This window comes from Lutra lutra, chromosome 3, assembly GCF_902655055.1.
Source record: "Lutra lutra chromosome 3, mLutLut1.2, whole genome shotgun sequence".
In the NCBI taxonomy this organism is placed as follows: Eukaryota; Metazoa; Chordata; class Mammalia; order Carnivora; family Mustelidae; genus Lutra; species Lutra lutra.
Genome location: NC_062280.1, coordinates 136,634,862 through 136,760,317, shown reverse-complemented (window position 1 = coordinate 136,760,317; position 125,456 = coordinate 136,634,862). Strand labels below are relative to the sequence as shown.

At 42.9% G+C, this 125,456-nt stretch overlaps 1 protein-coding gene and 1 non-coding gene across 5 annotated transcripts; one reads left to right on the top strand and one right to left on the bottom strand.

Annotated features, from left to right (window-relative positions):
* Positions 1–4,056: 4,056 nt before the first annotated feature.
* On the top strand, positions 4,057–106,060 carry FOXO1 (forkhead box O1). Of its 4 annotated transcripts, XM_047723254.1 has the most exons (6): positions 4,057–4,517; positions 6,684–6,787; positions 7,471–7,570; positions 8,383–8,595; positions 100,900–102,254; positions 102,708–106,060. In XM_047723254.1, the coding sequence occupies exons 2-5, from the start codon at positions 6,717–6,719 to the stop codon at positions 102,235–102,237; spliced, it is 1,722 nt and encodes a 573-aa protein (XP_047579210.1). In that variant the 5' UTR covers positions 4,057–4,517; positions 6,684–6,716; the 3' UTR covers positions 102,238–102,254; positions 102,708–106,060. The 4 variants fall into 4 exon arrangements, with proteins under 4 accessions (XP_047579210.1, XP_047579211.1, XP_047579209.1 ...); XM_047723255.1 differs by lacking the exons at positions 4,057–4,517; positions 6,684–6,787 and having other exon boundaries at positions 7,513–8,113; positions 8,384–8,595; XM_047723253.1 differs by lacking the exons at positions 4,057–4,517; positions 6,684–6,787 and having other exon boundaries at positions 7,513–8,278; positions 8,384–8,595.
* On the bottom strand, positions 70,295–70,400 carry LOC125096601 (U6 spliceosomal RNA). The gene has a single exon (XR_007126280.1). It is a non-coding gene; the product is annotated as a U6 spliceosomal RNA (small nuclear RNA).
* Positions 106,061–125,456: the final 19,396 nt, after the last annotated feature.

Sequence of the window (125,456 nt, the reverse complement as noted above, 5' to 3'; positions counted from 1 at the left end):
AAAAGTCAATTTTCTGGGGGGGGGGGGGGGGGATGGAATCATGGAATTAATCTCTGGCTAATTTCTATTTCTCTTTTTAAAATCTCCAACATTTTATGGAGGCAGAAAGTTAGTGTTAAACAGGAGACAAACTCTGGATTTTGATAATGGTAGGCTCAAGTCTGCTCATAAGTGGATAAACTTGTAAGGTAAGCCCTTGGGTCAATTGCTTAGGTCTTTGTACCTCAGTTTCAATTTCTGTAAAATGTGAATCATACTATCTCCCACCTTATTTGGGTGGTTTGAGGGCTAATTCAGATGATAGCCATAAAATGCTTAGTCCATAATCGTTGAAAAAATAGTTGTTCTTATTAATCCTGGGGCACAAAGAAAATAACTTTCATGTATATGTTTGATTCTGGGTAAATAGTGATCTATGGTTTATAACTGAAAACATTTTTTTTTAAGAATTTATTTATTTATTTGACAGAGATAGATCACAAGTAGGCAGAGAGGCAGGCAGAGAGAGAGAGAGAGAGAGGGAACCAGGCTCCCTGCTGAGCAGAGAGCCCAATGCGGCCTCAATCCCAGGACCCTGAGATCATGACCTGAGCCTAAGGCAGCGGCTTAACCCACTGAGCCACCCAGGTGCCCAATAACTGAAAACATTTTGAAATAAGAAGTATATACTTACATTTGTCAACTTATGTAACATCTTGTTTCAGATCATACATAAATCTGAAAAACAGGAGGAAGGGATTTTACCAAGCCTAGTCTTGGACTGTGAAAAGAGTTTTTCCAGGTTGGGTTCTTCTAGAGTGCAGGCATGCAATATAGCTGTCAAATGTTCTGTTTTTAGTTTGTTGTTCGAACACAAAATTATCTAAAGCACACATGGCATCCTATGAGACAAATCAATTTTTCCTCCAGCATGATATCAGCGATCAGCTAATTAGAAATTCCATTTTTAAATGGTAAACCTTAGAATATAGAATATTTCAGTGTGTTCTAAAAGGCTGTATTTACCACCAAATAGAAACCTGATTTCCTGCAGAAATACTCACTATCCATCTATGTTTACTCTTTGGCACAGCCGACTTTGCAGATGGGTGGGCCCTGTGAGTCAGCCAAATCTGAAATTTGATAAAACTCTTACCTCCTGTTTTCACACCGTAACTGACACAGACGGTGACTATAGGTATCATTAAAAGCACATGTACTCTACACAGTCATTACCTCTTGTTATTGATTTTTATCAACCAATGACAAGCAACATGGTTATTTACCATAAAACGCAGTTTCTTCTTCATTCTTTTATTGCTGTCACAACTCTCTTGGGGGTTGCTTTCCAATCACATTTGACTCCCTTTCCTTACTAATGGTATGGAAATAGGGCGATTGGATTTAGAAAAAAAAATTTGTTGTAAAACAGCAATTAATTCTTACTGCTTAACTTGAACATTCATACATATTAGTTTTCCAAGTAAATAAGTAAAATGCCTCGTTAAACTTCCTTTCTGCCAAAAATGTACTACCATCTGTGTTCTACATGGCAGCATTTTCTTATTTAATACATATGTCCCCCCTTTTTTGGAAGCATGTTAAGAGTTTTAATATGACATGAAACAGAAATAAAATAGTGAAAACACATTGTGTTTAAGCAGGGATGCAAAATTCAGATTTGTGACATTCAAATAATTTGGGATTTCATGTACCATCCATGAATTTTATGGCAATTCCATGAGTTCTTAATGTCAGAAAAAATTTTAATGGTAACATTTGTACAGTTTGGAGTTTGGGAGAGTTATTTTATAGTCTTAAAGATAAAGACCTAGTGTTTAAAATAGGTTGAATTTGAGGGGCAGTTGGCTCAGTTGGTAAAGCACGCAACTCTTGATCTCTGGGTGGTCAGTTTAAGCCCCACATTGGGTGTAGAGCTTACTTAAAAAAAAAAAAAAAAGAGTTAATTCAAAATAAATAAATAAATAAAATAAAGTAGGTTGAATGTCATCAAATTGTCTGAAAATCCCAGTTAGGAAAGGTACTGTCATGAGAAGCAATGCGATAGACCTCGGTTATGGCCCGAATGTTAGTAAGTCCGCGTTCTGGTCCCAGTGCTTCACTAACTGTACAGCCTTGGGCCAGTCATTTAAGTTCTTAGTGTCTCTGTTTTCTGAACTGTAAAAGGAAGAGTTTGTGTTAGACCAATAATGATCACCTATAAATCCATCACCCAGATACAACCACTGCTAACATTTTTAGCTGACAGGAGTACCTTCTAATCTTTTAAGTATTGTTATCATCAGCATCGTTGCAATGTCATTACAAATGCTTTGTCCATTTTATTTGAAATGATCCCCTAAGTTTCTACCTTACAGATAAGTCATTATTTATTTAACCATTCTCTACTGTTGGTCATTTAAATTACCTACAAATATATTTCAGTATTCCTATAGAGACCCACAAGCAGTCTCTTACTAACACTTCAAGTGAGGGAACAGAATTTGTGGAAGGAGACAAACATTGGCTCTTTGCTGGGGCACCTGGATGGCTCAATGGGTTAAGCCTCTGACTTTGGCTCAGGTAATGATCTCAGGGTCCTGGGATCAAGCCCCACATCAGTCTCTCTGCTTAGTGGGGAGCCTGCCCCCCCCTTCTCTTTGCCTGACTCTCTGCCTACTTGTGATCTCTGTCAAGTAAATAAATAAAATCTTTAAAAAAAATTGGCTCTTTGTAACTGAAAATATTGATCATCTGGTTCATGCCTGGCCCAACGCCTCTCTCTTCAGTTACAGATTAGTAAGCATTGTCTTTCTTTGCAATAGGCAAATAAACTAATGTAGTTTGTGTCTTTTGTCCATCTGAAGCAAGATCATCTAAACTCCAAGGGCTGGTAGCCTGAGCTCATACTCCCAATACCTGTGAATTGCACATTTATTTAGTTTTTCTACTTCACCTTATCATTTTTCTTCAAAATCGGTAATATTCCAGTTTTTTCCTGACTTAGCATTCTTTGTACCAAATGCTCTGTGTGTGTGTGTGTGTGTGTGTGTGTGTCATTCCTCCACATAAATATTGTTAATATGCATTGGTTATTTAAGAGTATCATTGGCGGGCACCTGGGTGGCTCAGTGGGTTAAAGCCTCTGCTTTCGGCTCAGGTCATGATCCCAGAGTCCTGGGATCAAGCCCTGCATCGGGCTCTCTGCTCCTCAGGGAGCCTGCTTCCTCCTCTCTCTCTGCCTTCTTCTCTCTCTGCCTGCCTCTCTGCCTACTTGTGATCTCTGTCAAATAAATAAATAAAATCTTTAAAAAAAAAAAAAAAAGAACCTGAAGCTGTGGTTTTTCAGATTATTTTCTAGGGGCAAAGTAAAGAAAGGCCAATTTAGGCTGATAGCAGTACCTCATAATAATTCAGACAGAATATCAGAAATGGGCAGTTCTTGGGGAAAGGGAAGGCAAAGTATGAAGTGGAGTGTCATAACTGTAAAATAGACGTCCAGACTTTTACTTACTCATTAAATTGGACTTAAGGGGGTGCCTGGGTGGCTCAGTGGGTTAAAGCCTCTGCCTTTGGTTCAGGTCATGATCCCTGGGTCCTGGGATGGAGCCCCGTGTGGGGCTCTCTGCTCGGCACGGAGCCTGCTTCCTCCTCTCTGCCTACTTGTGATCTCTGTCTGTCAAATAAATGGGTAAAATCTTAAAAAATAATAATAAAAAAATAAATAAATTGGACCTAAGTTATCTATTTTGACAAGTAAGAACTTAAACCAGAGATCGGTATGCTGGTAGTGAGGGGCAAATGCAGAAGTTTCTGCTAAGGAACTGATGGAAAGGAACCATCCCTCAGTCTTCCTGTCAAGGGTGGTGTGATAACCACTCTGAAAAACAGGCAGAGGAAAGAACACCATATAGGTTTGTGAGATGGACTCTGTGAGGATAAATTTCCTCTTTCAGTTTAATTGTTCTTACCTGACATGAAACATTTTTCTTCCCAGTTGGGATATATGCACCAGCTAGTAAGCGATAATCATTAGAATCTGCCTTCCAAGCAAATAGCTACCACAAAAAATACTAAAGAAATGAAGTTTTTTCTCTTAAGCAGATCGAGTGCCAATCTAAATACTTTGGCAATCTTTAAAGAGAGAAAACATTTGTATTTTTGACTAAAAAAACCCAAATCACTTCTTTTGTAATCTTTTTTCTTTCATTTTCTTACTGTCACTCTCATCTTTTTTGTGTCTGCTTTTTTAGTCTCCCAAATCCAAAGTTCGATTAGTTCAGTGGAGTTCATCCAACTAAAATTACTAAAATCTGTGTGGTGGACTGGAAGGAAATATACTATCAAGTTTTAGAGTGGTTATCACTATACAGGATTAGCAGATATTTCTTATTTTCTGTTTGTGTTTTGAAGCGATTATTGATGGGAAAGCAGAAAATTCCAGCCATGGCAGCAGCACTCGCTTCTGTGTGACATTGGGCAAATCAGCCTCTCTGTGCTTCGATTTCCTTATGGAGAAATTAAAGGAGGCCACCAAGGTGATCTCTGTCTACTTTCAATTTTAACATTCTGTGGATCTAGCTAAAAAGAACCTTTAGTGATTAGCTTGATACAACTCTTACGGAATGCAATTTGACAGTGTGTCTCAAAATTGCAAATGCATTTAATTGCTGACCCAGTGATCTCTTTTCTGGAAATTCCTCCTGTGTATATACTTACACAGATGCAAAATGAGTTATGTATGGTTATTCATTACAGAATAGCTTGTGCAAGCTGAAGATTGGAAACAGGCCAAACGTTCACCCTAAGGTTCAGTAAGTAGAGTAGGCAGCTGGAAGCTAGAAACACCTTAAACACACGTTCAGTGTTTTTGGAACTGTTGTGTCAGGGACGTTGGCCCTCTACGTACTCTGTGCCTACTTCAAGTCAAATTTCATAACAAGGCCAAAGAAAAGCAAACTACAACACTTAAAACAATTAGGCAGGACAGTTCAGATTTCAAGGACCTGAGGAAAGTCTGTAAGAAAACTTCCTTCACCAAGTACCGTCCTCTCACTGAAGCCATGAAAAACCGGAATTGAAAGGAAGGCAAAGCCAAATTTGCAGCTGGTTTCCTTTGCCAAGAATGATCCACTAGGGCACCGCCTATTTGCAGGGTGGGGCCATCTGAATGGGGGCTGCCTCTGCAGAGCTTGATTGGCGAGGTTGAGGGTATCAACAGTTCCACATTAACCTCCTTCCTCTGAGCTCATCATCTGGGTTACTGAGGTCCCCTAGCGGCTGGCAGAGGAGGTCCAAAGTGTCCAAGTTTGATAGTAGACCACAGGTGGAGGAGGGTGGGAACTAACCCGATCCTTCATCCATCAGGCTCACGACCTTCTCCCCCAGCCCCCCATTATCCGTGGGAAGCTCTTGCGATAAGTGGATTATGAAGAAATAGGGGTCTGAACTAGGGAGATGATAGTGAGAAGGTAAAGGAAGAAATAAATCTCTAAGTTCTTTCAAACTTTTGTAAAGGAGGCCCAAGTTTCTTTAGACACTTTTTTAATTGAAGAATTAAACCTGTAAGGAAAAGCGGATTTTTAAAGTAATAGGGAGCTGTCATTTTGCTTTTCTTTCTTTCTTTTCTTTTCTTTTTTTTAAGATTTTATTTATTTATTTGACAGAGAGATCACAAGTAGGCAAAGAGGCAGGCAGAGGGAGAGCGGGAAGCAGGCTCCCTGCCTAGCAGAGAGCCCAAAATCGATCTCGATCCCATGATCCTAAGACCATGACCCCAGTGGAAGGCAGAGGCTTAATCCACTGAGCCGTCTTAAAAATATTTTAAAAAAGGGGCGCCTGGGTGGCTCAGTGGGTTGAGCCGCTGCCTTTGGCTCAGGTCATGATCCCAGGTCCTGGGTTTGAGCCCCGCATTGGGCTTACTGCTCAGCAGGGAGCCTGCTTCCTCCTCTCTCTCTGCCTGCCTCTCTGCTTACTTGTGATTTCTCTCTGTCAAATAAATAAATAAAATCTTTAAAAAAATTTAAAAATATATAAAATATAAATAAATAAATAAATAATATATATTATATATAATATATAAATATTATTATAAATATTTAAAAATATTTAAGACTCTGTCCATCTTCCAACCTGAGTGATCCCATCCCTATGAAAGGAAATGCCGTCCATATTCTTCCTAAAAAACCGAACCAAAACAAAAAAAAAACCCTGTTTCTTGAAAACTGCTTCTTTTGCTCCCTAACACACAAGGATCATTGTCTTCCTACCTTTGGCCCCACTGATCTCGACAGGACCTGGAGCCCAGATGGAAAAACGTAGGGGGTGGGTGACGGGTTTACTGACACTCGAGGCAAACAGTTTAGAGGAACCTGGGTTTGGGGCAGGGCTGAGCCCCAAGGCTTTCGTCTTACCCTTTGGGCGCTTTTACTTCTGGACACCTTGCCACTTCCATCCTCAACAGCAAGGAAATAACAAGCAAAGAGTGAAAGTGTATTAGGGGTAAGTAATAAAGTGACAAGGTTCTGTCTACATGCTCTTCTCTGATCCGTCCCCCGCCGCCCCTGGATTATTAGAGTCTGAGGTTCCCTAGGAGGGGAAGACGTTCCCACAGAGGAATGAGGTCTAGGATGCTTTTGAGTCTGGGTGTGCATGTGAAATAGGATTGTCTTCGGCGCGCTGAGTCCCCTTTCCCTCATTTCTAGCCTTTTAGATCAAGAATGGAGTGAACCCAGCTGATGGCTGGTGGGCTGGACGCCTGGCCCCCGGCGGCAGGGAACCGCGAGGCTCAGCTTGAGGGTGCGGACAGGTGGGTTCCGGGCTCGGAGGCGTGGGGAGCGCGGCCCCCGCGCGCACTCCACGGCCGGGACCCGGGTGCAGGGGAGGAGGTTTGCTGTGCAGCGCGCGTGCGGGCTGGAGAATTTGACAGATCGCAGGGAAAGAGAACAAAAAACAAACACAAAACCCACCGACTTCCCCACATTTCTCTGCAAAAGAATCGTGGGTGGAGTCGAAAAGGGGGGCGATTGAGTAGAATTCCGCGAGGCCACCTCCGCCGCCCACCTAGCGCCTTGCGGAGCAAGGAGCGTTCCCCGGCCCCCGCCCCGCCCCACTCTGGGCCCCGAGAGGAGGTCGAGGCGAAGCAAGAGACTCGTTCCACTCGAGCTTCCCGAGTACTCGGCTTTGCTCCTCAGTAGTAAACAAAGTGTCGCCGCCGCCTCCACGCTGGTTTGCCTCCTAGCAATCAAAACACTGAGAGGGCGAGAGACTCACAGAAACACTTGAGAATTACCAGAAAATAACAGAGATCCAAAAAAAAAAAAAGAGAGAGAGAGAGAAAGAGAGAGAGAGTGAAAGAGAAAAACACCCCACTACCCCCCACCAAACCACTGCCGCCTCCCGGTGGAAAACCGGCCCCCGCCCAGGCGGGCGACCATTGGCTGCCTGGGCGGTTTCGCCGCGCGCTCATTGGTCGCGCGTGCTGTCCGTCAGGGGCGGGCCGGCGCGCGCGCCGCCGCGGGCGGGGGGCGGTGGCAGATCCCGTAAGTCGGGCGGCAGCGTAGTCGCTGCAGCCGCTGCCGCCGCCGCCGCCACATTCAACAGGCGGCAGCGTCGCGGTCGCGCCACGGGGAGAGCGAGCGGCCCGCTGCGTCCGTCCGTCCTTCTGTCTGCGGGCCCTGTCAGCAGGAGTACGACGCCGACCGCTGTCCGGCCGGGTGACTCTGGCCTGCAGTTCTGCCGGTGCAGCGGACCTGGAAGAGTCTAGATGTTGGTGGACCCGCGAAGTTAAGTTCTGGGCTCGCGCTTCCACTCCGCCGCGCCTTCCTCCCGGTTTTCGTCGGCTCGAGGCACGGACCTCGCCCCCCCAAATCTCGGACCGGCTCTTCGCACCCCCTCCCCCTCGGCCCCGTGTGGTGCGCTCGACCCCTTGGCTCTCCCGCGGCTGGGGGAGGGGTGGGGGTCACCATGGCCGAAGCGCCCCAGGTGGTGGAGATCGACCCGGACTTCGAGCCGCTGCCGCGGCCGCGCTCGTGCACCTGGCCGCTGCCCAGGCCGGAGTTTAGCCAGTCCAACTCGGCCACCTCCAGCCCGGCGCCGTCGGGCGGCGCGGCCGCTAACCCCGACGCCGCCGCGGGCCTGCCCTCGGCCTCGGCGGCCGCTGTCAATGCCGACTTCATGAGCAACCTGAGCCTGCTGGAGGAGCCCGGGGACTTCCCGCAGGCGCCCGGCTCCGTGGCGGCTGCCGCAGCAGCGGCCGCAGCGGTGGCGGCGGCGGCGGCCGCAGCTGCCGCCACCGGGGGTCTGTGCGGGGACTTCCAGAACCCGGAGCCGGGCTGCCTGCACTCGGCGCCGCCACAGCCTCCGGCGCCCGGGCCGCTGTCTCAGCACCCGCCGGTGCCCCCAGCCGCCGCCGGGCCGCTCGCCGGGCAGCCGCGAAAGAGCAGCTCGTCCCGCCGCAACGCGTGGGGCAACCTGTCCTACGCCGACCTCATCACCAAGGCCATCGAGAGCTCAGCGGAGAAGCGGCTCACGCTGTCGCAGATCTACGAGTGGATGGTCAAGAGCGTACCCTACTTCAAGGATAAGGGTGACAGCAACAGCTCGGCGGGCTGGAAGGTGAGTGGCCTCGGGGCGCAAGGCTGGACGGGGGGGGGTGGCGCGGGGACCCCTGCTCCACCCGAGGTCGTGGTGGGGCACATGAGGGGGCGACTGTAGAAGTTTGCTTGCCCTGAAAGTGCAGGGCATGCGGGCGGCGCGTGCAGAGAGAGCGCGAGAAGTGGCAGACGTGAGTGGTGGGCTAGCCCGGGTCCTGTCGGGGGACAGGAATAAGTGTGTGAGCGCGCTCAAGTGAGAGTTCGAGCGGGACGGGGAAGGGGGCTCACTTGGGAATTAGGAGTGAACAAAGTACGGTAATAAGTGGACATCAGAGAAGGCAGAAAAGTTCGCCAGTAAGGGCAGGAAGGGGTTTACTGGGGTCTGCTCCCCTACGACTGGAGGGGACTCGTGCCACTACTCCTTTTCCTCCAGGACCTTGGGGGGTGAGGGCGGCCCCTCCCGGTCTCCTGCGGTGCGCGTCCCATCAGCTTTGGGCTGCGCCGCAGAGCAGTTTCCGCCGCGCTGGGCGGAGGAGGGCGCGGCGGGGCTCTTCGGGGCCCCGCCGCTGGAGCACGGAGCTGTAGGTGGAGGGGACAGACAGGTCGCCAGCCGGCCCCTGGGGGCAGGCAGCGCAGTTTTTGGAGGCCGGTGTGCATTTGGCTTTGTTTTGATTTTATCCGAAGTGGCCTCGAGTGCAGGGGGCCGGGCGAGCAGAGCCGGAGATAGTGCAGCCGACACGTGCGAAGAGGCGGCCACCGCTTGCGGAGCGCGGGCGCTGGGCCGCGCGGGAGAGCTAAAGTTCAAGTGTGACCCTCGGCGGAGGCGGGGGCGGGAGCAGGAGCGGGAGCAGGAGCTGCGACGGCGAGGGAGGGGCCGCAGGCGTAGGAAGAGAGCGCCTTTAAAGGGCCAGCGCGCCGGGGCGGTGAGCAGCTCCCGGCCCGGCCGCGGGGCTGCGAGGCCAGCACTTCTCTGCGCGAGGAAATGCCCCCAAACTTGGGCCTCGCCCATGGTCCGAGGCCTTTAATTAGGCATGGAGAGGCTGCTCTGGGTGACGAGAGTTGGAGATGTGTGTACCTCCTCTCTCGCTTTGCCACCCCAGTGTTACCGAGCGTGGAAGTACAGACGAGGCAGGGGTCTTTGTGACAAGTGTTTCGGGGAGTGGGAGTGGAGGTGCGCATGAAAGGAATGTGTGGGGACGTCCTGCTTCAATAGAGGACTGTAGATGAGGCGCCTCTGGTTCTTTTTTGGTTTTCAGAGAGAGGAGACTCAGAGGTTCTCAGGGCCGGGACAGGTACTTCCCTACTTGCGGGTCGAAAAGACCCGGGGGCTCTCAGGACAGGCTGTGGGCAGGCTTACCGGGGGTCCGTTCGCCGTGCGGCCTTCTGAACTGACGGTTTCTCACTGTCACAGGTGGAGGGATCGGTGCGAAAGTTAAGTTGAGAACTTCTTCCTCATCCCTTATCCTGACTGTATAGCATAATAAAGATTGATCTTTGCTGTGCAGTTGGTTACACCACGGTGGTTTTACATACGCTGTCATGTTTGTGGTTAATGTGTGTCCAAAAAGGTTAAGTTACTCATATCTTACTGAAGTTCCTGGAGGAGGAGCCAGGATTTTATTTTTTCCAACGTGTGTTTTAGAGTAAAAGTACCACTTACAATCTCATTCCTAGGCATTACGTGCAGTTTTGCTGTTTCAAAAAGCTTGGTATGTATTCTTTTAAGTCACAAAATCCAGATCCAGTTTTACTTAACATTGGAGTTTAAGTACTTGACTTGCTCATCTGTCAACCCTGCTTGAGCTATTTATTATAAAGTATTTGCCATTAAAAAAATTTTTTTTTTTTTTTACATTGAAAGTACCGTGTGTACTTACACCATTCTTTTATGTCCTTGGAAATGGATACAATCTACTTCAGTTTGCTGGAGTGCTTTTCTTCAAAGATGGAGAAGGGCAGTGTTTGGGGATTATAGTTAGTTTTGCCTCTCCTGGGGCATTAAATTAGAGTATTCTTCTTAAACTAGGAGTATAACCTAGACTTTTAAGATTAAGTGCTTTAAAAAAAAATAGATATTAAGGCCAAATCAAACCCCCAAACTTTTTCTTATTAGGTTCTTTATTGTTATAATTTTTTTTTACCTAAATGGAATTATAATTTTTTCTTTCAAAATATACTTACTGTAGCTAGAATGTCCATGAAGTGATAATAAGAATTGTTACTATCTGTTCAGAATTGGAGGCCCAGTGACAGCTCCAGTGGAAACCAAGTGGGGCTTTGGGAGGGAGCAGGCTGCTGTTCTCAAGTGAGTAAATGTTTCAGGTGTAATGAGAGTCCGTTGGTGCAAGTCAGATTACAGCAAGTGCATTTTCACTTTGAGTAAAAGGATATTTTAAGAAGAAAAGAAACAACCTTAAGTATTCTAACTCATAACTAGTCTTCTGGTTAGAGTTTTCATAAAAATGAGTTACTTGTTAAAACCAAGTTTCTCAGATTGGAAAGACTCATCTGTTTTTAAAGATTCATAAAAGGGACACATTTTACTATGATGTTTAGCTTAAAAAAGAAATCGAATTCTAAAATGCAAATCAACCCAAACCTAACTTTTAGAACTGAGGAGAGGCTGGTTTGGAACTAAATATTTCCTGTGATTTACTACTGGGAATTAGACTGAATCTTTAATTAAATATAGTTTCTTGTGCTTTAACTTCCTGGGGCCTGCCAGAGATTTTGAAAGTCATTTGCATAGGACAGTATAATTGAAAAGCTGATAAAGAATTCATAAGCTTCTAGTTCCTTTGACACTGGTTGTATTTGTGGGATGTGCATTTTGTGTTTGTAGGGATGGTATGTTACATCTGTTTCACACTTGCTTTGTTCTTGGCCCTAACTGTCATAAGGCTACACTCAAAGTGGAAGCCAAGACTTTTGGAAAACCCGGGATCTTTTAAAGCATGTACAGTATTTATAAATAGTGAAACTTCATTTCCATGACCTGTCCCCCTCCACCGCCCTCCCACCCGTAGAAAGCTTTCTAGAGCTTGGGAAGTAGTATTGTGAGCTCTGGTTCCACTTCCCCTCCCCCCTTTTAATGGTAGTTTTAAGTTGACTCTTGTTTTTTGTTTTGACATTATTTGGAACACCTGGGTCAAAAGAATGCTTCAACAGTAAGACTTGATACTTAAAGAAAATTTTAAATTGTTTTATATATCTCAGATATTTGGTTTGGAATGACTTTTTAATTTGGCCTATGAACTGACAGTCCTTTTTAAAAATTTTTTTATTTTAAAATTCACATTTTGGAGGTGAGTGATTTAAATCCTACAGAGTCCTTGGCACGGGGATGACAGATGTTTTCTTGCTGCATACTCACATTTGACTCTTGGTGAGGCTAATTTCAGTTTGTTACTGAAATTACCTTAAAGAAAGCCTTGTTTTACAGTGGAGTGACAATTTCCGAATATGTATTTGGGGAAGGGAGCATGAGGTAAGAGAATTAAAAATGAGTAGGGGAATTAATGCAACAAAATTGATAAGCATATTTGCTGAAGACTGAAAAAGGTGTGTGAGACTAATGCAACAGTTCTTATGGCTGGTACTTTTTTCCCAGAAATTCCAAAATTGGTGTCGGTGTCAAGTATGAATCCCTTCATTGGTGATTATCAGAATTTTATTTTTATTTTACCTATGTTTTTGTGGCTGGTCCTTGGGAGAGATGTGGCCAGAGTAGCGACTTCAATTTTTGTCCGTCCCCCCCCACAATTTTATTTTCTCAGAGTGGCAAATATTTGGATACTGGGAAGAAGACATTTTTAATTCTCATGTAAATTTTAAAAAAGGTTAAAGTACATTGAGACCCTCTCCCCCCTGCCCCACAATTACTTAGAAGCTATTACATTGGCAATGGGAACAAATATGGCTAGATACCATATATTGCACAGAGAATCTTTTAAGGGGACATATAAACTGGGAGGTGGGGATGGAATACTCAGTGGTGAGTTAGAATCCCTGATAGCCTGAAAGTGTTTTGCCTGTTTTTGTGGGTTTCCATCCGAGCTCCCTGTATGATCTGTATGATTTTCTAAGACAGCAGCTGTCTGTATTTGCCTGGAATTTCTTTGGAGAGCCTGAATTATTTGCATTTTTCTAGAACACTCTGCCCTTGGAAACTACCCAGTACCCTGGCATCATGGGAATTTAATCGGCTGTTTTTTTTTCCTCCCCCCTGTATGTGCCATAACTTTGGGGCTTCCTGGAATCCTTTTGGAGAAGCACTATAAACCCAGTGGTGATTGGAGAGAGCAAAGGAGTGTTTAGTTGTACAGAGCATTGGAACTTTGAGTAGAGTGGATCTAGCCTTGGTTCTTTCAACATTTGCCTTGGCCTTCATAATAACAACTTGTAGGGACTTGCCCTTGGCCCAGCCTCGAGGACCTCCTTTGGGTCAGATAACTACCTTTTCTTAGTGTGTACAAGATTCTGAAGTTAGTATGGGTTCCTTCTCAGCTGTCAAACAGAGGATTGGATGAACTTGGAAAGTTTATATTTTGATGTCTAAGGGGTGAGGGCTTGTGTTCCAATGAATATGCTGTATATTAAGTGCACTAAAGTTTGGAAGAATTCACCCTTTTTGCTAAATTCCTGATAAGGACTAACAGAACTCATGTCAGTGGTCAGAAATTCTTTGCAGAGAATTACTGCTTGTTATCTGTGGTCTTCTAAGGAACATACGAAATGTGAAAATGGATTTTTATATATTAGTGATTTCACATGGTTCAGGTTTTTAATAAACCACCCTCTTCACGGCATCCCACTTTATTCCACTCAGTCTACGTATGGTTTATAAATTTGTGGGGTAAGCGCTGCAATTACTGAGACTTGGTTTGAATTATTCTTGCCACTTGGAAGGATTTTTGGGGGATGCTTTCCTCCCCCCTCTTTTTCTTTTTTATTCATCCTCGTATAGCTTTGACATAAGCTATTAAAAAGAGCCAACTAGTTTTGATATTATGCCAAATAAGATGAGAAAGCTAAATTTGCAGTCCCTTTCCAGTTTATTATGTAGTGAATTTTCACCTTACTGCATTACTTTAAATAAGGACAGAAATTCAACCAGTGTCCTTTATTTCAGGCTGTATTTATTACAGAAAAAAAAAAAAAGTGAGGTGGAGCTGTGTGATGAGCTTCTGTAGCCCCCAGTTTTTGGTTTCTGATGATCGCTGAAGCTTGCCATCTTTATGGTCAGAGGTCACTAAGGCTGACAGGGGAGTGTCCCAAGTCTTCCCCTTTTGCAGTTTTCCGTTGACCACCCAGTCCATTCTGACTGGGCACTCAGCTATATGGACAGTCTGGCTTCTCTTCCAGTTGGTTCACTTATTTATCTTTTTCTTCTTCTATGCTCAAACCTAAAGATGCCGCAGGACAAGTTGCGGACTTTTTCTCATTTATTTTTTTTTTCCTAGATCATTTAACCCCTCTATTGTCCTGGTCTCCAGTTACTTAAAGGCCATAAATGTCCCACTTTCACCTCAAATTGAACACATTTAAACCCAAGCATGCTGTATTTCCTCTTACTCTGAGATGAGGTTCCCATCTTGAGTTTCCTGATTTGGTTAGTGGTCTAGTTAGTTAACCATTTACCTAGTTTTCAGACTTGGACGTCCTCTTCAGCACACTCTTTTCATGCTGTTCAGTACCCGGAGTCTCTCAGCTCTTCTTTCTCTGTCTGCTGAAACATTGACTTCCTGACCCCTACCTGTTCTAGGTTAGGTCTCTTCTTGAAGTTCTAAACCATCGTGTCCCCAGGACTTGGATCATCTTGTATCTTTATTGGAGGTTTTGAAAATTTTGCTTAGTATGCAAAGCTCACACATCTGTTTGCCAACTTCCAGTCTTGGTTCCTGCCTGAAGGCATTTTTGCCTTCTCTTAGTGAATGCCTGGTGATCTCTTAATTTCATGCTGCTTTGTATTATAACTTAACTTTAATGCCTGCAGTTATATTGTAAATATATGGTTGGGAAAAAGGTTTTCTTGAACTATGGATCTTTTCTATTTTAGCTTTCTGTGTTTTCACAGTGTGATAATGTTTATATTAGTATAAGTATAAAGATCTGTGATGGTTTTATTTTCTGGAGATGGTCACAGTATCTTATTTTTTCTCCATTTGTTGAATGATTATTGGATTATTGGTGTAACGAATGTTTACGGGATGTTGTATTAGATGTATCTGAATGATAGAAAAATGATTCAAACATGGATCCTGTAGGGAGATGAGGTATGACAAATAAATAACTGTATAATACACTGTAGAAAGGGTTATGTACCTTTAAGGAAAATTGAGTCTGTGTTGGCTATTGAGATGGACCTTGAAAATGGGATGTTAATCTCCCAAGATTTCATTATAAAATTTTCAAATGTTAAGCAAAGTTGAAAGAATTCTCCATTGAACACCTGTATACCTGCCATCTAGTTTCTACGACTAACATTTTATTGTACTTGCTTCACTGTGTATCTGTAGTTGGCACATCCATTTTTCTATCCATCATATTATTATGCTTTTAAAGATTCCATTTATTTATTAGAGAGAGCACAAGAAGAGGGAGAAGCAAGCTTACCAGTGAGTGGGGAGCCCGATGTGGGGCTCAGTCCCAGGTCTCTGGGACCATGACCTGAGCTGAAGGCAGACACTTAGCTGACGGAGCCACCTGGGTGCCTCCCATCAGATTATTTTTTAAATTGATTTTCTAAATGATGGTTTGGCATTCATAAAGGCATGCAAATAGGATAACATCAGTTTCTCTGAGTGATAACATAAAACCTAGGAAGTTTGAAAAAGTATAGGTAGACTTTTGTCAGATTGAAATTGGACTTGGTATATAGTATGAAAATAATGTTACAGAGGTGCCTGGGTGGCTCAGTCATTAAGTGTCTGCCTTTGGCTCAGGTCGTGATCCTAGAGTCCTGGGATCGAGCCGCACATCGAGCCGCACATAGGAGCCCTGCATTGGGCTCTCTGCTCAGCAGGAAGCCTGCTTCTCCCTCTCCCACTCCCCCTGCTTGTGTTCCCTCTCTCACCATGTCTTCTATCAAATACATAAATAAAATTTAAAAAAAAATCCTCTTAAGAAAAGTTATAGATTAAATTTTTCTATGAAATTATATTTTTTAATAAAATAAGAAATTATGAAAATATGGTCACATTTTTAGTTCTTAAAATTCAATTTCTTTGGGGGCACCTGGGTGGCTCAGTCGTTAAGTGTCTGCTTCAGCTCGGGTAATGACTCCAGAGCCCTGGGATCGAGCCCTGCATCTGGCTCCCTGCTTAGAAGGAAACCTGCTTCTCCCTCTCCCGCTCCCCCTGTTTTGTGTTCCTTCTCTTGCTGTGTCTATCTTTGTCAAATAAATAAATAAAAACTTTTAAAAAATCCAGTTTCTTAGAGGTGCTTATATAAATATAGAAACTCATGGATTGCAAATAAAGCCAAGGTACTACATTTGGTTTAAAAGTCATACATAGGGGCGCCTGGGTGGCTCAGTGGGTTAAGCTGCTGCCTTCGGCTCAGGTCATGATCTCAGGGTCCTGGGATCGAGCCCCACATCGGGCTCTCTGCTCAGCAGGGAGCCTGCTTCCTCCTCTCTCTCTGCCTGCCTCTCTGCCTGCTTGTGATCTCTCTCTGTCAAATAAATAAATAAAATCTTAAAAAAAAAATAAAAGTCATACATAGAATATGGTGATGGAACACATTATATAATTAATTTAATATGAATAGTAGGCATGGGACTCCTGGATGGTACAGTCAGTTAAGTGTCTGACTCTTGTTTTTTTGTTTTTTTGTTTTTAATATTTTATTTATTTATTTGACAGAGAGAGAGACCGCGAGAGGGGGAAACAACAGCAGGGCGTGAGGGTGAGGGAGAAGCAGACTCACAGTGGAGCAGGGAGCTCAGCTCCAGGCTCAATCCCAGGATCTTGGATCACTACCTGAGACAAAGACAGATGCTTAACAACTGAGCCACCCAGGTGCCCCAAGTGTCTGACTCTTGAAATAGACTCTTGGTTTCAGCGGGGTTCATAATCTGAGGAGAAATCTTAGGGCTCTCAGGATCGTGTCTGTCTGGCTCTGTGCTCAGGGCGAGTCTGTTTGGGATTCTCTTCTGTACCCCTTCCCTGTGCCCCCCACTAAAAAAATAAGAAAAGTATATGAATAGTAGGCATTTACATAATATTTAGCTTTTTGTTTGGTCTGCTCTTTAAAACGAGTATTTAGGGGTTGCCTGGCTGCCTCAGTATGGTGGAGCATGTAATTCTTGATCTCATGGTGGTGAATTTGAGCCCCACCTTGGGGGTAGAGTTTATTTAAAACAAAAAAACAAAAACCTGACCTTCATACTTTTGTGTCCTGGGAGAGTGATTTCAACAAGGAAAGCTCATTGTTGTTGGTTTTATCTTTTTAAAAATATTTTATTTACTTATTAGAGAGAGTCAGAGAGAGAAGACGAGCAGTGGCAAAGGCAGAGGGAATAGCAGATTCCCAGGTCCTGGGATCATGACTGGAGCCAAAGGCAGATGCCCAGCTGATTGAGCCAACTAGGCATACCGCACACCCCCACCCCTTTTTTAAAAGATTTTACTCATCCATTTCAGGCATACACCCCCCATCCCCCACCTTGTGCTGAGCAGGAAGCCCAACACAGGCCTCAGGCTTCACCCCGCCCTGATCCTAGGACCCAGAGATAATTATCTGAGCTGAAGGCAGATAGATGCCCAACCGACTGAGCCACCCAGGTGCCCCAGAAAGCTCATTGTTATACATTATTATTATATTTTTTTAAATGAGAAATCCTAAAGCTGTAGTTAGCAATCTCAAAATATACTTAGGGCAATTGTGAGGCAAAGTTATATTGGCTTAAAAAGATGCCTTAAAAATTTACATCAGTTCTAGTATTGCATTAGCAAAATACTAGAAATTCTTGATAGCTTTCTCATTTTAATATGTTTTTACCCGGGGGGCCTGGGTGGCTCAGTGGATTAAAGCCTCTGCCTTCAGCTTAGGTAGGGATCCCAGGGTTCTCGGATGGAGCCCCCAATTGGGCTCTCTGCTCAGCAGGGAGCCTGCTTCCTCAGCTCTCTCTGCCTGCCTCTCTGCCTACTTGTGATCTCTGTCAAATAAATAAATAAAATCTTAAAAAAAATATATGTCTTTACCCACTGACCTTAGTGTAGGATGAAGGTTATAATGAGATACTTCAGTGGATCCAAAGGGAGTTAAATTTTGATGTGCTAAACCTAAAAGTGCTATCAGGCAGACAGACATGGAACTGAGTGCATCCCGAATCCTTGTGTGAGTGAGCCTGGCTAGCTCATGGAGAACTTAAAGATCTATGCAATATAAAATGTATTCGGGTATAGCAAAAGGCACAAATTCACACCTATTAGAACTTATTAGCCATGTTAGAAATAACAAGTGTTGGAGAAATGTAGAAAGCTATTTTAGTATTATGTATATACCTGTAGTAGCAGACAGCATATCATTTAAAAGGTACCTTGCTTTGGGGAGTGAGGGACAGGGAATCAAAAAAACAAAGAGCTCACTACTATGAGGTTTTATTAAATGTATAAGTTACATTCCACGTGGACAAAAGAGCTTTCATAGCACACCAGGATACACTTGTGAGATGAAGTGAGGTTCAGAATTGTAGCTCATCTTTGGTCTTTTCATTCTGTAAGTAGAGAGAGATGTAAAACATCTTCATCCTTTAACTTGTGTCTTATCTTAGTTGTGATCTTGAAGGACAGCAGTGTGGGGTCTTAGCTCCTAGGAGGAGAGGCAGAGTCAATTTGTAGACCTGTGGGAGGACAGGTCATTTTTTTCCAAGGTAGCTTGTGCCTATTGACACTAAGTCACAGGAGTTCTTGAATTCTTAGGGATGGTGGATGGCACATCTCTCCAGAAGAGAATGCCACTTCCAAAGCCTGTGGTTCATTGGTGTGCACTGTAGTGCCTGTAACCTGGGATGTGTGCTCTTATCTCCTATAACCCCATGCTCCTTGTACACTCTCCTGTTGGCCACATACGTGGAAGTCCCCAGGCTGCCACCTTTGTGAGTGTGGCTGGTTCCCACATCTCTGTGTGGATTTTTGAGACCTGAAAACAATCTTTTTCAGCCTTGATTACCTTCTCCCCCTAGATGATACTGGTTTTAATTATAGTGTGTCACTTTGTGTGGCTTAAGTTAGGAACTGATCCTGATGCTAAATCCTGTGACCTTAGTGGCTGTGGAGATGCTGCTTATCTCCTCTGATTAAAGGAGAGCTGTTATGCGAAAGAGGGTGGGAAGAAGGGGTGGCCTGTTCTTAGTTGGATTAAACACATTTCTTGGATAAACAGAGTTTTCTCAATTGCCATTCCTCATGAATCTGGAAAATGGGTCATAGTTTCCTGAATCTCTTCTTTTATTGTACCAACTCTGATAAACATCAGAGTTTAGAAAAAATGTTTTTCTCCTTATAACGGGGATCCCGAAGTTGTTACAGAGCTGCTGTGCACTGCTGGTGAGAGGCCTCCAATTACTGGTTTGCTGAGTTATCAGTCTGAAAGTAGCTAAAGGAACCTGACTTCAGGAAGGGGAGGGGACCTCAGTGGTTGCATTTTATAATTGCAGGAGAAAAGTCTCGAAGAGCAGGATTAACCCTCTCAGTCTTACTTGGACTCCAGCTAAGAGAGAGGCCTAATGAAGGAAGGAGGAAGAGGAGAACCAGCTTGGATTCTGTGGGCAGATAAAGATCTTTTCATTTCAGTATCTCCCAAATGGTTATCTGAGGCCGGGAGGCACTTACCTTTTAGCTTTGCTTCCTGTGTTCCTCCCTGTGCAACACCCTCCACCCCACAACAGTTTTCCTTTTTTTTTGTAGTCTCTGTGCCCACCATGGATGGGGCTTGGGCTCACAAACCCTAGTTCAAGAGTCCCATGCTCTACTGACTGAGCCATCTAGGCGCCCCCAGTTTTCCTTTTTTAATCTAGAAAATTAGTGCTTTTCCTCTACCTCTACCTTTTCCTCTGCCTTTCCTCCTTCCTTTTCATGCCACAGAAAGAATGCGGTGCAGGTGTCTTGAGAGAGGACCCATCTTGTTGTCTAGGTGAGAAATCCCTGCATACAGAATGGGAGGGTCTTTATCTTTTCAGTGGCTGGGAGGCTGAGTGAAAAGGGCTCACCTGATTTCAAATCCAATTTGGAGAGAGAAATTAAAATGAATTGCATAATCCCTAGGGTTGTAAATATTGTGTCCTTCAAAGTTTGAAAACAAAATAACCACATATGTATTTGGGAATGGTCTATACAAGTAAATATCAAATACCTTAGACAGTTTGGTGCTTGGAAGCAAGGTCAAAGGAAATGGTTTGCCTATGGTTTAGCTAGAGGCTCTTATTTTGGCAGATTCTTGAGGTAGTGATAAGTCAAAATGTGGATGTTATTGTACTATTTTGACAAGAAAGGAATTTTTTTTCCTGTTGTTCTCATATAACCTTAAATGTAGGGTTGCATCAGGATAAATCAGTCACTCTAATTTTGTTTCAGAGATGATGTAGTTTCTTGAATTTGTGACTTGTAATTTGCAGAATCATCAATTTGTCACACCAGTGAAGTTTCAATGTCAGGTTCAGCCCACCATACTGTGATTTGAATGCAGGAGAAACCCACCTACCTTAAGGCAAGTGTTACATCACCTGTCTGCATCTGGAACCTCTCTTGTCTCTCAGTCTGAGGGGCTAGCTCTGAAGTGGGGGGAGGGGAACTTGCCAAACTTGTAAATATCACCTAAGGTTGTTTGTGTACTGGGTACCAAGCTGGTTGCATCTCTCTAAATTTGAATGTAAACCTTTTCTCTCTGGATGGGTAGATATGCATGCCATCTTGAAATTTACATGCAGTGAATGTGAAAGCTTCCTGTGGACCATCCTGCTGACTTTTATGTAATCTGTGGGGCTGAACTGGTTTCTCCTTTCTTTTTAGTGTCCCATTATAACATTTGCGTATACTGAATGTGAAAGATTCCTACACCTCTGTTACTGGTATGTCTTAAATGGTTTCTTAAACCTCTTAGAATTCATAAAATAGAATTGATTATATAGAGCCTAGATTTATGTCTATTATATATATTTGCATTAACAGGGGGCAAATTTGTATATTTGGCAGGGGGGTGGTGGTGGTATGTATATGACACTGATTTCAAACACAGTATTTGATGGCTTTACATTTTAGAAGAGATCACCAAATGGTTTTTATTGCTATTTTCTCCTCTGAAGTATTGGGGAAAGTTAAAAAATAAATACTAAGGAAAGGTGATAGGGTTAAAAATTCCTGTAATTAGGTGTGTTTTGATGTGATTTACATCATCTTTTTTGGTTCTGTAATAGGTACTTCCCCAGCTGTGATCACAGTACTTTGTAGTAGCACTGTAATACTATATCCTACTGTTCCTGGATATTCCTTTAAGGTGCTTTGTATTTCTTGAAATGCCATTTGATATCTTTGAATAGTTATATAGAGGACATTCTAAAAACAAACAAACAAACCCCCCACAAAACCCCCAGAACACAAGAAAGCAGATTTAGAATTACCAAAATAGAAATTTAGAATCATGGTTGTTAACAGCTTTCATAATTTCCCTGCTTACACTTTGGTGTTTAGATGGGTCCTGTGTATTTGGGGGCTAGTCCCCACACTGTCTGTTTCCACTTTTTCAGAGACAGACCTTCTGTATGATCCTTTTAGCCTGTGGTGTCTAACTCAGAAGTAAATATTCTGGAATCATCTTTCCAGGTTAGTTGGGTTTCAAGCCGTTTAATAAGTAGTTTGAATATTGTCATTGCATTCCTTAGTGTGATTGCTTTATTTTTGCTTTATTTTGAGCTAAAGGTAGAGGATGTGGGAGAGAGATACAGGATAAAATGGAGAGAATATTATACTGATACATATGTAGCTCACATTACTTGTTCATTCTGCTCCACAAACTAAGGGAAGGTGCATGGTTGCGAGTCAGTTTCAGAATTCATTACCATTGGATTGCATGGCTTATAAATTATATTTCTAAGAAATATAAAATTACATTTTCTTTAAAAAAAACTAAAATAATGGCTATTGTGCCATGTGATTCTTTTGAACAAGGTAAATGATCTTGGATTATGTCATTTGCTGAATGCATTCGTAGAAAGACCCTATTTAATTACTTTTGCGATGAAATTATGGAGACATTTTAATCAAAGACAAGCTGTTGATGGCTATGGTTCTTAGACTAACCATGACTTCCGCCTGTGTTTGTATAAAAGGAAAGAAGAGAAAAAAGGAAAACACATGCAGTCACGGAAGTGGAGCTGAGGTCATTCTCCTTCGATTGACAGCTCAGGGCCTCCAGTTAAGCTCTTTCACACTTCCCACCCCCATTTGTGTTTCAGATAACTTTTAAAGAGGACTGGGAGAAAGAGTAAAGATGTCAAAGGCATAAAATGAAAACTTTAAACATCTCAGATTCTAAGGTACTGCATCAGAGGGATTCCTTTCCTGATAAAATTCTTTTTGTGATCCTTAACTGTGAATATTACATCTGAGATTTGAAATGGAGAGCCCTCCTTTAGTTACATGCCTTTTTAAGCTGAGACTGTTTTAGGGACTCACTTAAATTAAAAAAAAATGACATTGAATTTTATTAAGCAAACTTTGGAGTCTTGTGACTTGCCTTTTGCACAAAGCGCATCTCTCCTGGTGAGGTCGGCCTGCTCCCTCAGGCTGTTTTGTTACTCTGGCTTGAAACTAGTGAGCAGTGGCGTTCCTGCAGACCTTCGCAGGGCTTGTCCTGTCAGGGGCGCACTGATAAGAGCATAATGACTTGTTAGACGGTATTTATTTTGCAGATGAGCTTGGAAGTCACCAGGACTGCACGCCCCTGTAGGCTTAAAAACTTCTGAATTTAATGCCTCTTCCATCTTTCATCAGGTTATAGCTTTTGAATCTTAGTTAATTCGTTCTAGCTATAAATATATTAATAGTATTTTTCTTTGGCCAAATATGGGGTATGACCTTTGACATCCTGCTTGGCTATGCCTGGGAATTTAACATCCTTCAGTTTAGATGGAATTCCCTTGCTTTGTTTCCTGTGATAGTGTGGGGAATACACATTTTGGCTCTTTCAACCAGTGGTGGAGGAAGACAGGAAAAAAATAAAAATTGAACCACACAAGAGGATCTTAATTATTTCTGCTGGGTGTGGTTCAAAAACAAGCATGTTCTTTACAGGAGTCTGAGCCTACAAAATTATTTAGTGCAGAATATTAGGAAAATATTATAATGATATTTATTTTTTTGATCTGGGCTTAATTTTTTGACTAGTTAGATATTTTAGGGTCTTTGAACTCTTGTATTTATAGTAGAAAGAAAATGTCTTGGGGCGCCTGGGTGGCTCAGTGGGTTAAAGCCTCTGCCTTGGGCTCAGGTCATGATCCCAGGGTCCTGGGATCAAGACCAAAATCAGGGCTCCCTGCTCAGCAGGGAGCCTGCTTCCTTTCCTCCCTCTCTGCCTACTTGTGATCTCTTTCAAATAAATAAATAAAATCTTTGAAAAGAAGAAAGAAAATCTCTTTTTGTGATGCTTTTATGTCTTAAGTATGTTATCAATAGCAGAGAAAGCTGCAAAAGGGAACATATCACTCCTCTCCCCTGAGCAGGAGAGCGTTTTGCTGTTACTAAGTTTACATGTGTGATTGTCTTCCTGAACCACTGTTAGAAGCTCCATCAAAAATGATCCCTTCTGAATTGTCATAAAATTCAATACCTAAAATTTGTTGAGGTAGAGAGAAATGTTGAAGCCAGACTTTTGCAGTATTCCCTTTTTAGAAGTCACAAAAGTCCACTTTTGCCTTAAGTGCTTTAAACAGAAAATCATGACACCCTGTTTATGACACCCTTCTGACTACTCCCCTCCCACCCCCCACCCCCTGCATTAAAAGGCTTACTTTTTGTTCATTAATTTTCTCATTGCCCATCTAAGGCTGATATCTGGGGTAGATTAGTTAAAAATGTGGGATGTAGGGAATCTATCTGATCTGGTCTCAATTAATTCACTAAATGAAGAATGCCACATAGTCTTCTGAGCTTTTGAGGGTACAGATCTAAATGGCTTATATTAAAAGGGTCTTTTTGATCATCTCCTACTTCTCCCCTCCTTACATTTTCTTTTCCTCTTTGCGTTCTTTCTTATTTTCAGCCCCCTAATTTATTTAATTTGAATAAATTTCTCCAACCTATTAATGTAAATCAGGTAAAACATTTCTTCCAAGGTTATTGCTGGTTACTGGTACATTTTTACTTCGTTAAAACAACCCTGTTGTATCAATTACTGCCATGGGAAATGGTCACTAAATTATTAATAGATCTAATCCCATTCAAAAGTATTTATAAGTAGAATATTTAATGTCTGACAAATTGTATAGGAGTTAGGTTAAAGTGTTTGAATTCTCATTTATTTCCTAGTTCTTGAATTTTGGCTTGGGCTTCCAAGTTCCTTAAACTTTGTGTAATAAAGGTATGAAGAATCATGGAGACTATTTTTTATTTTTTAAGTAATCTCTGTATCTAATGTGGGGTTCAGACTCCCAACCCCGAGATCAAGAGTTGCATGCTCTGCTGATGGAGCCAGCCAGGTGCCCCTGAAGTTTCATTTCGAACAAATTTTAGAACTACCCATCTGAAACAGAAGCCTCTCTTTGGCCTTTTGTGGATTTTGAGAATCTGTTACTTCCCACACTGCTATAAGCCTAGGTGTTTGCCTATAATTCCCCCCTCCCCTCCCCTTGGCTTGCTTCTGGTTCTGGATTTGGGAGCCACCTTGAATTAGCTTAATTTATTTTCCCTTCTGGAACCAGAAGCCAGTTCCTATAATTATTCTTTTCCCAGCTAACCAGTCTTAACTCTTTAATAAGCCTTTCTGAAGACTTAGATTTCTATGTGTTGACAAAACAGAATCCCAAGCCTAGTCTTCTGTTGTGGGTGGAGAATGACCAGTGAAGTACCAGCGGGGTTGCTGGTGCCCTTGTCTGGGTACACCGTGCTTCTGGGAGGGTGGCTTGAGCTTGTGCTAGTTTTTGGATGCTGTCACCATTTGACATAGAAGAACTGTAGTAGACTGTAGGGGCGTAGGGACCTGTGCTTCTAACCTGTGTTTGGAGGATGGTAGTACTGTGCCTCATCAGAGCAAGTTCCACATTAAGCAAGGCCCATAAAGAGGAGAGTAACTGAGAGGGGTAAGCTAAATGGAAACAACTCAGTGTATTGTAGTCTTTAAGCTAAAAAAATCTGTAATTGTGTGTTTACCTGTCTTGAAAGATACATATATTTTAAAGAGTTTTTTTTTTTTAAAGATTTTTATTTATTTATTTGGCAGAGACACAGTGAGACAAGGAACACAAGCAGGGGGAGTGGGAGAGGGAGAAGTGGGCTTCTTGTGGGGTAGGGAGCCTGATGTGGGGCTCGATCCCAGGACGCCAGGATCATGACCTAAGCCAAAGGCAGACACTTAATGACTGAGCCACCCAGGTGCCCCCCCCTTTTAAATATTTTTATTTTATGTATTTGATAGAGAGGGAGTACAAGCAGGGAGAGGGAGAAGCAGGCTCTTGCTGAGCAGGAGAGCCTGATGAGCAGAGAGCCCAAGGTGGGGCTCTATCCCAGGACTGACCTGAGGTAAAGGCAGATGCTTAACCAACTGAGGTGGTTAAGCCTCAAAAGATAGTTTTACTAAAATTCAGCTTGTACCGGTAAATAGGCAGGGAAGGGAAGGGAACAGCTTTTCCGGCATCAGTAGTCTGGTTGTATAGATGTCCATTTCCATTGAATCTGCACTGTCAAATCCATCCCATTATGTGATGTGTAGTTAACCTATATTTGACTTTTGGAAAGAGAGAACCAACAAAGGTGCAAGATAATAAGTAAATACAGCCATATCAGTGTTAATTCTGGGTGCATTTTTTTTTTTTTTTAAAGATCTTTAAGTAATCTCTGTACCCATTTGTGGGGCTTGAACTCACAACCCCAAGAGAGTCACATGCTCTTCTGATGGAGCCAGCCAGGTGTCCCTTTAGGTGCATACTGTTACTACTTGTCCTCGTAGAGTTAGAAGTGTATCTTTATGCTGTATGCTGTGCAGTGGTGACTCCTAAACTCTGGAGCCATAATCTGGTTTAGCAGACTTTGCAGCCTTCCTGTCCCATCTGTGTTAAATCCAGAAATTATTAATTTGGAGATGGGTGGTGTTGGCTGACTTCACATTCTGATACGTCTCTGTGTTAGCATAGTCTGTTCATTAGTAAAAGGAGTTAAAAATCGCAGCGTTGGGGCGCCTGGGTGGCTCAGTGGGTTAAAGCCTCTGCCTTCAGCTCAGGTCATGATTCCAGGGTCCTGGGATCGAGCCCCGCATCGGGCTCTCTGCTCAGCAGGGAGCCTGCTTCGTCCTCTCTCTCTGCCTGCTTCTCTGCCTACTTGTGATTTCTGTCTGTCAAATAAATAAATAAAATCTTAAAAAAAAAATCGCAGGGTTGTATGGTTTTTGTGCTTTAATGAGTATGAGGTTCTTTACATCAAAGTACTTTGTCATCCTCAAGAGTTAACCAGCTTGAGGCGCCTGGGTGGCTCAGTCATTAAGCAGCTGCCTTCAGCTCAGGTCATGACTCAGGGTCCTGGGATCGAGCCCCACATCGGGCTCTCTGTTCAGCGGGGAGCCTGTTTCCCCCTCTCTCTGCCTGCCTCTCTGCCTACTTATGATCTCTCTGTCAAATAAATTAAAATCTTTAAAAAAAAAACACAAAAAACAGAACTAGCACTTAAATTTAAAATTGGAAATACAAGGGTAAAATAATATTAATGGATAATAATCAGTTAATTAACAGAATCTAAACTGTTAATGCAGAAACTGACAATCCCAAGACAAATTTTTGTTGACTCATCCAGCTGGTTAACTTTTTTTTTTTTTTTTAATTTTATTTAATTTATTGGCAGAGAGAGACACAGTGAGAGGGGGAGAAGCAGGCTCCCTGCAGAGCAGGGATCCTGATGCTGGGCTTGATCCCAGGACCCTGGGATCGTGACCTGAGCTGAAGGCAGCTCCTTAATGACTGAGCCACCCAGGCACCTCAAGCTGGTTAACTCTTGAGGATGACAAAGTACTTTGATGTAAAGAACCTTTGGGTTAGTGGGTTTTTTCCTCTTCTGAGGAGAGGAAAGAGTGCATTTGTGGTGATGATTAATGAGTGGTTGGGAAGAGATGACCAAATGACCCCACATGGCTCACAGTGTGGCCAGAAGGAGTTGCCCGGTATTTTCCTTTGTAGGTGAATGGGTGGACTTTACTCCTTTGTGCTGTGGACTCTGTCACTCCCTCCACATACTGCTTAAAAGAAGGAAAGTAGTTCCTTTCACAGATGGACTTGGCTTGTTGATGCTCTATGGTTGACAAATAGAACAAGTACTGACCCATTTGGACAGAACAGACTTGTTCTTGGGGTGAGCTTAAGCTTCAAAAAGCTTACTGAGTCCTCATTTGAGGGGCAAGGGTGAGGTAAAATTCTCAATTAAGCTGTTAACCAAACTTTGCTAAGTGCTAGTCTTCCTTACCATTTGGCAGTGTCTCCAATGCATGGATAGGAAACTGAGGCCAAGGGAGGCCTTGGGGCTTGCTCCAGACCACCCTCCTGGCTTCGTAGGAGTTGTGGGTTGCCAAGCCTGCTTACTAGATCATCAGTTGGCCTGTATAACTACTGGAGTTTCCCTTGTTTAGAGAAAGTGTTTCGGTGTTGCTTTGCAATATGCATGAGGAGAGTTGTGTGGTTCAGAGGCAGTGATAGCCTGGGCTTCACAGGTAGGTACTACTTGCCTTTGGATCTTGCTTCCAAATAATGTTCATTCCCATATAACTTTTAAGAAATCATGTTAGCTTAACAGTGGTTCTTTCTTTTCACTGCTTCTGTATGTTGCTTATGTGAAGAGGTGGTATTTTATTTTATTATTATTATTTTTTTTTAAGAGGTGGTATTTTAGATGTTCCTAAACAAGTAGTTCATAATAGATGGACAGGATTTGTGCCAATGTAGCATGAGATTATGTAGGTTATTAATATTTGTTTTTTAAAGATTTTATTATTTATTTATTTGCCAGAGAGATCACAAGTAGGCAGAGAGGCAGGCAGAGGGAGAGGGGGAAGCAGGCTCCCCACTGAGCAGAGAGCGGGATGCAGGGCTGGATCCCAGGACCCCGAGATCGTGACCTGATCCGAAGGCAGAGGCTTAATCCACTGAGCCACCCAGGTGCTCTGTAATACTTGTTTTGTTTAAAAAATTTCTTGTTTTTTTTTAAAAAGATTTTATTTATTTATTTGACACAGAGAGCGAGATGACCAGTAGGCAGAGAGGCAAGCAGAGAGAGAGGGAAGCAGGTTCCCCACCGAGCAGACCCTCTGAGCCACCCAGGCGCCCCAAAGTGATAGAATTTCTATTTACCTATGTAAAAGGGCTCCTTGGGGCAGTAAGTAGTGTTTAGAACCTTGAGTATTGTCACCAAATTTATTCAAGGTTGTTGAACTTAGCAGAACTTTTTCAAGTTAACATTAAGTATGGGTTTCTTCATCTCTGAAATGAGAATAATACTTCCTGGGATTGTTGTGAGGGCTGAGATTGGGGTTGCCACATAAGAAGGCAGAGGTTGCTGTCTCCCCTGTCCTCTATCCATTTTATCCACAGAGATCTTTTCGGATAGAAGGGAGAAAGGAAAAAATTCTAAGTATTTCTACATTCTTGTTGTATAAAAGACTAGGCTGGTGGTTCTCAACTGGGAAGGATTTTGCCCCCCAGGGCACATTTGGCAATTGGGGAAAGACTTTTGGTTGTGGAAATGGGGCAGGAGGGGGTCATTACTGGCATATCTAGAGGCAAAAGGCCAGAGTTGTTGCTAAACATCAAAACATCCAGCAGTGCTCTGGACAGCCCTTCAACAAAGAATGATCTAGTCTCAAATGGCTAATACTGCTGAGATTGAGAAGCCTTGCTCTGTCCAAAATTTCCCTATATGTTTTCCCTACACTAAAATCCCTTTATTTGTTGATCATTAAGTGTTGCAAAACTCAGAATGTCATGAGTATGGAGTTTGCTTCAGTTCTTCTCATTGTCCTAAGAGGTCAATAGATCATTCAGGACCCTTGCTGCCTTCTGAGACCTTGGGTCCCCCAGGTGTGTGTTAGCAAAATGCTCATCCCAGGCCTGGTCCTCACGCCTTCACAGAATGGGCATTGCTCCCACTGTGCTTCCTTCCTCCTCCCACACAACCTCTTTTACCACCTCCTTTATAAGCTTTTTTTGATTTCCTCTATGGAATTTCTTCCCTTGGATTCCTCATAACAGTTGTGCTTTCTCATGGAGATTCTCCTGGATTTGTCTCTTGCTTTCTGTGTCTCATTAAGCTCTGAGCTCTGTAGGGCAATGCCCTTTCTTCTCTTTCCTGGTTCTGGAAACACCTGAGTTTAGTTCCTCACACATAATGGGCGTGAAACAGACATTTAAAAAATAACACTTTATGTTTTTCTTGATGAGGATGTGAAACTGTTTTATTCTTTCAAGTTCTGTCTTCCTCCTATTCCTTTACTGTTCCTCTGTAAGTTACATGATGATGATAATGATGATAAGAGTGATAATGTCATCAAAGGTTCTCATCTGGCTTTACATGTTTTTCTAGAGTAACCATTTAAATGATCAGGTCCACTGTTGCTCTTGGTCTAACCTAACCTAACCCAATCTATACGATTCTTTTTTTTTTTTTTTAAAGATTTTATTTTTATTTATTTGACAGAGATCACAAATAGGCAGAGAGGCAGGCAGAGAGAGAGAGAGAGAGAGAGAGAGGAAGGGAAGCAGGCTCCCTGCTGAGCAGAGAACCCGATTAGGGGCTTGATCCCAGGACCCTGGGATCATGACCTGAGCCGAAGGCAGAGGCTTTAACCCACTGAGCCACCCAGGCGCCCCAATCTATATGATTCTTACATGTAGAAAGGAAGAGAGTATTTCAATCTTTTCTGCCACTGAACTGTGCTGGTAGAAAAAGAACTTTCAAGAATTTAAAAAAAAGTACAGTTAAAGTAGGCAGACATATCATTGTTAAGGAAGTAGGTAGACTCTAGATAAACATGTGTATTGTAGCTTGGAAATAACTCTAAAGTGCCTCAAAGTTTTAGTTTCGCCTGTAATTAATTTATAGAGAAACAGAATATTCTGAAATTCTGTAGTATTGGTTATCTAAACCATAGATTTAAGTTATTCTCATAAAGTTACTAGTTGCTGAGAAGTCGGTGGACTAGAGTGGCCAAGATCTTGGTTTCTGCTGGTCACACTACTTGGCTCAACTTCTGCCTTTAGTACTCTGTTACTTGGGCAAGCCGCCTCCCTGCGCTGTAGCTTTCTCATCCGAAAAATGTGGATAGAATTCTCCTCTAAGTTGTGAGAATTCAGTAAAATGTAGAATGTTCTGTGAGGTGTTTGGTATGTAGGAAGTGTTTTATAAATGGTAGCTATTATCATTATTGTAGCATAGAACAGTTTATAGAAGGCAGAAAATAGGAAGGACATTGACATATTTTGAGTTTGGAAGACTCAGGTCAAGGGTGGGCTCGGCCTGTGGAACTGCTGCGAGGATTTATACTAATGTTATTAGCCATTCCATACCTCCATTGCTGCAGAGCGAGCAATGTAAATAATTTCTCCCATTCTGTGGATTGTCTTTTCACTTCCTTGGTATTTTTTTTTTTTTGAATTATGGTAAACTACACGTAAAGTCACATTTGTAACCATGTTTAAGTGTGTAGTCCATGGCGTTCAGTAGTGTCATATTGTTGAGCAGCCATCACCATCTTTCTCCAGTGTTCTTTTCATCTTGCAAAAGTGAAACTCTTTACCCATTAAACAGTAACTCCCCATACCCACCCACCGTCAGCCCCTGGCCACCAGCATTCTACTGTTTCTGAATTTGAATACGCTTATTTCATTTAACATAAGGTCTTCAAGCATATACTATAGCATGTAACAGACTGTCCTTTTAAAATGCCAAATAATATTCCATTGCATATACCACATTTCCATTCGTCTGCCAATGGACACTTGGGTTCGTTCCATTTTTTGTTCCAGCTACCATGAACATGCATGTAGAATATGTGGTGGTATTGTTGGAAATAAAAAAGGGGTTTTGTTTTTGGGTTGTTATAGTTTTAAGATTTTATTTATTTATTTGAGAAAGACACAGTGAGAGAGGAAACACGAGCCAGGGGGGAAGGAGAGGGAGAAGCAGGCTTCCTGCTGATCAGGGAGCACTGTGCGGGGCTTGATCCCAGGACCCTGTGATCACGACCAGAGCTGAAGTCAGACGCTTAATGACTGAGCCACCCAGGCACCCTGGAAATAAAAAAGGTTTTAAGAGTTTTTAGTGAAGGCCAATTTATCTATATTTTTGTGGTTGTTGCTTATGCTTTTAGTGTTGTATCTGAGAAACTCATTGCCTAATCCAAGGTCACAAAGATTTCTGCTTATATTTTCTTTTAAGAGTTCAATAGCGTTAGTTCTTATATTTAAGTCTGATACTTTTGAGTTAATTTCAGTATATAGTATGAGTTCCCATTCATATTTTTATGGACTGTTGACTTTAAATGTGTTCTCCAGTTGTTCAGTCTGCTTTGGTTATGCTGCGAGGTTGGAGCATAAACGCTTCTGGCGGGGGCCCTTCTTCATCACCTGCTACAGGACCCTGAGACCGCTCTCTCCTAGCCCCAGAGGATTGAGAAGTCTGGAGCAGAGACTTTGGCAGTTACTTATTTTTGCACCCTCTTCATGTTTCTTTATTCAGCATAATGGCGTCATTCTTTCTCATTTACCTCCGCAGCATACTTTATGTTAGGTAGAAGACTCCCCCTCCATGTAAGCCTCTTTGGGACTCGGAAGTCCCACCTATGTGGATGCACGTCCCTTTTCTCTTCTGACCACACTCCAGCATAGTGGTGTGCCGAGAGGGATCTTAGTGTTGTACCTCAAGGCAGCTTCCCTCCCTCCCATTTAAGAAATTTAAAACAAATAAAATGACAGTGGTGTTGCCAAGGGATGTAGCCTTTATAGTACTTCAGTAGATTGTTTTAGGCCCTTTTCTTGTTTACCAGACCAGTCATTAGATGACAAGCCTCCTAGTTTTTCCAGTGTCGACAAATAAGATTTGCTCTTCAGTAGGAACAAAAGTAGCCCAGGACTGTTTTTGAAGGATTCCCCCTGGCTTGTGTGTGTATAAACTACGTGCAGATTTTCTATACAATCAGAGATTCTCAGGGTTTCAGTTCCCCCTTGCATAGTACTTGAATTCCAAGAACAAAATGCCTAGCATTTTGGGAGGTCTAGGGTTCCTGGTTTTAGCTAATTATGTTTTAAAACCTCTTTCCCTGGGTGCCTGGGTGGCTCAGTCAGTTAAACGTCTTCCTTCAGCCCAGGTCATGATCCCAAGGTTCTGCTCAGTTGGGAATCTGGTTCTCCCTCTGCCTGCCACCGCCCCCCCTTGTGCTCACTCTCTTTCTCTCTGTCAAATAAATAAATAAAATCTTAAAAACAAAAACAAAAACTCAAACACAGAAAGCCAAAAACCTTCCCTTATTTTTTGGAGGTAGATTAGCCAGTTTTTAAGTGGTGAGCATTCTTTAATAAGTTAAAAATACCAAATGTAACCTAACTAAAGGTTCTTATTGCACCTTATGTTGATGGGCTTGAGTTGCTGAGCATGAGAAAATCTTGGTGACCACCAGTTCCTATCTGCCTTCTAGGTCCTCTGGTTTCAGAATGATGCACATTCATTTCATTGTCCTGAATCCTGTCATCTGTTGCTTCCTCTTGAGAACACATTGCCCCCCGGGGAGCTATGTGGAGGCCAGTGCCCCATAGGGCAACTGGATCTGTGGTCTTTTCCCAGGCCCACAATCCAGTATGTGAAAGGAGGGTCTGTCGTGGGTGGGCCCCACATCCAGCCACTTTATACACCCACAGACTGCGAATGAAGTTGAGGCAGTTGAGAGCTTACTGCTCTAACCACCCGTTGCCACTTACTGGCTGGGGCTGTTCACTGACCACAGTTGGATCACTGCAGTTCATTACGTTCCTGAATTCAGACATGGAGCTCTTAGGAAGCGCACAAGCCATAGGAAGCATAGGAAGATGAGGTATAGAGGGAACACAAGCAGGGGGAGAGGGAGAAGCAGGCTCCCAGCTGAGCAGGACCCTGGGATCATGACCAAGTGAGCCACCCAGGCACCCCCATGTGGTATTGTGATGAATGTGGTAGACCACAGATGGTCTACCAGAGGATCAGGGACAGTTCTGTTTTAATTCAGGGGAGAGGGGAACCTGTTTCCAAGCAGGCGCCGAGGGGGAAAACTTTGGGCTTTCAATATGTGGAGGTAATGATGCTCAACATTATTTTGTATTATTAGTTTACACACAGTACTGTCATACTTTCAACCTCAGTTACTTGGACCTCAGCCACTCTGCCAGTTGCCAACTGCATCTTGTCAGTAGGTGGCCATAATCCCCATTTTACAGATCAGGAAGTGGGCTTCTTCTCATTGAGCATTTGACACATCTTCGATTTGTATCTGGCTGCGAGTCAAAATTCCACTATTCCTTTTCCAGAAAGTAGTAGTAGAATGAGCAAAACAGCAGAAGAAAGACAAGCTCAAATAGTAGTGAGTTCTTCAGGATTGTGGAAAGGAGGGGGTGAAGAGTAAAGGGAACAAAGGGCCATGTGATCATAAGGTACGGTGAGACAAGTTGTCAGCCCCAGAAGACTGAAAGGTTTCACCTCAGGCTTCGAGTGTGTGTGTTTTTAAGAAACCGCTTTTTGAGGTGTAACTCAGTACATAAACTGCACATATTTTAAGTACACAATTTGATAAGTTTTGACATACAGATGCACATGCGAAACATTACCACAGTCGAGATAATGAACATATCTATCACTGAAAAGCTTCCTCATGCCCCCTCAAAGGGCTTTTTAAAAAACAAAGCAACTTTTTGTTTGGAAATATTTTCAAAGGTAAGCTTAAAAATATATGAATTTATGTGCACCCTTTATCCAAATTCACCAATTTTTAATATCTGCCACATTTGTTTGCATTCCTATGTATATATACATGTGTGTGTAAATTTATATAGACATATACACACATTTTTCTCTGACCCATTCAGGAGTAGCTTACATAAAATGGTGTTGCTTCATTCATCCCTTAATGTTTCAGTGTGTATTTCCAAATATATAGTATTTCCTATATATCCATGGTACAGCTGGCACATTTAGGAAATTTACTACTTTTTCTTCCTACTTTAATTTATTTTTAAAAAGTTTTAAATTTTTGTTTTTGGGATGCCTGGGTGGTTCAGTGGTTTAGTTTAAGTGTCTGCCGTAGGCACAGGTCATGATCCCAGGATCCTGGGATCAAGTCCTTGCTCAGTGGGGAGCCCTCTTCTCCTCCTGGCTGCAGCTCCCTCTGATTGTGCTTGCACACTGTCTCTCTCAAATAAACAAATAAAATCTTTTAAAAAAATTAAAAAAAATCATCTATTTAAGAATTTTATTTTCTTTAGATTTTATTTATTTATTTTAGAGGGTATGGGGGGCAGGGCAGAGGGAAAGAGAGAGGAAGAAAGAAAGAATCCCAAGCAGATGCCTCCCTGAGCCAGTTCCATGCAGGGCCAGTCTCACCACCCTGAGATCACAACCCCAGCTGAAACCAAGAGCTGGAAGCTCAACCACAGAGCCACCCAGACACCCCTAGATTTCTTTCTTTCTTTCTTTTTTTTTTTTTCCAAAAAGTAATCTCTATCCCCAATGTGGGATTTAAATTCACAACCCTGGGATCAAGATTTGCATGCTCAACCTACTAAGCCAGGTGCCCCCCAAATTTATCATTAATACAGTGCTTTTCATTCCATTTTTTTAAAAAAGATTTTATTTATTATTTGACAGAGACACAGTGAGAGAGGGAACACAAGCGGGGGAGTGGGAGAAGGAGAAGCAGGCTTCCCACTGAGCAGAGAGCCCGATGGGGGGGCTTGATCCCAGGACCCTGGGATCATGACCCGAGCCGAAGGCAGATGCCTAACGACTGAGCCACCCAGGTTCCCCTTCATGCCATTTTTAAATTCCATGTTCTGCATTTGTCAGCTTCCCAGTAGCGTCCTTACTAGTGGTGTGCTTTTTCTCCTGGTACAGGATCCAGTGCCTGGCCGCACGGTGCATTGAAGCATTACTTTCTTCAGTAATGCCTTTGAACAGTTTTTCAGTTTCATCTCTCATGCAGTTGACAGTTGAAGGGACACACAGCAGTTAGATTAAAGAGTGTCAGGCTTTTGAGCAGGTGGTTGAAGTGATCCCTCTGGGTCCAGGGAACTTGAACAGGTCAGGATGGGCAAAGAGAGGGTTTGGGGCAATGGTCTTGTTGAGATTCAGAGAGGTCTAGGTTAGGCTGGAGGAAGTGCTGATAAAATTGCTTGGCTGTGGGTAGAACTGGGGAAGAGCAGAAGAGATTGCAGGGTTCTAGTAATGCTCATGATTTAGCAAATTGAAGAAATAAAGAGGAGGGAGGAGTAAAGAAAAAATTGGACAAGGGCAGGTTCATGTCCCCGAGTCATATACATATGTTTCTTAATTCTTGACATCATGATACCTCTGGCCGGTGTTAACTTTGTTTAGAAAGAGGTGGTGAAATGTTAGGCGTTTTGGATCTTGTGGCAAGAGAGATCGAAGTTTGTTACCAAAGGGCAATTGTCAGCAAAGTGTCCCTTGGGCGCGTGTTGATAGCTGGTCGTCCTTCAGCTTTGGATGGAGGGAAGTTGGTCCTCTGGCTCTAAGGAATCAGGGCTAATGTCATTTTGGGTAGCAGAGTCTGGCTACCCAGTTTTAGGGAAGTTCATGAACCCCTTGTCAGCTGTGAAACCACAACTCAGTACACATTTAAAAGGGAGAGAGGGGGGCGCCTGGGTGGCTCAGTGGGTTAAGCCGCTGCCTTCGGCTCGGGTCATGATCTCAGGGTCCTGGGACCCTTCTGCTCAGCCAGAAGCCTGCTTCTCTCTCTCTCTCTCTCTCTCTGCCTTCCTCTCCGTCTACTTGTGATCTCTCTCTGTCAAATAAATAAATAAAATCTTTAAAAAAAAAATAAAAGGGAGAGAGGTGTAGGTGGAGTTTACAACTTTGTTATATAGACTACTTTAACTTTCTTTTGGTATTTAACACTGCACTAAGCGTAAGGAGTTACCTTTGGGTTTTCTTTGTAATATAGTTGAGTCAAGAAAATTTGGGAATCTAAACTGACATGGGAAGCACCTGGCTGGCTCAGTTGGTAAAGCATGCGATTCTTGATAATCTGGGTCGTGAGTTGAAGCCCCATTTTGGGAATAGAGATTACTTTAAAAAAAAAAAGTATTAAACGGACTAGGAATTATTTTTATAACCCTTTTATAACCCTTGAGAAACCCTTGTGGGATTTGGGGCAGGTCTCTCACTGATAGGACAGCTTTAGAAACAGTGTTACATTTCCAATTTTATAAAAGCTTATTACTTTGTATTGAACCATTATAACCACCTAAGATCAGTGAACTTACTTGGTTTCTTTGTCAGGAGATTGGGAGTATCTTTGAAAGTTTTTACAATATCTTAGTAATGGGATTAGTTAAAAATATTCCTGTTGTTACTAGAATGCCTGTTGGTGGGATTTCTCTTTTATTTGATTTTAGTTGAATACAGACTGCCCCTGATACATAATGGTTTGCCTTAAACGATTTTCCAACTTTACAGTGGTGCAGAAGTCATACACATTCAGTAGAAACCCATACTTTGAATTTTGAATTTGGATCCTTTCCCAGCTGGGCAGCAACGCCTCCCAGTCAGGCACGTGATGACGGGGGTAAACAATAGATACACTTATAGTCATCTGTACCCATATGACCACTCTTTTTCACTTTCAGTACAGTATTCAGTAAACTACAGGAGATATTCAACACTTTGTTTTAAGATAAGCTTTATGTTAGATGATTTCGCCCAGCTGTAGCCTAATGTCCATGTTCTGAGTGCATTTAAGGTAGGCAAGGCTAAACTGTGATGTTTGTAGGCTGGGTGTATAAATGCATTTTCGGCTTAGGATATTTACTTTTCTTTTTTTTTTTTAAAGATTTTATTTGACACAGAGAGAGAGAGAGACAGTGAGAGGGAACACAAGCATGGGAAGTGGGAGAGGGAGAAGCAGGCTCCCCACTGAACAGGGAACCCGATGTGATCCCAGGATCCTGGGATCATGACCTGAGCCAAAGGCAGATGCTTATCAACTGAGCCACCCAGGCGCCCCTCAACTTAGGATATTTTCAATTTACAGAGGGTTTAATCAGGATGTAACCCCATCGTAAGTTGGGGGAGGATTTATATTTCTTAGAACAGGTATTTGCTCTTTCTTTTCTCCTTCCTTCCTTCCTTTCTTCCTTCTTTCCTTCCGAACAGGTATTTTCTAAAATAGAGAGTAGTAAAGATGAAAAAAGCTTTCCACCCAGATCCCAGGTGCCCTCATTTAAACTCTCTTGTTTCAGTTTCAGCATATATAAAATAGAGCTGATAATCCATACTGTCCTGGATTGCTCTTAAAAGTGTACATGTGAGGGGCGCCTGGGTGGCTCAGTGGGTTGAGCCGCTGCCTTCTGCTCGGGTCATGGTCTCGAAGTCCTGGGATCGAGCCCCACGTCAGGCTCTCTGCTCAGCAGGGAGCCTGCTTCCTCCTCTCTCTCTCTCTGCCTGCTTGTGATCTCTCTGTCAAATAAATAAATAAAATCTTTTAAAAAAAAAGTGTACATGTGATGCCTTCAGGTGGCAGTAGGGAAGGTTGCTATCTATGTAACATCTCTACCATGAGCCACATTTTCCTTTAATTTGCACTTTAAATATATATATATATATATATGTATATATATTTTAAGATTTTATTTATTTATTTGACAGAGAACACAAGTAGGCAAAGAGGAAGGCAGAGAGAGAGAGAGGAAGGGAAGCAGGCTCTCCACCAAGCAGAGAGCCCGATGCGGGGCTCGATCCCAGGACCCTGAAATCATGACCTGAGCTGGAGGCAGAGGCTTAACCCACTGAGCTACACAGGCGTCCTGATACCATTCTTTTTGATGGCTGAGTAATATGCCATTATATACTTAGACATCTTAAGCCGTTCATCTTTCAGTGGGCACTTGAGCTGCTTCCATAGTTTGGCTATTGTAAATAATGCTGCAATAAACATAAGGGTGTATGTATCCCTTTGAATGAGTGTTTTTGTATTTTTTGGGGTAAATGCCTGGTGGTATGATTGCTGGATTGTAGGGTAGTTTTACTTTTAACTTTCTGAGGATCCTCCACACAGTTTTCCATGGTGGCTGCACTGGTGTGCACTCCCACCAGCAGTGCAGCGGGGTTATTTTATTTTATTTTTTTCCCCCTATCTTCACCAACACTTATTGTTTCTTGTGTTTTTTATTTTGTTGTCAGTAGCTTTGATAACATTACTGTTCTGCTTTCTGTTGACGGCACTATCAGGCTGCAATGTGGTAACACTCCAGGGGCACGACATCTTAGAATTGAGACTAGGTTATATCTCCTTTCAGCCTCTCCTGCAGAAGTCACTTAGTCCCTGTTTATCTCTAGAAATGAGGGCTTTTTTGACCATAGTTTGCACTGTTGGCCTCCATTCCTTTTATGAGATGCACTCTCCTTTACCAGTGTCCTTCTTGGAGTGTGTCAGTCAAGAGCTCACCTATCCTCTGGCTATGATGTGGTTAGTTTTGAGCACAGTGGGACTTTAATTTCCTGTGCTCTTCCTTTGATTAATGCAGCCAAAGACCCTAACAGAACCTAACTGATGGTTCAGTTGAAGCTTGCAGTCAGCAAGTGTTTCTGTTTCTCACATCTTTGTTTTATAATTCTGTTGAACTTTCAATTTCATCTTGATTTTTTTTTTTTAATTTTAATCATCTTGATTTTTAACCCAGCATTCTAAATACTTGTCATTGTAATTTAATTATGTTGTTGGTTTTCTTGCTTGTCTCATTTTACTTCTTGTCAAGTTTGCTGGTCTGCCTTCTGGGTTATCATATGATACACAGAGGTATACACATGGAATAAGAAAAGGTTTATTAGTAAGAGTCAGCAGCAGTAAGAACTAATGCCCCAGGTGTTTCCCAGGATCACTTTAAAAAGCCTGTGTTCACAGAGTGGCCTAACAATGGATTAATGTTTTATGGTCATGTTTTTGATAGAAAAATGTATTTCAATATGATTGGGTAGTTTTTCAGAAGTCAGTTTACCATCTTCATTGTTCTCTTCCCCTTTACCTACATTTCATTGTTTGTTTGTTTGTTTTTTTAACTTTCCCATTGGAGGATTAAAGGAAAGGTGAATGCAAATGAGGTTTGTTTTGATTTAGTAGGACTTTTGATAAAAGGTATTCTTTCAGCTGAGAATTTGTGTGAATGTGTTAACCATTAGCATACTTAAAGCCAAATAAAATGATTGGCATAGGCTTAAATCTCCCAAGTCTGAGCCTGGAAGCAGGAAGTGCCCTAGTGGGTCTTCTCCTGTGTGAAGGTTAGTAATGAGTAGAGCACTCTTCCTCCTCCATGCTTAGTTACAGCTCTAGTAATTCTTGGGGAATGGGCAGGATAGGAGTAAATTGGGAAATAATTTTTAAAGGATTGGAATTTTTCAGATGCCTGGGTGGGTGGCTCAGTTAGTTAAGTGTCTGCCTTCGGTTCAGGTTATGATCCCAGGGTCCTGGCATCAAGTCCTACCCACGTCCTTGCTCAGCAGGGAGCCTGCTTCTCCCTCTACCTGCCAATCCTCATGCTTGTGCTCTTTTTCTCTGACAAATAAATAAATAGAATCTTAAAAAAAATTTTTTTTTTTAAAGATTTTATTTATTTATTTGTCAGAGAAAGAGAGGGAGAGAGAGCAAGCACGGGCAGACAGAATGGCAGGCAGAGGCAGAGGGAGAAGCAGGCTCCCCGATGAGCCAGGAGCCCGATGTGGGACTCGATCCCAGGACGCTGGGATCATGACCTGAGCCGAAGGCAGCTGCTTAACCAACTGAGACACCCAGGCGTCCCTTAAAAAATATTTTTTTAAGGATTGAAATATTTCAGTAAGTAATAAAAGAGCTAACTTTTTTTTTTTTTTTTAAGATTTTATTTATTTGTCAGAGAGATAGCACAAGCAGGGGGAGCAGCAGGCAGAGCAAGCAGAGGGAGAAGCTGGCTACCTGCTGAGCAGGGAGCTAGATGTGAGACTCAATCCCAGGACCCCGGCATCGTGACCTGAGCTGAAGGCAGACACTTAACCGACTGAGCCACCCAGGCGTCCCAAGCTAACTTTTTTTTTTTTAATTGCTTTATCTGTCACTAGGTACTTCGTGTATATTATTTTATTTAATCATTAAACAACACTGAAATAACTACCTGCTGTTAACCCTGTTTTGTAGTTGTGGAAATGGGCTTAGAGAATAGTGGAATTATGTGGAATTGGCAGAAAGTTTGGTTACTTTTGTGGAGATAAATCTTGGATTTGAGAAAGGCAGATTGCCTTTTGCCAGAAAAGAAAGAAACTCCATGGGTGAGCTGGTATCCAGGAGTGATATCTCATGGTGTCATGTTGAGGCTTAGTCATTTGAATCAGAGATTTTTTTGTTTTTTTAAATAAAACCCCCCTTTATTTTTTAATTTTTTATTTAGTTATTCTTGAAGATTTTATTTATTTATTTATTTGACACAGAGAAAGAGAGAGAGAGAGAGAGAGAGCGAGAGAGCGCGAGCGCACGCATGCACGCGAGCACAAGCAGGGGGAGTGGAAGGCAGAGGGAGGAGGAGAAGAAGCAGGGTCCCTGCAGAGCAGGGGGAACCCAACTTGGGACTTGAACCCAGGACCCTGGGATCATGACCTGAGCTGAAGGCAGTTGCCCAACCAACTGAGTTACCCAGGTGTCCACACACCCGCTTTGTAAGTGTAGCATTTTCCACAACTGTGAAATTTGAGATTTTAATTTTAGAATGAAGAAGTCTTTAATGGAATATAGTCTGTACCTAAGAGAGAAGTGTCAAGCTCGTTAGTTAGGATACAAATCTTTAAAATACTGCATATAAATAATTACATAATACTGAAGAATAATATTAATACATCAGATCTCTTTTGAGGGACCTCAGTCATATACAGAGTACTTTAGGATTTTAAGGATTTGGAAGAACCCCAGTTTTGTATTGCTTTCTACTGCTGGAATGCTGATAGAAATAAAAATTGAGCTTAATGGGGCACCTGGGTGGCTCAGTCGTTCAGCGTGCCATCCACTTGGGTCATGCTTCTGGGGGGTCCTGGGATCCAGTCCCACATCGGGCTCCCTGCTCAGCGGGAAGTCTGCTCCTCCCTCTCCCGCTCCTCCTGCTTGTGTTCCCTCTCTCACTGTGTCTCTATTAAATAAATAAATAAAATCTTTAAAAAAAAATGGAGCTTAAGCCATAGATGAGCTAATGAGATAGCTGCTTTTTATTTGGTACTTCTTTTGTACTAGTTGGTAAGGGCGTAAGTAGTTCTAATTCTTACTCCAGCCATACAAAGTAGATGATGTTGATATTCCCCTTCTTTAAAGTGGAAATCAAGGCTTAGATAATTCAGGTAATAATGCAGTTAATAGAAAGGACAGGCTGGGATCAAATCCAGGTCTGTCTGTCTCCAAGGCTTTTAGTTTCTAGTATTGTTCTACCTTCAGTTTTGTAGTTCTGGTCTTCAATAAAATGAAAGTACTCCTCTCTCTGCCTTTATCATCCATTTGAGCAGAATCACCCACCATAACATAATCCCACAACATGGAACACAGCTCTTGGGAGCTTAGAAAAATGAAGTGTTTATTTTATTATGAATTGGTATTTACACGTGTACTTTTAAAGTTCTTAAATCTTGAACTGGTCTGGAAGGAATGTTTGGAAATGTGGATAATATCATTTTGACAGGTGTTGTTACTTGTTGGTTTCTGTTTTGTCAATGAAAGGATGGGGCTGAAGTGGCAATTATTTGTTCAGTGGTCCAAAGTGTGTGAGAGGACTTGACCTCTTCGTTTCTTATTCATGATAATCTTAGGCTTACACTCTAGTTTCCATTCTCTCCAGATAAAATTTCACATATAGTACACCTCCTTTGTCGTGCCGTGTGCCATGTTGTGCTGTGTGTGGTGTAGTCTACTCATGCTTTCCTTGCTTTAGAAAATCTGAAATTAAAAATTAAATACTCTTTGGTTTTGCTTTCTTCTTATTCAACATTGTTAACGTGTCTCTTTCTGTTTATAGATCGTGATTTCTTTCTTTCTTCTTTTCTTTTTTTTTAAAAGATTTTATCTATTTATTTGGCAAAGAGGGAGAGATCACAAGTAGGCAGAGCAGCAGGCAGAGGGAGAAGGGAAAGCAGGCTCCTGCTGGGCAGAGAGCCTGATGCAGGGATGGATCCCAGGATGCTGAGATCATGACCTGAGCCGAAGGCAGAGGCCCAACCCACTGAGCCACCCAGGCGCCCCCAGATCGTGATTTCTTTTCCTCCTAACAACTCATTTGATAGATATTTTTTGTTCCTTCATCCAAATATGTTAGGATCGCAGAGATGCTGGCCTCTTGAGGCTTGTGTGCTGGGGCTCCTTGTCTCTACTAGCTTGGACTGTATTTCCCGAGGACCCTTGCCCGAGGACATGTTATTTGGTCTTCTTTTCTGTCAGAAGATTCTGTGGTCTGCGGTGATGTCACCTTTCTTTCTTTTTGTGGTAAATATTTTTTAAAACCTTTCACCTTTCCCAGTTCCCTTATTCATTAGGGATAGTTGGTTCCCTAAAATTCACTTTTTCTTCCTATTATCCCATTTGGATTCCATGCAGAAATTCTAATTAAAGTATCCACGTAAAGATGAATATTTTTGTATAATATTTTAAAAATCTGTTTAGTTTTTTTCTTTTTAATTGAAAATTATTTGGATTCAGCAAGGTGGGTAAGGGATGTCATTGTATGTATTTGTGTGTTAGGGTTCTAGAGCAGAAGGGATGTAACTTGGAAAAAGAACACCTGAAAAACTCAGAATTTGTCTTGTGTTTCCTGTATCAAGCAACCAACCACTACCGGGTAACTGCAGTTTGAACTGGGGGTTAGTTGCTACTTTTTCCACATACCTGCCCCCCACCACCCCCATCCAGACTACCAAGTACTGCCAGTTTATTCTTTGAATTCCTTGGGTCTCTTTTAGGTCTTAATTTTATTGTGCTTCTTTGCCTTTGCATCCACCCTAACTCGCTGGTCTATTCTGTCCTTCAGCACAGAAACAAAGCTTCATCTCTCCCCTCTGCATTTCAGGTTGGTTCCATTCCTGTGATAGCTTCTACACTTACCTCTTACAGTAAATAACATTCCTGATCACAGGCTTTTCGTACATCGGGTGTCTCTCTATTACGAAGTGCCCTTTCTGCTGCTCCTGCTTAGATTTTACCGACAGACCTCTTGTCCTAACCTGTATGTTTTACTCTCTCTTGAGCCCCTTCATCTGAAATACTGTTTCCCTGTCTCTTCATTAGACCTACATTGTCTCATCCTCAAGACTCCTTGCCTTCTTAAGAACTTTCTAAAGGTACCTGTTTTGATTCTTATTTCTGTCAATTAGTATTTCCATCTCTCTCCTTCGTACTTCTTCAAACATTAGTGTCTTTGTAGAGCTCTTCTGAGAGAGCTCAGTGTGGTCTACTAAAGATATTTGTGTTCCATTCAAGTAAATATTCCAGATAATACTTTTGAATTCAGAAAGACCTTTTTCCTTTCCCTCTCCATCCCATGTGCGATTTTATCAGCAAATTCTGCTCTCTCTAACTTCAGAGTGTTCAGATTTCCTTCCCACGTCTCACCTCCTCTATCCCTGGCCCTTGGTCCAAGCCGTATGATTTCTCACCGGTTTCTTGCTGTGTCTCCTAACTGGTTTCCTACCTCTGTCTTTGCCTCTGGTCAGCCTGGCCCTCTCAGTGTAAACGCTGAGATTCCTCTAGTGGCCTGTAAGGCTCCCATGGCCTGATCCCGCAGTCATTTCTCTGACCTCTTTTCGCTCTCCTTGGTAACCTTCTGATCACATTGACCTCCTTGCAGGCTGGCATCTTCCTGCCCCTAGGGCTTTGGCACCATCCTTTGCCTCTGTTTGTAATGCTCTTCTCCAGGTTTTCCCCAGCATTCTCCTCTCTACTATATTTTTCATGGTGGCATGTATTGTCACCTGACCCACTGCATGTATTCTGCTTGTCTGTCTCCCCTCTAGAGCCAGATGCCACGAAGACAAGCATTTTCTGTTATGCTAATTCCTTTGAACCTGGCACATAGTAGGTGTTTGCAACTGTTTGTTGCATGAATATACCTTTTTCTGTACCTCCAAGTTCACTGTGCCTTCTCTCTTACTGGGGAGGATTGGGGTGGTCTTTGGGAACATCCACTTGTTTTGTGTTGTGTCCTAATGATTTCTGGAGCTTTTGAAACCCCTCTTCACTTGTGCATTGATTGATCCCTCACTCCTTAAAACTGGTCGCCAAATTAGCAAGGAATGAGGTTCTCAGGAGAACCTGTATAAACAGTGTTAAATAACTGATCTTACTTTATACAAAATTTAAGCAAGCTCCAGATGACGGTCTGAGAGGGTCTTTGTGCTTTGTAGGTTAGTAGTCGGTTTTCGTTCTTTCCTTTCTACCCTGACTTTCTGGTTCATGTTTGTCCAAATAGTCTAAACGTTTTCTGCTGGAAGGCTGCCTCTGTGAAGCTGGCTGTTGCTGTGCTTTGTAGTCTGCCTCTCCAGGGCCTAGGGCGTGGGCCTTCCACTGAGTGCACTGCACTGGAATTCCTCTAGCATCATTCTCAGTAACAAAACCCTCTACGTGAAGATTTGCTCTCAGGAGCCGTCTGTGCCTTAGTTTTAGAAAAGTGAGGGGAACCTGTGTTTTTAAGTCTTTTGCAATTCCAGTGACCTTGAGTCACGTAGGCCATTCTCTAGGTAGCATTTTCAGATAAACTACACGTGCTGCCATCCTGCCTCAGGATTGTGCTTTGAAATGGAGGGCCACATTCCTAGCAGTGCTCTCGTCTTTCTAAAGTAGCCTTAGCTGCTGGTCAGCACATATTCTGATGGGTAGAGGTGTCTAGCCTCAGAATTTCAGCCACTGGAGGAGGTGGGGACAGTAGGGCCCAAGTATACAGCCCTCGGTTTGGTATTCAGAAGCACCCTGGCATGGCTGGGCGCACACACACGTAACCAACCACTGACACTAACTCAGTTCCCCGGGGACTTTTCCAATATTCGTCTCCGTATTGAATTTTGTTCTTATTCCTGAAACAGAGTGGCCACTGAAATCAGGAACTAGATTGTTGGAAAATACCTTTGGAAACCACTGTGTTACATGGTAGAGGAAAGGTAACTACCAGTTGGTCAAATGCTGGGTTGTGTGCTAGGATTTTTTTGTTTTTGTTTTTGCCCCCCCCTTCAGAGAGGGGCTTTGATTTGCTTTCTCTTCTATCTGCTAAAGCTCTTCACAGACTCTTACAAAAATGAGCCATTTAATGGTGCCAGCCATTAGGGTGCAGCTTGAAATGCTGTGAGCGCCATCCTGGAGGTCCTGGTCACCGGGCTCTGAGGAAGACTGCAGAACTGAAAAAGGGGGGCTACCAGGCGGTCAGGCCGATGGTTCTGGTGTGGCCTACACTCATGTTTGTTCAAGTGACCTGAATGTGCTTCCTCTTTGGGGACCTGCTTTAAATGCAGATGCTAACACGCCATAATCACCCACTAAACTCAGCCAAGTGAGAGCCAGGAAATTCAAATTCATAGTGCCTGTGACTTGGCCGCATTGCCCACACACATATCAAGGTCTTAAATCAGAGAGACTACCATATACAGTAACACTCAAATTGCAGATGGGAGCTGAGTTGCTGTTGCTGTGGGAACTGCAACTTTGAAGTTCCAGACTTTGATGTGATTAAAGTCTCAGACTTAAAGTCCCTCTGTGTGTGGTAATCCTTTTTTTTTTTAGACACCAAACTGAAAATAAAAATTGATTTAGATTGGGGATGGGTTGGCGAAGCAGCTTGTAAAGGGAAGAGGCCTCTTGCAAACCACATGTAACTGTGTCACATCCTTATGTGCCTAAGGAAGAGTGAGGTGACAGGCCACTGACCTTTTCACTGTCTCTTTCTGCTTCTAGCCATTTGTTCCTCACACCCTGCCCCCAACACACAGGCCCCTTCCTGCCAAAAGGAGGACACTTTTGACTTTGCTGTGTTTCACTGACCTACTGATCATCCTGATGGAGACATAAGAGTTTATATGCATTAGGTGTTTGTTTTAACAAAGATCCCAGAGTTCAGGTACTTGGGATCAATCTGGAGGGTTTCTTAAAATTGTGGCTGGTAAAAGTTTACTTCTTTGACTTCATGTTGCTGAGGAAAGAAGTATGGGAAAGCAGAGTTTGTGGATCATTTCCTCTTGAAGACGTTGCCATTAAAATTCTAGACCACTTGATGCCAGTAATGGAACTGACTTTAAAAAAACAAGAAATTTTTGTGCCTAGGACTTTAAAATACCTTGGTCGCAGAAATTGTGGGGTGAGCTTTGTTTTTAGAAGAAGTCTTGGGTATTCTTGCCCTTGTGTATGTATGTGTGTGTGTTTGTATGTGTAACACACGCACATATATATCAAAATCCCTTCTATTTTTTAAGGTTGAAACCCTGAGGTGTCATCCTCATACTTAATTTCGCAGACTCATAGACACCCTTTAACATTAATGGCACGTTCCCTGAATATTTCAGTATCTGCCGTGCGCTGTGCACCTGCACTGCTCTGTCTCATTTGATCTTTATAGAACCGCATGCGAGAGGTGGTGAAGCCTCGATTTGTGGATGAGACTTGAGGTCTCCACAGTGTGACTACTAGAAAATGCAGGATGAAGAGTGGGAACTCTGCAGTGCAGTTTTGGCCAGGCCTCTACGAATCTGTTGTCTCTGTCCTTGGTAATTCCTGCAGGTAGGCAGGGCAAAGTTTAGTCCCCTAGTTCTTGATTTTTGTATTGATAATACTAGCTGTGATAGGAGTGAGATAACAGGGCTTATGAGAGAGCATAGTTTGTGCCTTTTAAAACTCTTGAAAATGAGAACAACACTCCAAAATGTGCCTTCTGCTATTTGCCTTTCCTCATTCCCCCATTCATGGTTAGGGACATAAGGAGAGTTAGGTGAGAAGGGAATGAACAGGTAAGGCAGCAGGAACATTGGCAGGTTTTTCTCTCTCTTAGCACCTTTCAAGGGACATCTGGGTGGCTCAGACGTTAAGCGTGTGCCTTCGGCTTGGGTTGTGCTCCTGGGGTCCTGGAATCCAGCCCCATATCGGGCTCCCTGTTCAGCGGGAAGCCTGCTTCTCCCTCTGCACCTCCCCACCACCCCCACTCCCCTGCTCGTGTTCCCTCTCTCACTCTATCTCTCTCTGTCAAATAAAAAGCATTAAAAAAAAAAAAGAGATGGAATGATGGCTTAAGTCTCTCAATGTGAACGGTCAGCAAAGCTGTGGATTCTTTGTATTCAAATGTATTATGCACTGAGAGCCATATATAATTCTAAATTTGTTATATCATGAAGTACGTATGTATCTAATATTGGCTACCATTTTGGATAACAAACAAGATTGCATTCTGAAGTGTTATCATCAGTGGTCTCTAGAACCCATAAGGTTCCCATAGAATGAATTTAAGTAGCAGGACAGAACAAACTCAGTGTTCCTAGAATGCCCTGCTCACTCACTGTAGTTATTTTATCTGCAGACATGATGTTCTTATGGTTTTGTATGCAGTGTAGATGTCATTGGATAAGCATTTATTATGGCAAAGGTGTCCCTTTCCCCCTGACTTTAGTTGGGAGGTTGTGGTAGCCAAGACTTTGGGTTCTGGAATGTATGTATATATTTGTGTATACGTAAATGTAGTTTTATCAAACCTGGCAACCTTAACAAGTGGTGGCGAAATTTTTTGGTCATCTTTTAACAGCATTATCATGTGGTTGACAGTTTAAATAAGCAGCACTTTATCTTGATAAAAGCGAATGCATTTGATTGGTTATCTTGGCCCACCAGGGTGTTTGTTGGTCAAAAATTTAATTTTCTTTCTGGGTATTTATATTATTTTTCCTTCTAGATGTTTGCAAAGTATTGTTTTTATAGCTTATGTGGAAAACATGCTTTTTCTTTTTAAAGTGGATTGTAGTATAGAACTTTGTTAATAAAACTAAAATAAAAATGGTAAGGCGGAATGACTTAGTTATTTTTATATTTTCCTGTAAAAACAGCCTCAGTGAAGTGAGCCACAATGAGCCATGATGTATTTCCTCTATCAGGATGGAAAATAAGCCATTTATTATTTCAGGTCTGACTCACAGTGAACCTGCTGACACTGGGATGTTTTAAAATCATAATCATGAGGAACAGGTTAGGGCAGAAACTTGGACGCTGGGCCTAGGATTACCTGCTTATTACAATGTTTTACAACTTGGATGCTTTAGGTTTTCTGGCACAATGTCCTAAACCTCACACACTAAACACCCCCTTGTTGTACAATTATTGCTTGCTGATTTTAGATGGTGCCAAATAGACAGATGCCTCATCATAATTACCCTTTTTTAATTTCACTGTTTTACACACACACACACACACACACACACACACGTGTTGTTCTCTCCTCTCCCTTCCTCCAGTGTGCTCATCTCTCTCCGCATTCGGGATATCCTCAGTTAATAAGGACTGGAGAGTCAGAGTTGGGGCCCAGGGTGCAGCACAAGTGATTGTGAAGAAAGCCGGTTATAGTGGGTACATTTATTGTAGGGCAATAGATGTGTTTCTTTATCCGTATATTAAAATAACAGGATCTTTTGGTGAGTCATCGTAATTCTGAGGTAACTCATTACAAGTAAATATTTTGGAATTTTTTTTTTTTTTTTAAAGATTTTATCTATCCATTTGACAGAGAGAAATCTCAAGTAGGCAGAGAGGCAGGCAGAGAGAGAGAGGAGGAAGCAGGCTCCCTGCTGAGCAGAAAGCCCGATGTGGGGCCCGAACCCAGGACCTGGGATCATGACCTGAGCTGAAGGCAGCGGCTTAACCCACTGAGCCACCCAGGCGCCCCGATTTTGGAATTTTTGATAGCAATTCTAATGTGGAGATACCAAACTTCCATTGGTGCCAAAGTCACAGGAACTGCTAATACTACGTTGCATTGCAGGTAATGCTAAATTTCAGTGAGAGGTTAGCTTAAAAGAAAGTGTATGTTGTTTGTTGCCCCCCAGTTACTACATCCCTTGAGTTTTGCTCCATGTTAAGAAATTTGGCTTCGAGGGATTTCCCCCACCCCCTGAAGAATATCTTTATCAGTTTGAATATATGTAAGTAAATAGTCTTTCATGAAGACCGTGCCATTTTCCTGGTCTTGATTCAGAAATGGGGAGCAGTGTTTAACTTGGTTTTCCTGGCCAAATTTTAATGAACCATCTGTAGTCCACAATGGACTTCATTTTTTTAAAGGAGAACACCAATTCGTTTGACATTTAAAAAAAAAAAAGATGCCTTCAAACTTGTATTTTTTTTTTTTAAGGATTTTATTTATTTATTTGACAGAGGTCACAAGTAGGCAGAGAGGCAGGCAGAGGGCAGGGGGAGCGGGCTCCCCAACGCAGAGCTTGGTCCCAGGACCCTGAGATCATGACCTGAGCCGAAGGCAGAGCTTTAACCTGCTGAGCCACCCAGGCACACCCAAACCTGTATTTTTTTGTGCTATTACATGAATGGACTCACAGGTGCCTGGACTCATGTGTAATTCTGTACATAGTCCAGGCATATAATACAGTGTATACTGTTGGATGAACTTGGAAGTTAACGTCCTTTCGAAGGGAAGTATGTCCTCATTTTTGTATACAGAAGAACAAAGAGAGGTGACACATTAACCTTGTCATGGCAACCAGGAGGAGAAATCAGCAGTAGGTTTCTCATTTGGTATTTTACCCTCCAGATGATATAGAGTGTTCTGTGGGTCAAAATGTAGTCTTATTTCAAGTCTACTCAGCTTCAAAAATTACAGATGATAACTATAATTAATTAAGCTGTAGTAGTTTTAACAACATTGAACTATGTGCTGGAATAAGAGATGGCTACATTGAAGGACATTTACATGGGCCTTATCGTTTAATATTACCCTGATTTGGAGGCCCTTTAAAAATACCAGAATTAATTCAGTGTATTTTAACATTAATCGTAGTTGAGGGTTTTAAAGCAGCCTTTTAAAAGTCTTTAAGTACCTGTGCTGAAAGATGCATGTACTCCCTTCCTATCATATGAGCTGAGAATTATTTTTAATAAATTAGCTGTGATGGTAACAAATCTTACTGCTTTGAAGGGGAAAGAAGACATTTTATGAGGTGATACTGACAGAATGTTTTCCCCCACTCTCACAATGCCTACCTTAAGAATCCGTAAAACATCTGGAGATGACACTGTTAATTTGGAGACCTGTTCTTTCTGCAGGTAATTCAAATAAAAGATGGCCCTGAGGAATTAGTAAAATGGAAATAAAAAAGAGTAAAGTAATTGCTACTTTAACAGCAAGCTGATATTCTAAGGGGATATAGCCCTGACAGGTTACTGTAAGTATGCATTTTTGACTTGATGGATAAGACAGTGTATCAGGCATCTTTTTCTGCATAACAAACCGCCTCAAAATCTCTGTGGTACGCACCTGCCAAGCATTTATTTCTTGTTCATGTGTATGCAGTTGCCTGGGGCTGCTCTGTTTCTCACTTTGAGGCCCAGACTGGAAGGTCAGTAACTCTGGGATAAGGTCCTCTCACGATGATGATAGATGCTCAGGAGAGGGAGGGAACCTTACTGCGCAAATCGTGTCAAGCCTGTTAGTGCCAGGTTCACTACCATCCCTACTGGCCAAAATAAGTCATGGCCAAGTCTGAAATCCAGGAGTGGGGAAATGTACTTCAGCCAGCAAGAGGCTATAGAAATAGCCACACGGGAACAATTGGGATCAACAATTCTATTTACCACAAATGCTAAAAATGTTAGCAGCTGAGGAAGCATTTGGTTATGAGATTATATGGTGCTACCTTGTTGTCTTTGGCTTTTACCATTTCCCATGCTCCAAGAAATACCAGTTAGGTTTTCACGTGGCTGTGGACTGAATTTAACACATCACAGAGGACATGTTACTATCAGGTAAGGGGTGAGCTGAGATTTAGAGATTTGGATTCTAAATCTGGTTTAGCCATTTACCTGTTGGAGGACCCTAGGCAGTTCTTGAAATTTGTCTCTGCCTTGGGCCGTTTGTTCTGTAAAATGAAGATGTTGGGCTATTCTGTCTCTGTAGTTCCTACCAGGAGGATTTAGATCCCGTTCTCTTATCTGTATGTGCAGGTTTCATTTATTGTCACCTCCGGTCCACCCTCGTTGCCAGGTATTGGAAAGGTGTCAAGCTTTAGGAAATGCTCAAGAGCAACAGTTAGGATTTTATGGCCAAAGGAAGTTCAGTAGTGGACAAGAATAAAAGCATTAAACGTGTGGGGATTGATCATTTTGTGTGTATTGTACTAAGTAGTGTGGAATAGTGACTGCTGTATGCTGTATTTGGGGCTGTAGAAGTCCCCAGTAGGATCTAAACTCCCTGAGAGTGGAGACAGTGCTGTTTACTTTATCATTCATTCATAGGGCCTAGTACAGTGCCTGACATGTAGTAGAGCACATTGGAACAAATGAAGGTTGTAAGAAGCCCCAAATAGGAAACTCATGGAATTATATCTTAAAGGTGTTTCCAAGAAGAATCAGGGCTTTCTGGTGCTCCTGTTTAGTTGTTTACCTCTGGGGATTTGTGGTGTTACAGTACTCCAAGATTGCAACACTGATGTGGACACATACACTCTTTGATTTCTTGCTGTGTCTGCAGTATTTTGTTAAGTACTGAGGATGCAGGAGAAGGAAGCAGTCCCTGTCCTGCAGTTTCCCAGGTGTTGAGACTTTCTGTACCATGTGCCTCTTTCTGTAGCAGAGGCCTGGACAGAGCACAGGGAGAGACATGGCCAGAAGCAGCAGTGACCTCTGGTCAGGAGGAACAAAGAGACCTCACTCAGAAGAAACTTGAGGGGTTTACGGAGAGCTTCTGGGAAGCACGAAATCTCACAGTATGTTTTGGTGGCCCATGCAAAGTCAGGAGGGTGAGACAAGGCTGCAGAGAGGCAGGCAGGGTCAGATCTGAGAACCTTGCATGAACTTGATCTTTACCTGGTGGTACCTGTACCTTGATCTTCACCTTTCTAATCTGAAAAGAAAGGCATGAAGGAGTTTTAAGCAGGGTCAGGATGTGATCAGATTTTAGAAAGTGGGGAATAGCAGTGAAGTTGGATGGTGGTGACACAGGACCCTCATATGTCTGAGGAGAGTGGAGGGACCGGGTGGACACCTGACGCAGGTAGTTTGGGATGAACAGCCACTTCATAGCCCTGCCCTTCTAAAAAACAGAATACACAATGTGCAGTCATTTAAAACCCCTTTTTCATAAGTTGTCAGTAGCTAGTGTACTATTCTGAAATATTACTAGTTCTTGAAATAGTCTGTTTTAAGTTAGCTTCAGGTGATACGATGGGTGTGGTATAGTCTCAGTATTGAAGGATGATAAAACCTCACTTTGGTAAATTGTCAACTTGGTATGTTTGAAACCACCTTGGTACTAGAGTAATGGATTTTTTTTTTTTTTTTTTGATCTTCAGTTTTTACTTTGCTTTATCTTGCTATCAGACATTTGGAAAAGTTGTTTTTGTAGTATTTTGGTTAAGTAGACATGCCTTTCAGTCAATTCCACTGTATTATTGTGTCAGGGTATCTTTTTTCTGTTGCAGATTTGTTGATATTTTTATTTTTCATTATTGATATTTTTATTATTTATCATGTATCTCTTCTAGATTATTAGGTTCATGCTCAACTAGCTTTAAACACTTGTCAGCTGATATAAGAGGCATCTTTTAGTGGTTAGTGTTGGCAGTATTATTGGTATAATTTGTGGTATCCTTCCACATTAGTTGGTTGCATTGCTAGCCCTGTGTCTTCACTGATCACCAGTGTTATCCCTTCCCTCTGTGATGTTAGTGATGACACAGCCTCTTCCATGAGAGGCTAACCACTGGTCAGGGCTCCTGTAGCTACTGGCCTGCAGGTATGGTGGTATGTGACTAGAGAGAAATGTAAAAGGGAATGCCATGGGGCTTCAGGGGACTGGAAAGGTCATGTCGGGTGGAAGCACCAGGAAAAGTACTGCCCTCCCCCTCTTAAATGGGTGCTGAAGTAAGGGTAGAATTTCAACAGGCTGAGGCAATAATTGGGCCAGAAAGGAGGAAATCCTGGGTAGTAGGAGCGGGCCTGACCAAAGGGATGCTTGTGGTAGAGGATGAGAGTGATAAGGTAATTGAGAAGTGCACTGTAGTTGGAATTGGGTATACTAGAGATGAGGCAGGAAAAGTGAGGGCCGTGTCCCCATCATTTCTATTTGAGAGTAGGGCGTTTTGGGGAGGGTATTCTTCATATGTGTATTGTTGACAATAATACTGTTAAAGTTTTAGATTTTTTCTTTTTTCTTCTTATTTTAAAGATTTAATTTTTTATTTGACGGAGAGAGAAAGAGCACCCGAGCTTAAAGCAGGCAGAGAGGCAGGCAGAAAGAGGTGGAAGCAGGCTTCCTGCTGAGCAGAGAGCCTGATGCAGAGCTTGATCCCAGGACCCTGAGATCATGACCTGAGCCGAAGGTAGAGGCTTAACCCCTGAGCCACCCAGGCGCCCCTAGATTTTTTCTTTATTTATTTGAGAGAGAGAGAGAGAGGGCACAAGCAGGGGGGACGGACAGAGAGAGAAGCAGGCTCCCCGCTAAACAGGGAGCCGGACACAGGGCTCCATCCCAGGACCCTGAGATCATGACCTGAGCTGAAGGCAGAGGCTCAATTACTATTAGTTTTAAGCACTAGCTGTGACACTCTGGACTTCGTAGAATTGTAATGCAGCATCTACAGACAGATTGAAATTTAGTTACTTCTTTTAATATTGACTTTTTCTACAGCATGTGGTTTTGCAGGCTGAGAAAAAGGACTGGATTACAGTTAAAAGTGTGTGTGTGTGCTTGGCTTGCATGCATTTTGAATAAGTTGCAGTTTTGTTAATCTGAAAGCACACTTAAAAGGACTTTAACATAGGGCGCATGGGTGGCTCAGTCGGTTAAGCATCTGGCTTTGGCTCAGTCTTGATCTCAGGGTGCTGGGATTGAGCCCTGCTTTGGGTTCCCTACTCAGTGGGGAGTCTGCTTCTCCCTCTCCCTTTGACCCTCCCCTCCCACTCATGTTCTCCTTTTCTCTCTCTCTCTCTCTCTCTCAAATAAATAAATAAATAAATAAAACTTTTTTTTTTTTTTTTTTAAAGGACTTTAACATACTGAGCATAATTAGTTTTCCTAGGAATGCCCTTTCTTTTGCTGTTAGAAACTTCAAAGTTTTAGAAAATGTTAAATCATATTTTTTTGAGTAAACAATGAGGAACAGCACTACCCAGTATTATTTGTTGGTTTTTTAGTGAATCACAAAGTATGTACCAGTTTTTAAATTCTGGAAACAAAGAATTCAGGTTTCTATGGCATTTAACAAATGTGATTATTCATAGCAAAATTTGCATTCCTGAAGCAGTTTAGAAGGAAAGAATTTCTGTCAAAGAGGAACCAGTTGGATTTTAGGAGGAATTAAACATAGAGCTGGTTAACTCTCTATAATGTTAAATACATACACTTTCGGTGTCTGTCTGCAGGAAAAAAATACTATTTTAACCCAGTGGCTTGTGGTTTATTCTTACACATAGAACTGTATTTAGGGATGGCAGTAATATTTACAAATATGTGAACAAATACAGAGCTGTCTGGTTTAGAGCCATATTGCCTGTTAGGACATTTTCAGAGAAACCTTCCTGCTAGAAAGGGCTCTGATGATTAGCCTCACCTTTCAGTCATCTGTAGTATGGGTTGTGTGTCTCCCCTTTCATTGATGCTGGTGGCGTGGTGTCGTTGCCTAGTACTGCTCTGACACTGGGCTGAAAGCATCCGACTCAGTTCTAGTAGAGATAGGTAGAACACCTAGGAGGGTAAACACATGAAGAGAACCACATACGGAAAATACTATATATTCCAAAGTTTAGGAGAATTAGAAAAAAATTATCTGGTCAAGGTAATTATGAAATATTGGGAGTTACATGTGGTCATAGGTGCACATGAACTAGCATGTACGTGCACACGCATGTGCGCACGCACACACACACATACACACACACACAGTACCACTGTTCAGATTTTCCAGAAGGTGGACTTGCAGGAACAAGTAACATGCAACTCTTACACACTTAAAAAGTGTTCATATAAAGTGCTTCTTGGGTGGCAAGTTTTTTTTTGTTTTATTTTGTTGTTGTTGTTGTTTTTAAATAATCGAGCTCGAAACAATTCAGGCTAATTCTATCAGTTTAAACCTAAATCAGACATTAAAAAAACAAAACAAAACACCTTTTTATCCCTGTTTGGCACAAAAGTGTTTAGGGTATGTCTTGGTGGCCACACCAGCATCTACTGTTAGAAGCTCCTCTAGTTGGCTTTCACTTTCTCAGTACGCATGTTAACCCATGCTCTCCATTCCCTCCCCATAAAACCCCTTACTGCTTGAGCTACCCTCTGCCTTAGTTGATTTTCTTTTGAAACTTCGTTGTGCTTTTTCAGACATGTTTGTGCAGTTTTACTTGTTTTCCCAATTAATAAAAATTATTGAATGAACCCATTAAATATGAATGAAATAATGGTTTTTAGGAAAACTAAATTGAACATTTTAGGAAGACTTAAGTTGCTGTTAAGTTAGGTGTGATCAGACCCTATAAAAGATTGGGGGGAAAGCATGAAGAATTCTGTAGTTAGATTGCTATGCTGGGGGCAGATTCCTTCTCTACTTTAGAGAAATAAAAAATGCAAGTATTTGCTGACAGTGCATTATAGATTGATAAGAAAGTTTAGAAATCCAACCATAGGACCTTGCCTCAAAGAAAGGTTTTTTGTTGTTGTTGTTGTTTTGTTTTTTTACTTTATCTCAAGCACTTTTACATGTGTATTTTTAAGTTAAATGTTTAAATCCTATATTCATTTAAAAAAATTCTGTACTTTTTTTTTTTGTGGGGGGGATTAATTGACCACGGAGGGTTTTGATCTAGTTTGGATTCGATTGGATAACAGACATGTTTTGACCTAAGGGTCAGTGTTACTAAGAATATCAACTACTGGGATGCTTGAGTGGATCATTGGGTTGAGTGTCTGACTTATGGTTTCAGCTCAGGTCATGATCTCAGAGTCATGAGATCAAGCCCCATGTTTGGCTCTGTACTCTGCAGGGAGTCTACTTGAGGTTCTCTCTCTGCCCATCCTCCTGCTTGTGTATTCTTGCCCCCCCCCCCAATAAATAAATCTTAAAAAAACAAAAAACACAAACTACCAAAAAGCCACATCTAACCTACTTTGTGATGTCTTGTTTCTCCTTATCACCCTGTGTTGAAATGGTAGATTTATCTTTTAAGATGTGCTGAGAGAAGTAAAATACAAATAAAAGGCATAGGCATAGTAAATTGAAAGAGACTTGAAAGATTAGCAGGGCCTTCAGTTAAATGACCAAGGAGATGGCCCTAACAGTGGTGTAGCTATTGAGTGACTAAGACAGTGAGTGGGTGAGTTGAGTGTGTGTGTTGTGTTCACATTCATCCCTTACTCATCCCACACAAAATTGCCTCTAGATCGGGACCTTGAACTCTGCGCCAATTTTATGGTAGTATGAGTAACATGCAGAAAATTGTGCTCATCAAGTTGACAAGCTTGGTAGTATGGTTTGGTAGTTGGTAGTATGCTGTTTTGTATTGCATTTGGGACTATCTTACATGTGTCAGCTCAAAAGAATATGTTGTTAATCTCTGGTACAAATTCTGGAAAAGCCTTAAAATGATTGGCAGTTACTGGCCAGAGATGGTAAATCATGCCTGCTAGATAGGATGCATTGTGTTGGGATGAAATTAAAGTAACAAGTTTTTTTTTTTTTTTTAAATTTTCAGTGATTTTTTAAAAATTTATTTTTATTTTTTGGAAAGATTTTATTTGAGAGACAGAGAGTGAGCGCATGAGCACACGAGCAGGGGGAGAGGGAGAGGGAGAAGAAGATTCCCTAGTAGGCTGGGAGCCTGTCAGGACTCAGTCCCTGGACCCTGGGATCATGACCTAAGTGGAAGGCAGTTGCTTAACTGACTGAGCCACTCAGGGGCCCTATTTTTATATTTTTTAAAGTAACTATAGGACCAGCGTGGGGCTTGAACTCACAACCACAAGATCAAGAGTTTCTTACTCTTATCAACTGAGGCAGCCAGATGCCCCTCTAAATGATTTTGTCTAGAAAAACATGGCCTTTAAAAAACTGTAGTATCAGTTGAAGGTAAATACCTCTCTGTTGGTATTTGAAATAATCTTTTATATTGCTTCTGTGAATTTCATTCTCTCTTACATTAAACATGTACATTTATTATGCATCTTCCCATATTCTTCTCATTGAACCCCAAGAGATCTGTATTAATGAATTTTATGCTTTGAACTTAAACTTTTTTTCTTGTCCTCATAAGAGACTGGGGAGAAAAAGGAGGAGGGTTTTTCATATTTCCTTTGAGAGCTTTTTTTTTAATCTTATGAACCTATTTCTTTTGAGAATTTTTCAATTGCACAGCAGGCCTAATTTTTTTTTTGCAGATGACTAGCTTAAATACCAGAAAATAGATCCACTGTCCCTTGGTTGTTTACTTCCCAGTTCCTTCACTAATCCTAGATGTAAGTTCTTTATTAAATCTGAAGCTAGTTTAAAAAAATTTTTTTTAGGGCGCCTGGGTGGCTCAGTGGGTTAAGCCGCTGCCTTCGGCTCAGGTCATGATCCCAGGGTCCTGGGATCGAGTCCCGCATCGGGCTCTCTGCTCAGCAGGGAGCCTGCTTCCCTTCCTCTCTCTCTGCCTGCCTCTCTGCCTACTTGTGATCTCTGTCTGTCAAATAAATAAATAAAAATCTTAAAAAAAAATTTTTTTTAATCTTTTATTTTTTATTTTTATTTTTTTTAAAAGATTTTATTTATTTATTTGGCAGAGAGAGATCACAAGTAGACAGAGAGGCAGGCAGGCAGAGAGAGAGAGGGAAGCAGGCTCCCTGCTGAGCAGAGAGTCCGATGTGGGACTCGATCCCAAGACCCTGGGATCATGACCTGAGCCGAAGGCAGCGGCTTAACCCACTGAGCCACCCAGGTGCCCCCCCAATTTTTTTTTTTTTTATCTTAAATTTGTTCCTATGATGATGGAACTGAAAATAAAAAGAAAACCAGAATGCTTGTCTTTTGTGAAAGTTTACATGAGTTTTTCTGTGTGTGATTTCAACCAGTGCCTGTTCACTTGAAATTTTATATATATAATTTCATTAACAACATATGTTCTTCCAGGGATGTCTGGGTGGCTCAGTTGGTTAAGTGTCTGCCTTCAGCTCAGGTCAGGATCCCAGGGTGCTGGGATCGAGCCCTGCATTGGGCTCCTTGCTCCGTAGGGAACCTGCTTCCCCTTCTGCCTGCTGCTCTCCCTACTTGTGCATGCTTTCTCTCTCTCTGACAAATAAATAAAATCTTTAAAAAAATGGACTTCCATAGAGTTCCAGTTACCTTTTTTTTTTTTTTTTAAAGATTTTATTTATCCATCTGACAGAGAGAGATCACAAGCAGGCAGAGAGGCAGGCAGAGAGAGAGGAGGAAGCAGGCTCCCTGCTGAGCAGAGAGTCTGATGCGGGGCTCGATCCCAGGACCCTGAGATCATGACCTGAGCCGAAGGCAGCGGCTTAACCCACTGAGCCACCCAGGCGCCCCCCTTTTTTTTTTTTTAATGATTTTATTTTTAAGTGATCTCTGCACCCTATGTAGGACTTGAATTCATAACCCTGAGATCAGGGAGTTGCATGCTCTGTGGGCTGAGCCAGCCAGGCACCCACCTTATTTTTTTAACCATAAACCTTACAGTTTGTTTGTTTTTTGGATTACATAACAGGTCTGAACTGAGGATCTTTGATGATATGTCCATTTCAAAGTATTTATCTAGTCAGGATTTTAATAAAAATTTTTTATTCACTTGAGAGTGTGCCCACATGAGCTGTGGGGGAGAGGGAGAAGTGGACTCCCCACTGAGCAAGGAGCCTAGGAGGGGGATGCAGGGCTCTATCCCAGGACCTGGGGTCATGACCTGAGCTGAAGGCAGACATTTAACCATCTGAGCCTCCCAGGGGCCCTTCAAGTCAAGATGTTAATGATAAAACTGTGCTTGTACAAGGATATAGTTAGTTATTGCTTTATCGTTTTCAAAAGAACAACATAGCACGAGTAACATCTTATAAAACATACACCAAAAAGTGCCAGTCTGACCAAAAAAAGCCATTTAATCACTGAGAATTTTAATAAGTATTCTGAAATGGGGTTATAGTGAAGTATCTGTTTAATGTATTGGGCAGTTCAGAAGATTAATTTGTTCAGATTTGCTTGGAGACTTGATGAGAACAAATTTGGCTTTAAATTAATACAAATTTATAATTACAAATTTATAATTATAAATACATATAATTATAAAAATGATTTAAAGAAAATTTGAAAAATAAGAGTGCTTTATTTCTTTAATGAAACACCTGAATGTTTTAGCTAATGCTTCTGTTTTCTGTGCATTGTCTTTTAAAAATCACTGCTTAATGCTGTGTATAAAACTTGCCAACTTGCTTTTAATTAATAGAGTAAGTTCATTGAGGGAATAATGTAAAATATCATTGGCAGCGTGACTGGAAGTGGCTTGAGCAAGTAAAAATTAGCTTCAAGTCAACAGCTAAATAAACAGAAAAGAAGCATGCCTCATCGTAGGGATTCTTATTTAATATCTCCTAAAGTCTGGGCTTTAGCAAACCAATTTATTATTTGTCATTTGGTAGAAGTTAGAGTCTAGTGAAGGGGGAGATGAGTGCAGAGCAGGCAAACAGAGGGGGGATTGCGTTATAATTAGTGCCTGTGGGATAATTTTATACACAGACTGGATATGGCTCAGGCTCATGTTTTCAGGCATTGTTTCTGTGCAGGCATTGATCTTGGATTTTCTTTTTTAGTTTTTATTTGTAGCGGATTTCTTGAAGAAGGATCACTGTTTGATTGGTTGTTAATCATCTAGAATTTGTGGGGCACCTGGGTGGCTCATTTGGTTAAGCGGCTGCCTTCAGCTCAGGTCATGATCTCCAGGTCCTGGGGTCATGTGGTCCTGGGATCAAGCCCCACACAGGGCTTCCTGCTCAGCCGGGAGTCTGCTTCTCCCCCTCTCTCTGCCCCTCCCCCTGCTTGTGCTCTCTCTCTGTCACACTCTCTCAAATAAATAAATAAATAAAATCATTAAAAAAAATATCTAGACTTTGTTATGATTAGGAAGTCTAAATAAAATATTGGGTCTGTTAGATTTGATTTGGTCAGAAATTTGAATACTTGGTTTCATGGATTGCCTTTTAATCATCATTGGTTATATGCAAATTGAGCTACAGTATTAAATATGAACAGTACCTTAGGAGTAAATTAGACAGTTTGGAAGCTCCATTAACTCTTTCGGAGTACTAGGCTGCTGTTTAGTCTACCCAAACAATAATTTACTAAGTTTAGCATACCCAGACAGTAATTTGCAAAGTAATACCTTGAAGATGCTAGAAAGAGTTAATGAAGCTTCTGAAGTACCTAGGGTTTTCTTGGAGAGCCTGTTTCAGCATTTACAGTGGTTGTACTTGAGAAAAAGTGTCTTTAAATTGAATGCCTATTGCAGGAATTGTTGCTAAATTTATGCTCCCATCTTTCCGTTTTTATCTAGTTCCTTCCCTGTCCTCTGCCCTTTTTTGCAAGACTCCTTTTCCTTGTTCAGTCCTGTGGTTTCTCTCCTCACCAGGTTTAGCCAGGTGAGAGCAAACACATGGTTTCTGGAGATCCATTTAGTTTTTGCTGTCTTGCTCACCTGTATTCTCCTGTATCTGCATCTTTCCATCTTTGTCCCGAGCTTTAGTCTGATTTTTCAGCCAGCTGGTGACCACGTGGTGTTGAACTCACCTTCCTCCCTGAAACCAGTTTCCCCTACTGCCTACATTATATTTTGAGTCGCACTTACCATCATTCTTTCAAGAGTCTCATCCTGGAGCTCTGGAAAACAACTCCCGTCAACTGCAGCCGCTCTGTCAAGTGTCAGGATGGAACTCTCTTGGGGTTTTGTCTCTCTCCTTCCCAGTGGTGCTCACCATCTCCTATCTGGACCTCTACACTGGGCTTGCTACCTCCAGTTTCCTTCTTCTTCACTCTACTCTGGGCTGGCTACCAGAACAGATTTCTACATGTCACTTTAATTATATCATTTATCTCAAACACCTTCAGACACTCTGCTGGCGTTCCAGGCTACTCACCATCTGAAAGGCCCAGCTTTCCAGCTTCCTTTCCTACAGACTCTTCTACCAGCCCACCTTCCATGCTGTAAGACACTCACCTGTCCCCTACAGTTTTACAGTTACTCATTCTCCACTCCCAGCCGGACATACCCTTTTCCTTGTCCACACTGATCTGTCTGAAACTGTTCACTGGAAGAAGTCAGGCTCAGGAAGGTGTATTCTGAACGATTCCTTGTGTTTGAATTTCAGTAAAGAAAACTGGTTTGTGTGGTAGAAGGCAGAACACTGGGGAAGGGGCTGCTGAGTAAGAGAGCCTCCTGCTTGGGTTCTGGAATTGCTTGGGGGGGGGGGGGGGGGTTGCATGGGGATAAACAAACGTAAAAATTCGTATAGCTGGACCCAGCAGGTATTAGCTGTTGGCTTAATGTAAATTAAACCTCAATGAAACAGACTAGAACAGTGCCCACCTTCTGTGGGCTGTGATGGGCTTAAATTAGATAATGGGTTTAAAATGCCAGGCATAGAGACTGGCACATGGGAAAAATTACCCATGCTGCAGTTCCATGGTTGTTTTTCTCCTTCTGAATTGTGGAACAGCTATTCCTCAACAAGACTAATTTGCAAATAATTTGACCTTGAAGACCTTTTTTTTTGTATTCTTTTCTTCACTTGAATCTTTTATTGCCATGTTTATTGCTTAGTTGATATTGTTGATTTAATGTGGATACCTGCTTGTATTTTTTAGCATACACTTTTGATGGTCAATAGAAATAGTGGCAAGTGTGGTGTGTTATGGAACACTTGCAATAGTTTTAATGTTTCTTTCCCCCCCAAAACATTGCACACATCAAAAGAAGAATTTTGGTTTTGTTTTAAAAGTATTTTATGCAAACTTAACTTTTATTTTCCTGAGTATTTTCATTACTAGGGAAGCATAAATGGGACTTTGGGGAAGGCATATTATAGCTCAATGTAGGGAAGACTTTCTTAGGAGAGCTGTTAAAATGGGTTTAACTGATTTTTAAATAATAAATGTCTTGCAAGATGGTGGTTAGCAAACTTCAGTGTGTGTATGAATCGCCTGGGGATCGTGTACAAATGTAGGTTCTGACTCATTAGGTCTGAGGTGAAGCCTAAGGTCGTGCATTTGCAACCAGCTTTCAGGTGCTGCTGCGGGTCTCTGGACCACACTTTGAATAGCAGGTAATGAGTGACATTATGAAGGGCAAAGCAAGAACAACTTAGAACTTAGCTCATGAAAACCGCCCCACCAGTTTGGGTGGGTAGTGACTGGGTGAGCCATATTTGTGTAAATATTCCTCAAAGAACCCATTCAAGAAAGTACTAACTCTTTTAAAGTTTTGTCAAGTGAATTTTTTTTCATACTAGTGGGCCAAACTGGTTTATTTCACCAATTTGTGTTTGTTCCCTCTTGAAAATAATGTTGTATTAGCTGAAAGGGTCATGAATTCAATCAGAACTTTTAGGGAAAGAAATTTAAAAATAACTTGGAATCATTTGTGACTGCCCCTCCTTAAAAATAAAATTAAAAAACCAGAAAAACTGAACTAAATACCACTGGCAAGACACAGTCCTTCCCCATTTGTCACCATATTCCATGAACAATACTTGACAAAATCACCACCACTCTGCGGTATGCCATTTAAAGAGCCAATTTCACTACTTTGTGTTTTCCCTCTTATGGCAGGTAAATTTCCATTCCCCTTCTCTGAATTGGGACCTCTTTTATTCCATTTTTCCCTCTTGCTTATCATATTCTTGACTCAGTAGAGGATGATTCTATACCCTGTCAAACTTCAACATCTGTCAGGCTCTGATTTGAGAAAAATCCAAGTTACAAATTGAAGATGAGCTCCAACCCTTTGATGTTGGGAAAGCAGTGCTGTCAGAGGACTTGTCCCCAGAGCAGCGCCTGCCAGCCCGCTGCTAGCCTGCCTGCTGTTATAGGGTAACAGGAAGAACGTGGCTCTGCCTGCTGGCTCTTGGGCACATTCCTTTCTGTTTGGGACTGAGGTACCAGATGCACACATTATCAAATTACTTAATGAAGATTTTGTAGCACATCTCTAATACTTTTGAGAGGCCTTCTCAGCCCAAGAAGGGTGTGTGGGCAGAGGGCTTGAGAGGAGAGGGAGAGAGGGGAGATTTCACACTGGTGAACAGGGTCCTCCCCGATCCTCAGGATGCATGTGAGTGCTCCAAGATTGGCTGTTTCTTTTCATCCCTAAATTGGCAGAAGGGACTGATGCATGCTCAAGGGAAGGTTCTTTATAGGGCAGGACCCATTACCAGGGTTTTGGCTTCAACCTTGATACAGTGTTGCCATTTACAGTCTGACACAGGAGACTTTGTTTAAAAAATTTTTTTTTAAAGATTTTTTTTAAATTTATTTGTCAGAGAGAGAGTGAGAGAGAGCGAGCACAGGCAGACAGAATGGCAGGCAGAGGCAGAGGGAGAAGCAGGCTCCCCGCTGAGCAAGGAGCCCGATGTGGGACTCCATCCCAGGACGCTGGGATCATGACCTGAGCCGAAGGCAGCTGCTTAACCAACTGAGCCACCCAGGCGTCCCTGTTTAAAATTTTTTTAAAGGGGGCGCCTGAGTGGCTCCTTGGGTTAAGCCTCTGCCTTCGACTCAGGTCCTGGGATCCTGGGATCAAGCCCCACAGGCTCCCAGCTCAGCTGGGAGCCTGCTTCCCTTCTCTCTCTGCCTGCCTCTCTGCCTACTTGTGACCTCTCTCTGTCAAATGAATAAATAAAATCTTTAAAAAAATACATTTTTTTTAAAAGAAGATTTTATTTACTTACTTGACACAGAGAGCACAAGCAGAGGGAGGGCAGAGGGAGAAGCAGGCTCCCCACCCAGCAGGAAGCCCAATGAGCATGAGGGGGGGCTTGATCCCAGGACTCCAGGATCATGACTTGAGTGGAAGGCAGATGCTTAACTGACTGAGCCACCAAGGCGCCCAGGAGACCTTGTTTTAAACTATGATTAAGGGCCTCCACGTGGTGGGCTGTGGTTTACAGACCCTGATAACTTAGAGGGATGCAGCTCACACTGATAAAAGTGGGCTCCAGTGGTCTCTGTCAGAATCAGATGTAATTGAATTATGTAGATGGTTCCAGTAACAAAGGTGGTTCACCTCCCTGCCACCTTCTTACTGGGGATATCTCTGTCTTAGAGACTAAGAACATACAGAAAGACTGGGTGGCCATGAACTTGTCTCTTACATTAAACTCTGTGAGATTTTTCTGTAATAATAAGAATAGTGTTCCTAAATACACAGGGTTATTGTTAGGATTGATTGAGATAATAATGTATGGAAGACTGGACTTAAAGTTTTAATAGCACACACATATTTGTAAATAATGGTCTTCCAGGGTTTTGCTTTGTGTAATTAGTCCTCCCCGTGTGATCAGTACTAAATTGGCAGAAAAAAGACAACCCATTCCTGCTTACACTGTGCTGGTGGAGATCTGGAGTATTTTGGGATGCTGTGCTGTCTTCAGATAAAATGGGGCTAACATTTTATGAGGAGGATTATTGAGATGGCATTGGGGACAGTGAAGAGAACGGTTGTGTGTATTGCAGACTTTCTTTCCTGAATACTGTAGTGCTTAGGAGATTATGAAGAAATCAAGAACTATGTGATATTTAAGAAGTGAGTGTGACTTCATGTGTTGTTGGCTTAGAATGTAAGCCAGCTGAGAACAGAGCCCACCAGTGATGTGTGTGTATATTTAGCACCATGTGAATTGGGATTGGTTGGTTCAGTTGAAGAAGGTGGCCCTGACCCTAACAGTGATAATCCTGCCCTTGAACCTCAGTGAGCTAGCCCCTGAGCTGCTAAGGAGCTCAAAGTACGTGATCTATTGTCCTCATTTTTTAGTGGAAGAAACAGAAGGGTTAAATAATTTATCTAACGTCCTATAACTTGCAACCGACAGGCATTTGAGTAAAGATCTCTAAAGAAAGCCACCTTGCTTCCTAAGGCTAGGTTTTAAAATTTATTCCTCAAATATGGAATAGCCCACAAAGACTTGAGGTTAGTCTTTGGAAGGCTTATGTTTTCACTAAGGCACCACGAGACCAGGGACAGAAATGGTAATACTGTTAATAATTTTGTACCTGAATTAGAACAACCCAGCTCCATTGTCTTGGCCCAGGCGGCTGGGCTGTCAGCATGAAAGACTCAGGACTCCTGGAAAACAACACAGTACCCATTTGAGAGCAAATGGGTGTTATTTTCTTTTCTGTAAGGAAAGATGAGCTTTCATGCAAATGAACAGTAGGTCCATTTGGCCACTCAAGAGGACTTAAATCAGATTCCATAACTATCAACCTTTACTGTCCCTTTGTTGTATGACAAAACACATAGACTGTGTTATTCCCCGCTGAGCCCAGAGCAAATTCTGTCATATTAAATAATCACACTGCTTTTATACTTAATTGGACTGAGACTCCTTCCTCCCCTCTGAAAAATTATGTTCACATTTCTTTTTTCTTTTTTTTTTTTTTTAAAGATTTTATTTATTTTATTAGTCAGAAAGAGCGAGCGAGCAAGCACAGGCAGACACAGTGGCAGGCAGAGGCAGAGGGTGAAGCAGGCTCCCTGCCGAGCAAGGAGCCCAATGCGGGACTTGATCCCAGGACACCAGGATCATGACCTGAGCCGAAGGCAGCCACTTAACTAACTAAGCCACCCAGGCGTCCCTATGTTCACATTTCTACAGACCCAATCAATCACCAAAAGGAGAACTCAAATGTCAGTGTTTTGGGGGAACCTTCCTACACTGTGGTGAGAATGCAAGCTGGTGCAACCACTCTGGAAAACAGCATGGAGGTTCCTCAAAAAGTTGAAAATAGAGCTATCGTATGACCCAGCAATAGCACTACTGGTTATTTATCCTAAAGATACAAATGTAGTGATCCGAAGGGGCATGTGCACCCAAATGTTTATAGCAGCAATGTCCACAATAGCCAAACTATGGAAAGAACCTAGATGTCCATCAACAGATGAATGGATAAAGAAGATGTGGCATATATACACAATGAAATACTATGCATCCATCAAAAGAAATGAAATCTTGCCATTTGTGACGACGTGGATGGAACTAGAGGGTATTATGCTAAGCAAAATAAGTCAATCAGAGAAAGACAATTATCATATGATCTCCCTGATATGAGGAAGTTGAGAGGCAACGTAGGTAGGGGGTTTGGGGTGTAGGAAAGGAATAAATGAAACAAGATGGGATTGGGAGGGAGACAAACCATAAGAGACTCTTAATCTCACAAAACAAACTGAGGGTTGCCTGGGGGTAGGGGGTAGGGAGAGGGTGGTGGGGTTATGGACATTGGGGAGGGTATGTGCTCTGGTGAGTGCTGTGAAGTATAAACCTGGCGATTCACAGACCTGTACCCCTGGGGCTAATAATACATTATATGTTGATTTTTTTTTTTTTAAAGGAAAGAAAAATATCACTGTTTTGTAGCTAGCAGACCAAGTTGTGAAATAAATATTGAAATGTGACTTTCATACTTCGTGTTTTTTATGCCTTGATACTTGAAGTATGGTTCATGGATTGGGTTGATGGCATCAGCATCACCAGGGAGCTTGTTAGAATCTAAGGCTTGATCCCAGGCATACTGAATCAGTCTGCCTTTTGACAAGATCCTGGGTGATTCCTATGCATGTTCAAGTATGAGAAGCACTGGTTTTTATGGTACTCAACCCCCTCCAAGTTAATGGTTAAGCTTACTGAATGGAAGCTTTCTTCTTCTCTACAAAGTTCATTTCAAGGATAAAATTTTATATTTTAGAGCCCTAAAGAATAGAAATGTCATGTTTGGCTGTTTAGCATCAAGGGGCATCTTGCCATTTCTAGCATAATCTGAATTATTTATTAAACCTCTTAATCTCAGTTTTTCTATACTGTCTTTGTATTCTGTTTGTAATGTAAAGTTAGTAGGGTGTTTCTTTATTTGGGGGGAGAAGAGTTAATCTTGGCCTCTTGAGAGTATACAAATCTCAACCAAATTACAGACATAATATCTCCTGTCCATCCCACTCAAGAGGGAAGCTGGTAACCACTCATCGTATCCCGCTTGCTCCTCCAGCAGCACATCTTTTCTCTGGGGTCCCACCTCTTGGTTTATTGTCTATACATCCTGCCCTCTCAGCAGTTGACCTGGGCCTGACTCCTGTCACTTACTGCCTTTGTGACCAGGGCCTCGGTTTCCTCACCCCCACAGTGAAGGTGTTGGATTCCTACACTCCGGAGAGCCTCACCAGCCCATTTTTACCCTCTCCAGCCAGCTCTTCATGACCTATGGCCAGGTCTGCCTGAGCTCCTGACACCTCTTCTTTCTTCTCTTACCTTCCTTCTCCACCCCTACTGCCCTGCCTTCTGCTAGGCTCTTCCTGCTCTCACACATCTCCTTAAACTCCAGAATAGCCTAGAAGTGACCAATATGTGTTTTTTTTGTACTGTCAAGGAGGAGGGAGATTCCATGTTCAAGGACTCAGAGTTAACTTGTGAATTTATTTGAATTCATACTAAGTCTCTACTTGATGATTGTACAGTTCTCTCGGAAGTGCTTTAAGCAGAAGCACCCCTTTATGAAATAATACCTCTCCCCCTCCTATTTTTAGGGAGGAGGCTCACTTAAGTTTTTTAAATTCAGAGAAAGTAGGAAATCTTGGATCATTTTAGTATTAGCTGTGGGTTGTTGTCAAGCCAGCCCTTGTCTAAGGGGACCTCATTAGGCAGTGCTCTATAATGGTGACAGGGCGGCTTAAAATGTCTAAGTAAATGTAAATGATCTCAGAGCCAGTAGTTTCACTTGAAAGCCAATGAAACATCTAATTAAGGAGCAAAGAAGGATGTCAGAAGGATCCAAAGGCCTGCATTTTTGTTATATTGTAGTAGATTTTACTGGAAGCCAGAGGATTCTTTATATAATAAATCTGGGGGGAGGGGGGAAGGACACAAATAACAAAAAATTTCCCGTTTCTTTACTTGTGGTATAAACAGAAACAGCTCATAGGTGGGAATGCCCAGTAGTTTGTATTACTTATTACCAGGTTCAAATTTGAACTTGAAATATTTTTTAAGATGGGGGAGGAGTAGGGAGAGAGAGAGAGAATCTTAATCAGGCTCCATGCTCAGCACGGAGTTCCACAGGGCTAGATCCAAGCACCCTGAGATCATGACCTGAGCTGAAAAAAAAGAGTTGGACACTTAACCAACTGAGCCACCCAGGTGCCTGAAACTTACAATATTTTTTTAATCACATTCTACAGTGGTAAAAGCTTTTCTTTACAACATGTATAATTATCTTGCTAAGCTTTTTTAACATTACATAAGGAGAAAACAGTAACATCTTGGAATGATTGTAAACTGGCACTTAAGACCCTAGAAGTGAACTGTTTTCTAATTACTGAATTATATGTGTGACTCGATTCCGTACTCCTCCTCCTTGGATCTTAGGTTTTTAAATAGTCTTATTCAAAATGCTTCCTTCTATTCTTGAGGCATAGTTGATATTTTAGCAGTGTTCAGTTTTATATACATAATTGTTGTGTAGGCTGTGAAATTATTGCTTATTAGATTGGTAATATCATAAGCTTTGTACCTTTTAATTATGTTTAATAGTGTGAGACCCAGAAATGCCCCCTGTGTACTCCTTTAATACTTCATGACAGGACAGTAGGGGCGCACCATCACTGTAATGTAGTAAAAGGGACTGGGAAATGGGAATTGGGGTTATTGAGATTGGAAAACAAGAGAAGGTAACTTGTAGATTCTTTCTGGTGATGAAAGGTTTGGTTTCCTGACTCTGTTGAGTCCTGCAGAAGGACGAACAAGGGTAAGGCAGAGTTTTAGTCCTTCAGGAGCTCACAAACCAGGCAGAGCTCAGCTGATGTTACAGTTCTAGCTGTTGGATTGGAGCTATTCAGAAAATATTCTGAGGCACGTAGAAATCCGGCATTCTTCTGCCTTGCTTTCACTGCTGTTCAAAAAGCGTATGTTCTTTGTTCTGGATCTGTGAAATACGGATTGATCCGTTGCTTTTCAAAATTTAAGATAACTCCCTGAAAGCTAGGGAGTAGGCCTGATTCACTAAGCAAATTGTGGACAGGAAGAACTTTATCTGTATCCTGAGTTTTGATGGTCTGTCTCCCTCCGCCCCCCCACCACCCCCAGAGGACTAGGTACACAGGTTCTCAAATTAATTTGTCTGGTGTTGAGTCATCTGAGAGCTTTTGGAGAAGGAGGTGAGAGTAGCATGAGATTTAAATAAGATGGGCATTGCACATTATGGTGTCTCCAACTTGGAAGAGTAAGATGTATGTAGCGTTGTTGGATGAAGACGTCAGTCTGTGAGTATTCAGCACGCCTAATCATTTATTTCATTTAATCTACTTGTAAAGTGTTAACTTATTTATTAACCTATAGCAACCAAGAATTTTGAATCGTCTTTGCTCTAGTTTGTTTTTAAAGTATGTGACCATTTATGTGCCATTCTAGAACTGTGAAAATAAGCTATGGTGAATAAAATCATAATCGAGGGTGCCATTGTTGGAGGAGTGGAGTTGGCAGAATGCTGGATCAACAGGAAAAGAACCCAAGGAAACATTCAGGAGTGACAGAAGTGTCCTCTTCTTGATTGGGCTGGTGGGCCACGGGGTATGCAGTTGTCAAACTGAATCGTCTGTTAAGATCTGTGCATTTAGGGGCGCCTGGGTGGCTCAGTGGGTTAAAGCCTCTGCCTTCGGCTCAGGGTCCTGGGATCGAGCCCCTCATCGGGCTCTCTGCTTAGCGGGAAGCCTGCTTTCTCCTCTCTCTGCCTGCCTCTCTGCCTCTGTCAAATAAATAAATAAAATCTTTAAAAAAAAAAAAAAAAGATCTGTGCATTTAATTTACTATAAATTGTACCTTTTCCCATAGGGCACACTTCATGAATTTATGTGTTATCCTTGCACAGGGGCCGTGTTAATCTTCTCTGTATCGTTCCACTATTAGTATATGTACGCTGAAGCAAGTAGAGTATAACCTCTCTTGTTACTTGAAATTTTAAAGTTTTTTTTTTCCCCATACTAAAACAATACAGTGATTGGAAAGATGATGCAGCCACCCTTTGAAATATCTGTAATGATTTTGACTTAACGTAAAATATGCATTGGAACTTCTTATCAAAAGTAGAATTTCACAAAAGTCATTGAAGGAAAAGGCCTTCATTATCACGTGTCTTCATTCTGAGATATACAAGGGCAAGATACAGTGTTTTTGAAGAAAGGTCCTGTTTCTGTTGGAGCTCTCGAAGAGGTAAAAAGTAACACATGCAAGATGAAAAGTATTTTAAATTTAGTATCATATATGAATTCCTACATCAGTGACCTTGTCAAGAATATGCAGAGACTTTTCTCGCCATACATCCTTATTCATGGAGTCACTGTGTACTATGACACATAGCCCAGGGGCTGGTGACCGAGCAGTACACAGCACTCACAAAATTCATATCCATGTGGAGTTATAATCCCAGCAGGAGAGATAGATAATGATTAGATAAGTATAATGTGAAGTATATTATGGTGGTAAGTGCTTTGTAAAAAATCATGCAAGTGGGGCATCTGGGTGGCTCAGTTGGTTAAGTGTCTGTCTCTTGATCTCAGCTCATATCTTGATCTCATGGTTGTGAGTTCAAGCCCCATGGTGGGCTCCACGGTGGGCGTGGAGCCTACTAAAAAAAAATGTTAAGCAAGGAAAGTGGGGTTTGGAGCAACCCTGGATTTGAGGATGGCCTTAATTGGGGTACATTTGTTCAGAGACCTGAAATGGTGAGGTCTTCTTTCAAATCTTGAACCACATACATAGATTTCTTCTTCACAAATACATATTTTTAAAGATTTATTTATTTGAGAGAGAGTGAGTGAGAGAGAAGTGGGGAAGAGCAGAGAGGGAAAGAGCATCTTTTTTTTTTTTTTAAAGATTTTATTTATTTATTTGACAGACAGAGATCACAAGTAGGCAGAGAAGCAGGCAGAGAGAGAAGAGGAAGCAGGCTCCCTGATGAGCAGAGAGCCGTATGCGGGACTGGATCCCAGGACCCTGGGATCATGACCCGAGCCGAAGGCAGAGGCTTTAACCCACTGAGCCACCCAGGCGCCCCTTGAGTATGTCTTTTTGTTTTGTTTTGTTTTGTTTTTTTAAGATTTTAAAAATTTATTTGAGAGAGTGAGAGAGAGCATGAGCTGGGGAGAAGTAGAGGGAGAGGGAGAGTTAGACTCCCCACTGAGCAGGGAGTCTAACACAGGGCTCAATACCAGGACCCTGGGATCATGACATGACCTGAAGGGGGGGGGACGCTTAACCTACTGAGTCACCCAGGCACCTGTGAGAGAGAGTCTTAAGCAGACTGCATGCTGAGTGCAGAGCCCAGCATGGGGCTCGATCCTATGATACTGAGATCATGACCTAAGCCCAAACCAAGAGTCAGATGCTTAACTGTGCCATTCATGTGCCCTATCAGAAGTAAATATTAAGAAAAAACATAGTAAAAAGAAAAAAACAAATCAGCTCTTGACTACAATGTCATTCTCTCAGGATCCTGCACCCTCATGAAGTTTTTGAGCCCAAAGATGAGAGTAGCTGCTATTGAGTTGTTTGCTTTGTACTTAAGGAAATTGTAATTTCAGTTGCTTAATTTTATATTGAAGGCTTCAATGAAATGGGATATTTTTGCTGTCAATTACTGAATAACAGCATATTCTGAAACTTAGCAAAGCTAAGCAACACACAGTCTTTGTTTCAGTTTCTGTGTGGTCAGGAATCTGGGGCCTAGCTCAGCTGAGCGCCTGGAGGAGAGGAGATGACAGAGGGCCTGAATATCACGAGGAGAGCCTGAGGGCGTCTCAGAGGCTGTCCCCTGTGTGATGTCGCTCAATAGTGACTCTATCTCTGCAGGTTGGCCTTGAGAGCTACAATTCTTCTTGCGCCCCAAGGAAGGAAAAGAAACTATTTCCTGACTTTTCATCCAGTTATCCAATCAAATACAGCACACACCACGAGGAAATAAGGGTTGGCAAAAATAAAACAGTAGTAAAATTACAAAATGACTGGCCTTGAATGGTTTTACACTTTCTCTGTCATGGGACCCATTGGGTGCTTCCTCTGGCAGTCTCCACTCTGCTTTTTGTCCTTTCTGGCACCTGGTTGGCCTGCTGGGTAAGGACAGCACTGGGATTCCTGTTCTGGACCTTGGGCTACCTTGCGCACTAACCTACTAGTCACTCCCTCCATTCCCAGCTGTCTCTGGAGCTTCAGTTTCTCAGAATTGCTGTTTGGCTGAAGCTCCTTGCCAATGATGGTTTCTTCTTTTGTGGGGCTTTCCTTGTCCATGAGCTGCTCTCTGTCTGGACCATGTCTGGACCTAGTTCTGGAGCTCTGTGTCTGGAAGGAGGGAAGCACAAGGAAACAGTCTTAAGTCACTGCCGTCCTTCAGCAGCAAGGTGCCACCATTCCCTCTTCCGAAGTGTGCATTCCCTCTTGGATTTCTCAGAGCTCCCCCTTCCTCCTCAGTTGTTGGCAGAAGGGCCTCCTTATTTCTCAGTTGACAGAGCAGAAATGATGGACTTCTGGTGAATCTTGCCATTTCAGTTCGAGACTGCTAGTCCTCTTGGCCTCTGCTCATCTTATATCCATTCGTCATGCTCTGGACCTCCAGAGGTCTTGCAGAACCTGTGCCTTGTGTTTTAGGCAATACTTGCCACTTTAAAAATCAGAAAGGGATGAAAGGAAGCAGACTGTAGACATTAGTTAGAAGAGGATTTTGCTGGCCAGTATATAAAATGGAATGTTAAATGAAAAATTGTCAGGTGCCACGTGAAATGTTTAGTTAAATTAAGTTCACCCCCTTTCCCAAGCAATTTGATTTTCTTGAAGAAGACTGCGCAGAAGGCATCAGTGCAGCTCTTGGTATGTTACTGAAACTGGAATGACATTTCAGCGTTATCTCTACTTCTCTACATCGTGCCTCTGCTCCCAGCAAGTCTGAGCCATTGGAGCAAGTTCTGGACTTTGAGACTGCTGGATGACCTGTGCTGTGGAGATGGAAAGCTAACCTTTATCTGTTGATTTTCTGGATTTGTGCTGCGTTTGGTTCATCTTAGATGTCACTCGTTCTGGATCTGAGTTGACATAATTCTTGCTGGGCTACCGCTGGGGATAGTTAGTATCCATCCTGCAGAGTGTTCTTAGGTCCCTCCCTCAGACTGTTTCCTCAGACTGGGTGGGATTACTAAAGTGGGGTCCTATTTTTTTTAGACTGACTTTTACAGGAGTTGAAGGGTCTTGGGAGGCCATCTGTTTACTCGAGGGACACTGAGTAGCAGAGAGGCTAAGGCACATTATGCCCAAGGTTGCCAGTCTGGTTAATGACACCAGGCAGAGTAGGATTTCTTGGCTGCCTGCACAGTATCCTCTCTTACACTTCTTCCCAGCTGTGTCGCCTTGAAAGCAGGCTGAAGGAAATCTGTGTTTCCATTTTGCACCCTTGACAGATGAACGCTTCTCTAAAACTTGAGTTAGTTTAACTCTGGAAGGAGTGGGCCTTTGGATAATGGGCATTTTGGAAAGAAAGCTATTTGAGGAATGGTAACGGCCAGGATTCATTATGTAAGAAGGGACCCAAGAGTCTCAGCAAGGAGAGGATTTCCCTGTTTGTGGTATTTAAGTTGTGGTATAAATTCCTCCCATGGTGTTTGGTTTGCATCATTTGGCTTAGATATTGTTAGATGTTACTGGTCTAATCCAATTCCTTGTTTTATGAAAATAGGTTTTTTGTTTCTCTAAGTGGACTTCTCTTTGTCAGTGTGCTGGAATAGTCATTCTTGGACGGAATTGATGACTTTTGAATCTCTCTGTTATGTTTTCAGGCATGCCTTAGGGGTCCTAATATAATACTGTTTTTACTGGGAGGAGTTGGGTAAGGGCGGTAAACACTGGAGAGATAGGAGACAGGCTGCTGTAGGACAAAATTGCAGACTTCTGCTAAAACTTCTTGATTTTAAGTTATGGCAAAAGAGTAAGACTTCTGTAGCTCTTCAGATTCTAGTTCTTAGGTCTTCACATTGCTGTTTCCAAGCCCCCCTCAAACATCTGCTGCTTCGGGCCTTGTGCAGTCATGCTCTAGTGGCTGGCCCCAGAAGTCTGACACCTCTTCCTGTCTCAGCTCACGGCAGCCCCAAACAGCTGAGCTCCCGACACACAGGAACAATGGGGCTCCTGAAGACGGTCCTGCTGTTGACCTACAGAAGCACATTTCCTCTTCTGAACTTCCAGACAGAGTTACTGGCATGGCTTCGAAATGCGCTCTGAAACGAATAGATTCCAAGGGTTCTCTGTTAACCTATTCTGACTTATTTAGGAGGCAGGAATGTTCATTATTTATGTTAGTGGTTAGTTAACCAAACTAGAACATGTTTTCCTTTCACAGTTGAATGCTGAGAGAGTAACAAAGACCAAATATTTTATAACACAGATCCTTGAACTTGCTCTGATAATACTGTATTTTATTTTGCAGCAACTTCTGGTTTTAGGGGACAATTAAATATTTCTCTTATTGGGAAGTTTCACATTTTAAGTAAATTGAAATGGAAATGAAAGTTTTCTAAAAATAATGCTGGTTGTGTTTATGTGAGTTTTTCTTTTTCTTTTTCTCTCTCTCTCTCTTTTTTTTTTTCTTTTTAAAATTCCAGGTCATTGGTGGGGAAGGCCTTGATTGGGGAGAAAATGTAAATTTCATGCCCGTCTCTTTTTGTTTAGAATTGATGAGAATTAGATTGAACGGTTTGTGAGAATAGATGGAAGTGTATGAGGTTTCTTTTAGTGTTGAACACCCTAACAGTCATTGCTTGATGATCTACCTTTACTGTCCTGTGGATACATCAGTGGCACTTCTGAGTCACTATTTTCTTGTTGACTCTGAAGGACCGGCCCTTTATTCTACCAAGGAAGCTTCCATAGCTGCTCATTCTGAATTCTCTAGAGACAATTTGGTCAAAGACCACCCTGATCAGGCTGGTACCTTCTACCAGTGTGGCTTAGGAGATTAGGAGGATAAAAGGGAAATCATCATATTGCTTCCCAGCCCCTTTTTAAGTGTATGTGGGGAGGTGTCTTAGGGTGATTTTTTTTTGGCTTGGGAGTAAATCCTTTCCCCCCTTGACCTCAGTCTTATCCACTCATTCATATAGAAGGATGAAGATGTATTCCAAAGGTTAATGTTGGCTGTGGTTTGTGTGTGTGTGGGGGGTGGATTTTGGGATTCTGTGAGCATTTGGCGATTGTAGGGGGTTTAACACCCTTGTTTTAATTAGCTAACTCAGTGGAAGGTGACAGGTTGGTAGGGAATTTACTTTCACTTGTGACATCACTTGGCTTATTAAGATCAGGTGGATCAGGGGTGGTAATGAAAGAGCTCTGTTCTCCAGATTCACCTGACCTTGCTGAGAAGTCTAGTTCAGGGAATTACAGCCAGAGCCTGTCCTAGGAACACACTGTGATCAGCTGGAGAGGAAAGGTTGGGGAGGAGAGGGGCCAGCCTACCTTAATCCTCCTTTCTCAGCTTCTTTAGGGTTAAATTATTTAAATGTGGGATTCTGTTTGCCCAAACCCCTAAACTTCTGTTCCTTGAATTTAATCTGTGAGATTATAGGCTTTCTGTGTATACCACAGGAGATGTGGGGATATGGAGCATAAATGTAGTATTCTGTAGTCTGCATTATGTAATTTGAAGGTAGTTTAGAAAGCACTGTTATATCATGAAACAGTTTGTACATTGATTCTCTTTTCTAATGGGCAACCCTATGGTCTGTGCAGAGGCGGAGACCAATTTCCATTACCAAACTGCTAGCGGTTTTCAAAGGCAGGCAAAGGATACTGTGTGCATGCCTAAAACAACACTCTAAATTGGGTGAGCTTCATAATTAATGTCTCCTTAAGTGAAGACTTTTGTTAATTTGCCTTTCTCGACCATTTGGTAGAAATTGCAGAGGAACAGGGGAACAGCAGCACATCTCAGTGGGCAGTTGGTAAGAGCAGACGTGGAAGTGCCAGCTCCTTTGTTTAAAGGTGTCTGTTTCCTTCAAGCACTTGAAGGAGATTGGGTTTTCATCTACTGAGCTGTGCTGTGGGTGTTGACTGACAGCCTTTGGGAACATCCTAGTAATTATTATGGGTGGTGCCAGGTTCTCCCTCAGTTCTTGTGTTTGTCTTTTAACAAAAATGACTTCTTATTTTACGAAGGTACCAAACCCTGGAGAGAAGATGAAATTTGGATAAATCTTTATTTATTTATTTATTTATTTCTGTATTTGAAGGGGAAGATAAAAACTATTCATGTAAATAACTGGTTTATTTGGGTTTTACCATCCTTTTTGTGTCTTGCCTCTTTTGGATCATTGACCATCTGAGTATGGTTGGTGCCTGGGGAACTTCTCCCACTGGTCTTCTCTCTCCTTTTCTTCCGCATTTTGTGCCTTTCCCAGGCAGAGGAGGTCAGGCAGGTACACGTGCCTTTCAGAAGGAGGTGGTGGGAAAATATGGAATAATGAGCCCTTCTGACTTTGGATTCAGCAGTTTAGCATTGGTGCAGTAGGTGGAGTTATTCTTGGAGCCCCAGTTTGAAGATTGCTGTGCAGAAACCCATCTGTGCCACTGGTTGCCAACATTTCTGGTACAAATATTGTCATTTGCTCTTGAGGCAATCTGCTATTTCAGTCCTAGATGCAGTTTTATAATATGCTGGGCAAAATAGTGGAGAAAAAAATATCTTAAGTGGTGGTATAATCTTCAGTTTAAAAACACTTTAGCAATGTTTCCAGTAGAGGATTGTTCAGCGTGTCTCCTTTCCTCCTTCCCTTGGCTGTAAACATAATCCAAATTTCATTTTTTTCCTCACTTGCTTGAGCCATGGTTTCCTTGTGCTGCACCCACCCAGAGAAAAGATGGAGGGAGAGATGAAAGGCTTAAGTAATAGTACTTTAAAATTGCACTCTATGAAGGTTTTAACATGCCCTGTTCCTACTTTTTTTTTTTTTTTAAAGATTTTATTTATTTATTTGACAGAGAGAGATCACAAGTAGACAGAAAGGCAGGCAGAGAGAGAGGGAAGCAGGCTCTCTGCTGAGCAGAGAGAGAGGGAAGCAGGCTCTCTGCTGAGCAGAGAGCCCGACGCGGGACTCGATCCCAGGACCCTGAGATCATGGCCTGAGCCGAAGGCAGCGGCTTAACCCACTGAGCCACCCAGGCGCCCATGCCCTGTTCCTACTTTTGACAGCAACATAACTTGCTCAGAAGTTACTTGCTTAAAAACTGTCCAGCATGGTACTACACAGCCCTTTCCCATTGTACACCCTTCCTTGTTCCAGGGGTAAGGAGCATATTGGCCTTGTGGGCCACTGAGAAGAGGACCCTTCTGTTGCCTGTGCAGATTGGGAGCTCCCTGAAGGTTATAGGACATTGCCAGAAGCCCTGGCGTAGCTATTCTACCATTTGACTGGGCTTTGTCAGTAAGCCTTCTCTAGAGCGGAAAAACATGTCCTCCAGAAAGTAGTACTTTTTTTCTATTCTGTGGCTTTCTCAAAGTTTTTCCCCCAGCCCGATGTGTAGTAAGAAATCCACTTCATATTATGACTCAGTGTACATGTGCACACATATGATACAAGAGTTTTACAAAATAGTACTGTACTTGCCCTTTTGAGTGAGATATGCTCTGTTTTACTAATTTCAAAAAATGCTGGCCTCAGTCCTCAAAATTGATTTTACTGCTTTATGGATTGTGATCCAGAGTTTTTGGCCTGAGGGCTTTCCCACATTTATTCTTTTAAGACCTTCATGTCATGGCAGCTGAGGTGGAGTTAGGGGAGAAGAGGTGGGTGCATCTGTATGTGGAAGACTGGCCTACAGGCATGAAGCAAGGAGGAGGGAGTTCATGACTCACTGGGTGCACACGGAAAGGATTTGGGCTGCATTAAGAAAGTAGTGCATCTTTGGATTGGTCTCAAACATGGAACTAGTTAAAATGATGCACTAAGTGAAAGACCCCAGAAGCTGTTTGATGTGATTTGAGCCCTGATGTGCCAGGATAGTTTTATACTTATCTGGACATCCTTATTATTTAGATTTTGCATTCAGTCCTTGAAAACTGGCAGTTGGTTTGGATCCACTTGGCTGGATGGGGTTTCGTGCTCCTCTTCTGCATTAACCTAAATCAGGCTTTTTTGACTGATGCTCAGTTGTCTGCAGAACCTTTGATCCCATGAAAAGTATGTTCCGCTCTTCATTTCTTCAGAGCACATGTGAAGTCCACCTTCACCCTGGAGTCACCCAGGTTGTTGTCAATGTAAAGGAATTTTAGCTGTTATCAGTGTTTGATAAGAAATCATTACCCTTTCTCTGCAAAGCGGGAGCTGTTAAAACCAGGGTGGTCAGGCTGCAGTCACATTCCTCCTACCGAGTCCCTGACTGGCCTGCTGGTATCTGGAGCAGTGATCTTGTAAGGACTCCATTGTGAAGTTGGCTGTGTGTGTGTGTCCAAGGGAAATATTAAAGGGGAAAGCGGGGGAGGAAAATTCCAGGAAGTTGAAAGGTGAGGTTGACACGTCCTCATAACGATGCTTCTGTTTTTCTTTCTGAAAAACAATGATGATTTAAAAATTGATCTCAGAATTAACTGGCTTTTATCCATAACCATATAATTATACTTTTAAACATCTTTTCTTAATCATTTATTAAATAACATCATACTCATAAATAACCTTTTATTATTTGGTGTTAGTGACCCACAGTACCACTAACACCACATTTCTCAAACTCGCCTATCATACGAGATACTTAATAAGAATATCTGGGATTTCATCCTTTTGCTATTGAATCAGAATTTATATGAAATAACACAGTTGGGTTATTTTCTTAGAATATCAGAACTGAAAGGAAGGTTGGCCATTAAGCTAGTCCATTTGTTTTAAAACCTGGTGAATATTTTAATACAGGTTCCTGGTCCTGTTTCATTCATTACCTATTGAATCCCAGCCCCTGAGCCAAGGGTTTAAGTGTTTCTGTTCTCAGCATGCTTTCTAGAAGATTCTGATTATTGGTTTGGAGTGATAACTACTCTTCTGTTCAGACTCCTTCAGGAGAGGAAAATTGACGTAATGTGCTTGGTTATTGAGCTAGACAATAGGACAAAGAATCCTCTTCTGCTTATCTGTTGATTTATTCAGATAATATTTACATCTCAGGTACCGAATAAGATAGGTGAGTGTGGGCAGTTTCGAGATGAGTGAGCAGCGTCCCTGCCCTTTAGAGTGGATTGTTATTCAGCCTTTCTCAAGGGATGAGTTTGGGGATGGCATGAGAATCATTTGGGGAGCCTTTCAAACCCCAGCAGTCAGATGGATGTGTGCCTGTGTGGTGGGGCCAAGAAAGTACAGGGGCCAGCTCTCCTTCCCTTGCTAGCTGCTGGCCATCCTCCATTTGTCTTGATCTTAAAACTTTATGAACTATTTTATTTATTGATTTTAAAGACTTTATTTATTTATTTATTTATTTGACAGACAGAGATCACAAGTAGGCAGAGAGGCCTCAGGCAGAGAGAGAGGAAGGGAAGCAGGCTCCCCCGCTGAGCAGAGAGCCCAGATGTGGGTCTTGATCCCAGGACCCTGGGATCATGACCTGAGCCAAAGGCAGAGGCTTTAACCCACTGAGCCACCCAGGCACCCCTGAGCTATTTTAAACATATAGGAAAGCACAGAGGCTAACATAATTAGTACCCACGTGACCCTGCCAGGTTTTAATAAATGTCAGTCATCTTGCCTAAGTCTTCTTGCGTTGGAGGGTCCCTTTCCTTTAATAAGTCTGCCTCCTGGCTGGGCTGATCCATGCAGGTCCATCTACCCTATAGAGGAATGGCCATTGCTGCCTCCCCCTCCCTACGTTTACATAAATGTTGTCAGTTAACATAGGTATCATTCTGCAACTTGATTTTTTTAAAGTCAGCATTATGTTTTTAAGATTTATCCATTGTTGTTACATGACCTGACATGACCGCATACTTAACAGTAAAATCAGGAAATTGAAGCCAGACAGCTTGAAAACCTTAATGGAAAAAATTCAAGAAGATGTGGGTGGGAGAGAGTTTCTGTTGAATTTTTAGTATAGAACATTGTTATTTATGGGAAAATAGTTGATTTGAATTATGCACTATTTTGAATAACCCAATATGAGCTTAATGAGAATTAATTGCATGTTGTATGAAAATTTAATTGCTTTTATTTACTGTGGGTATAGTTACTGCAGTTTGGTCCAAACAGGTGAAAGTTAAGATTTGCGGCATAAAACAGGAAGCAGATGGGGGCTAATTAAAGTTCTGTTGTTGATAAAAGGATGACTGATCAAGGAGCAGCTGGTTTCCCAATTTAAACGCAATTTGTACTCTCCTTTGAGGGCAGACCTCTGCAAGCTATCATGAGTATCTTTTCAAAGGTGGAGGAATGTGTTTCAGCAACAAGTGGGAAGGCTGTTGTGCTCGATTTTTGTGCACCTTTTTGCCTTCAAGCAGTGTCTCTTCAGGGTCTGTCTAAAATAAGGGAAGGGATCACCAATCCGGCTACACTTTTCAGTGGAGAGCCTAAATCCTCTTCTGTATTCTTGTATTCTCCAAGAAAGTGCCCTGGCATTTGATTTAATGTTGTCATTCTTGTTATTTCTCCCAATATGCTCTCCTGGCCTTAACGCAGGAAGGCCCATGTCTCCCTAACTGAAGCACTCGCTCTGTGTGCATGAGCACTAAGAGGTGCAGGAGAGGCTGTTTTGAAGCCATGTGTGTTTGAACTTCTGGCTGAACTTACTATGCTTGATTGTGCCCTGGATGACTTTCACCTTGAAATGGCAGCATCTTTTGTTGCTACTGCTAATAATGGTTGGATAAACATTAAGACCCAGTACCCTGGATGTGTTTTGCCTAAAAGAACAAATCAGCACTGGGTGCTTTTCGAATTTGTTCAGGGAGGTAACGTGAGGTCAGATGAAGTGTAGCCTTTGCCTGTAGTCAGAGACTAGACATTTGCTTGACATTTTGTACTTACAAGTGCTTTGTGCGATTATGTAATTTTAATCCTTATAAAAACCTGTGTTGTAGTGGCAAGTATTATGCCCACTTTGCAGATGAGGCCTTTGAAGCATAGAGAGGTTAAGTGACTCAGCCAAGGTCATGCATGTGCTAAGTCCCAAGACTGGGTTAGAATCCAGGTTTGTCTGATAACAAGCCCATGTTCCTCAACCACTGTACCCTACCAGTTTTGTGTAACAGTATTGTTTTTTCCGCTTCCTGCTTAAGGAAAGAACTACTGTTTCCTGGAAAAACAAAAATCTTAGGATATGGCTTGTGAACTTCATTTTATTTGATTATGTAAGAGTGTGTGTGTGTGTGTGTGTGTGTGTGTTTATCACATTGATACAGGTCCTGGCACTTGATAGGAAATCAGTGTTAACATGTTATTTTTATTTTTTGAATGAATGCCTGAAAGAATAGGCCTAAGTATTTTATTTGTCCTCCACTCCCACCCTCCAAAGGAAATAGCTTTATTCTGATTATAAAAGTTATACAGGCTCTTTCTTTTAACAGTGGCAAAAATGATAACATGTAAAGGTAAACTAGAAAGTGAAAATCCCTATAACCTTGCCCATCCAGAGACAAAATCATTATATTCGTTAAAATATCTTGTAAAAGAAATAATTGACGATGCAGAGCTTACGTAACGCAATGAAGAGCACCATTTGTATTAGCTACAGATTCTAATAAAAGCACGCACTAGAGGTTTCAGGGACGTCATAATTGACATTCTTTGTCAAGTGTTGTATGCAGACTTTCCAATTCTAGTCGCTATTTTTGCCCAGTCTGGTTCGACACTAGTTCTGCTACTCGCTGTGCTCATAGGAGAGACCGTGTGCAGGTTCTGTTCCCCTCTGCTCACATCAGAGTTCTTACAGTGTGAGGAATGGTGTCACAGCCAAAAGAGTGTTTTCCTGAGCCAGGAGAACTCTCAGGATTCTTTATTTGTTTCATTCAGCTGTCTTCCAAGCAAATCAGCCTGCTACAGTCCTCCCATGTTTCCTCTTCCTTTCTCTTCTGCTTCCTGTGTCTTGTCTGTCTCTTCCTCTCACAAAAGCATTTAGGGAGATGGAAGAGATTTGGAAATGAAATGAAAGTGGGCCCATTCTTCTTCCCTGGTAGCTCTGCCTTGTGTATTTTTTTAAAAGATTTTATTTATGAGAGAGAGAAAGAGAGAGAGAGAGAAGGTGCAGAGGGAGGGGAGGCAGACTCCCTGCTGAGCAGGGATACCAACGTGGGTATGACCTGACCATGACCTGAGCCAAAGGCAGACACTCAACCAACTGAGTCACCCAGGCGCCACTGCCTTGTGTATTTTGAAGGCACTGTTGCTGACTGTTAACTGTGTGATGTTTGGGGGAAGGGTCTATGGAAGACCCACTTCATACAGAGCAGTCTGACCTGGTTGGACAGTCAGTGTCTCCTTCATTCCTCCAAGAATAAGAGGTATGGTTCACAGTGCACCTGGGCTTTCCAGGGTACTGGGAGAGCTGGTTCTTTGGTAGGAAGTTTGGGGGCAGCTCTCCAGCTTCATATTAGTGTCCCCTTCTGCCCTGGGCACAATCCTAAAATCTCACAAATGCGTAGTACTTGGTTTATGCTTTTTGAAAAAGTGGTATCCATTATGCCTTTTCATAATGGATAGTTATGAAAGGCAGTTAGGAAAAGCATGATTTTTTCCACTTTGTAGACAAAGCTAAGACACACAGGGTATAAAATGTGTTCAAGTGCTACATACAAAGACAGAGTTAGACTTAGGTCTTCCTTTTCACCACCGTCTTGCCATTGGGGCAGCATTTTTCAAAGTGTGTGCCACTAAACATCGGTTTCACAGCAGAGTCTGTCAAGAATCATTGGTGTGTGTGTGTGTGTGTGTGTGTGTATGTGTAGGGCAGGGTTTGTGTTACCGCATCTACCAAACAAAAAGTGTACTGGAGGGTGTTTTTTTGCTTTGTTTTGTGTATTAGTGTGAAGAATTTTTGTGACCACATGTCTGGACTGTATGTCCTCAGTGAGCTCTTTTCACCTTGAGAGGAATCATGGTTGTTTGGAGCTCATGTTCAGGATGCTTCACTGTACTGTGAATGTGCTTCTTGGTCCTGGGCTTACTTTAGAAGTGTGCCAGGAGACCTCAGTGGTTAGAGGAAAATTTAATCTGCAGGGACCTGGAGGGAAAATCCAGGGGATGCTATTACATGGGCAGTGATTGGGGATGATGGTGGGGAGTGAAGACTGCCCTGGGGGTGGAGTAGGAGGCTGGCCACGGGGAATCCTTGTGATCACGTCCTCGTCAGCAGTTCTGGAGGAGCTTCACGGAGGAGGGTTCTTAATCAACGGGATCAGCATTCTGGGACCAGTTGTCTGGGTTGTCAGGTAAAGATCCATGAACTGTAACCTGCCTGACAGCTGCACTGTTGGCAAGGATGGACTTAAGAAATCTGGACCCAGAACAGCGTGCTGCTGCATCTTGGCACACGTTTGACAAGGCACATTCCCCGTATGAAGCCAACTGCATCAACACGCCTACCCCCAGCTTTCTTTAATATTTAATAGTCAACTTTGCACTTGTTACTCTTACTAGATTGGCTAATGTTGGGGGATGATGACAAAGGTGCAAGTGGCAGATTTTACAGACATCTCATTAATCAGCTTTGCTCCTTCCTTTCAGCAGAAGCAGAACTTCTAACAGAACTCCTTTATTTTGAAGTGAATTGTTCCAACCAGAGAGAAATGATGGATTATTTTGCATTGAAATCTCAGACCAAGGAAGCAAGTCCAGCTTCTTAGAACTGATCTTGGATATCACACTTGACTTTTTTCTTTAAATATTTTATTTATTCATTTATTTGACAGAGATCACACGTGGGGGGGGGGCGCGAGGGGAGGGCGTGAAGCAGGCTCCCTGCTGAGCAGAGAGCCCAACGTGGGAACACGGGACTCTATCCCAGGACTCTGAGATCATGACTTGAGCTGAAGGCAGAGGCTTATTAACCCACTGAGCCACCCAGGTGCCCCTGATCCCCCCCCCTTTCTGTTTTCCTCCTAATAGCAGAGAATCTGCTTTCATCCCAAACTATTCCAGGAATTGAGTGTAGATCAAAAGTTATATAGCACAGTAGTATTTTTAAATCAGAAAATAGAAACTCTGAATTAATTGCAGGTGTTTTGTTTGGTTTTGTTTTGGTGTGGATAGTAAAATGATCCAGTAGGAGGACTGACTGGGAGAAGGTGCTGCGAGGTAGATGGGAAAGTTAACAACCTAAGGTGTGATCTTCCTCCCAGCAAGTGGTCTTTAGCTGTCCCTCTGGAAAAGTGATGAGAGAACGCAAGAAACTGTGTGACCTACATTTGATAAAATATTTCCACTGTCTGCTGCTGTCTCTTTGTTTGCTAGTGACGATGTGACTTGTCAACCTGATTGCAAATTGGGTGGCACTAATTTACTTTGGGACAGAAAGGAAAGGAGGCAGGAAGCAGGTGGAGGCTTGGGCATCTTTGTCGTGGAAGAAGAAAAAGTCTGTGGGGTTGGCCCAGGGTGGCAGGGTTTATGCCCACCATCATGTGCTTTTACAACCAAATTCTGATGGGATAATCAGCTAGTAAATAATAAGTTCCCCAATTTAGACCTCTTTCCTTTGTGCGTGTGTGGTGCCTTCCATGAGGGTGGGAGGGAGTGTTGTGTGGGGGACAGTTGGGGAGCCAGATGCCATCTGGGCTTACCGTCCCATCACTGTGGTCAGCTGTAGTCGGCCATTTTGGGCCCTGGATTTCATGTAGCCGCACCAGAACACTGACTTAACTAGTGAATAATTTGTTGTAGCTTTATCCATGTTTATGTCAAACAGTTTGTGGTTACATTGTAGGGCATTATTTCCTTTAATTTCCCTTTAGCAGTTCAAAACAACCTGAAAGATGTTATGGTTGAGCCCAGACAATGACCTCAAGAAACAAAAATAAATCTTTGAAAAAGTGAGAATGGAATTTGAATGCCAAATGTTGTGAACGATGGATGAAAGTATGAAAACACACTGGACTTCACGAGGGGAGAGTTTTAAAATTTGTTTTGAAAACAAATGTTCCTGCCCCCCCGATCTTGCCCTCCTGTGACTAGGAAAAAAATCAGAGATTATGCCATGAGTTCCAGAACAACCAGGTAGCATTCAAGTCATGAGACAAAAGCCACACAGCTGCTTGAGTGTAAAACTCCATCATTTTCCGATAGATTGGGTCCCAAGGATGACAGCTGTGAGGCTGGCTCTGTGCACGGGTCTCTCCAGGAGAGCTGTGGCCGTGTCCCCTTAGCAGGTGGAACCATGGACACCTCTTGGGGTGGGGAAGAATGGTGCCGAAATAGCACCTCCCTGAGAGGCTTCTGCTTAGCAACAAAAGTGTATATGCACATAAAAATACGGGCACCCACACATATTTACGTTTTTGGACAAAGAAGCCTCTACTTTCCAAGCAGGACACAGACTCTTCCCTCCCACCATCTTGTAGGGAGGTAGGTTGGTACTTTACTCCAGGTTCCACATCATACTTTATTCTGATCTTTTGTCTGCTCTTTATTACATGTTGGATGCAATACAACAAGCTCCTGGCTCCTAGTTTTTTGTTTTTGTTTTTTTAAAGATTTTACTTACTTATTTGACAGAGAGAGCGAGAGAGGGAACGGAAACAAGGGGAGTGGGGGAGGGAGAAGCAAGCTTCCTTCTGAGCAGGGAGCTGGACATGGGGCTCCATCGGAGGACCTTGGGATCGTGACCTGAGCCGAAGGCAGATGCCTAACGACTGAGCCATATCGTGTCCTGTTCCTAGTCTTTTTAAAAAGTAATTTCCCACCATTTTCCCCTCTTTCTGTGTTTGAACTCATTCTTCTGACTTCTCTAGACATGTTCTGTTAGTGCTTTAAGATATTTTTTCTCAAAAATATTACTTAGCTGATATTTATTGGGCACTTTGCACATACTGAATATTCAGTACAGTGAATCAATAAGATAAATACTGCAAGATGCGTGTCACTTTCATAGGAGTCCACATGCGGTATATGGTGGCAACTGGGTTGAGTCCAGGTTTCTGGTTTTAGAACACATGTTCTTAGCTACCACACAGTATGCTGTCAACTTTGATTCATGCTCTGCCCTCACATTAAGAATCCCTTTCCGTTATTCAGCAATCCGAATCCTCCTTTGTTGTGTTGTCGCCCATATATACATATACACATATACATACACATACACATACTATACACATATACATATACAGGAAACAGGAAAGCTCATGCTACTTTGTTGTTTCCATAGGACTTGGTATGCAGTATGTGCTCAATAGAACATTGTGTTGAATGAAAATTCCATTGGTTGCTTTTTAGTTTGGCCAAGTTTCAAACTGAAATGTGAATGTAAATAAATTAATTTCTGAGATTATCAGTAGATTTAAATGCTTTGCATTAGACTGATTTCAACTAGGCTTTGCTCAATTTCTTGATTAATTTTGGATGGATTTCCCAATTTCAAAACAAAGGTAAAATTTTATCTTTTGTTTGTATTCCAGTAACAATGACTGACATCAGGTCCTGTGAGATCCTTCTTCTTGGTACACGGTGGCGTCGCCCACCACCTGCCCCCCACCTCCCAACAGTGGGCTGGGATTGACTGAGCATGTTCTATTCCAACCCTCATTCATCCTATGGTCTTTTTAGAACAGTCAGGTGTGTGTGTGCACAAACACACACATAACCCAATCCAGAAAATTAGGTTTTCTAAAATTGTATGATACTCTGGCTTAATTTATAGCTACTTTGAGGACTGAAATGGTTATCCAATATATTGGTGTCTCTCTCCATGAATTCTTTAATAGAAATGTATTGTGGACTTTAAAAATGGTTAAGATGAAATCTTTATCTTCTGGGGCTAGGGTTGCACTGAAGAATGATTATTTCAAATTTTGTTCAATTCAGTAACAATTCTAAGCTATCCATTACAACCTTAACTAGGTTGTCAGAATTTGACTTAATTGGGACGCTGGGTGGCTCAGGCAGTTAAGCGTCTGCCTTTAGATCAGGTCATGATCCCAGGGTTCTGCACCAAGCTCCTTGCTTGGTGGGTGGCCTGCTTTTCCCTCTGCCCCGTCCCCCCGCATGCACTCTTCCCTCTCTCTCTCTCTCTGACAAATAAAACATTTTAAAAAAGAGAATTTGATTGAATTGCTTTTCTCAGTAATAAAAAATTAATACCAAAGAGACTGCCATTGGTTTAGAGAAGAGTGACTTTGAGAGGAGGTGACATGCTGAAGCTGTCTCTTAGATCGATGTCACTGCTTGTAGTTAGATATCCGTGATAACAGGAGTGACAACTTCTAGAAAACCTTATTACTTCTGTTCCGGAATATCAAGTTACAGAAGAATTCTCTCATGTGGTGGAAGTTGTTAGTATCTTACATCTTGAATATTCTTCATGGTTTCCAAACATGTGCTCAGTCATCACAGTGCTCCTTTGGGTGATATGGTGGCAAGGCCCTGGGGCACCATCTGACCTGTCATGTCAGATCAACCTTTGGAGTCCGTGACCTAACTTGGACCCAGTTACAGGACCTGCCCTATGGGAAGACCCTTAATACTGAATCTTATTGGCAAATACATAATTCTTAAAGATTAAGTGGAGGAAAGGGCATCCCTGAATATACTACATAAATAAATTGTGGTATAGATCCTAGCTGTGGTTCAATATCCTTAAGTGCAGTAGCTTGGGAGAGATGCAAAGCATTTATACTGTGTACAAGATTCCAGGCATGATGGTTGCTATTCACAGTTCCGTTTGGAGGGAGTTCAGACTGAGAACAAGGAACAATGAGTTCCAAAGAGGAGTTTAAGGTATATCACCAACTTTGGGCTCAGGTGAGAAGTTTTAATTTTCCATTGGTTTGAATCATCCTAGGAAGTGGTTCATTTATTCATTTCCCTTTGCTCGTTTCTCTCTAAGTGTTTAAGATAGAGCTAACTGTACAAAATTCTCCCTTTGCTTTTTCAGCTAAAAACAGCAAATGAGTATTATGTGTAGTTAGTGCATTTTAAAAGATAATGCCTTCCTAAACATGATATTTATTACTACTAAAAGTAGCTGTGAGGTTTTTGTCTTTGGAGATTTATAAACACAGTCTTGTACTTTTAATTCTTAGCTGCAGTGTTCATGTTTCCAAAGAGGACATGAGTTGAGAGTGCAGCATTAGAGTAAAAAATTTAATGCGAAGAAAACTTTGCAGATGTAAAGATTTGCTGATTGCTCAGGTGGGAGTCCTCAGGTGGTTTGGGATCCTTTTTGTCTTGCCTGGATTTCTCTCCTCTCTCTGGAATATGGACCTGCCTAGCCCTGCAGCTGAGCTCAAAAACTATGAAACACAAAGGATTCATAGTGGGATGTCTCCAGGTCATCTAAATCTGTTTCCAGGGCAGACTCAACTTGAAGGCTAGGGTCTTCCAGCATCCCCTGAACCCAAGGATGATCTTGGCCAAGTCCTTTCTCCCAGGACTTCTCCCAGGATTGACCTTCATCTTGACCTGAGACCTGACAGGTTATAGATCCAGCGGGCACCACTAACCTTAAATGCACTTAACTTCTGGTGGAGTGTCCATGGCTATGCAGGGGTGAGGCAACTGCTGCTCATGGCATGGGTGCTTACGATGGGGAAGAAAGCCAGTCTTACAAGTAAGCACAGTACCATATTGCCTGGAGAGCCCTGTGTACAAATGCTGTTTGAGAGGTGGTTAGAGGATCTGTGCTGGTGGGCAGGTGTGGTTTTGGGGTGGACACATTGTGGGAGGCCTTGAAGGTTATGATATTTGTAGGCCTTTAGGTAACAATGAAGTCTGCATTTCTGAAACATTTGGGGGTTGGACTCCTGGTGGTGCTGAAGGAGCCTCAGTTGGTTGGAAAGAAGGTGTGGAGAGTAGGGCTGTAATGCAGCATGTGGTCTGCTTGCTGAATTGGATCCAGATATCTACAGGATGCTTGGAAACAGCCCTGGCTTGGGCCCAGGCTCCCATGGCAGGGGAGACTTTATTTTATCATGAAGCAGAAGGGCCTAAATGGTTTTGCTATTAGGTTTTGGTATTAAGTCAGCTGGTGATTTTTTTTTTTTTTTTAATAGCTATTTGATTTGGGACAAGAGTTTTTGGGAGGTGGCCCCAAAGAAAAAATAATGTATGCTTAGCATTCACAACTCATTGTTGCTTTAGGCCCCTTAGCCAGAGTATTGGGCAAGCAAGCTATTTTCAAGATTCTATATAACTAAGGAAACTTTATTTTGCAGATAATATATAATTCAGAATATTATATTTTTGCAGTTTTTTTCCATTCTTTCTGTAATCTGGATTTGTGATATTTGAGTTCCAAAATAGAAAAAAGACACTTTGACTTCATACTTCTAAATTCTGTGCACTAAGAGTAGCAGTTCTTGGGTAGATAGATTATGCATTCAGTGGATTCATTTTTCCCTAGATTTTCCAGGCAGTGAACATATTTAGGGTAAAAAACAATTCTAGAATGTGTATTCTATGGATGGGATGTTGTCCTAGAGATTTTATTTTCTTTTAGAAGATTTTATTTATTTATTTGACAGAGCAGAAGCAAGGGGAGCGGCAGGAAGAGGGAGAAGTGGGCCTCCCACCGAGCGGGGAGCCCGATGTAGGGCTCGATCCCAGGACCCTGAGATCATGATCTGAGGTGAAGGCAGACACTTAACTGACTGAGCCACCCAGGTGCCCCTATTCTAGAGACTTTAATCTATCAAAGTTTCAGTGTTCTTGCCTTTGAATTTATATTCAGTTCATAAAGTTTTTCACCGGCTCTTGCCAAGAGTTGGGGCACATAACCAGAATAAACATTTCACCTAACATGAACAGATTGGTTGGACTCGTCACTAATCTCAACAATATATTTTAATGTTCACTCTGGTCCTTTAATAACTTTAGAAAACTTGAAAATTGATCAAACTGTTTGTGCTATTTTCATTTTATTCCTAATCTGTGTTATTCATCAGAAAAAAATAACTTCTAAAGTGTTCTTTGTTTTTATTTTACCTTACTCTGGTAGCCAAATACAGAGGTAGTTAATTGCGTTGTAAAGCAGAGCATTTGTAGAGCAATTGAGGATGAGAAAAATGGTATGGCCTACAAAGTGGACAAAAAGTTTAATTAGGAAACAGCACTTCAGCAACAAATGAATTTCCTCTTAACATTATGCTGTGGTGCGGCCTTATGTGTCTGAGGCAGTCATAGGCAGCAGCAGCAAGAAGTCCATATTCTGAGCAGAACAATTAAATCGGAGTTTCAATTTCAGGAGCACCTGGATGGCTCAATCAGTTAAGCACCTGACTCTAGATTTCTGCTCAGGTCATGATCTCAGGGTCATTAGACTGAGCCCCTAGTTGGGCTCCACACTGCGCTCAGAGACCAATCTTGAAAATAGAAAAGTTTCAGAAAGGATTGGCTCCTTTAGGTCACCTAAATGGGCAGGGTGGGGAGTTGAAGCTCTCTGCTGTGGACTTGGCAGAGCCTGGTCTGTATGTCTCCCTGAGGAAGGAGGTGGGTTAAAGGGTTGCCAGGTATGCCTACACGCTGCGCAGAAACTAAATTAATCCCAAGAGAAACAAGCTCCATGTTGAAATCCTTAGTTAGCCTACAGATCCGTTAAAGACAGACACACACACACACACACACACACACACGTTTAAGAGAATTCTAGCTAAATGAAATTTAGTCTCTTTTTGTCCACCACTGGGACCTAATTAGCCAGGGTTAATGACACTCACTTGAGAGTGGCCTTGTTGGATTTTGTGGTGATCTGGCCTAAGTGTATGACAGCCTGAGGTAGTTTCTGTTTTCTAGACTTAAAACAGGGGTCCACATTAGCAACTTTTATGGAAGTCCTAGAGGGAGAGTGATTAAGATGAACACCCCATGATCTGGAACATGAGGAAAGATGCTTATATCTATAGCTATAGCTAAGGTTTCAATCTTACCTGGATTTTTTTTGGAGTTTTGTATTTTGGGGTTCCTAGTTTCTGATAGTATGTAAGACATGGGCGTTAAATGGTACAGGAAAGGGGCGCCTGGGTGGCTCAATGGGTTAAAGCCTCTGCCTTCAGCTTAGGTCATGATCCCAGGAGCCCGGCATCAGGCTTTCTCCTCAGCAGGGAGCCTGCTTCCTCCTCTCTCTCTGCCTGCCTCTCTGCCTGCTTGTGATCTCTGTCTGTCAAATAAATAAATAAAATCTTTAAAAAAAAAAAATGGTACAGGAAAGACTTTCCTTTCACGTTCTGAAAATTAAGGGCTTTACCCTTTCTTCCTAAGACAGTAACTTTCTTTGATATGGGGTTTTGCTGTAGGACACAGCAAGGGGAAGCACTTGCTTCTTTTTGATTATGACCTTCCGAAAAATCAAAGCTTGTGAGAATTTTGTTATCATTAAGTAAATTTTCTGTTCTATCCCTGAAGATCTGTTTTTTTTTTTTTTTAAGATTTTATTTATTTATTTGACAGAGATCACAAGTAGGCAGAGAGGCAGGCAGAGAGAGAGGAGGAAGTAGGATCCCTGCTGAGCAGAGAGCCCAATGTGGGGCTCCATCCCAGGGTCCTCAGGATCATGACCTGAGCCGAAGGCAGAGGCTTTAACCACTGAGCCACCCAGGCGCCCCTGAAGATTTGTTCTTGAATCCTAAACCATTGAGGTTATTCGCTGGCATGTTATTCTGAAATATTTAGGCTTTTGACTAATATGAGAGCTTGTCAAAGATCAGGCAAGTGTCGTCTTACATCCGCGGATGGTCATCTGTTTTCTGCATTGCGGGTTTCTTCTTTTCCTTCCTTCAAGGCTGGGAGTGCCTGTCTTCCCTCATTGTTTACTAGTATTCTGGTCCCATTCACTTGTAGCTTACCTTTTTACAGATATTTTGTCCTGCAGTGTGTTTGTGAAATCTGCCACCTCTGAAGGGGTTATAGGGTTTCTTCTCAGCAAAGTAAACAATGGTGAGTGACCACTGTGAGAAGAGACGAGAAAGAGCACTGTTCTAATAATTGCCCTCCTGAATATAATCTGTCATCAGTCGGCTGGTCTGTCTCCTTCTTGAACAACCCCATGGGCACACATGTGTTCTGACATAGGTTATCCAAAAAGCCAACAGAACACACTATTTAAAGAATCACATTTTTGCATTTAAAATCTTAAGGGGCGAAAACAATTTTTCTGTAAGAGAAGGATTATAGTTCAGTTGTGAGGACATGGAAACAAGTCTGAGGAAGGCTGGCAGCCTGTTAAACAGGAAGTTTGTGATGAATGGTTTTTAATCAAGTTGTAACCATTCACGATAGCTTTAAAAATTCCTGTTTATATATCCCTTTGCTTCCTATCACAAAATATCCAACCTTTATTTCCTCAGTTTTGTGTCCAGGGGTGCACTAAGTGCTTTCTATACACATGCTGCTGTTCAGTCCCTAAGCATCCTGTGTGACAATCCTGTGTAATCACTGTTTCACAAATGGCAAGACTGAAACAGGCTTAGCGAAATCAAGGCACTCACTCAGAGTGGACCGGTAGTCAGCCTGACCCTGGGTTCTGCCTCTCTGTGTGCTTCCCCGTAAACGTGAAACTTCTCAGGGTGCTCATGAGTTCTTACATTTGTCTTTTTGGTGTTGTTTTACATGAGAGCATAATCTCCCACATGCTTTTTTTTTGCTGGAGGTTCTCTAATGTAGTCATATTTTCCTTCTTTGGAATGATTTGAGTCAGAGAAAACTGTTTAGAGCTAAATGTGTATCTGTAGCCATTTGAGAATCTATAGCTAAGAATTGGCTAGGCTAGGGGAAGGACGGTGCACGTTCTTCATACTTATTCTACATTTCTTCTCGGAGTAAAGCCCCATGTGCTTCTGCTTTTTGTAAATGAACACTCATAAATTTTTCATCTGCATTTTAATCTTTCCGAACTCTCTTTTCCCTAATGTGAAATGTGGATATTAGGCCGGATGACCTTCCCAGTGCCTTCTAGTTTGCAAATACTATGAGGCTGTGAGTCCTTTCTTCACAGCCCTGGGCTCACTGGAGACGCCTGAGTCCTCCTCAGTGCAGACCCCCGGGGAGAGTGGCCTATGGGATCATTGGTGTCCAGGCAAGAAGGATAGGTTCCTGGGCAGTGATAGCAGCCTTTTGGAAGAAGAGCTGAATGCTGCTGGAGCCTAATGTGTAAGCGTGTAGATTAGCTATTCACAGCAGATCTTTTATTACAACACTTTTCAAAGTCGAATCTATATGCTGGCTATTGATAGCGTGTCTATTGACGTCACTTGTAAAAAGAACAGTTGGCAAACGGTCACATGTTTTCCCTCTGTTTGCAGGCAGAATGGATTATTTTACAAAGTTGTTTTATTAGCAACTCTAATGGGAACTCTGTTGAATACAGATTATTCCGACTTTCTCCTTAGTTTGTTTTCACTCGTAGAAGTGCAGGAAGAGATGGTGTAAAAGAGAGGAAGCAGGAGGAGGGAGGCAAGTCCATGCTGGGAGTCTACAGAACAATTACATGCATTGGCAGAGTTCACAGAAATTAGATAAAATGCTTTTGGAAAAATCTAGTTTGTCTAGCATTTTGAAAGAATTTCTAGAATTTCTAGAACAACAAGTTCATTTAGTCATGTGTTCCAGTGTCTTAGTTTGAAGTTCTTTTTGTTTGACTTGGTGACTGTTGCTCACACCCACCCTGTGGCAGGGTGATGGGCAGTTCTAGGCTGCAGCCACCCCTGGGGCCTTTCCATTTTCCTGTGGGTCCCCACAGCCTCCTTACACACGCTTTCCCCAGGGTGCTGCTGGTACTTGAAGTTCAGACTTAGCTGCTCTGCTTTTCTGCCATAAAGCGTAACCCTTTAGAATTAAAGCAAATCATAGTTTGTAAATTTATTATCCAGTGAGGCAGAAAATTAGTTTTGTAAACTAGTCTTTGTAAGCAGAATTATTTCCACTCCCTCAAGACGCATTCATATAACCTTAGTCTTAAGTATGTTCTTTTGCTTCTTCTTACTGATGGAGGAGCCAAGGAGGTGGGTTTTCTAGCTGGCAGCAGTGCCACACGCAGACACATGAAACCTTGGTCTGAATCCTGGTTGGACAGTTCATTTTCTGAGCCTCAGTTTTCCCATTTCTGAAACAGGTTCAGTAATATCTGCCTTATAATGATCTTCCAAGTATGGGATCAGATGAGGACTTTTTTTTTTTTTAAGATTTTATTTATTTGACAGAGAGAGAGAGAGAGAGCGCACAAGTAGGCAGAGAGGCAGGCAGTGGGGGGTGGGTAGCAGGCTCCCTGCTGAGCAGAGAGCCCGATAAATCCCAGGACCCTGAGATCATGACCTGAGCTGAAGGCAGAGGCTTAACCCACTGAGCCACACCCAGGCGCCCCCAGATGAGGTTTTAAAAGCAGTTGTGTATAAAGTAAAATTCAGACATAAAGTATGAAGGCCAACTTAAGTTGATGGTTTTTTTTTTTTTTTTTTTTTTTTGGTTAAACACAAAGACCAGAGTAGTCTTAGAACTGCCAAGCAGGAAAAAAAGTAGAGTGATGGCAAGAGCCATGGCCAAGAGGTGATGGTCTCCACATACACCAGTGGATAGGCTAGATGGAACCAGCCTAAGTCAGACAGCAGAATTCAGGATGATGAGGGTCTAGGGTACAGAGAAGTGGTCAGGAAGGAGCCCAGGGCAGGGCAGGGGCAGTAGGGGGATGTAGACCAAGGGCTAGACTAGACCGTTTCTTCAACCCAGGTCTGGGGGGCCAAACAGTTTGCTAGACTTGACTCTGGGGCTGGTCTGCTCCCTAGATTTTCTTTGTTCAGGCTTCTGGTAGACTAGAAGCCTACTATAATACACTAGGAGTGTCTAAATGTTTTTGTAAAAATCACATACGCTCTCCAATGTTCCATTTATTAATTTGTAGTACAATATATTGCATACATTATGTAACATATTTGCAATTATAGATTTAAAATGAATAAAAAACTTAGAAGTAAATGAAAGGTGTGAAGATTTCTTCTTGCTTGTGCTTCAGTGACTCTCTGATCACTGCTTTAGACAGAGGGTTGGGAGCATCCTAGAGACGGGCAATTCCTGTCCTGTGTCCTCAGGGTCTCCAGGGGCCAGCCTCAGAGCCTAGCTTAATTCCAGCCAGGGAGGCAGAGGACCAGCAGCGTTCAGTCATAACCATCCCCGAGGAGATACCAGAGTGTGATCTGTGGACTGTGGCCTGTGGCCCTTGTAATCCTTGCCACTGCTTCCCCATCATACGCTGGCTTAGCCCAGAGCGTGGCAAGCCCACAGCCGTGTGTGATGCCCACATGCAAGGCTCAGTGTCCACACCTTTGAGAAGACTTCAGGGTTCTCATGACACTTGCTGGCAAGGGTAGTAATGGATCAGCTTTGGTATCTGAATTCCTTCCTTATTAACACCTGTCCACAGCACTCGAGACACCATCTAGTGCACAGAGAAAACGTCTTAGCTCTTACCCCAAATTGGTCTATTTTTCCAGTACCTTACATGTAGAAGTCTTATGTTAGTGGCAACAGTACAAGGTATGATCGTAAATAAGACCAATGGTTATAATACAGATAAGTCTTTAAAACACAGACGTGTAATTTTGTAGGTACCATCATCCTAATAATAACGGCAGCTAACACTGACTGAGGTAAGCACTTTACTTGTGTTATCTCATTTCATCTCTACAACAACCCTGTAAACGCAGAACCTATTAATCCATTCAACAGATACTTGAGTGCCTCTTGGTGATGGAGCTGTGAGGATACAGTGTATGAGAAGACAGACCAGGGCCCGAGCTCATGCAGCTTACAGTGTAGTGGGGAGCCAGGCCCTCCCTCAAGGGACCACACATAGCAGAATCGTAATTGTGGTGAGTAAACAAGGTCCTGTGTCAGAGAGCCTTAGAATGGGATGGTTCCAGAAGAGAGGGACGTTTGGGCTGAGAGAGCAGTTGGAGGAGGTTGGGTGGTGGTGACCATTGGCAGGACAATGTCCGTGCACCTGGACAGTTGTTTGTGCATCATTTTTTGTCCCAAGTGGCTGTTCAGGTGGACTTGTTCTTGCCCCAGGTAGATCATAGATCATAAGACACCTAGAGGGCAGACTCTGCCTAATGCCTTCTCTTGCCCTTCCTTGCACCTAGCACAACATAGGTCCCAACAAATGTTATTTGCCATGAATCGGTGCATGGACAGATCGGTAAAAATGTGTAAGACATTACGTCTTCTCGGGGCGCCTGGGTGGCTCAGTGGGTTAAGCCGCTGCCTTCGGCTCAGGTCATGATCCCAGGTCCTGGGTTCGAGCCCTGCATCGGGCTTTCTGCTCAGCAGGGAGCCTGCCTCCTCCTCTCTCTCTGCCTGCCTCTCTGCCTACTTGTGATTTCTCTCTGTCAAATAAATAAATAAAATCTTTATTAAAAAAAAAAAAAGACATTACGTCTTCTCTGTGATGGGTTTGGGACGACTGTCAACAGACATGCATTGAGTTTGTCTTGTGTGCGGGGCGTGTGTATTTGTGCGTGCACATGCACGGAGCATCTTCTAGGAGCTTTCAGGTTAGGAAATAAAACCGTCCTTCAGCCCTTGGCCTTTAAGCAGCTTGGAATCCATAGAGCTCCTGAAATCGAGCACCTGGGAGTCAGAAGCAGGCCGAACAGTGAATACATACCTTGTGCAGCTGCTCCTGCCCCCGACACGACCCACTGCGTTCCTCAGGTCTCAGGTGGGACTTCCCAAGAAGAACGTACTGCCTTACTTGGGGGCACAGTCTGGGGAGCAGGCTATGGAGAGGGTATGTGCAGAGGAAATCCAGCTCAGCATTAGTAAAAAGCCCAAGCTGCAGGGAAATACAGCTAGTGGAGAGGAAATTTGCTGATGTGTCTTTTTGGGGGGGAAAAAACCCGAATGGCGTCATGTAAAAACTCAGGATTTGGGTAAGTGGCTTGCAGTGCCCAAGTTTTCTGTCTTCCACAGCCTGCCTCGTTCCTCGGGTACTGTTCCGTTCATCAAGAGCTGAGTAGCTCCAAGCACCGGCAGTCATGTGTGGCTGTGCTGCATGGTTCACAGGAGCACTATGGTTCCCGCAGCCATGGCTGTGTCCCACAGGGATCTGCAGACATAATACCATTAATAGCAGCACACATTTTACAAGCTTTACCTACTGGCCGCCCCTGCCCCCTCCACCAGAGCCCCGCTGGCTGTATGAAAAACAGGAATTTTTGTAACAAGCCCTGCACAGCAAACCTTTTCCTGTTTGGGAAAAAAATTTTTCTAATTGTTGGCAAAGTTAGAAGACAGCTCTGTTACTCAAAGAGCGACCTGAAATGTCCTCTTAGAAAAATATGGAGCGTGATGTTTTGATAAGTAGGGGATTGCTGTGGACCCCCTTTTTGGCGGGGAGAAGTAGGTCTGAGTCTTAGTAGGAGTTAGTTGACTCAGGAGTTAGTCCCACCTGAGTTAGTTGAATGCTTTCTAAACTTTTTAAAGATTTCATCATTACACATTCTGCAGTCTTGTTAAAAATGTCTCCTAATTGCAGTCCCAATGACCTGATGTAATTATCGTTGGTGTTGGAGAGCTGCACCACCCTCTCAGGCAGTGCAGACAGCCAGGAAGCCATTATCTGGGAGGATCTTCCCTCTTTATCATTAACTAAATGTGACAAGGACAGGAGTCAAGCTTCCTCTCCTCCAGAGATTTCGTGTGGCTTATCTGTGTGTCTGTTGTGTTCCAAGAACAAGATAGTCATGATGGAATATTGTGCAAACGTCCAGACTTCCACCCTATAGAACATGTCACGGGGCGGAGCACTTGGCTCCCTTCCAGGTCTACACACCCACTCCCACCCCCGGCCCTGCTTCCTTCAGGACGGATTTAGAACTTGGTGTGCTGGTGTTAGTGGGCCCCGGAGATGAGGCTGTGGCTCTTGGAGCATACATAGGTGTGTGTGTTTAAGATACCTCTGTAGGGTTTGGAGACTCTTTGGGAATAAAATAGACCATTGTAGAGGGGTGCCTGCGGAGCCAGCTTCCTCCTCTCTCTCTCTGCCTGCCTCTCTGCCTACTTGTGATCACTGTCTGTCAAATAAATAAATAAAATCTTAAAAAAAAAAATAGACCATTGTAGAAATGTAGTTCTTGGCCTCTTTTAGGGGTTCTTATGTACTTAAAGTCTTCCTCGGAGCTTGTCTGGAGTTGGGGATAGGTCAGGAGATGTGAAGGAAGGGGAAAATCTAGAGAACAAAAGAGACTGGCTGCCACCCACTTGCACACCTACCCTGGCGTCCAGCCCAGAAGCCCCGTGTCTGCCCCACACTCACGGTACGCACTGGCAGAAGGGCTTGTCATGTCGCTGCTCTGTTGCAATTCTTGGGTGGAATGTAGTACAGAGGGTCAGAGGGCGTTTTGAAATAGGAATTTCTCAGCCCTGGCTGTCTGGCCTTACTCTACTCAGACTTTCGCATCTCTTTTTAGAAAGGGAGATTTATTTTTCTTTTCTGTTTCCAGTTTCTTTTTAATAAGAAAGAACTTGAATTCATCGTTTTTGTTGAAGCCTTGCCTCGTCCTGCTGTGCAAAGGCTTTCAGGCATAGCGATGGGCACTCAAGCATCTACATCCCACATGGGTGGCAGAAGGATGTGGACATTGTGGGTGCATCCCCAGCTGACCATGATCCAGCCAGAGCCTTCTTGTGGTCGGGGAGAGGGGCCACAAGAGGTCCAGGGGGCTCAGTCTGCTAAGCCTTGTTTCCGGTTGGCAGAGGGTGCCGGGGAAGGCTTGGATGTCATGCACAAGGCCCTGCTCCCAGGTGTCTAGGACCCCCAGAATCCTCCTGGACCTGGGCTCAGGGCCCTGATGACAGAGGCTGCTGAATGAGCAGCTAGGAAGGGTCTCCTGTGTGCCCTGTTCTATATGGGGAACAAAAAGCCACAAGACAAAGGGACAGGAGACCCTTGGAGTCCTTCCTTTGGAACCCATCGTTCCTTTTCCATATGTCCCAGGGGCTCCCCAGGTGCTGGCATTCTCACCACGCATCCATTAGAGGAATCAGATTGGGGCTTTATTGTTTGCAGCCTGGCTTTGCTGCTTTTGCCCAAGCTTGAGACGGTCTCTGGCCTCCTGTATGTTTGGAGTTGTGGGTGTATGCTTGCCTTACCACTAAGCTCCAACCCACACTCCCAGTGAATTGGAATAGGGGAGCAGGGTTCAGATTGGCAATATCCTTGAGCCCCCAAAGTTGGGATCTGGTACCTACTTCTTGGGGACTGCTTACCATGTGCCAGACACCATTGGACATTTTATAAACTCTGTCATTCAGTCTCTCGCATAGCCCTAAATGGGTTTATTATTTATCTCTGTTTTATAGATAAGCCTCAGACATCTAAGGGCCAAGCAGTCTCCCAAAGTCAAGTTGATTTTCTTTACTAATTGTGTTAGGCATACCTGTGGCACGATTTAACATGGAGCCCCTATACTTAGCGGCTGAAGCATGGCGCTTTGTACTGCCGACACTGCTTCTTCCTGAAGTGGGTCTTTTTGGACAGAGCTTAACCTCCGATGCAGTGACTGACGTTCAGTTAGTTGGCATGTACTCCTGGTTGTTTTGGGGAGGAGGGGGTTGGTGAACAACACTGGAATTTAAATTCTCCCCCTTTTTGGCAGTTCAACTTTCTAAAATAAGAAATACGATCCTATTTGTCTTATATTCACCTATATTTGCCTAATGGACTTGAAAAGTAGAAAAGAATTTAGGTCTTACTAGTTTTCAGGCTTTTAATTCTTAACTAAGAATATACCCTGCTTCACTTCTTTCTTTTCCATAATCATGTGGGCCCAGTAATATAAAACTTCTCACTTGTGTAAATGGCATATGTGCAGTCTGAAGAGAACTGGCAGTAGTTTTAGGGGCGATAGAACGGGAAGGGTTTTTGATAGCACTTAGTTACACAGTGCTGTTTGCATAGCATTGTAGCCAAGCAGAAACTTAAGTGGTTTTAAAACCAGTTCGTGTAATTGCCTTATAAAATATAGCTATATAAAAGATGCCTATAATAGTGCTTATTTAATTTTGTCCCCTCATTACAGTAAGATGCACATGCTGTTTTTAAGATAAGATACTGTTTTTCTTGTACTGGTTTGAGCTTTTATAGTGAAGTTCAGAGCCCATATGATTGTACGGATTGAAATCTGTACCACACACTTAAAAATTTTTTTTTACTTGTCTTACTTGTCTACCTATACTGAATAGTAGGTATTCCAACTGGAGAAGTATTGTGTTTCTAACGTAATGTTTTGCTTTACAGAATTCAATTCGCCATAATCTGTCCCTGCACAGCAAGTTCATTCGTGTGCAGAATGAAGGAACTGGAAAAAGTTCTTGGTGGATGCTCAATCCAGAGGGAGGCAAGAGTGGAAAATCCCCCCGGAGAAGAGCTGCTTCCATGGACAACAACAGTAAATTTGCTAAGAGCCGGGGGCGGGCTGCTAAGAAGAAAGCATCCCTCCAGTCTGGCCAAGAGGGTGCTGGGGACAGCCCAGGATCTCAGTTTTCTAAGTGGCCTGCGAGCCCTGGCTCTCACAGCAACGATGACTTTGATAACTGGAGTACATTTCGCCCTCGAACTAGCTCAAATGCTAGTACTATTAGTGGGAGACTTTCTCCCATTATGACCGAACAGGATGATCTTGGAGATGGGGATGTGCATTCTATGGTGTACCCGCCATCTGCTGCAAAGATGGCGTCTACTCTACCGAGTCTGTCTGAGATAAGCAATCCTGAAAATATGGAAAATCTTTTGGATAATCTCAACCTTCTCTCATCACCAACGCCATTAACTGTTTCCACCCAGTCTTCACCTGGCACCATGATGCAGCAGACACCATGCTACTCATTTGCACCGCCAAACACCAGTCTGAATTCACCCAGCCCAAACTACCAAAAATATACATACGGCCAGTCCAGCATGAGCCCTTTGCCCCAAATGCCTATGCAAACACTTCAGGACAACAAATCGAGCTATGGAGGTATGAATCAGTATAACTGTGCGCCGGGACTCTTGAAGGAGTTGCTTACTTCTGACTCTCCTCCCCATAATGACATTATGGCAGCAGTTGATCCTGGGGTCGCCCAACCCAACAGCCGGGTCCTTGGTCAGAATGTGTTGATGGGCCCTAATTCGGTCATGTCAACCTATGGCAGCCAGGCATCTCATAACAAAATGATGAACCCCAGCTCCCACACCCACCCTGGACATAGCCAGCCAACATCTGCAGTTAATGGGCGTGCCTTGCCCCACGCGGTCAACACCATGCCCCACACCTCGGGTATGAACCGTTTGGCCCCAGTGAAGACAGCTCTACCAGTGCCTCTGTCCCACCCCATGCAGATGAACACCCTGGGGGCCTACTCCTCCATGAGCAGCTGCAATGGCTATGGCAGGATGGGCATTCTCCACCAGGAGAAGCTCCCCAGTGACTTGGACGGCATGTTTATTGAGCGCTTGGACTGTGACATGGAGTCCATCATTCGGAACGACCTCATGGATGGAGATACTTTGGATTTTAACTTTGACAATGTGTTGCCCAACCAAAGCTTCCCACACAGCGTCAAGACGACGACACATAGCTGGGTGTCAGGCTAAGAGTGAGTTATGAACAGGTAAGATCACCCCACTATCAAAAGACCTTCTGAAGCCAGAGCTTGAAAGAGAGGAACACAGTAACTTGCCGTGTATCTTCCACAGTTGGCCTCCTCTGATGTCAGCTGGCTGTTCCTTGTAGAGAGGCATCTTTTATCATGTGCTCTCTGCCCTTTTTACAGCTCATAATTTTTTTTTTTTTTTAAAGCATAAGGAAGCTTCCTTTGACTGCTTTAAAGATTTTCTTCTGACAGTTAGATGGCTGCATCTTTTTAGTAGCTCTTCCATAAGTGAATATGTTTGATACAAATCAACTACTGCAGTTTCTTCTTAAGTTGAATCCCCCCCCCCACCGAATGATGTTGGAGCTGTTGAGAAAGCTCTAGCTTCCCCTCACCCCCAAGTATGTCTGTCACTCTAATATGTTGAATTGATTTTAATTTGGCTGTATTTTCATTGTGTGTTTTTTCTAGGCTACACTTAAAAGTACTTCAGAGTGTCTGACAGCAGGAACTGAGAGAAGCAGTCCAAAGATGTCCTTCACCCCTCCTTTTCATTTCTTGATTTAAAAAAAAAAAAAAGTTTCTTTTTTCCTTTCGTCAGACTTGGCAGCGAAGACACTTTTCCTGTACAGGATGTCTGCCCGATGTTTGCAGGTTCTGTGCTGCTGTAGATAAGGACTGTGCCATTGGAAATTTCATTACAATGAAGTGCCAAACTCACTACACCATATAATTGCAGAAAAGACGTTTGAATCCTGGTGTGCTTTCAAGTTTTGTACATAAGCAGTAGCCACAGAATTGTATTTGTGTGTTTTTTGGTTTTTTGTTTTGTTTTTTTAATATATCCATTTGGTCCAAGGAAAGTTTATACTCTTTTTGTAATACTGTGATGGTCTCATGTCTTTGATAAGTTAGACTTTCGTTTGTACTACCTGTGTTCCGCTGAACAGATGAACCACAGAGAACCAAGCTCTCCATCCTGGGCCTCCGTGGAATAGCTTTGGGCCTGTTCACACAGCCACACAATTCACATGAGAACCGATAGCCTGTTATCAGTCTGCTGAATTCATGGACTTGTCAAACACCTTTGGGGGGGGGGTAGATTAAATGCCAGCCTTGTACAGGTCTTTTATATTTTTTTTGTTTGTTTATTTTGTTATTTGCAAATTTGTACAAACATTTAAATGGTTCTAATTTCCAGATAAATGATTTTTGATGTTATCGTTGGGACTTGAGATCATTTTGGAATAGATATTGAACTGTATTGTTTTCTTAAAACTAGAGTCTACTTTGTTACATAGTCTGCTTGTAAATTTGTGGAATCCCAGATATTTGAGGCAGCATCCATAATTTTCATTTTGTATTTCTAACTGGATTAGTACTAATTTTATACATGTTTAACTGGTTTGTACACTTCGGGATGCTACGCGGTGTTTCTGACTAATCTTAAAATCATTGTAATTAGTACTTGCATACTCAACGTTTTGGGCTCTGTTTTGGCAGGAGAGCGATGTATAGTTACAGACATTTTGCGTTTCATGTCTAGGAGAACTTAATACATTTTTTTTTATGTATGTATTTGAAAAAACTCCCATCTGCTCCTGTCTTCTCGTGAACTAAGTGCATGCAGAGCATTGAGTCCTCTGATAGATGCCTGTGTGCTGTGTTCCTTCAGTTGCTCCCGAGGGGCCTCGTGATGATGTCTGTGGCTCAAAAAGGGAGTCTTGCGTCTAAAACCGTGCTCATACTCCTCTCTCAGAACTGGGAGTTGGGGGTCAACCTAACCTTTCTGCGCTGAGCTTTAGCAAATGTTTCCCCTCATCCTTCTGTGCTTTTATTTTGGTGTAGGTAGAGGTGGTTTTGTAGCTCTGCCTCTAAGGATTATGTTAAGACTCACACACTTTATCCCTCCCTCCCTTCTGTCCTGCAGATTACATAGCACACTGTGGAAATTTAGGTAAAAGGAGGAATATTTAAAATAGGACTTTACTGATGTGCAGAATACTTCGTGTCCCTGAGTGCAGATGGCTACCAAAGGGACTAGAGCTTGTTAAAAAAATTGGGGCAGTTAATTGGAAAACCCAACAAGCCAGCTGTAAGTTGTTCTTGAATTTATTTTCAAGGCTCTTAGTGTAAGTTAGAAATTGGGGAATTTCTTTAGCCTTTAGCAACCTCAGCTATAATTCTGTGTCATTATGTTTTAATATTTTGCAGTTACCTATAACTGACAGACCAGGTTAATTGGCTTTGCATCCCATCAGTATTTTCAAGTCATGTGGAATGCCCTTAATCAGCACAATAAAAGGAGCAGGTGTACAAAAGTGTTCCTTTTGCAATTTTGAGAGGGCTCTGATTTCTTTCTGTGTACTTAGCCTGGATCTCACTTGCTTTGTCTTGCATGTGAATTGCAGATCTGTTGGCTTGGTTTTTCCTACATGTTTAACAAGAACACAATTGTTCCTGAAAGATTTCCTATAGGAGGCCAGCTCTATTGTAAGCTTCCCACTGTGACTTCTGCTATTTTGAAAATTCATTGAATAACCTCCTCTCCAGCCATCTTCACCGTTGGCCACTCCAAAATATGTCTGGTTTTGGAAACCATCATTCCTCTAAGCAGTGCCTTCTGCATATGTGATAGAACTCGTTGGTGCCAGAGTCCTTGGGTTCCCAATCCTGTTGCTGTGTCCACCTTCTTTCCTCCTCTTGTGCCCTCATACAACGAGCCTTAGAGTCCCCCATTTGTTCATTAAAGAGGCAACTACAGCTGAAATCACTCTTAAAATCTTACTACATCCTAGAGTAACTTTTAAAAAGATGTTTCTTCCTCCTGAGTCTATGTAAATATCTTTTTTTCCTTCCTTCCAATTTTTTCTTTGTGTTGAGATTCTGACATGAGTCTTGGGTATCTCTCTGGGGTACAGTGAAGTCCAGTGAAAGGCACCTTGTCTATTTTGAAAACAAACATTATGTGACCTCTGGTAATTCTTTTTCTGTACGAATACTGACTTTCTGGAGTAATTAGTATATCAGTTACTGTACATGATTGCTTTGTGAAATGTGCAAATGATATCACCTATGCAGCCTTGTTTGATTTATTTCCTCTGGTTTGTACTGTTATTAAAAGCATATTGTATTATAGAGCTATTCTGATATTTTAAATATAAAGTATTGTTTCCGTAATATAGACGTATGGAATATATTTAGGTAATAGACGCATTACTTGCAAAATTCTGCTTCAACAAACTGACAGTCTAAATTAATTAGCAAATGTTGTATCCCAGTGGGCAGTAAATCAATGGAACATACCAAGAAGAGGAGGACACTTAAAACGGGAAAGAAAAAAAAGTTTCCAGAAGTTATACAATTTGGACTTGTTCAACAACTGCTGGGTATATGTCACCAACACCCCTTTCCTTCCCCCAGACTTACTTGAAATTCTCACATTCAGCTCTTAAGAGTACTTAATTTATAACTGACTTCTAAATGAGAAGTTTCTCTTGTGGTTTTGGTTTGGGAGTAATCGTTCATTAAAAAATGCTATGTGGTTTATGCAAACAAAACAGCCTTGCATTACTCTTGGCCTCCTCCTCGAGGGCGGTGTGCACAGCCTGGCATGGTGGCCAGGTGGCCAGAGGAGACCGTCAGGATGTGGCCACGCCCTCCCGCATTTCACTACTCGAGTTCAGTAACAGTGTGGATTCCATGTTCCTGTTCCGAGACTCTCTGAGAAGTGCCTGATGATGCTGATGTACTTACAGACACAAGAACAATCTTTGCTATTATTGTATAAAGCCATAAATGTACATAAATTATGTTTAAATGGTTTGGTGTCTTTCTTTACTAATTGTGCAGAATAAGCTCTGTTATTAGTGGGTTTTTGTTGTTTGTTTGTTTGTTTTTTGTTTGTTTTGCTTGAGTTAAACCTTGTGAGCCCCAGTGCCATGGTGTCTTCAAATCTGGTATTTCCTTGGTGTGGGGGCTGGGGTGAGGGGATGCCAGCAGGGAAATCGTCCCTCTAAGAGTTGAAGCCCCAAGAGTCAAACAAGTAAAAATTCTTGATAATCAGTGGCCCTGGAGTACTTTGTCTTTGGAATGTCTGAAACTACATTTTGTATAGTAATTCCTAGGCATATTAAATCTCGTGTCGAAACAGAGTGTGCTAAAGGTAAAAGGGCATATTAGAAGGGTCCTGGCTGGGAGGGCACCGAGCAGACGTTAGCTGGTGTGGAGGGAGCAGTGACTTTCTGGGGCCACATGTGGCTCCTGTCCCTACTTCGCACCCCTTGCTGAAGGCGGAGGATTGTGTCCTTGAAGTGGCCACAGACTGGAGGTTTATATGATTGTTTTATTCAGAAAATGCCTGAGGAATGAGCTAGATTAATACGGTTACAATTTTGAAACCAGGACAAAGCGCCATCTCCTTGCTCCTGACTCATTTACAAGGCAAGTGAATGAATGAGTTAGAGTAGCAACAAGGAGATAGGTTATTCTAATGTTGTTTATAATGTTTTAGGCACCAGAAGGTCAGTCCAACTTTCAGGTTTGGTTGGTTGGTTTTCCTTGCTTCTAGCAAATAGAACCCTTCAAAACATGATAGCCAGAAAGGTCGGAATGTAGAACAGATAAAAAGCATTTACTCCCAGACCTTGGGGCTCCCACACAGATCACTTTGAAAACTGATTTAGCCCAAATGCAGAGAAGTGCCCTGATCATACCGTCAGAACTCAAGCCGGCAGTTTCCTCTCATAACCCTCCGTGCGTATACACAGAATCCTGCCTCTCGTGTCATTTATGGAGACCAGTTCCCAAGTTCTAACATCACTTAATGAGAGGATGCAGGGCAGCAGGAAGATTCCCTGACAGCCCAGGGCTGGAGCTTGGCGCTTAAGGTGAAAGGAGAAACTTCTTGGGCCGTACCCCGTTCCCTCTGCGAGCAGACTGCTGACGGTAGAACCAGGAGGCGTACCTAGGATTGTTTCCTGACCCTGGACCTGCCACCCTGAAGGGCTCTGCGTCAGCTCTTGTCTGGTATTTGAGCTCGCCCCCAACAGTGATGGGCTCATTAAAGGCATGCTGGTTGGAGGGGTTGGGTAGGCGGAGGACGGCTCTGAGACCTGTATCGCACTAAGTGGCAGTCTCCGAAGTAGACACATCGCATGCACATTGAGCTTTGATCTTTTAGTGCTCATTATGCTGTGAGCCTGTAGCCCGGTAGGGCCGTGACCTCCACAATGAGGGTGTGGTCATGCCAGCTGTCTTACTCCAATTTGCTCTTGTTTTATTTTGGTGTAGAAAACTGATGGAGGCACCTGGATGGCTCAGTCAGTGAAGCATCTGATTCTTGGTTTCGGCTCAGGTCATCATCTCAGGGTCGTGGGGTCAGGCTCTGCACTCAGGGCAAAGTCTGCTGGAGAGTCTTTCCCCCTCCTTCACCCTTCCCGTCTACTCTTCTCCCTGCTCTCTTTCTCTCTGAATAAAATCTTTATTTTTGTTTATTTATTTAGATTTTATTTGACATAGCACAAGTAAGCAGAGTGGCAGGCAGAGGGAAAGGGAGAAAGCAGGCTCCCCAACGTGGGGCTGGATCCCAGGACCCTGGGATCATGACCTTAGCCCAAGGCAGCCAGCCGCTTACCTGACTAAGCCACCCAGGCACCCCTAAATAAATCTTTTTAAAAAGTTTACACTGTGGGGGCGCCTGGGTGGCTCAGTGGTTAAAGCCTCTGCCTTTGGCTCAGGTCATGATCTCAGGGTCCTGGGATTGAGCCCCGCATCGGGCTCTCTGCTCAGCGGGGAGCCTGCCTCCTCCTCCTGTCTCTCTCTGCCTGCCTCTCTGCCTACTTGTGATCTGTCTGTCAAATAAATTAAAAAAAAAAAAAAGTTTATACTGTGATAAATTACGTACATGGAATCTAGGATGTTTTTCAATTTCCTTAAACTGGAAAATGATATTTCTGTGGAATGGAAAGGAAGATAATGTTTGGTGGTGTGAGAGAAGAAAGAAGGCCAGGAGTCCCATTGGCGGTGGGTGATACATCAGAAACCAGATGTGAAATGAGGACAGCTGTGGTGTGAGCTGAAGGTGTCTGGGTCCTTTGGAGGAAGGTACAAAGTGGCACAGGCATGGCAGAAGTTCAAGAGAACTGCTGGTTACTGCAGGTGGCTGGTGGTGCGGACGCCTGGCTTGGGCAGTATGGCTGTGAAAGGGGAGGCTCCACACTGAGAAGACGTGTCTGTTCTAGGAAAGGAGATTGGGGCCAACTTTTCTTAACTGATTGGTGGCGGGATGCAGTCTTCTCCCCTACCCCAGCCTCCCAGTCCACTGTGAACTCAAAAGCCAAGTGAAATTTCTTGGCATTAGTACCTTTGCCATCTTTCTGCCTTCCAAAAGTGCAAGTCTTGTTTGCACCAGAAACCACTCGTGGAAAATAAGGATTTACATCCTCTAGGAAGAAAGAGGGCAACTTTGCGAGCTCAGCTACTCATTCTTTACTTCTCATTCCTTCCATGAGCTCCAGTCGCCCACCAGCCAGTTTTTCAGAATTCGCAGAGAACTCACAAGTTGTGGATGGTAGCCTGGGAACCATGTTGGGCACCTGTACTGCTAGAGTTTGTGCAAACATGTTTGGGGTTGTAACCATAGGAAAATGGCTGGCCCGTGGAGATGACCTTTGTTGAGACCGCTGCTCGGAGTAGGGCTCACAGGGGAGCATTTTAAATTTTTTTTTTTAATTTTTACTTTTTTTACTTATTTTTTGTTTTTTTAAAGATTTTACTTATTTATTTGAGACAGAGATCACAAGTAGGCAGAGAGGCAGGCAGAGAGAGAGGAGGAAGCAGGCTCCCCGCTAAGCAGAGAGCCCAATGTGGGGCTCGATCCTAGGACCCTGGGATAATGACCTGAGCCGAAGGCAGAGGCTTCAACACACTGCCACCCAGGCGCCCCAGGGGAGCATTTTAAGCTGGAATTTTCTCTCTGATGCGTTGGGGCAAAAGGGAGGTCTGTCCTGCACTTCAGTGCTCAGTTGCAGAATGAGAGCAGAGCTCCCCATTGGTGTCGGGGATGCTCAGTAGGCTTGAAGAGTGTGATCTGTTCTGATGCCTATGAAGTGATTGCCCCACAGATAAGCAAAGTGGAGGCTACCTTCTACTACCTGCCTCCCAGGTTTGATGCGAGGATTAGGGGATGAGGTAATGTCTGAAGATGGCTTCCTGTGTCGGGGAGAAAGACCTTGTACATGTAAGTTGGTGTCAGTGTAGGTAATAGTAGGCTTTGGGGATGTGTTTCCTTAATGGGGCTTTTGGACAGTCAGCGATTTCCTGCAGGATGAGTGGGAGAGCCACGTGGTTCCTTTCTATCTTCGCTCTGCATTCTTAGTTGCACTCTTCCATCTTTCAAGCAGGGTGGGTGCAGACAGTTGGCCAGATCCATACTCCCAAGGGAGTCGGTAGGCCTTTCTTTCCTTGGTAACTTGAGAAGGAAGCACTTGGTAAGTAGTAAATTGTAAACCTGTTAAGGGCCCAATACAAACTAGTGATCTGGTCTTCAAGAAGATTCCCGTGTACCCATACTAAGAAAATTGAGAGACCTTTTAGGCTGCTTGACCTTAACTTCACTCCAGTCATGTTTTCCCAGTAGACCGTGGAGGATGCCAATTCCATGTGTTCTTTTCAGACCATCCTGTGTGATAGGGAGAGGGGAGGGGGGGAAAGCCCAATGTTGTGGAGGCCATAGTGAGGTATTAGAGCCTGACCCTCCAGTTCATGAGAAGTGGTGCTTAAATTTGCAGGGATTTTGAAAGCTGATTTTTTTTCTTTTTCTTTTAAGGAGAGGGGGTGGGGGGAGGGGCAGAGGGAGAGGGGGAAAGAGAATCTTAAGCAGGGTCCAGGCCCAGAGATCATGACCTGAGCCAAAATCAAGAGTAAGATGCTCAACTGACTGAGTCACCCAGGCACCCCATTGAGAGCTGATTTTAAATACCATCATTATTTACAATTAAAAATAAACTTAGTCGTAAGTAAGTTATATTAAGAAAAACGAGAAGTAAATGCTCAAAACTCCTCACTAATGAGTTTTGTCCTAATGTACTATTGTACTCTTGTCTGCCCTTGAGGTGTGTATGTGGCCCGTGTCTGTCTGGTGGGAACACCGTTTCCTGGCATGCTACCGCTCTGCTGAAGCCGAACAATTTCAGTTGAATGCATGTAATTTGAATGGGGGTAAGAAATAGTTTAACAGTAAATCGTATCAGTTAAATTGACTGGGAAAATACACTTATTGAGAAGAGTCTGTTGAGATGTAAGTCCACTCATCTAATCCGGGCTGAATTGCTGTCCTATGTTGGCACCAGATGAAAGAGTTGGGCGGAAGTCAACGAAAGCATCTTGTGAGAATCAGTTGGCCTGACAGAATTTACACCGGAGAGTATGGTGTATTATGTTATTTGTAAATTGTATGCTACACATCCTTCATGGCAGTAAATTCACAATAAACTTCTGTATATCCAGGCATCCAAAGAGCAGGTTAAATATTGACAGTGTAATGAAGACACTAGAGGACTGGCAGTTTGGGTGATCTAGAACAAACAGGTAGAGTGGGAATAGGGCAGACAGAACAGGAAGTGGTGGCAAGGCCCAGGGTGTGGTCGGGGCACTGGGTGACTGAGCTGCTGTGAGGTACGGGCCCTAGGGGAGTTGAGGTCAGGGGAAGGTGAGGCCTGGCAGTCGCATGGGGCATGCACATTAGACTTCAGAGCCAACGAAAGGGACAGCAGCAACATCTGGGGTGCAGAGGAAGTCTCAAATTCAAGTGCCAAAGCCTTTAATTTGGGGAAGAAACCAGGAGGCACGTGGCAGCTGGTTATCAGTGGCCAGGAAGGGCACACAGGAGGGTAGCTGGATGCCCTTAAGCATCAACAGAGGCTTTGAAACTTGCTGGTGGAAGAAAAAGTTTCCAGAGTTGGAAGTGGAATGCAAAAGGATGCCAGTTCTGCTTTTGACTCAAGGTGTGTCACTTAGGGACCTACTTACTGGAGTGAGCGGGGGAATTAAATGACCCAAGTCAAGACCCCCTCACAACACCTGGCACACAGAGAGGGCTCCAGAAATTGGGGTGACCAAACATTCTAGTTTGCCCAAGACAGGCTTGGGCAACTTGTGCCCGGCATAATTGTTACTGTTGCTCTAATCACTCGGAAGGTTTCAGGTTTGGGTGGTTAATTACATGTTCACTATACCCATGAATAACTGCTGTTCGGTTTCTGCTTCCCGGAGTCCTCCCTTCACAATGGATGTACTCAGAGCTCCAGTGGGTGAGCGCACTGAGGGCCCCCTGGAAGAAGCTGCCTTGGGCTGGAGGGTCGTAGTGTAATCCCAGGCATATGACGTCCTTTCCAGCCTTCTTTCCAGCCTTCTCATCTGCTGGACCATTTGTTTTGGGGGGAGTGTCTTTCTCCTTTCCTTAAGGAGGTACAATTCAAAGCCTTCCCTACCGTTCAGCCCCACCCCAGCCTCCCCTCTCAGAGGGTTTACTTGAACAGGTGGGTTAGCTGAGTTTCAGGGCTCTTTCCCCATACACAAGTGTGGCTGTGATGAGCTCTAGCTAAGTAATAATAATCCTTCTTAGTCCAAGGCAGCCCCGTAGCCATCCTAAAAAGAAGTTCAGAGCCAGGCCTGACTCACTTGGGTCACCACCAAGCTCCCAGGGAGCTGAAAGCAACTGGCCGGTACACTTGACCACCAGACACAGCCAAAGGCATTCTTTGGTGAGCCAGTGTGCGTCTGCCAACATTCCAACAAATTAAAAGCAGACCAAGAGGCCCAAGGTATTTTGACAGGTCTGGAACTGCTATTTGCTTTCTTCAACCAAGGAAAAGCTCAAAAAGACGGGAGAGGGGAAAGGACCCATGATGAAATATCTATAAGAGATCATCAGCCTTCTTTCCAGCCGGTGGTCCCTATGGGTTGCAAAACCCTGCCTTTCCATATGGCTTTTCTCTGGGCTCAGGGGACAGAGCTGGTTCCTTGTGTTTATCACCTACCTCCAAAGTTGCCATTAAGGACATAATGCCTGAGCATCCGCTTACCGCCACCCCGGGAAGGGAAGCTGCGTGTCTGTAGCTACGGGTTGTGCCAATCCCGTGTCAGTTTAGAAAACAGGTTGGGGTGGCAGGGGGGCGGGCAACCGTTCAGCCTTAGTTGCTGATGTGTTTTCATAGAACCTCCCCTGAAAAAGACGTAAACGCTGTCATTTGTAATTTTTGTCTTAAAAAGTGTTGCTGTGGCATTGGTGACCTCCACTTCTCCCCCTACCAAGTAGAATTAGATAAAATACGTGGACTTTTTGCATCCTGATTTTTAAGAATATTATTTTGAAATTAATTTGAAGTCTTCAAGTATTTCTTGAAGTAATATATTTTGAAAGGGAGGTGATTTTCTCCTTTGAAAAACAAGAAGTTTTTCCTACTTCAGTTCACCGCACCTACCAAACCCAGGACTTGGTAAAAAGGAGACATTTCCTAAGGTCTGGCCATTTTGTTTAGAAATACTGTTGAAGCTGTTATAAGACATAACCTGAATAGAAAATGTCATTTATCCCTTTAAATGTATCTTAGGAGATCTCAAAATTCTTCGAGCCCTATGGGTTATACTCTAAATTAGTGTTATCTAAGGTTCCAGTTCCCTTCTGACTCTGTTTTCTGTCTTGAATAATTGATACTCCGTTAAAAGCATGAATAATTTTCAAAACCCTGGCTAGGACAGGCTGGAAGCATTTAACAGCTGTATGGAATCTCATGTAACCATCATGTGCCTTTTTTTTTTTTTTTTTTTGGAAACAACAATTGTCCTTGTCTTTTGTAAGAAAATCACATGATTAAAAAAATAGATGACTAGCAATAATTCTGCTGTCACTTGGTTACTGGCAGGAGTAGGGATAGGGAGGAAGACATAAGAAAAATGCATTCTTGGATCTCACAGCCATACCAATCTGCAAACCTTCCTGGAGTAAATAATTTCCTTTGTCATTTCTGGGGAACTAAAAAAAGGCTTCAGAATGTTTCCAGGACTGGGCATTCTGTTGTGTAATACTTTTGGAGTCTGAGTTTACCTTCCTTTGCTCAAAGAGTTGGCTCCAAACCCAGCCATCTTCCCCCCTCCTGGATCTGAATGTTGGAGAAACTGATAGGAATTGAGCGAATGAAAATTCAGTCTTTATTATGGACAATGATACTCCCTCTGGGGTTAGAATTTCTTAATGTATTTGACAGCAAAAAAAGTTTGAATCAGCTATGGATCCCAGAGATGCTGGTTGACCCAAGTATCTTGGAATGAAGTGTGCCTTTGTTTCAATTGTTCTTGCTTGGGAAGAGAGCTGCAGGGTACCTGTGCCTCAACTTGAGTGACAGGGGAGGCCTTCCTCGATTACTGAGTATAAAAGTTCCAAATGTGAAATGTTTGAAAGCAGCAGGGCTAGTCACTGACCTACACAAGGAAGGTGCTGGAATTGAGTATTTCTTGGAGAAATGAGCCATATTTTTTTTTTCCAGGACAGTTCTAAGACTTGTGGAGGGAAAACTATAATTAAGAAAAGTGCATGGGTTATTAGTAAAGGTCTCCTGTTCAGAAGGTTTCATGAGTTCGGTAGCGCTTAGCATTTGTAATGCCCTCCCTCAAAGGATCCCAAGCATCTGCTGATATAAGGTCCTCCTCTTCCCTTTGAATTAAAAAGAGCAGAACAGTACCAGGCTGGCTCAGTCAGTAGAGTGTGCAACTCTTGATCAGTTCGAGTTCGAGTCTCCATGTTGGGTGTAGAGATTACTTGAAAACAAAACTAAATAAAGAGAGCAGAGCAAACCCACTCTAGGTGGACCATAGACTAGGGGAAAATGTCCGTTGGGCAGGGGACTTGTGTTACTGGAGACCTGAGGGAACCTCAAAGTAGGAGTTACTCACTGTGGGCAATAAGATTATTTGGGGGGAATCTGTAGACATGCCCCTTCCAGGGCTCCTCCAAGACCTTTAGGCTCGGAATCTGCAATAGGAGTTACAGTGGCTGAGAAATTCGCATTTTAACTATTCTGGGTGATTTTTATGAACGGTGATGTTTGAGAACCACCCCCCCCCCCACCCCTTCCCCGGTCTGTGGAGGTACTAATAACATTAACTGCCATTCATTCATCCGTCCAATGATTAAATGTCTACTGAGCACCTGTTGTGTCCCAGGCCTTCTGCAGAGGGCTAGGGGTACCCTGTGTGGTCAACAGGACAGGGGTAGACCCGTCAGCCACCCTCCTGAGGCTCCACGTCTCCTACTCTCTTCAGCTGTGGAGGGAGGTTTGCTCAACCAGAAAGACATCATGAAGTATTCTTTAAAAATGGACTACTCGGGGGGCGCCTGGGTGGCTCAGTTGGTTGGGCGACTACCTTTGGCTCGGGTCATGATCCCAGGGTCCAGGGATCGAGTCCCACATCAGGCTCTTGGCTCTGCAGCGAGCCTGCTTCTCCCTCGGACCCTTTCCTCTCTCATGCTGTTTTTTTCTCTCTCTCTCTCTCTCTTTCTCTCTCACTCAAATAAATAAATAAAATCTTAAAAATAGGCTACTTGGATCAGATAAATCCCAGGCCCGTAACTGACCCTGAAATTCCAAAATTTCTGTCAACCATCAAAGGCTTTTCTCTGCCTACCATGCTGGTGAGTGCTGAGTAAGTAGGCTGACTAGACTGGACCCCTGTCCTCTAGGTGCTTACGAGTTGAGGCTTGGTTTGGCTTCTCACCAGCACGAGGCTCAATCCTTGAATAATGCTGTGGAGTGGCTTTTAAGCAGCTTGAGCCAAGAGGCAGACCTGAAAACACAGCCAATTTGATTCAGAGTGACCACAAGGCTGAGCTAAATGCTTCCAGGTCTGAGGAAAATAACCCAGCCTGTGAAGGATCTGTTTTCCATTGGAAAAGAGGCTTTAAAAAAAAATAGTAATAATAATAAAGCTGTAGAAGGAACTCATCTTGCAAAATCTTTGAAGGAACGTAAGGCTGGACCCGGTTGTTCTGGCTGAGATGAGCTTACCATACAGACCTCTGTGGCCCAGGCTGGGCAAGTGTCTCCTTGCTCCCCGACCAAGCCTGCTGCAGCTCCAGGGTGGGGATCCTCTGTTCCAAAGCTCTGGTGAGGAGCAACAGCCACAGTGTGAACTGCCCTGGGGAGGGTCAGACACTCGGTTGTGATAATGCATTGACACCTCATTTGGGTGGTGTCCTCGGGCTGAGCTCTGTTCCACACAAGGGAACGTTCCGGATCACAGGAAGTCTCCGCCCCTATGGCTGCCTGGATTTTTTCTTTTGTTTGAAAAGTGTCCCCCAAAGTAGGATGTAAATCTTGGTTACAAAAAGAATCTTACCCAGTTCAACTTGACCTTTTTGGATGACATGACAGAATATCTGCACCTGAGCCAAGTTGGGATTCAGAGATGTCCTCAGCGCTGTTGACACAGATCTCGGTGTTGGGCCTTCCCTCCCGTCAACTCTCTTGCTGGGTCCCTCACTCTCCCCACTCTTTATCGTGGAAAATTTCGGACCTACACAAAAGCAGGGAGAATAGAAAGTACAGTGGTCCTCCATGTCCTCATCCCCTGGGTTGAACAGTTATCAACTCATGACCAAACTTGTTTTATATATACCCACCCTTCACTCTGGATTATTTTGAAGAAACTCCATATAGCATGTGATATCACCTGCTTAAAGGGTTTATCTGTATAATTATATAGAGAAGAATCCTTTTAAGTGTTAAAATATTTTTATTGACATGTAGAACTTACATGCGTTCAGACCCTCAGAACGCAAGTGTATCATTCAGTGAGTTTGGAAACTCCATCTCAAGGTAAATCACATTTTTAGCATCCTGTCCCTTCATGCCCTCCTCAGTCAGTTCCCTGTGTTGAGAAGCAACCACTGATCTGATTTTTATTGCCATGGGTTATTTTTGCCTATTTGAGAATTTCATATAATGAGATCATAGTTCTGAACTCCTGGCTTCCTCTGGTGTACTATTTTTGCGATTCGGCCATGTCATTGCTTGTATTAGTGGTTTGACCCCTCTATTTTTGAGTAGTATTTCATTGAATAGATAGGTGAGTTGGTTGATCCATTCTTCTGTTGATGGATACCTGTGCTGTTTTCAGCTTTTGATTAGTATGAATAAAACTGCTATAAACGGGGCGCCTGGGTGGCTCAGTGGGTTGAGCCGCTGCCTTCGGCTCAGGTCATGATCTCAGGGTCCTGGGATCAAGTCCCGCATCGGGCTCTCTGCTCAGCAAGAAGCCTGCTTCCCTCTCTCTCTCTCTCTGCCTGCCTCTCCGTCTACTTGTGATCTCTCTCTCTCTGTCAAATAAATAAATAAAAAAATCTTTTAAAAAAAAACTGCTATAAACAGTCCTATCCAAGGCTTGTGTGTTTGTGTTTGTGTGTGTGCACATACAGTTTTATTTCTCTTGAGTAAATACCTAGGATTGGGATTGCAGAGTCATAGGTATATTTACCTTTTTAAGAAAATGCTGAATGGTTTCCCAAAGTGGTTGTCCCATTTTATACTCCCACCAGCAATGTTTGAGAGTTCTGGTTGTTCCATATCCTCTCCCAAATTTAGCATTTTTCATCTTCTTAATTTTAGCCATTCTGTTGCTCATAGTGGTATCTCATTATGATTTTAATTTGCATTTCTCTGGTGATTAATATTGTTGAACCCCTTTTCATAGGCTTATTGGCCATTTGTACATCCTCTTTCATGAAGTGTCTATTCAAGTATTTTACTCATTTTTTTGATTGGGTTGTCTTTTTATTATTGAGTTTTGGAAGTTTTTATATATTGTGGGTACAAGATACGGGTGTTGTTCTGTTTGTCTTATCTATCTTTTCAGATCTAGGTGTTGCACATATATCCTCCCAATGTGCTATCAATTTTCTTGACAGTGTCTTTTGATAAATAGTACTTTTAAGTCCACTTTGTTAACATTTTTCCTTTAAGATTTGTGCTTTCTGTGTTTTCACCAAGAAATCTTTATCCACCCTGTTGTTCTCTTATGTTTTCATCTAATCATTTTTTTTTTGTTTATCTATAGGATCAAGAACAAAAACAACAACAAAAATATAACCATAATACCATTATCACACATAAGGAGTAAGAAAAATCTTAATTATTATTAAGGATCCAGTGAACACAATGTTAAAATTTTCTATTATTTTCTAACTTTTCCTTAGAGTTTGTTTATTCAAATTAGAATCCAAATGTCATTCTGTATTGCTATTTTCATAGGTCTCTAAGAGTCTTTCTTAATCTATATATCTTGCCTTTTTTCTTTTTTTGCACTCTGTTGAAGAAACTGGGTCATTGGTCTTGTAGACTACCCCACGATTGGGATTTCAGATTGTATCTTCGTGGGATCATTTAGCCTATTTCTCATCCCCTAGATGTCCTGAAAATTACTGGCTAGATCTCGAGCTATGATCATATCTATGTTCATTTTTTGTAAAGAGTGTATCATAGTGTTCTGTGAATACATAGGAAGAGAAGTACATGACATTTGTGTCTCTTTCTTATGATTTTAGCAGCCACCAATGATCATTGTTGTCACGATTATTTTATTACGGGTTATGAAATGAGGAAATTCTATCATTTCTTTTAAATTCATTAGCTGAAACTTCTATGAAGCGACCTCCCTGTAACAACTATTTGGGCGCCCTATGGACTTTACCTTGAATAGTTCCCAGGACATCATTGATTTCAGCAGATCGCTAACCTGCTTTGTACCACCCGTTTTAAGTTCTCCCCACAGCGTTAGTCTGAAGTTGTTGCTTATTAGTATTTACAGCAACAGCAATAATAATCACTGTCTGCTGAGCACTTTTCGGGGCAGGTTCTAACCTAAGTATTCAATGTAGGTCACTCATCAGATACTCCGAGGAGGAAATGATTACTCATAGATCCTCATGGCTTTCACCATAAGATAATGAATTTATTTTATCATCCCTGATCTTCCCTGTGGGTTTCTTGTAGGCCATTGCTTCCACTATGGATATGTGGAAGGCTTCCCTCCTCCTTTAACTTTTTAGGTTGAAAAGATTGATACCATGAAATGCCTTTCCCTGCGTGGAAAAAATAAGACCTCAGGATAAACACTCCTATAACAGGATGTTGACTATCCCCATGAAAGGTGAAAGACTGTGGCTCCAGCACGCATAATCCCAACTCTGGCTGCTTACTGACTCAAGCCAGAAATTTAACCAAGTCATGCCACCCTGACAAAGGCTCCATTTCCTCCTTGGTAGAATGGGAAAAATAATACCGGATTGTGACTTGTTGCCAAAGAGGTGTTTCCCACTACAGACCACATGGAGACAACTTGGGTAGGTAGTGGAGTTTGTGACTGCTTGCTTCCAAATAAACATAGGAGAGCAACATCCCAGAGAACATACCCTCCCTGATGAGAGTCCCCATTTTTCCATCCTTGTGGCTTCATGTCTTTTAAAAGGAAATGACCTAAGTGATGAGATGTTTGAAGGAAATTATTAAACCGAATACTTAAAATTGACTTTGACTTGAAAGAAGAAAGTGGTCAAGATTTGAAAGACGAATGAGCTTGTGCTACAGAGCAGTCATTTTGCCAGGAGACATACCATTCACCTAGGGCATAGGCTGAGGTTTGCACTCTGTCTTGATTGGAGGAGGGGGATTATTTTTGTCTCTTAAGCAGCTTGTGCCTCCTTGTGCTTCCTAGCCCTCGATGCCCTTCCACAAATATAGCTTATGCACACCCAACCAAGTTGCCATCCCTTTGGACATTTAACTCAGTTATGAAACAATTTATTTTCCCTTAAAACCTCAACCAAGGATTGCTGTGGTCTTTCCTGAAGATACACATATGTTCAGTAAAAGTTTACCAGTCTCCACTGTTCCGTTTTGTTTTTCTTCCTTTTTTTTTTTTTTTTTTTTTTTAAGAGGGGAGCTGGGGGAGAGGCAGAGGAAGAGGGTGAGAGAGAATCTCAAGCAGGCTCCACACCCAGGGCAGACCTTGTTGCCGGGCTCGATCTCATGACCCCGAGATCATGACCTGAGCTGAAATCAAGAGTCAGATGCTTAACTGACTGAGCCACCCAGGCACCCCCAGTCTCCATTGTTTTAAGCTAGGGATTCTGTTTTATATAGAATGATTATTCATCCCAGTTTTCTCAGGACAGCTTCAACTTCTACTTGTTGGCCTCTGGTAGTTAATAATAGTATCCTCTTTCACTTTCAGAAGTGTTCTGGTTTGGGTATGTCATATGGACACCCTACTTACACACAATAGTTACCCGATACTTTTCTTCCGGCTCAGGTGTGAAGTGGTGCACTTGAGCAGGTCCTCTTGGCTCCTCCTGGAGGAGGGACTCACTGGCGTTTCATGACTGTCCCCCTCTGATACAGCCCGTGAGACCGAGAGTGCCCCCCTAGTCTTTCTCAGCCTTCCTACTTCAAATAACTGGAAATACTGTTTTTCCATCTGAAGCCACTCCAAGTCTCCACCTTGCAGCTCATTCCAAGAGAGCGTAGCAAGTATGTAGCAACCGCCATGTTTCATGTTAGCCTGTCCACGAGGATCTGAGCTGCAGTCTTACAGAATGAGGCCAGGTGCTCATGGCTGGGCATTATACTCCAGAAGCTTTTGCTCATCGAATGAGAACCACATTAAGAGGATGCTGTTCACTTCATTATTTTATTTTATTTTTAAAGAAAGATTCTATTTATTTATTCAAGAGAGAGAGCACACAAGTTGGGGTGGCAGGAGGGTGGATGGAGAGGGAGAGGCAGGCTCAGAGAGCCTGATGCTGGGCTCGATCCCAGAACCCTGGGATCATGATCTGAACTGAAGGTAGACGCTTCACCAACTGAGCCACCCAGGAGCCCCAAGGATGCTGTTCACATCAGACAGCTACCTCAGTGTACAATAATAGACCAGCACTGTCCAGGCCAGAGGAGAGGCAAGGGAAATTCAGCTTGGTCTGAAATACAAACACACAAACCAAAACAACCTAAGATCTACCCATCAGAGTCCTATGCATAATCAGGCTGAGTCAAAAGTGGCAACTAGGGGCATCTCGGTGGCTCAGTCAGTTAAGTGTCTAACTTTTGATTTGAACTCGGGTCATGATCTCAGAGTCTGCTGAAGATTCTTTCTCTCCCTCTCCTTCTGCCCCTACCCCCATCATGTACTGTCTCACTCTGAAAAAAAAAGTCAACTATATAAAAATCAGAAACTTAAAAAAAAAAGTGGCAACTAGACATCGCTAAAATAACCAAGTATTTTGCCTGATGGAGGCTCTAGACTCAACTGAGGGAAGATAGATAAGAATTGAATTCCTAAGTGAGTTCAACTTAGTTGCCTCTTTGGGATATACACTGAAGCCACTCATGAATTACCCTGGTCGTTATTCATGCATACATCCTTCTAACAATGTAACAATCAAGATAATAGATCTGAAAACACTTTATAAAAACTGAAATGTGTGTAAATATTAAGTAGTATGATCCACTATATTTGTGGCATTGTGTTGAAGGCTATGGGAACAAACAACCAGTAAGACATGATTCTTACCTTCAAAAGTTTGTAATTCAGTTAAGCAAATCATTGCAATACAAATAAGGCTCCCAGCAGCCAAAGCTAGAACGATCTGAGCAACAAAATAAGTAATGGTAGTATTTATATTTAATATAATTTAATTCCTGTATAATATAAAATCTACAATGATAGAAGAGTATAATTATATATTCTGTGATGTAATACATAGTATAATTTAATATTAATTTTAAATAGAACAAATATTCTGCAATTAATACTGAGAAGTGTAAATGAAATAAGTACGTGAGGAGGAGAGACAAGCTTTCTTTACAGAAAAGTTCTAATGAATAAATACAGACGGAATGAGGGAAGTAAATGTCACCATTAGAGTATCCGAGTAATGATTGTTGCAGGAAGATCCACGGATGAATGGTAAATTAGAGAGCGAAAGTTTAAGGAGAAACAGAATATCTGCATAGCCTCAAAGTATCTCCACCACATATTTTCTTTTCAAATTTTTAAAAATTAACATATAATGTATTAGCCCCAGGAGTACAGGTCTGTTCTCCCATGTATTTTCTAACTGTGAAGGGGGTACATAATGAGACCAGAGTGGAGAACTCTGGCAGGTGCCACCTTGGCCAAGCAATCAAGGTCAACATCAATGGTAGTAAGACCCAGCATCACCATGCACTTGCTGATGTGATGTCCTGAGAAGACACATCCTGTCTGTGGTATTCTTGCTGAGAATGAACAACCTCAGACCAACCCAAGTTAAGAGACATTTTATAAAATACTTGATCAGTCCGTCTCTCAAAGTGTCCAGCTCACATCACAGATTTGGGGAGAGTAAGGAGACTTGATAACTGAATGCAGTGAGGGATCCTAGATTGGATCTCGTTACAGAGAAAAGGACACTGGTGGGAAAAAAAATCCAAAACACCCCTGTAGTTTAGGTAATAGTATTGTACCAGTGTTAACTTCCTGGTTTGGACTGTTGTACAGCAGCTATATAGGTGTTAACACTGGGGGAAGTTGGATGAAATGTGTGCAAAAACTCTTTGTATTATTTTTATAACTCTTCTGTGTGTCTATAATTATCGTTAAAAATCAGTATTTGTGCATGATAGCTAGGGGTAAACAGTTAGTGTCCTAACTGTGTCTCTCCCCTGTGGTACAAGCAAGATTCCTGGCGCGACCTGGAACCTCGCCTGCTCAGAATGAAAATAATCTCCTTGTCGGACTCTTCCGCACTCTGAAAACCGGCTTGTCGGCATGTCGGGGTCTCTGGGCCCAGGGTGGCGGGGAAGCCTCTGTGGGGTGGTTGGATGCCTGAAGTGTCCTACAGGGTTGCGTAGTGCTTGGTTCCGTTCCTGTCACTCCTGGGGGACATGCTCTCTCTGGAGCTGCTTCCCCCAGGTCTGTGTAAGGTTGGGATTTCGGCATGAAGTCTCCTCCAGAGAAACGTGCTGGAATCTTCTGTCATGGCTTGACAGCCCCCGCTGGGCCTGTTTCCTGTCCCTTTCCCTTTGCTCCCAAGTGGTGTCAGGAGACATGGGGAACTTCTGACTCATTTTAGTGAGTGACTGTGGCCATTCTGCTGAGATGCTGTGTCCCCAAGGGAAGAGGCAAGTGCTGCCCGGGAAGGTGTCTGCAGTCGCATGGCTCCTTGGGACGACAAGCTCAAATGGGACTTTATGGACGTGTCATGGAAACCATAACGTGATTTTTGGGAGCAGGGCGGTGCTGGTGGAGGGGGTATTTGGCTCTGCTTCTGTTTGAATGGTCTGTCAGCAGCTCCAAAGTGTAGCAGTGTGACGTCTGTCAGGCATGGCGTGACTTTTAGATCTGCAGACTTGAGGCCAGAACATGAGCTTTAAAGTATTCAAGCAATGAGAAAGCGAGTACTCAGGGAAACTCTCATCTCGCATATTTGGTTCTGGAAACTCTGCTGAGAGAGAGCAGCCCTTCTGTTAATTAATTTTCTGGAAAAAAAAAAAAAGGACTTTAAATGGATTGCCATATTTTTTCTTCCAGGAGTTGGTCCCTAGATGCCAAATAAATATCCCCTTGATCTTGGGGTATGTGTGTGTGTATGTAGGGAGAGGGTGATGCTTTTACTTGGTCCCACTGTATGCAGTGCAGCTAGGTCCTGCTTGGAGAGCTGGTAGCAAAGCTAGGGATGGGGGTTAGCCTGGTCCCACTACCCCCTCCTCTCTGTAACTGTGATAGAGGGTCATGAAACCACAGGGGTTAGGAGACACCTAAGATATTATGCCTTTCTGCGTCCAAAGTGGGGAGCTGAATGAGAAGGTAGAAAGGAATGGTTGGAGGGTTGGAATCTGTTCTGAGAGTCAGTGTCAAATCCTGGCTCTTTCGCCTAACAGTTATGTAACCCTGGGCAGGCACCTTCACCGACCTGAGCCCTTCTTTCCTCCCTGACGAAACAGGATAAAAAGTAATGCCTTCTTTTCAGGATTGTTGTGAGGCTTACATAACATGGTGCTTGTAAGCCGCCTGCCGGGCGCGGGGCACGAAGGATGGCCTCTTAGCTCCTGCCGTCTCTCCCGTGGGGCTTCCCTCTCACCCTCCCTCTCATCCAGGTGGATGTTCGCATCTTCATCTCCGGGGAGGGGACCAGGGATACACACAGGTCTGTCTGACTCCCTGGGCCAGTGTGCCTTCTCTCCATCACGAGGCTCCCTCTGGAGCCCAATGGGGTGGGCGGTGTGGGCTCCGAGAGACTGCCGCTGACCTTTGAAGCCTTTTAAACAGCTTTGCCTTTGCAGAATCATCCTTGGAAAAATCTGTTCATCAGCCATGTGCCCTGCCAGGTCAGCCAGTAGCCCAAGTGCTTTATTTTCAATTTTTTTTTTTCCCCAGTGAAACAGGCTGCAAGGCCCTCCTCCAGTTCAGACCCCCCCAAGTCTCAGTGCTAGAAAGAGTCATGGTGAGTGGCTTTGGTGAACATGTCTTCTGTGTCACCACCATGCTCAAAGCATTCCCTGCATTATCTCATTTAACCCCTGTGTCAGTCCTGAGAGGAAGGGGTTTTATTTCTATTTTCCTGATGAGGAGTCTGAGGATTAGAAAGGTTTAAGAATTGACTCCAGCTTGTCGAGCAGAGCTGGTCTACCTACAAGGCCATGTTCTTCACCACCATGGTGTGCTGTCCAACTCAGACCAATCTAGATGGAACGTTCAAGGTTTTCCTAAGCCGAGTGTCAAGGGCAAGTGACTGGATGCTCATATTTGGATATGGAAAAGCAGGGGTGTCTGGGTGGCTCAGTCGGTGAAGCGTCTGCTTTTGGCTCAGGTCATGATCTCAGAGGGTCCTGGGATCGAGTCCCGCATCCAGCTTCTTGCTCATTAGGCAGCCTGCTTCTCCCTCTGCCTACTGCTCCCCCTGCTTGTCTTCTCTCTCTCTTCCTGGCAAATAAATAAATAAAATCTTAAAAAAAAAAAAAAGATATGGAAAAGCCCATTACACACCTGACAGGTATAACCCAGCCAGGGCCGTGCCTTCTGCACTCCTGGCCCGTGAAGATGACTTAGGACTTTAACAGTGGTCTTCTACATGGAATGCCATCCCCTAACGTTTCTCCTGGACTGATGATTCTGGAACACATAATCCAGGATTCAGGGAAAAACGGGGGTTGGGATGGAACAAACTGTATAAACCAACAAGCAGCCATTATGCAGGGCTGTGGTGAGAGCTTTGGACTCCGCAGGGCTGGTTTACCAAATTTGGCAGGGAAATCTCACCTCTACTCAGAATCTTCCTGCTGAGATGTTACTCCTGGACATGTACGCTCCGACTTCTGTGAGATGATGTAAAATATTTAAAAAGAATGCATTTTTTGGGTCCGGGGCTCTTACTTCACCAGCTAGACTCTGGTAGATAATAGGACATCTGTGTGTGGCACTGGGAGGCTTGTAAACCACGATGAAACCATGATCATATCATTGCTCAGCCGCGCGGCTCCCCTCGTGGGGTCAAACCCACACATTGGCGGTTGGTTTCCATTCTTGTTGCGACATCCCTGGGGTGGGAGGCAGCAGTCCCACACTTCATATAGTTTTGAAGATGTGGGACTTGAGTTACAGTGTTATTTTTTATATGCCATCCATTGCCACAAGGTATTTGCATTAATATCAAAGGTGGAAAGAGAAGAAATAATTAAGCAACAGAGCACTGATGCATTAAGAGACTCTCATACTCACTCATACTCACTGTTGCTCTTTGTCAAATCATCCTTTTATACCTCAGTCTCTTTATAATAGAACATTTCTACCAGGCACAAATGTACACTAGTATAATGGCCCCACGTGCTTACTACCCAGCTGTAACATGTACAGCCCCCATTCACCCCACAGCAGAGTATTCTGAAAGCGATGCTTCCAATTCTCTGGATCTGTAAATACTTCAGTATTAATCTCTAAACGATAAGGGCTCTTTAAAAAAAAAAAAACCACAATCTGATTATCATGCCTTAAAAAAATCAACCATAATTGTTTATTATCCATTAGCATTCTTATTTTCCTGACATCTGACACACTTTTTTTTTTCAGTTTTATTGGGGGATAATTTACAAACTATAAACTTCACTGATCGTAAATGTACAGCTTGATCTT

What these genes read in the sequence shown, in the direction of transcription:
- FOXO1 (XM_047723252.1), top strand. Translation starts at nt 7,945, where the DNA reads ATGGCCGAAGCGCCCCAGGTGGTGGAGATCGACCCGGACTTCGAGCCG. An exon ending in ACAGCTCGGCGGGCTGGAAG is followed by an intron (nt 8,596 to 100,899) that starts GTGAGTGGCCTC and finishes TTTGCTTTACAG; the next exon opens with AATTCAATTCGCCATAATCT.